The 134851-nt window shown below is 40.7% G+C and overlaps 9 protein-coding genes across 32 annotated transcripts in view; 3 read left to right on the plus strand and 6 right to left on the minus strand.

The window, feature by feature from the left end:
• The first annotated feature begins 8818 nt into the window (after nt 1–8818).
• On the plus strand, nt 8819–36367 carry LOC129186779 (mitogen-activated protein kinase kinase kinase 12-like). 2 transcript variants are annotated; one of them, XM_054785385.1, is made up of 14 exons: nt 8819–9147; nt 11090–11624; nt 17870–18053; nt 19487–19678; nt 19753–19911; nt 22552–22710; nt 22817–22925; nt 25520–25629; nt 27192–27308; nt 27408–27545; nt 28220–28934; nt 29010–29077; nt 30936–31236; nt 33539–36367. In XM_054785385.1, the coding sequence occupies exons 2-14, from the start codon at nt 11114–11116 to the stop codon at nt 33623–33625; spliced, it is 2850 nt and encodes a 949-aa protein (XP_054641360.1). In that variant the 5' UTR covers nt 8819–9147; nt 11090–11113; the 3' UTR covers nt 33626–36367. The 2 variants fall into 2 exon arrangements, with proteins under 2 accessions (XP_054641360.1, XP_054641361.1); XM_054785386.1 differs by having other exon boundaries at nt 30939–31236.
• A 1804-nt stretch (nt 36368–38171) lies between these two features.
• On the minus strand, nt 38172–51973 carry LOC129186086 (poly(rC)-binding protein 2). 8 transcript variants are annotated; one of them, XM_054783951.1, is made up of 13 exons: nt 51785–51963; nt 50794–50924; nt 48189–48212; nt 48076–48108; nt 47878–47994; nt 47671–47802; nt 47460–47588; nt 46915–46989; nt 46411–46452; nt 43522–43594; nt 43391–43443; nt 43129–43298; nt 38172–39248 (listed from the first exon to the last, which is right to left on the minus strand). In XM_054783951.1, the coding sequence occupies exons 2-13, from the start codon at nt 50860–50862 to the stop codon at nt 39212–39214; spliced, it is 954 nt and encodes a 317-aa protein (XP_054639926.1). In that variant the 5' UTR covers nt 50863–50924; nt 51785–51963; the 3' UTR covers nt 38172–39211. The 8 variants fall into 8 exon arrangements, with proteins under 8 accessions (XP_054639926.1, XP_054639925.1, XP_054639924.1 ...); XM_054783950.1 differs by having other exon boundaries at nt 43522–43621; nt 51785–51962; XM_054783946.1 differs by lacking the exon at nt 38172–39248 and adding an exon at nt 39257–41756 and having other exon boundaries at nt 51785–51970.
• A 752-nt stretch (nt 51974–52725) lies between these two features.
• prr13 (proline rich 13) lies at nt 52726–54740 on the minus strand. The gene is made up of 3 exons (XM_054784317.1): nt 54725–54740; nt 54142–54623; nt 52726–52776 (listed from the first exon to the last, which is right to left on the minus strand). The coding sequence occupies exons 1-3, from the start codon at nt 54738–54740 to the stop codon at nt 52726–52728; spliced, it is 549 nt and encodes a 182-aa protein (XP_054640292.1).
• On the minus strand, nt 54740–74013 carry LOC129186085 (anti-Muellerian hormone type-2 receptor-like). Of its 3 annotated transcripts, XM_054783940.1 has the most exons (14): nt 73911–74013; nt 73532–73695; nt 71040–71231; nt 70802–70957; nt 69711–69818; nt 67062–67159; nt 66766–66987; nt 66397–66444; nt 63248–63362; nt 62387–62532; nt 62149–62302; nt 59647–59783; nt 57714–59561; nt 54740–54768 (listed from the first exon to the last, which is right to left on the minus strand). In XM_054783940.1, exons 2-13 carry the CDS (start codon nt 73566–73568, stop codon nt 59445–59447), a joined length of 1530 nt encoding a protein of 509 aa, XP_054639915.1. In that variant the 5' UTR covers nt 73569–73695; nt 73911–74013; the 3' UTR covers nt 54740–54768; nt 57714–59444. The 3 variants fall into 3 exon arrangements, with proteins under 3 accessions (XP_054639915.1, XP_054639917.1, XP_054639916.1); XM_054783941.1 differs by lacking the exon at nt 66397–66444 and having other exon boundaries at nt 54742–54768; XM_054783942.1 differs by lacking the exons at nt 66397–66444; nt 73911–74013 and having other exon boundaries at nt 73532–73568.
• Nucleotides 71142–78352, plus strand: LOC129186087 (cell division cycle-associated protein 7-like). 5 transcript variants are annotated; one of them, XM_054783956.1, is made up of 8 exons: nt 71142–71292; nt 74633–74866; nt 74933–75025; nt 76814–76960; nt 77080–77223; nt 77591–77740; nt 77975–78111; nt 78185–78352. In XM_054783956.1, exons 2-8 carry the CDS (start codon nt 74642–74644, stop codon nt 78228–78230), a joined length of 942 nt encoding a protein of 313 aa, XP_054639931.1. In that variant the 5' UTR covers nt 71142–71292; nt 74633–74641; the 3' UTR covers nt 78231–78352. The 5 variants fall into 5 exon arrangements, with proteins under 5 accessions (XP_054639931.1, XP_054639929.1, XP_054639930.1 ...); XM_054783954.1 differs by lacking the exon at nt 71142–71292 and adding an exon at nt 74133–74356; XM_054783955.1 differs by lacking the exon at nt 71142–71292 and adding an exon at nt 74133–74356 and having other exon boundaries at nt 76817–76960.
• Nucleotides 78353–79279: 927 nt separating this feature from the next.
• Nucleotides 79280–95066, minus strand: sp1 (sp1 transcription factor). Of its 7 annotated transcripts, none has more exons than XM_054783939.1 (6): nt 95005–95066; nt 93612–93679; nt 90756–92142; nt 84279–84420; nt 83327–83523; nt 79280–81552 (listed from the first exon to the last, which is right to left on the minus strand). In XM_054783939.1, exons 2-6 carry the CDS (start codon nt 93660–93662, stop codon nt 81254–81256), a joined length of 2076 nt encoding a protein of 691 aa, XP_054639914.1. In that variant the 5' UTR covers nt 93663–93679; nt 95005–95066; the 3' UTR covers nt 79280–81253. The 7 variants fall into 7 exon arrangements, with proteins under 7 accessions (XP_054639914.1, XP_054639910.1, XP_054639908.1 ...); XM_054783935.1 differs by lacking the exon at nt 95005–95066 and adding an exon at nt 94200–94359 and having other exon boundaries at nt 84279–84417; XM_054783933.1 differs by lacking the exon at nt 95005–95066 and adding an exon at nt 94200–94358.
• Nucleotides 95067–95888: 822 nt separating this feature from the next.
• Nucleotides 95889–105740, plus strand: tespa1 (thymocyte expressed, positive selection associated 1). Of its 3 annotated transcripts, none has more exons than XM_054784878.1 (10): nt 95889–96133; nt 98894–99010; nt 99085–99127; nt 100354–100394; nt 102077–102113; nt 102214–102252; nt 102381–102437; nt 102515–102723; nt 102792–102893; nt 104964–105740. In XM_054784878.1, the coding sequence occupies exons 2-10, from the start codon at nt 98896–98898 to the stop codon at nt 105380–105382; spliced, it is 1062 nt and encodes a 353-aa protein (XP_054640853.1). In that variant the 5' UTR covers nt 95889–96133; nt 98894–98895; the 3' UTR covers nt 105383–105740. The 3 variants fall into 3 exon arrangements, with proteins under 3 accessions (XP_054640853.1, XP_054640854.1, XP_054640855.1); XM_054784879.1 differs by having other exon boundaries at nt 102089–102113; XM_054784880.1 differs by lacking the exon at nt 102792–102893.
• Nucleotides 105741–107418: 1678 nt separating this feature from the next.
• On the minus strand, nt 107419–114556 carry tarbp2 (TAR (HIV) RNA binding protein 2). Its single transcript, XM_054785640.1, has 7 exons — nt 114363–114556; nt 113692–114006; nt 113550–113619; nt 113341–113458; nt 113001–113128; nt 112691–112886; nt 107419–109472 (listed from the first exon to the last, which is right to left on the minus strand). The coding sequence occupies exons 1-7, from the start codon at nt 114413–114415 to the stop codon at nt 109315–109317; spliced, it is 1038 nt and encodes a 345-aa protein (XP_054641615.1). The 5' UTR covers nt 114416–114556; the 3' UTR covers nt 107419–109314.
• An 18757-nt stretch (nt 114557–133313) lies between these two features.
• Nucleotides 133314–134851, minus strand: part of sp7 (Sp7 transcription factor) — a 13255-nt gene continuing 11717 nt past the window's right edge. For both annotated transcript variants that reach the window (XM_054785533.1, XM_054785532.1), the window contains exon 4: nt 133314–134851. This exon is cut by the window's right edge and continues 973 nt beyond it. In XM_054785533.1, coding sequence (XP_054641508.1) covers nt 134490–134851 — 362 coding nt within the window. In that variant the 3' untranslated portion in view covers nt 133314–134489.

Consider the following 134851-nt stretch of genomic DNA (forward strand, 5'->3'; position numbering starts at 1 on the left):
TAATCCAGTGAGGCCCTGCCTGATGAGGAACCATCCTGCAACTCCAAGCAACAATAAATAAATCATGAGGAAAGTTTGGAAAAATAACACAAAAAGAGTGTGCAGCGCCATTTGGATTGCCTTAGGGTACAACACTGAAGAGATAGTGATGCCATGAAAGCACAAGAATAATTACACTCAAAAATGTTCCTCTTTGCTACTACTTCTGTTTTATGTGGTATTAAAACAAACTAGAGTTTAAACTGTGTTTTTTGCTGAGGAATGTTAAAATATTCATTGGATCTGAGACATAAGATCATTCAAATGTATGCAAAATGTAGTTAATCTTGGTTGCGAATGTGTGCGGTACACCGTAGTTTTAGTGTTGCTCACTTCATTGAATACTTTTGAATGAAGTGAACCTGTGAGTCAGTGAAACTTGCGTCTTTGTCGAGCACCTGCGAGTCAGTGCAACTCAAGTTTTCGTCAAGCACCCGTGAGTGCGTGAAACTCGAGTCTTTGTCGAGCACCTGTGAGACAGTGAAACTTGTGTCTTTGTCAAGCAACCATGAGTCAGTGAGCCTTGAGTCTTTGCCGAGCACCCGTGAGTCTGTGAAACTTCAGTCTTCATCAAGCCGCCATGAGTCAGTGAAATTTGAGTCTTTGTCAAGCACTCGTGACACTGTGAAACTAGAGTGTTTGCTGAGCACCCGTGAGTCCGTGAAACTTGAGTCTTCATCGAACAACCGTGAGTCTGCAAAACGTGAGTCTTTGTCAAGCACCCGTGAGTCAGTGAAATTTGAGTCTTCATCAAGGATCCATGAGCCTGTGAAACTCGAGTCTTTGTCAAGCAACCGTGAATCAGCGAAACGTAAGTCTTTTTCGAGCACCCTTGAGTCAATGAAAGTTAAGTCTTTGCCGGGAACCCGTGAGTCAGTGACACTCGAGTCTACGTCGAGAACTTGTGAGTCAGGGAAACTCGAGTCTTCACCCACGGCCACATGAGGTGCCCGCAAGCCTGCTTTTCATTCAGGTTTTCAGTTAATAATGAAAGAACACTCAAAAGAAATGCATTCTGAAATACAAAATGTGAGTTGTGGACACCAGCATTTTGTTAAAGTTCTGGTAAAACAAGCATATTCGGTTTGTTGGGGTTGAAATAAGCTATGAAAATAAATGTTACAAAAATGAGTAGCTCTTGGCCATTTTCATTTAGTAAAAGTAGCTCATACAAGAAAAAACATTGGAGACCACTGATTGAGTACTTTATCATACTACACTAGCCTATAGTTTAACACAGCACAGTAGAGCTTAGTATTGTATCACATGAAATACAGTATAAAGTACAGAAAGTAGAATAGCAATGTACAGGGTCAGGCAAAATGATCTGACACATTTGTAGGTTAAATAAAAGGCAAATAAAGTAAAGAAACAAAAAAGTGTTTTTATTTTCGAAAAGTACATATAATGCCATTCTGTTTCATTATGTTTTAAAATTTAAATCAGTCAAATGTGATCCATTATTGTCCACACACTCAATGTAGATCCAGTAGCTCTGAAGTTGGTAACCCATAACAAGATCGTGTTTTGAGCTGGTACGGGATCATGTTTACGAAGATTGAAGTGCAAACGGAACGCTTGTTGTGTTGCAGTTACAGATTCGTTTGTTTTGATAAACGTTTCCACAATGAAAGCGCGATGCTCACCAGTCCAATTCATGGCAGCAACTGAAAAAGAAAACAATGGCATTATAAAGAAACAAAGCAAAATGGCATTATATGAAAAAAATGGCATTATATGTACTTTTCGAAAATGAAAACACTTTTTTGTTTCTTTACTTTATTTGCCTTTTATTTAACCTACAAATGTGTCAGATCATTTTGCCTGACCCTGTATATACAGTAGTATGTCAGTGTAGTATAGTACAGTACTTAGCTTTGCAGCTTTGATCGTATCATAACATATATTATTGCACAGTATAATATAACACATACTGTATAGTACTGTGAATATATCATAGTGTCGCACAAATTAGTATAGTACAGTATATAATAGCTTGGCATTTGGTATAGTATGATTACTATGATACAGTATAGCAGAGTACAGAATAGCATGGCATAGCAAAGCAAAGCATAATAGTACTGTCAACTACATTGTATATGGTGTAGTACAACACGCACGGCATAGCGTAACACATTACTGCATATTTTATTGCTTGTATGGTTGATGACACTGATTTATACTCCTAATAGAGAAACAATATAGAGTACTATATAGAAAGTTGGCATTATTATAGTATTCAGTATAACAATTTATTACCTGGCATTTAAACTCCAAAGCAATCCACACAATGATGTTTTATTGTTAAAATTAATTTGCTAAGCAAAAATTAAAGAGGATTACGACATTCAGTTACTGTGTTTTCTCATGCGGTGTGTGTGTGTGGGTGTGTGAATGTGTGCCTGCGCTAGTTAGGGTCCCCCCCCCCCACCGCCTCCAAGCAGCACGATGAGGTCATCGTTGGGGTTTAAACCCTGCATAATCTGGGAGATCAGGGGTTGGATTTGGATTTAGCACCGAAAAAAGGGTCATGTCACTAACAAGCAACCTCCCAGTAAAAGCACGGCCCAGACGCACAAATACACAGCGCATGATCCCAGCTGCTACACAAACATCACCCTTCTCCGTGTCGGCCAAGATGACATGATTCTTGGAAAAGTCTTCGTTGTTTACAGTGATTCTGTGATCTCTTTAAACTGGCATCCATTCACTTGGCGGGATTCCCTGACACTAATGTGGGAGCTTTCTGTTTTGGAAGTTGACCTTCTTGGTCTTGAACTACACAAACTGTGATGATCGCTCATCTGGTTTTAATAGAAGCAGAAATATCTACCAAATCTCTGACTTTTTTACTTTATTATATATTACATATGTATTTGAAAAATGGAACTTTATTGTGCTGTTTGTGCAGACACTGATTGAAATTAATGTGATATTTGCTTTCAGATACATTAAATGTATAGTCCTTTGCACAAAACAGGTAACAATTTAATTTAGCTTGCTTTGTTAGATTCATGGCACAGAAAAAAAATTGTGTTCATCTACCGCCATGCATTTCTAGTTACCCTTGCATTGGCAAGGCATAATATTTGATACTGCTCCTTTATTGGCTACCATCTACAAATTAACATTATGACCACATAGAAATGAAACAATAGTAGAGTCACAAGATAAACTGACATTCAGGTTCATCATGATGGGACGCTACAAGAATTCTAAAGAACCTATGGTGTAAAATTCACAGGTAGTCGGTCATTTTAGTTTGCAGATGCCATTTTTGTCTTTTTTAGGAGTTGTACTTGAACGGACTCTTTGTCAGGAATTAGCCAATCGCCACCAAAATTGACACCTGTATTCGAGATGGCTGAAATGGCTGACAATAAATTGTAGTTGTAAGGTACGGATTAAGCTTGACGGTGAAATAAGATAAAATTAAAAAAACAACAACAAAAAAAAAGAAATCCCCTGGGAGGTCCAGAACCCTACTCTTCTCTCTTCAATTACCACTGTTCACTTGTGACACAATCCGGTTTAAGCCCTAAATAAGCCGCATACATTTATTAAACACATTTAAAGTATAAAATATATGGGTACTCACCACTAATTAATGATAATGTAAGATGATCCATGACCAGATGGAATCAGAATCACAGTGTAGCCTTTAGCCTGGTCGTCAGGCTAGCACTAGAGGCTAGCAGGCTAGAGAAGGTCGCGTGTAAATAATCCCCACAGTTTGCATGTTGTAATTCCAGTTACGATTTACCGTCATACAGTATATTAACTTCTGTTGACCTCACTGCAGGTTTTGAGGCCGGATTGACTGTTGAAGATAATGCTTTCATAGCCAAACAAATGTTTGCGTGTCACAGCACAAAATTACACTCGTTATATTTGGCTGAGCACACTTTACAAGCACCAGCATTCAGTGCTTCATAACACATCTCATACCTCATCGTAGAAGAGATCCATGTTGACAATTTAACGTTACGGTCGCTATATTTAGCGAGTAGGGGTGCGCATTAAAAGTCAAAGTCAGGAAATGTTTCTGGCTTGAAGTAACCGGCGCACGCACCTCCGATTGTACATAAGTATCGCAATGCCGGTCTGAAAGCTGCATAAACCACTCCACAATGCAGCTGGACAGACCCAAGAAGGCAGAGCTTGGACGCATTCCTCCGTCGCCTGACAACACCTCGCCTTAGTGGCAAAACCAAGACAGTCTGGTCCAAAGTGTGGCACATGGGCCATCTGTGGAACGTGGCTCATTGCAGAAGTAAAATAAACAAAACCCCAGAGAAAGTGGGAAAATAGAGCAAAAAGGCATAATGTAACTCTAAAAAGCTAAATCGCTGATACGAATAACTAATATGACACACAGTACAAATTGCCTGTGAGAAAATACATATAACAAACGCCAATTCTGCAACTTTACAGAGCAAAAGATGACATATTAAAGAAAAAATTGCATAATGATGATAGATTATTTATATTCATTATTATTATTATTATTACATATTATAATAACTGATTTATTTGCTTTAAAAAATATTGTTTAGTGTCACTTATAAACATTAATAAACACAATAAACATTTCAAAACACACTTGTATTGTTTTGTGAAAAAAGTTTGTTTGTCCAGTCATATTTTTTTATTGTACTTTTCTTCAAATGATTTAATGTCTCGTTCCTGTGGACCCAATCTTGCGTATCGGCTTGTCTTGTGAGTTGGGTGTCTCGTGACACCCCTATTAATAATGAATTATGAATTTTATTTCTAGAATATGCAAAAGGACAGTAAAAATTAGCTGCGGGCCAACACCCCTGGCTTAAATGTATACAGTATCTGCAGTGGCGTGCAGTCAGCAAGGCCTTCTCTGCTGGCCTAAACACTATCAAAAGTACTGCTATGGTAAATTACATTCATTTAGTACTGTGTTTATTGGCTGCACTGCTTCCACTAGTGTATTTGTATGTTTCTTTGTCCAATCAGATTTCAGCTTCTATATGTAGCCATATCTATGTAATCTGACCAGGGCCTGCAGAATCAGGAGTGCTGGCCCAAGTCACCTAGACACTATTAGCTGAAGTGGTGTGAAAAAGTGTTTGCCCTCTTCTGATTTCTTATTTTTTTTGCATGTTTGTCATACTTAAATGTGTCAGATCATCAAACAAATGTAAGTATTAGTCAATGACAACACAACTGAATACAAAATGCAGTTTCTAAATGAAACCTTTTATTATTAAGGGAGAAAAAAAATTCAAACCTACAAGGCCCTGTGTGAAAACGGAGATCTAGTCTGGAAAAGGTTATAAATACATTTCTCAAGCTTTGGGACTCCAGTGAACCACAGTTAGAGCCATTATCCACAAATGTATAAAACATGGAACAGTGATGATCCGTCCCAGGCGTGGCTGGCCAACCAAAATGACCCCAAGAGCGCAGTGACGACTCATATCCAAGAGGTCACAAAAGACCCCAGGACAACATCTAAAGAACTGCAGACCTCACTTGCCTCAGTTAAGGTTAGTGTTCATGACTCCACCATAAGAAAGACACTGGGCAAAAATGGCCTGCATGGCAGAGTTCCAAGACGAAAACCACTGCTGAACAAAAAAAACATTAAGGCTCGTCTCAATTTTGCCAGAAAACATCATGATGATCCCCAAGACTTTTGGGAAAATACCTTGTGGTCTGATGACACAAAAGTTGAACTATTTGGAAGGTGTGTGTCCCATTACATCTGGCATAAAAGTAATGCCATATTTCAGAAAAAGATCATACTAACAGTGAAATATGGTAGTTGTAGTGTGATAGTGTGGGGTTGTTTTGCTGCTTCAGAACTTGGAAGATTTGCTGTGATAAATGGAACCATGAATTCTGCCGCCTACCAAAAAAAAACTGAAGGAGAATGTCTGGCCATCTGTTCGTGACCTCAAGATGAAACCAACTTGGGTTCTCCAGCAGGACAATGATCCAAAACACACCAGCAAGTCCACCTCTGAATGGCTGAAGAAAAACAAAATGAAGACTTTGGAGTGGGCTAGCCAAAGTCCTGACCTGAATCCTATTGAGATGCTGTGGTATGACCTTAAAAAGGAGGTTCATGCTGGAAAACCCTCCAATGTGGCTGACAACAATTCTGCACAAAATTCCTCCACAGTGCTGTAAGAGACTCATTGCAAGTTATCAAACACTTAATTGCAGTTGTTGCTGCTAAGGGTAGCTCAGCCAGTTATTAAGTTTGGGGGCCATGTAGGTTTGGATTTTTTTCTCCCTTAATAATAAAAAGTTCAATTTAAAAAATGCATTTTGTGTTCAGTTGTGTTGTCACTGACTAATATTTAGATTTGTTTGATGATCTGAAACATTTAACCCTGACAAACATGCAAAAGAAATCAGGAAGGGGGCAAACACTTTTTCATACGACTATACACTAAGTCCCCAACTAACAAACACAATTGGTTCCAGACGACTGTTCGCTAGTCGAATTGTTCTTAAGTTGGGGAAAAGGTAATATTACCAATTATATAGGTACTACATGTACGTGTATACATTTAACGTACATGCGTATGTATGTAAATATGAGCTTAGATGCAGTAGTAATGTTAAACGAGGATAATTAATGAAAAAAACAATAATGAAAATGATATAATAATACGTAATGATAAGCGTTATTTACCTTTGAAGAGGAGTGGTCGAGCGTACGTTGTTGGTAGTGGTGGTGGAGGAGGAGATATTGAAAAAAAGGACAAATCGTCATCGTCGTTAGACTCTTCTAAAAGAGGTAGTGTTCTGTTGGTGGTGTAGAATTAAGCAGGCTTATTAACTCTTCATAAACTTTAATCACAAGCTGTGCCGGGTTGCATGTACAGCTACAACTTAGGTTTTCCTCACGTCTCCTCCCCCCCCCCCCCCCCACTTCATCGCCTGTTGGTCCCATTAGCAGTGTCACAGTGCCCTCTACTGGTCAAGCATGTGAAATATGGACTTAAATATAAATAAATATGGACTTATAAGGCAAAATACATGAAAATATAGACCAGTCGGCTTGTGTTTGTATTTCTGAATGTTCGCTAGTCGGATGTTCGTAAGTTGGGGACTTAGTGTATTGGTGTTTTTTAGCCAATCAGACTTCAGATTTGCCTCTAAGGGTCAGCTAACCAGCCCACAGTGACATCAGCACTTTTCTGTCCTCTGATTGGTTGATCAGAGCAAAACAGTTTAACAAGCTCAGTTACGCCCACAAAGGCTGACTGAGGAGGAGGAATTGACATCTCTTTGATAAATATTGATTGTGAACTGCTCTAAATTATGTTGTAGTGTTGATCTTTGGCGTTGTCTGCATCCCTAATCACTGGGCCTTTTTCTATTTACGCTTGTTACATTGGGCCAACTTTCAAGCACTGGTGTACCTCTGATCACTGGTAGGAATTAGTCATTAACTCGAAGTTACAAGCAGTAATGTACGTCAGGCATATAGCTGACGATATTTTCGAGGATAAGGGGACTTATTTTATTATATACAGTATTGGTATTGCAGCGATCTTGTCATGGTTCACTTCCTGCCCTTGCCCTTTGTACTTCCCTGCCTTCTCCTGGGCGTGTCCTCTCATTTGCAGGAGCCCTTTTTCTGGCTGGAGGCGGGACTACTGGGCGCACCTGCCCCTGATGAGCACCAATTCCTCTTAAACTGGTAGACTGCACCTGGGAGACGCTGAATTATTCCTCTGGGTTTGTGTCACATGTATGGACAGCTCTATTCAGGCTCTTTGGACTTGAACTACCTCTGTTGCTTTACACATGCTTAACTTATTTTCTCCTCCTGAGGATTTAGCATCTCCCAGAGTATGTGCCCAGTGCTCCCGTCTCTCCAGTTTGTTACCTCCTCAGCATTTATTTAGCCTTGTTGTCCATGGTGCTTTTTCAGTTGCCTTATCCACGCACCATTGCCTTTTGTTGTTCACTTAAGACTATATGAAAGGACTCACTTACCTGCTCACCTGCCTCTGCATTTGGGGTCCAGCTCCAATCCTCACGTAACAGATCTGGCTGATACATGTTGTGTTGGAGTTCCCCCACAATGTATCTGCCAGCATGACACAATGGTAATATCTAATATATAGAATAATATAATATGGTAATATTTTTAAATCGGCATCTGCCAAAATAAATTCTGGCTGTGCCCACTGAAGGCCCAGGTACCAAATGCACCGCCTGCCACTAGTACTTGCATTCAGGCCTCACTACAGCAGACCTCATTGATCATGGCCCCTGATTTGCGTGCTGGTGGTGAGGGCCTGTTCAGCGCCTCTTGCCGCTTTACTTCTGCTGTAGAACAACTACAACTTTATTGTTTTTTTGTTTTTTTTTTTACAAAGTTGTTTTCAGTATTCAGTGTTTCCTTAAAACTGCTTGGCTCTCATTAGGTTGTACCTAACATTGTGCTGTCCTGCTTCTCTTGTCTGAATAAAATGGGTCAGACGGGATTGGTAATGATATAAAACATCCTTCCTTCATGTGGCAGAAAGGGAGGGATTATGCAGCAATTAAAGTCCATCCAGTGGGCGTTAATAAGGCTTGAAACGGATTTAACGGCCCTGTCCAGTCAAATGCTGCATGCTTTGTGGATGACATCATTTTGATCACCTCACATACCAGCTGACCCCCTCCTTGCCTAAGAGTAGCCTCACGCGCGCATCAAGCTCTACCTGCTCTCTGTGCACACGTCACTAGCCAGCTCATCTGATTGGACGTAAGCATCCACGGGCTCCGCCCCCTTCTCCTCCTGCACTCTGCTCGGTGCTGTTTACTTACTATCTGTGTGGCCGTATATAATCCCGAGTGTGTGCGCGAGCCTCCTCAGAGGATGGAGAATGGAAAAGGAGACGTAGGAAGCGAGCATTTTTCAAGAACCTAGTTTTAACCGGAATAAAACTGAGGAGTTTTTGGGAGCGACGTCACGGTGGCTGGTCGAATGCTGGGGAGGATGATGGCACTAGCATGATTTTGACAACCACGATATAAGCACTATTTTTCAACACTATTACTACTATTATCTGGCAACTAAAAGACCACTTGGCTCTCCAGTGATGGACTCTCAACAGTGAGGTAGGAGACATTTTTGTTTTCTTGTGAAGAGGAAAGCGGCGATATAGTGGTAGCTTATACAATAACAGCACTATTAGACTATTAGACGCAGCAATGGTGTGTTTGGGTGTAGCTACAGCTGTCAGTGATGCTCTCGCTCTCTCTCGCTCTCCCTCTCTCACACACACACACACACACACACATACACGTATATATATATGGAGGACCCCCTGCAGCAATAAAACTGCAAGAGCCATTAAGCAAGCACTGTGAAGTATGTGTAGCGCCAGATGTGTCTCACCTATATGCTGGCTTGAAAGAAAATGGTGGATCATTTATTATGATTTATGTGTGTGTGTGTGTGTGTGTGCCAGTACGTGCACAAGATTGATGTATAGACATAGACACTTGGATGCCATGGCAACAGCATCAGACGTGAGATGCACATGCATATATGACCAACATTCCTCCTTAAATTGGTTAACTGGATATCTTCTGTTAGACTTACATGCCAATCACTACTACTCTGTACCTACAGTATGAGTCATATGTCTGGTTATACATGCTGTACTTGTATAGCGTATACTAATACACAACAACAGCATATATTAATGAGATCTGTCAATAATTCTACCTTTACAATGAGTTATTGGATGTTAATATGTCACATATTGAGTGGGCACTGCAGTTGTATGCTTTCTGTAGTACAGATTGTTTTGACTTGATAAAAATGTGACATTAGTGTGCATTTTAGTCATATTGTACATTGGCTCTTTTGGAAATAATGCCATTGTTTATGATATACAAGCAGGGGAGCCAAAGGTGATACGATTTTAACAGCAAACTTACTTCAAAATCAAAAGCCAAGGTTCCAAGCAGAAATTCAAAAACAGTAGATCCTCGCTTTTCATGGGCGTTAAGTCCGGGACCACACGTGAATGGCAAAAAATCGGGAGTAATTAATATAGACATAAAAATGTCTGCTTTTGGCACACGGCTCGCTCCCGCTCCACCAAAGCCTCCTGCTAGCAAAGTTGACATTCCCCTCCGATTTCGGATTAACATTTGCAACGCAAGTAACTGAATTATTCAATTAGATTCAGCTCCGTAAACTTCCCCTGCCTATTCAAATATGCCTAACACATTTAATAGTATGAAGTATAAAATGTACACTAAAGAATGATTATAGAAGATGATGAACAGATGGGATCAGAGTCACAGTGTATGCTGCATTCAAGGACCGCCAAACAAAGTGCAAAATCTCAACGCTTGATGGAAAAACATTGTCAGTGAAGAAAAAAGACAGTAACGTTTAAAAATTGTGGGGTTGTTTTTAACAGCGGTACATGTATGCTGTACATTGTACCTGTATTATCACGTATTTATAAATTATTACCAACTTGTGGTGAATGAGATGCGTTTTTTGCAGACAGAAAGGGCCTATTTTAGAAGAAAAAAAGAAAAAGAACGTTATAAAGGGGCGTTAACAGCACAAAAAAAGTGTCAGAACATAGTGAGTTCACAAGAATCCCAACTGCATGCAGTGCAAATTTCCTGGCAACATTGACAAGATTGTTGCTCAAGAAAGTGTCTTTTTGATTTTCAGGCTTTTGCAGGTCACATAAAACCATGTAGCGGGCCAGGCCAGGCTCCTAGGCCTTGAGTTTGACACCAGTGATATACAGTAATGTTGAGTTGACACTCAACATTACTGACACTTCTAAGAAGATGGTTGGTACAAATAAATATAAGTAATATACATAAATAAATACATAAGACAAATAAATAGAGAAATGCTATATCAAGATAAAATATTATATATAAATATAATATCAAAAAGATACATGTCTACAAATGTGACTTATAATGGAACTACAGCCATTAGTGTCAAGAGCTGTACGGCAACTATATGACCTTGAATGTATTTCTAACACATCCCCCCTCATCTGTCTCTTTCGTCAAGGCTGCCTCTTCTCCAAAGTCCCTCATGGCCCTCGTTCACGAACCTCGCGCCCCTTCCCCATCTCTCTCTGGCTTCAACACCCCTCTCTCCGACCCCCCGTCATTCCGCCGGCTCGATGCCGAAACACCTTGCACACCTGAAATGGACCTGACGCCGACCCAGTGTGTTCTTCGGAACGTCCTCTCCATAGACACGGGGGGCACAGTGGAACCTGGTGGTGGCGGTGACGGAGGAGGAGGAAGGGACGGACAGACGCCGGGGCATAACCAGACGCCAGGCGAAGAACAACAGGAGCACTTTGCCAACAGTGTCCTCAAGCTGCACGACCATGACGGCAGTCCCACGAGGACAGAGGGAGAGGGGACGGGGACGGACGCCGGCAGTGCTGTCCGGAGCGATGCGGACAACGCCAGACTGCAGTGCCAGTCTACTGGAGGGGGAGGAGGCTTTCTGGAAGGCTTGTTTGGCTGTCTGCGACCTGTCTGGACTATGATCGGGAAAGCATACTCCACGGAGCACAAGCATGACTTGGACGGTACGTCTACTATGGTGTCTTTCTTCCCATCCGGCATATCATGAATTACTCTCAATTAAAGCCACATTTTAACCCTTAAAGGTCCTGAAAATTCACTCACACATTTGAGCCTCAGGACAAAAAATGCCAGCTTCCCAAAAACAGGTGTAAAAACTACTCTACCACTTTAAAATACTTTAAAAAGGAATACACATATCAGTTATTATCTCTAGTTTTTGTATTTTTAGCATGACTTTAAATGCCAGTACGTGTACATAACTGTACCTCCAGTATTTGCAGTATTTGCTTATTATTACTATTATGATTACCGTTATGATTATTAGGCCTTGAGATGGGTCAATGATTGGCAGCAATAATGATTTTTTGACGGTGTAAGATTTTAAACAATACCTTCACACTCAGGATCCTTCCCAAAAACTGTTCCACTTTCGGCTTTTCCCTGTCACATGAAAGATTTTGGCTTAGTTTTTACACCGTGATGCAACCATAGAGCCCTCTGCCATGGAAGTTAGAATATGTACCATTACACCACCAGGGATCTATAAAAAACAAAATATAAATTAAAAATTATAATAATTCTTTTCTACGTTTAAAACTACTTGTGCCTGCAAAATACATATAAAAAAATAATTCAATTTTTTTTTTTAACCCTGAAGGCTTGTATGTTTACATAAAGTTTTTCCATGTACACCATTCCAAACATCAATAGCGACACACACCTGTCATTTCAGTAGCAAGGCACCTTTGCAGAAGGTTGTGAAATTTTGCTGCATGCTTTGAATAGGAAAAAGTAGTAGTAAATATAAAAATAATTTGAAATCCATTAGTCCATCCATGCATCCATTGATTTTCTATGCCGCTTATCCTCATGAGGGTCGCGGGTGTATGCTGGAGCCTATCCCAGCTGACTTTGGGCGATTGAATGGTCGCCACTCAATCACAGGGCGCCAGTATACCAAATTGAAGTTTAAATATAGAAGATTGCCTTTTAAGATTGTGCAGCATTGCCATTTTGGGCAAATTTATGGAACAAATGTTCTAAAAAGAAATATTCTATTGTAAAATTCACCTCTACTCTTCAATACAGCCAAAACAGCAATAAATAACAATAAATAACTGAATGGCACAAATTGTTCCCAGGATGTCTTAAGCGTTAATTCAGCTAATGAAATGATAATACCCCCAGTCGAATTTCATTAAACAGTAGGTAGTCGAGTGACTTCTAAAAAGGCCATGCTGTAAACAAACACTTTTCCTTGAGGTGAATTAGACCCGGTCAGACAAGGGAGAGCTCTATCAAAGCTGCAAAGGGCTTATTTTCCCCCTGATAGTTACCACCCCCCAGCCCATGTGTCCGCCTGCTTGCCACCCGCCCCACCTCCCTCCATCCCACTGCAACCCTCTAATGAAGCCGGCCCCCCTCTGACGCTGTGTTGTTTATGTCTGCAGCCACTACAATAGCGCAGAGCTCCCGCGGGACTCCTCCTGCCAAAGCTGCCTCATGCATAATGCATGGCCACGCTCTGACCCTCTCTGCCTCTCATCTCTATTAACCTGACACACGTGCACGCATGCGCTCGCACGCACACGCCACAAATAGAAACGTTTAATAACCAAGCCAATAAAGTGGCAGAGGACGGCAAACTGGAAGAGGAATAAACACAACGTGACAACATCACTCACTCATGCGGGTGGCAGATTTATATCTGCCCTTGTCTTTATGGTGGCCTGATATTTTACGACTCCTTTTATATTTGATTTTCACCACCATCACCCCCTCCTATTCCTCCTTCATTGTCTCCTTTCCTCTCCTTGTTATACGGAGCTGTTATCACGGCTGATCCATCTGCACCCTATGGCCTCACAAAAAATATGACAATCTGACAAGGTCAAACTATCCTCATTTGGATCAGCACTATAGGGATGGCCATTTGGCATTAATTTCTTGATTTCCTATGAGATATTGTTTTTGAAAATATTTTTCATGAGATGGAAGAATCTTTTGGTCAGTTTTTGCAGTCAGTTCATGTCATTTCCCATATTGCCGTAGTCCCCATAAATCTCTTGAATAATTATATATTGGATCCCAGCACATTTGCAACTCAGCATTCGTGACCCCACAAATTTCCCTACTTTTTGGTAAAAAAACCCATTTTGGTTTGTTTTTCTACAAGAATAGGTCTTTTTTCTTTTTTGTGTGTGCAGAAAACACGTCTCTTTCATCCTAAATTGGTAATAATTTATAAATACATTGGTGCCTTGGTTAACGTTGTTAATCTGTTCCAGAAGGTCCGACTCAAACCGACTCAAACAGACTCTAACCAAAGCAAATTTTCCAATTGAAAATAATGTAAATCCAATTAATCCTTTACAGACACCCCAAAACCCTAACATGAAACACTTTTATGGACAATAATTATAGTTTAACATGCAGAAAATGATGCAAAAAATGCAAAATTACATTACATTACAATTACAAATGACAAATGAATGGACAACAGAATATTTAACATCACTTTTACTTAGTTTTGTAAAGAGGGAGTGAGAGGAGGGAGATTATGCTTGAAGGACAAAAAATCTATGCAGAGAGGTCTGTTAATAACTAAGAATGAACTTTTGTTGGAAAAAAACCCCCATAAAACCATCAATTAACAGAATAACACAACATAAACACATTATTTTGCTGCAACCACAATTTGCAAAAATGTGAAAACTATATCAAACTAAATATCAACATTCTAGAACTAATAAAACATTTAACTTGCCGTTTAATATAGAAAATGTAAAAATAAACAGCATATGTGATTTGTAGTGTTTTCCCTGGATTTACAGTTTTGGGGTGATGGATGGGGTATTCTACACACACATGCATGCAAGTGCACAGGCTCACTGTAGCCAACAGTGCAATTGCTCCTCTACATTTACATTTGCCATGCATAGTGTGTGTGTGTGTGTGTGTGTGTGTGTGTGTGTGCGTGTGTGTGCATGTGCGCGTGGGACTAGGCTGACAAAACACAAACATGCATACATATAGCGTCGCCAACTGTATTGCAATCGCTCAAAAATCTATTGTATAATTTATTGCATTCTATTGATTGAGTAAATATTCCCTTTATTTAATTGGAAAGTTTCAAACCAACAGTTTCCAATTTTCAATGAACACTATCAATATTTACATTTATCCATCCATCCATTTTCTATACCGCTTCATCCTCATTAGGGTCGCGGGGGTATGCTGGAGCCTATCCCAGCTGACTTCGGGCGACAGGCGGAGTACACCCTGGACTGGTCGCCAGCCAATCGCAGTATTTACATTTATTATTATTATTATTATTATTATTATTATTATTTAAAGACAATTTTTAATAGTAATGGCTTAGTTTATTTTGCACATGGTTAAAAAAGTTACACTACATTGAAGTACTTCACATGTTTACACATGTTTACACATGCAGTTCAATGTGTGGGGAAACCCCTTAATGGGATGAGAGAATCACTCTCGGTGCTGGACTCCTGTTTCCATGACAGTGTTGTATTGTATTAGGATGTAGTTCAACTTCCCGCAGCTGACATCATGGAATTTTTCCCGAGAATGAATCAACAGTGCCTCTGCTGGTCGTCTCAATTACTTCCAGACACGATTAATCAACAATCAATTCCACACAATCAACCAAATTCTTAAGCATCAATTCACTGATGAATCAAGTAACCCTCTTCCATTTAAATGAGAAATTAAGAAAAATGTAGTGGGGGTAGGGAATATGATTGCTGGAACTGCGTCTCAAACAGCCTTGGCAGAGGTATTAGCAGTAAATGGGAGGGAGGCAGAGTGGCCACAGTGCGACAAAGACCAGTTCTTGAGCGAATGGAAGGTCTTTTATTGATTCTAAAAGACCACTGGTGCGGCTTCCATTTTTTTCATTTACCAAACAAAGCAGACCAGTGGAGATCTATCACAAAAACTGTGAAGGGCTCATTAGCCATGGAAAGCATTAATCATTCATACCATCCCTATTAATATGACAAATGCGTCTGAATCTTGCTGGCCTGCTATACTTTATATTTTCCTCCACATTAACAGCCTGTCTTTTGCCAACCCCTTAAGGGAATCCCCTCGCTGCCCCTTTATAGATCCACATTAGCCTCTCAAATCCTATCGTCCACTCCCCCACCTCCCTGTGCTGCACCCTAGTTTCACGTCAGCCCCACAAAGGTACTAAGCAGGATTTGGGAGGCTGATGGAGAATTACACACAGGAGATTAAGAGCTCCAGCACTCACTGGGAACATGAGTTTAGTTTGAGTTAGGAGGGTACAAGATAGCGCCTTCAATTCTGTGCTTGCTTACTGTAATTTAGTGACGTGTTACAAAAGGTTTGTTTATTGCTGTTTTGAATATTTTTTCATGTGTATTTACGATACACAAATCAAAACGTGACATGTGACTGGAAACAGAAACACATTCCCTTATTTGTTTAGTACAGTTAAAGCAACAGTATGTAATATCGTGTCATATTATTTCTAGTTTTGGGCAAGTTACTTTAAAAGTACTACTTTCTAGTTACTTCTAGTTACTTTCTTCATAAATGTAATTACCTTAGTTACCAGGGAAAGTAATTATTGTGTTACTTTTTTGTAGAGCTGCGGTTAGAGCTACAGTTAATGAATCAACGATTAATCACTTATCCAATTAATTGTCAACTAGTTTGGTATTTGAGTCATTGTTTTTCGATTTAAAAATGCAAATAACCTTTGATTTCAGCCTCTCAAATGTGAACATTTTTAAAATTTCCTTTGTCATCCATGAAAGCAGACCTATTATCTTTGTGTTTTAGGCAAAACAAGATATTCACACACATCAGCTTTGACTTGGGAAAACTGTGATCAACATTTTTGCTTCTTTTCTGATATGTTGCAGACCAAACCACTAACTGGTGTTTGATTTGTATTGATTTTTGTCCAAACTTTTTTCACCGAGGGCTGCATACTGAAAAATCAAAGAATGTGGAGGCCATTTTTTACATTTTTTAAATTAACCCTTGCCAATATGCAGAGATGTTTTTTCTATTTAAAGAAAAAAAACAGCCTGCATCTCAACTTCGTGTTATTGGTGACAAAGCGTATTATTAGTATGAACTTTTTCTTCTTACAGTACACTTTTTTGCGGTTTGTTTTTATTTTTACAAATATTTCAATTGCCTTCTTGTACATTTTTTCTCATATTTCTGACTATATTCTCATAATATTTCAACTTTATTGTTATAATATTATAACTTTTACCCAATCTAATTTCCTAAAATTGCAACTATACTCTTTGTTTAGTTTGTTTCCTTTTAATTGTTCAACTTTATGCTATGTTATGTATGATTGGTATGACTTCACCGTCTTTATATTGCTTTTTGCTCTTTATTCCTGTATTCCTGTTAGTTTTCTTGTTTAATTTGTATTTTTTCATGCCAAGGTTCAATGAAAAAACAGCCGCGGGCCGTAAAATGGCACCTGGGCCGCCCTTTAGAAACCTCTGTTCAAGGGCCGAACCGATAACTCGGTTAATCGAAACAACAACCTTCAGATTAATCGACTAATCGATTAATCAAAATCATCGTTAGTTCCTGCCATACCTTTTTGAAAAAACGTCAAATTTGTCAAAGAATTGGAATTTAGCTTTGTAGTGGCGTGTGTCGTTGAGAGATGTTTAATGAGATTAACGCAGAGAGCTGAGCTTGTGAAATTGAATTCTCTACCAAAACACTAGGGCTAGTGAGAGTAGCACAGAGTGTTAGCAATCACAATTTTTGTTGACAAGCTATTTAGCTTCCTTTGTCGTAGTGGTGAGCAGTGGCGACTGAAGCAACATCCACATTGTTGCTATATAGATATCAGTGCATTAAATAACACGCCACATTTCCCAATGTGTAAAATAGTAATTTATTATATCACCCATTACTGGAAAACAATAGCAGTGTTCGTAAGCGCAGTCCTTTTCTTATAATAACAGCTTCCCTCAATTATGGTGTACTCATTGATAGTCCACTTGATTGTTAGAATTGCCACAGAACCCCCCCAAGATCACCTACTTTAGCAGTCTATAATATCAATGGATAGGCCAGGACACCTCTCCATGTAGTGTTAGCACTAGCATGCTAATGTTACCGATCGGAGCTGTGTGCATTGCTGATACTTATTTATCAGACAATGTATTTTAAGACTTGAAGTGACAATGAATTTGATTCTTCCTATTTTCAGAAGCATGGGAAGTCCCCTTTGAGGAGATATCGGACCTGCAGTGGGTCGGCAGCGGGGCTCAGGGCGCCGTCTTTCTGGGCAAATTGCACGGACAGGAAGTGGCCGTGAAGAAAGTGCGAAACATAAAAGAGACAGACATCAAGCACCTCCGCAAGCTCAAACACCCCAACATCATCACGTTCAAGTAAGTGCAAAAGTCAGCCACTTGCACTTCAATATGTTCTCTGCTTGACACTTGCAATGGGGATTCATGAAAATAATAACATGCTATACAAACATATATATTAATATAATATGAATGTTTTTCTATGCTCTATGTTTAGTCATATTCAATTTATGTTCATTTACTGTACATTTGGCTTCATACATTTATTTTATTATGAGCTACCCTGCAGTTTTACAAATTTGTAGGTTTCCGTGTTCAGTTTTGTAAATTTCTACATTTGCAATTTTCAGTGAAAAATGTATCTCCAAAATGGGTTTGGATTTTTTTTATTGGAACAAAAATACATTTTCTTCACGTTTCATACTAAAAGAAAAAACATACAGGCGATTTGGACATACATGACAACTGGACATAGACAATATACAAGTACAATGGATTGCCATTGCCATTTTTATCAAAACAGAAATTTTTTTTTTATTTGTGGAAATAAACTGCCATTTTGTGCTTATAATCTGCATAATTACACCGCTTATTGGTAGAAAACCCATCTCATTTAATAAAGGTGGAGTTGCACAGGAAGTTGTCAGAGGCAAACTGAACTTGCTTGAGGAGGTGTTCTTTATATGCAACAGGAGCTTATCCACTCAAATGCCTCACTCACTCACGGTGTAACCAAAAATAACACACCAAGTAAGACATGTGGAGCACACAGTGTAACTGTACCACATGGACTATGCAGGTGTCAAAATAGATGATTGCACACCAATATGCATGCAAAACAAATACCATTTTATACTAATGTATAACCCACAAGGCATGCTGGGAAACCCACACACTTGCCTAGCAAATTAGTGTAAAACAGTTTTGTTTTGCATGTATATTAGTGAGTAAGTGTTTATATCAATACCCTCATAGTCTGTGTGGTGTAGTTACATTTTGTGTCCCATGTGTGTTACTTGTGTTATTTTTGGTTGCACCATGAGTGAGTAAGTGAGGAGTTTGGTTTGATTACATCCTGTTGGTTTGTGTTAGTGTCAAAATAGACATTTTTATGGGCCTCTCAATTACTTGCGGTCTTCTGCCATTTGCGGGTGGTCCCGGAACAAAAAGCTGGGATCTATTCTATTATTTTATTACCTTTTTTTCTTATTGGGTTTTATGTTCTATTTTATATCATTATAATAAATATAAAGCATTATAATTATTATGTTCAAGAAAGTTAGAAGTTGCATCACAAGAAACAACAAACATGGTCTATAAAGTTGGATTGAATCAGAACATTTTTGGAATAATCCACCCGAATCCTCTTTGAAAGCATCCATCTCTGTCTGCTATCAATATTATGCACATTCTGCTGATGCTCCAGTTTAAAAGAATTCAGATAGCCCACATCTTTGAATAATAAAATAATAAAAAAGTGTGCGTTAACTGTCGAACCTAACTTTCCACAGAGGTATCTGCACCCAGGCGCCATGCTACTGCATCATCATGGAGTACTGTGCCCAGGGCCAGCTCTACGAGGTGCTGAGAGCAGGCAGGAAAATCACCCCCTCGCTCCTTATGGACTGGGCCATGGGCGTCGCTGGCGGGATGAATTACCTTCACCTCCACAAGATCATCCACAGAGACCTTAAATCACCAAAGTGAGCGACTGGCATGTGATGTCACCGCGCCAACGTTAGACTGTCCTATAAAACATGCCGCTGCTTTCTTTCAGTATTCTTATCACCTACGATGATGCGGTGAAGATCTCAGATTTTGGCACGTCCAAGGAACTGAGCGACAAGAGCACCAAGATGTCCTTTGCCGGTACGGTGGCCTGGATGGCCCCTGAGGTGATACGGAATGAGCCGGTCTCAGAGAAGGTGGACATTTGGTAGGTAACCTTTTGCATTTTACGTATGTGATTTATCTCGCGTGTCAGTGAATCAACATACAATCGTATTGGTTGGAGCCTACTACAGTACAGAGTGCAGGGATCTTATTTCAAGAAAATCTATGACAAGATCTCATTACAAGAAATTCTATAGGCTCCCTGCCTCATATGATGGGGTGCCCTGTGTGTTAAACTCTCTTGCCCTCCCCTCTTCACATCCCCGCATCTCTCCATCACTCTTACTCGCGTCGTAAAAAGGAACGCTGGCTAATTTAATAATTGATTTGCCAGATGCTGCAGTGCTCAGGAGAGGCTGGAATAACCTTCCAATCCTGCGGCTGCTTTGGCCCCCGGCCAGCAGTGCATTAGCAGAGAGATGAAAATAGGATTAAAAAAGCTTCTTCCATGCAGAAGGAGAGCACATCACCTTTGCATACCATGTACTTGGACCTTAATGGATGTAAATCACTTGATATGCATTGTAATTGCCTGTTTCATTCACATGACATTTGTGGTGCCCCCAGTGGGTTGTGGTAAAAATGTTTGGAAGACGTGCTAGTGTGCATGTAATCCAGATATGCTCAAAGTTTGATAATAATTAGACAAATTGTCACAATTAGTTGCTAAGTCCAACCAGCGTGTCTCTGCAAAGATGTTTTGCTTGATGGCGGCCATGTTTTTCAAACAATGTTGCTAGAATTTTACACACGTCCTTGCCAGTCTCCTAAAGGTGTATACATTTTTGGGGGGGCTAAATACTTTAAAGCACATGTGTCAAACTCGTGCCCTGGAGGGCCGAGACGCTGCAGGTTTTCTCTCCAACCAGTTTCTTCAGCAGGTGATTTAATTGATGAGCGCCTTCCCTCAAACTGAAGGTGTTGATCATTAAAATCACCTGCTTTAGTGACTGGCTGGAAAGAAAACCTGCAGTGTCTCGGCCCTCCATGGCACGAGTTTGACACCCCTGCTTTAAAGTTACAGTAGCTTTTTTGTAGAGCGCACTGAGCTGTGTGAGAAACTTCAAGTCCATCCGATTCAAACTCAATCCAGGTCAAACGTTGGGGTTTAATAACAGTGCCACCGTGTGGTGTATTTGTCGGAAAAATAATAGCACAGGCAACACAGTAGGGGTGCATACTTTGACAAATTTTTACCCTTTTCTGTGAAAAAGTGGAAGAATTTGCTTACACCAGTGGGTCTCAATTGTATTGTGTCATGCCCCCCCCAGGGGACAGAATCTACCCCCCAATATATATATATCCATCTATCCATTTTCTATGCCGCTTATCCTCACTAGGGTCGCAGGGGTATGCTGGGGCCTATCCCGGCTGACTTCGGGTACACCCTGGACTGGTCGGCAGCCAATCGCAGGGCACATATTTAGAGTCGCCAATTAACCTAACATGCGTGTTTTTTGGAATGTGGGAGGAAACCAGAGTACCCGGAGAAAACCCATCCTGGAATGCATCCCGGCCATACGATTTTCATTTTAAAATAAACGGAAATTTTCCTGAAAATTACGGAAATTTCAGTCTTTCCAACAGACGCCAGGAAAGAAGGACAAACTGTGGAGAGCTGTCAGGTATGGGCCTGGCTGGTCCACTCAAGAAGATGATCCCAGGGGTCACCATGGCAATGATACTTATATGATCCACCATATTGTCAACAAACCCTGTATGATGTATGAGGGTGAAGTTATTTTATGGACATTATTTACATATTTCTACTTTAATTTTAATACCCAACCATGCTAATAAGACAAGGTGTTTAGTATTCAAAGAGAGAGATAAAGGCTTCTTAGGAATGGAATATTTCCACTCTGTTCTGGATGGGTACTGCAACATGTACCTATGTGTGTATCTACAATAGAGAGATAACACATTCACAAGACCTTTCACTTGGAACACAGACACTCTTAATTAATCTCTCACACACACATAGTTTCATGATGACTCACACTTCTATCTCCTGCCCTCCCTGCCATGATTGGTTGAAAGCAGATCAGACCAATACACCAAACTGATCATTGGGACTGCCTCCACAGCAGGCATATGTGGAAGAGGAACTCAGTTTCACTTTAGAGACCACTTGGACCTCACTAGACCTTGGCTGGGGGGGGGCTGACTGTTCTCTCCAACGCTGGCATTGCAATTGTTTGTATCTACTTCTTTTAATATTAAATTGTAAACCTTACTTGAGAGTCATTTCACAGCTGGTAGAACAAAAGATTCGGGTGGACATGGCCCTGCTAATAGGGCAGGCTCTAACAGGCTACAAATGCAAACGCACCACCTGGATGCTGCAACTGAGTGAGTGATGCTCTTGGAACCTTGGTTGCATTGTTGCCATGGCAACCCCAGGAGGCGCCAACAACATGTTCTCCTAAGATTCCTAACCTTCCCTGGGGCTCATCAGTGACTTGTTGGCATTTCATACTTCCTCATTTGTTACACGAACAGAAGAAAGTAGGCTTTAAAGTGTCCATTATAGATAACAGAGGCAGAAAGGCAGTAGGCATTTCCATGAAGTTTAAAGTGTGACATTTAGGTAATGCGCCTTTCATGTGGTTTCTGCACAGCTTTTTGTGGAAATAAATACCATTGTATGTCTGTGTGTGTGTGTGTGTGTGTGTGTGTGCAGGTCTTTTGGTGTTGTGCTGTGGGAGATGCTGACAGGAGAGGTGCCCTACAAAGACGTGGACTCCTCGGCTATTATCTGGGGAGTGGGCAACAACAGCCTGCAGCTGCCCGTGCCTGACAGCTGTCCTGATAGCTTCAAACTGCTCTTGAGGCAATCCTGGTGAGCAGGCGCCCAAATAATACATGCTTTTTTAGATCATGTAAAAGAAGAGAGGGAAGAAGAAGGAAAGAAAGTGAGAGAAATGCCATGTTCTATTCCAAAACAGGAATTGCAAACCAAGAAACAGACCTTCCTTCAGACAGATTCTCCTGCATCTGGACATCGCTTCAGCAGACATCTTGTCCACCCCACAAGAAACGTACTTCCAGTCCCAGGTATACAATTCTTACAAGAAGTAGCCCTAATTGAGGCCTTTGTAGGGCAAGCAATTGTATTTGTTAACTTTAACTATGGATACCGCACACCTTACCATAAAAAGCAATTGTGACAATGATAATAAGTTACATACAAGTAACAAGTTATTATAATTACATACAATGAAATGTTATTTTCTTATAATAAGTATATATTACAAAAATGTAAAATGCAATCACTACTACTAGTTTTTTCTGTGCTTTTAAATGTTTGTCTATCTATTTTGATGCTCAAACACAAACCAACAGAAGGTCATCTAACAAAGCGCCTCCTTCACTTATAGTGGAACCATAAGTAAGACAAGTAACACATGTGGAATGCACAATGTAACTGGACCACACGGACTATGCGGTTATTGAACTAAACATATACATGCAAAACAATACTATTTTATACTAATTTATAACCCGCAAGGCATGCTGGGTTCCTGTTGGGCAAGCGTGCGTGTGGGCATCCCGGGCCGGCCTTTCGGGTTATAAATTATGGTCGTCCCTCACTCTAAAATTTATTAATTAATAAATGATCACTGTTTTGTGGTTGAATACGGCATATTATTAGTCAAAACATATGCATATATGAGCAAATTGTATGTATTCTTGGCCCAAGTTAAGCATTTTCATATGTACTGTGGTGTAATATCTGTGATGTTATTTGCTCCTTTAAGAGGCTGGGCTTAGGAAGTGACGTGTGTGGCATCAGCTAGCTACTGTAGAGTTGCTGAGTGTTGGCATGGTTAGCAGTGAGGAGAGTTCCAGCGACTGGCGGGAGTTGTGGCTGACAGCAGCTCCTGTGTGAATGTTCACTTTGCCATTGCAGTAGTATTCTACTACACTGGCCACTAGGTGTCAGGAACATTACATTGTTGAGAGAATAGCCACCAATGCTATCGTGTGAGTCTTTGTAATCTCTTATTAATGTCTAAGACGTCTTATTTTCTGTTATTATGTCAACTGTATTGGGTAATACAAGTGTAAAAGTGACTATAGGTGTGATATTTCATGTCTAGAGGGCTCGAATAATGCTAAAAAAGGTATTTAGAAGGTCTTTAACAGGTTTTCTATATGCTCTAACTCCGAAAATATTCCATTAATAAATAAGAATCCTACTTCATGGAAATTCACTTATAATGGTTGGGTCTGGAACCAATTAACCGCAATAAACAAGGGACGACTGGAGTATGGAATATTATTGTGCATGTGTGTAAGCATCTGTTAGGGGTTGGCGTTATTACAGTATTTCACTAAGTCTCTGCTAAACTACTGCTGGTTGCTGATTGGTCGAGCAGATTTGTTGACACATTGTAACGCTTGAAGATACACGGCTAGAAAATACACACATGCTAACATTAGCTTACCATGCTGCTGCAATATTGTACTCCACAGTGTCCACTTTGCTGCAGATGACTCTTCTTCTCCTCCATTGTTTTTGGTTGTTTAGAGTGATGTGTTCAATTCAGTGTGGTTTTGCATCAAGTGCTGTTTTGAAGTGTAAAAGCGACGGCCCGTGCACATGTAACCACAAAAATATGTCTTATGCTAATTACTGTGCATCCCTTTTTACACCAAACCGCAATAATGAGAAGAGTCTCAATTAAAAATGACTTTATTTGGGTTCACAAATGTTCATCCACCAGAAGCATTCATCATTTTCCATCAAAGGCGTGACATTTGTTTCCAGTCTGCTGCAGCTACACTGGGGCCCCCCCTGGCCTCCTGGGAGCCTGCTAATGATGAGCTTCCTTTTCAGCCATAACACACTGCTGCTGTTGTTGTTCATGTTGTTTCTTTGTGTTTGCCACGTTGAAAATTGCTGATTCCCGGCCAACCTCTTGTCATTTCAAGTGTGGCGGGAGGCAGGAGACGGAGGGTGTGTGTCAGGGGATGGAGTCCACGGGAAAACAATTTCAAATAAGCATGCAATACTTCTTCTTTCCTTTTAAAGGTCACGTTGCTAAACCTCCACAGCTCTCTTTCCATTATCCTTTATTTCTCCCTGTACCCCCCACCCACCTCTCAGTCCTCCCCAGTTTCTCTCCTCTCTTTGCCCCATAATGGATTTTTGTCGTGACGCAGGGAAGAAGTATTTGCTGCTGCTGGAGTGTATTGATTTCTTTAATGGTGTGGAGCAGAGAGCGCACAAGAAGGGGCCTGGCCATATTGAAGAGTGCACATAGAGTCCATTAGCTTAATAAGAAGAGCATCACTCATGCACAGAAAGAAACACGCACACATCTATGTGACCGCCTTGCTTTGACAGGTATCAGATGCAACACTTTCTGCACAAATGCATCTGTATTTATGCATGTTCATGGCGTGTCAGCTCCTGTTCACCTCTGCTGCCTGAGTATTGATCAGCATTAATCGGCTAAAAGGCTTTTGTCTCCATGATGCAGAGGATTCCTAATCTTTCTGGAAACCCCAGCTGATTTCAGTGTTATTACAACGCATTTGTATTAACAGTTCATTGTCCTTTGTGGTACATTACAAGAATGGCCTTTGTGACCTGAGTCCTTTAGAGCCGGTCTGATTGCGATTGTTTTTATGTTTGCTTTTAGGCGGAGTGGAGGGACGAGGTCAGGCACCACTTTGAGAAGATCAAGTCCGAGGGCACGTGTCTTCACAGGCTGGATGAGGAGCTCATCAAACGACGCAGGGAGGAACTGAGGTTAGGGCCCCGCACCACTACATCGAGACAACCGCAAGACGTCATAAATAGTCTCTGCATTTGCTAAAGTTTTAATGCTCATTTTTGATTAGGGTTGGAAAGCTTTCCATAAGAATAAATGGGAATTGGAATTAATCAGAGACTTATTGAAATGTGCAGTACATCGCTGATTTTTGTGGGGGTTACCAACTGGGACCACCAGCAAATAGCGAAAAACCGTGTGTAATTGCTATGGCCATAAAGGTTTTTTGCCCCACAGCTTGACCCACCACCTACTCACCCTCCCACCCAAACCCTCCTGCTATCTTAATGTTGATATTCTCCTCCGATTTTGGCTCAACATTTATAATCAAGTGACTGTTGTAATAATTCAATTCAGCTCCCTTCTCTCTTCAACTGCCATTGTTCACCCACGACACAATCCAGGTTTAAGCCCTAAATATGCCTCACGCACTTATTAAACGCATATGAAGTATAAGATGGATAGGTACTCACGATGAATGATTGATAATGTAAGATGATGAACAGATGGAATCATGTAGCCGGGACAGCCAGACAGCACCGCCGAACAAAGTGCCAAATCTCAGCGCTTGACGAAGAAACATTATAAGTGAAGCCATAAACGTGCGGGGACCCACTGTAATTAAAAACTGTATTTTCTAAGCGATAGTTCAGATTTTTTGACACGAAGTTGTATAACATCCCCATCAGCATTGTAGTCCAATAACAGCGATTTACCCCCCACTTGGTCTCCTAAGTCCAGTTCTGGTCAGATTTCTGTGATGAAGAACTTAGTTGCTGGGGACAATTAAGTAAAGACTTTAGTTCTCAAAACAATATGCATTCAAAAGATTCATACATTTGCATCACAAAAATGCCTTCTCAAAAAATCAGACCCCACAAAACGCTTGGCGTTAATATCTGTCTCCCGCCGTATTCCTGCGCACTGTCGCCTGTGCGTTCATGTGTATGTGACGAAGACGCTCACATCTATTTCCGCGATGGAGCACCGCGGCCATCATCTTTATTAACTGATACAGCTTTATAATAGTACAGCAAAAATGACAATTAATGAGGTCTGAAAAAAAATCGACACGCATGTCTTGTTATGACAGAAATGTTGGATAATATGTTAGTTATGTAAAATAAATTCCTAAACACAATAACTGCCATAAAATGTGTCGTACATTTCAAAAATGTTTCATTTTTTTGCTAAATGTCCAATGGACATTTTCCAGAAGGTACTAGAAATTTATTGGAACGTTTTCCCCCTTTGTAACCTCTGACACTATCACACGCAGGCATTATTTGAACAATATGTTTGTCATTGTGATGTGCTTTACTTATTTATGAGGGACACAATTTTAGAAACCCTCTCCTGTCTGCATCTACACCAATGCAAACTGCAACCCCAATAATAAACATATTGAAAGTGTAAAGGTAGAATTGTTGGTGCTGTTTATTCTTACATAGTTTAGTAATCCCAGCAAAGGTGTGTACGTACAGTATACGGTGTATGGTCTAGTATCAGGTCAATATGATTGTGTTTTCTCTGCACCCAGACATGCTCTGGACATCCGGGAGCACTACGAGAGGAAGCTGGAGAGAGCTAACAATCTCTACATGGAGCTCAACGCTATCATGCTGCAACTGGAGATCAAGGAGAAGGAGCTGCTCAAGTAGGAAACCTTTTGTTACGTAACGATATCAACTAAAGAACACTTTGCGTGGAACAACATTTAGTCTACATCGCATCAAGTGAGTGTGTTTAACATCAGGAGAGAGCAGTCGCTGGACAAGAAGTACCCAGGCTGCTTCAAGCACCACAGCTCCAGACAATCAGCCTCCTCCAACTCCATGGAGAAACTCATGAAGAAACGCAACGTGCCTCAGAAGCTGCCCTCACACAGCAAGAGGTGAGTCGACAACGTCATGTAAGTCGGGTTTTGCTGTAAGTGGACACTTGTACCTAAATGAACTCCTAAGTCACTCACACTGTACACAACAGGACATATACAATACAGTCATAAAAAGATGGAACACAAGAACGAAATGAAAGCGTAATGAAAAGAGGAGAACAACTCCTTACTTTTATCTCTGTGGATCTCCTTGTAACAGCACACAGAATCCATGACCCCTCCAGGATTCATTAGCACTCGGTAATCTTAATCCTTAATGATGCAGTTGGGATCAAAAGAGCGGAAAAAGGCAAGACTCCTCTCTTGGAGTTTTTTATGACGTTCATTTTCTCTTCCATGGTGATGGCTTTCCTTTTGTTTGCCGCACTGCCACTTGGGAGACATAATGAAGTGCAAGAAGTTAACTAATAAGTGATGTTATTCTTCCACAGTGTGTCTGTGCAGGCACACACAATATCCTTCCACATCCTTTGAACATGTCTTGTGTTTACAGACCAAAATTACGTTTTCAAATCACTTATGAGAACCACGAAATGTTGGAACACCGAACGTCGTTAACCGAAGACCACCCGTATTCACGTTTGGGTCCAGTTTAAACACAAGACAGAGCAGCAGTAAAGGAAAAAAAAGAGTGAGACTGTTGAGTGAAGTGAGTCCCTTGTCTTCTCCAGGCCAGACTTGCTGAAGTCAGAGGTCATTCTTCCCAAACTGGACTCCTCCATGACCCAGGTCACAATCCCCACTAAGGGCTCCACATCCCCCGGCCGCTCCCGCCGAGGGAAACCTCGCTACAGGAAAGCGGTCAAAGGCAGCAGCGGCGACCTGGCTCAGCTGAAAGCCACTCTCTCTTCTTCATTGGCCATGATCAGTGCCACCTCGTCTGTCCCCAGCAGCAAGCAGCGCCTTGACCCCAGCGCCGCCCTCAGGGGACTGCAGCACGACCTGCTGCTCAAGAAGATGTCCTCCTCCAGCCCTGACCTCATTACCACCACACTGGAGGCTGAGGGCAGGAGGAAGGGGCAGACAAGGCCCGGCTTGGACCGAGCGGGCAGTCAGAGCGCCTCGGCCGGCCTGGAAGAGGGCACGAGGACCACCGGGCCAGAGGCGGGCCCGGATGTGAGCGCGGGGACGGACGAACTGGCGGGAACTCCTCCGCGCAGTGACACGCCCAGCGAAGATGCCGCCTCTATCCCGTTCTCCAGCAGCCCCGACTCTCCGTGTGGCAGGGGGGCGGCTGCAGGGAGGGCCTCGGTGACGACGGGAAGCCCTCGCGTTCCTCAGGATGGCGAGGAGAAGGAGGAGGGGATGGTGATTACACGTTCGCCTAGGAGTCAGCGCCTCACGCCTTCGGCGCTGTTGTACAGGGCGGCGGTCACTCGTAGCCAGGTAAGACCGACCCTGGAGATATTCCCAGTAAGTTCTTCAATTGGCTGTTTCTATACTGATGTCGCTCCCCCTCAGAGACGTGGAGTGTCGTCAGAGGAAGAGGAGGGAGAGGTGGACAGTGAGGTGGAGCTGCCCAGAAGATGGTGAGTGTTCAAGGTGTCATAAATGGTTCACACAACAGGAAGCCATGCCATCGTAGGAAGACATTTTAAAGTAAAACATCACAGTATTAAAATTAACATTATAAAACTAAAATTTTCTTATGCATTTTAATCCATCGATCCATTTTCTACAACACTGCGGGTGGCCAGTGCCAGCTGTCCTTACGATATTTTCCGGGTCAGACACCAAAAGTGAATTATTACTGGATAACGCGGTCATTGAGATGTCTGGAAGTAAACTTCCCTCCTTTAATCAAATAGTCAGCTAGCCAATTCTGCAGAGCAAACCCTTTTGACAAAAGAGATGGTGAAAATACATAGATAGATACAGAGTATGGTGCAAAACCATGCAGCACCAGAAGTCGCATTCACGATAACAAGTATTTTATTTATTAATGGATAGCTTCAGTATACCAATGTTAATAAAAAATAATACATTCAGAGACTTACTATATCATGAACTTGTTGGTCTTGCTTAAAAATTCATGCTTTTAGTTGGATTCAATGTTAAAAAAATATGATATGGCTCTCACGGAAATACACTTTAAAATATGTGGCTTTCATGGCTCGCTTGGCCAAAAAGGTTCTCGACTCCTGCCTCAGTCAAACATTATTTATATGACAGGAGCTCTCTGCTCTTAAGGGCCTACTGCAAAAACATGAGTCATAGATCATTTATATGACAAGAGCATACTGTGGTTTTTAAGGGCCTACTGCAAAAATATTTGTCAAAGATCCTCTAAATGTGGCAGGAGCCTTCTGCTGTTTTTAAGGACCTATTGCAAGAAAGATCAGTCAAATAGACAACCAAATTATCGGTAAAGTATTAGCCCACCTTCCATATACACGGCTAGATGGACTGAGTTGTGATATCATGTGCTATGTGCTCCACAATCAATATCGTGGTGACTTACTGGATGGACAGTTATCCGTCTGATCCAGCTGGTCTGGGGCGTCTTTTCCACTTTATTTTGGGTAGGCTGAAAAAAGTTTCGATCACTGCAGGGTTTGTGAGCACTAACAATTCTTCGTTCGTTGTGATGCAATCTCTTGGAACAATGTCCTTCTCGCCATACACATGAGGCCTTTCCATCGGTGGTAACACTGTATGCCACTCAGTGCACTCAGAAACACTCACATTTCTTTGGGCATGGCTTGGGAAGCTCCACATTTACACACCAAGTCATGCCGGTGTAATGACTTGCCCCCCGATCACTCTCTTCTTCTTGGGTTTTAGCTCATTCTTTGTATATTGAGGCTAAAAAAAGATAAGGTCCTGCATTCTCATTTGTCTATAAATAGCTGCCGGCAGAAACTGTCACAAAGTCTGCCATGATTAGTAGTAGCAAACAACTTGACACGCTGCTGTTGTTGACGGAAGTAGCGCTCGATGCGAAATCATTGCACCCAGGAAAGAAGTTCCGGTAACTTTAAAAATTTGCAAAATACTGTAAGTATTGCATGTTATCATGAATGTACCTGTTAGTGAATGGTCACAACATGTAAAAATAAAACCATAAAACATTGCTGGAGGTTTTTTAGAGGGCTTGAGAGTCAAAATAGGCGTGTCCAATAACGTGCATGGTTCGCGCCCTCATGCTAACTGTTTTTCTCTCTCTTTAGAACACACAGAAAACGGAAAGCCGTGTGCTCGTGTTTCACATATGGGCTGTAGATGATCGGCAAAATTCTAAAAAAAAAAAAAAGTGCATTTTTCCTAGACCTAGTGCAGAAATGCTCTCATCTCTATGACAGGAGCACTTTTAAGTACCTAAAACAGAAAAAATGCTAGTGACATAGTTTCTACAGTATATGACAGGAGTGCTGTGTTGTTTTAAAGGAGGCCTGTGAGCATGAGCAAATGCCAGTCGCTGTCCACGTTCAGCTCGGAGAACCTGTCCGTGTCGGACGGCGAGGAGGGAAACACCACAGACCACTCGCACAGTGGCACGCCTGACGTGGTGAGCACCAACACCGATGAGCGCCTGGACGACAAGAGTGACGACCTGCTCTCCCAGGGCTCTGAGATTCCCGCCGACCCGTCCGACCCAACCCACATGGGCTCGGACGGTTTGTCCGAGAAGGAAGCTGCCATTCGGCAAGTCAAGACCCAACTGGCCGGGCACGAGCTCAATTATGAGGTAGGCTCATTTTACTATTACCACAGCAGGAATACTACTACTCATTATACCCTCCTAAATGCTGGAAAGACGGACAAATAAAAAGACAAAAACTTACCACTTCCACACGGAATGGGAGGACAACTTTTTTTCACTGGATCATGTCGGACATGCCATGGCTGACGACATGCAGTGTGAGAGTAATGTAAGGTCATGTCTCATCAATGTAACATTACTGATGCCTGACCAGAATACTACATATAACTTGTCCGTCCATAGTCAACCACGAAATAACAATCATTCATTCATTCATCCATTTTCAAACAACCGCGATAGAGCGAGGGAGCGATCTTCAAGCCGCGATGTAGCGTGGGGAGACGGTTCTGTAGGCAAAAAGGTCAGCTGTACTTGCGTGTGGCCTACTCGTCACGTTTGGAACACTATTGATTGATTTGATATCTGAGAGAAGTTCTTTGTGGGAGGTCAAAGGTCGGACGGGTGGGTTCATGTTCCTTGTCGCCATTCGTTTCTTAGCAAGCGCCTTCACACTTCGCACAATTGATTTTACAACTACTGAGCAACACAAGACTAGCTGAGGTCAAAGGTCAGTGTTGCCCAACACTTTCCTGAATTCTCTGTTTTAATAAATAACTGCAATATCAAATAAACACAAAAACACCTGGATTCACTGTGCCTTTAAATGAAGGAATGATCATAAATGATAGTAGTGCAGTGGTCTGATGGTAATACCAGTAGGCATTAGAATACATGAATAACATATGTAACACATGACTTCAATAGCAGATAGCATGTTGTGTACACATATGTACATAAACTGTGCACAGTGTTTGTAATGTATGGCAATAGGCCAACACTGAGTGAAACACTGATGTTGGTTGTTCAAGTGTTGTACAGGTACATGGTATAAACACAGATACAGTGTTCCCTCGTTTATCGCAGGGGATAGGTTCCCAAAGTGGCCCGCAATAAGTGAACTTTATTTGTTTACAATTATCATATCTGTTTTAAGGCTGTAAAACTCCTGACCATAAAGTTTATACACTTGTCTCAGACAGGCATTAACGTTTTCTCACATTTCTCTCTTGTTTAAACACTCTCAAAGTTCACATTTCGTTTGAATTTTAATGATCAACCTACTAAGTTGGACACAAGAAATTATGAAGTGGCTCTCGTGTATTTCATTCCTCTGGCTGTGCCTCTTCGTCCTGGCGCCACTTCCTGCCGCCGTGTTTTTGTATTCTTGTTCAAACATGTTGCTCGTGTTGTCGTATTTTCCTCCTCCTCCTCGTCCTCCACGAACCGAAGATTCATTTCAGGTATTCCGTAATGGCGCCCTGCACCGCAGCTTCTACCTTCCTTCAGCATGTCAAGAAGTCTTAACTTTTTGAGCGATGGTTGGATTCCTCTACCTTTCATTTTGTTTTGTCGGGGAGAAAACGTGCAAACATAAAGAGTTTAGTGTCACTGCAAGCTGTTTGCTAGCGGTCGTGCAACAGGAAACACGGCAGTGCAGCACAAAGTAGATTGAGTGACAATGGTCTACAGCCAATCAGAACACAGAACACAATGGCCGTGTTCCCCCTTAGCCAACAAGGACGCAGATCACAATGTGCGGATTCTTCCTTAGCCAATCAGCACTGTTGTGGCTCTATATTTAGCCGGCCATTGTAGCTGTACTGTGGGTTCCTAATATGCTCATACAGGCACATAAACACATACTGAGACGAGGTGGAGGGATGACATGTTTACTCCAGCTGCACACGTCTTCAACATGAGTATACCACACTCTCTACTGCTAGCAGTAGTAAATACAATAACGAGCACGTACAACAGAGCACAGATACTGTAGATCGCTCTAATACACCTCAAGGATGCAAAATATAATGCGCGTTAAAAAAATTCATTAAAATGTTTGTATCCTTGTTAAAGCATATTCCTCCTCGTCATCCTCCATGAACCGAAGATTCATTTACAGTATTCCAGGCGCCCTACAGCCGCGTAACGTCTGCCTCCATTCAGCATGTATGATCGCTACCAACAGGAAACAGGCAGTCCTGCACAAAGGAAGTTGAGTGACAGTGGTCTACAGCCAATCAGAACACAAGGCGCCCCAAGATGGCCGGCGTAGCAGGGGTCAAATGTCATATTTATATGTTTCATTTCTTTAAACTTCCAGAGAATATTGATCCCAGTTATCCCGCTATCATTGATTGTATCTGCTTGCTATTTGCCCAAAATGATTTTTGTGGGAAAAAATGACTTTACAGTGCGTTTTCTAAATCAGATTTTGGTATTTTTTAAGGCTTTATACGACGACTCGGACTGCGACAGCGCCGAGTTGGACCACTCGGGTATCGCGGAGCCCAGCCAGCCTGCAACTAACTGGTGAAGGAAAAAAAACATGCACTGAAATGTGGACGAGGTCAGTGGATGCCTTGTCAACTACACAAGACGTGAACAATCTTTGTGACCGGACAGAACAACTCATCAGGTTTCCTTCCTCTGTGTGTGTGTGTGTGTGTGTGTGTCATTTTGTGACTGTGTCATGAGATCATTCTGAGATCCGATCAGGGCTTCTTTTTTTTTTTTTTTTTACTTATTATTGATGATTGATTTTAGTGTCATAGCCTCTGAAGAAATGATGCACTTATTATTTATTGTGTTGCAGCAAAGAATGTTTACATTGTTAATGTTTTGCGTGGAAACGCGCGAGATTGTATCATTTCAAGGTGCTGACGTTTCTACATTAAGCTTTTTTTGTTTTTCTTTTTTATTGCGAGTTGAATGTATTGGTGCGGCGGCAGGGAGGGAGCCATGTGAAACAAACAAGAAGCAATATGTCCATTCATGTCCTGTCACTGTTTGCAGCGTCGCGGTGGAAATGTTTTTCATAAGCAACCGGGTGTATATACGTGTTTTTTTTTAATTTATTAAAAAGCATGCTTGTGGAAATACTGTATATGCTATTGGATACTTTATGGTTGAGTTGCAACCCACTGAGGGACAGTTAACACAACCATGATGGCAGATTTGAGCTCGTTGGCATCAGGGCTCGCTCGACGTTCAAGGGAAAAAAAAAACATATATCTCTGTAAGAAAAGCACAATTTTATTCAGTTTATTCAGACACTAAATTGCTCATAAAATGACAAATTTGTATTTTTGTTTATTGCATTATTTTATATATACTACTATTTATTTTGCATTTTATTCCATTAAAATTTAATTGATAGGAAAAATTATACATTATTTTTTATTAGAGCTGTTAATTGATTAAAATATTTAATCGTGATTAATTTTGTCCACAGTTAACTCAATATAACTACAATTAGTCACGGATAGAAAAACGTTTTTTATTTGATGCAAATCTTTGTGGTAAACACGAGCTAAGATATGATTCAAAAACGATATATTTTAAAAACAGAACAATTTGATACAGTGTACAAACGATACCATTCAATTTGATATGATTCAACAATTCCGTTTGTCGATGTAGACGTTACTCTTACAGTATAAGATAAAGAAGCCAGTTGCATAAAAGTGGCATTCCTACAGTATTTTCAAATGTGTGAAAGAGCACCTCATGTAAGGCAGGGGTCCCCAACCACGGGGCTGCGGCAAACTTTAGGTGCAATGATTTAAAAAAAACTCAAAAATGAACAATGAAATCATTTGTAAATAATTACTTTTTTTGTAAAAGGATACAAATTTTGGAAATATGGGCCATTGTTTTATTTTTAAAAAAATAATATATAGTTAGCAATTCCACAATTTGTTCATATTTAATGCTTGTTCCACAGTCCTTGAACGCATCATTTAACTTTGCAACGCATCTTCTCCCACGGTGCACAGATAAGACTACTGTATTGTATTTTTCTGGTTTATCTTCCACCTCATATTTGGTCCGAAATGCTGATGCTCTGTAGGAATGCATAAAGGTAAGATTTGATGACCTTATTGAGTGCTAATGTGCATATTTTTTGGTGCACCTCTCAAAAACAAGTACTGTAGGCTTGTACTGGCGGATGGTGGCTGTCTTCATTTAAAGTGCTTTTAATTTGATGTTTCTCCTGTCATAGTTTTGCACAATACATAATAAATAAGATAAATCAGATTGCTATCGTGTACGTATGTTACGTGTGTGTTGAAAATCTTTCCCGGTCACCAGCTAGCGCGATGCTAACGCTAGCGAGAGCTAATGCTATTTAGATACATTGTCATCTGTACAAGCCCCCAAATAGCTGTCCTCGGCTATGCCTGCCCATAACTAGTAGCTCCTGGACGAAATTTTAGCGGCTCGCATCTAAAAAAAAATCCCACTCGTTCGTTAGGACACTCGTATGCCACGGTACCACTGTATTAATGACAATTTAAAAAAATGCCTGCGTTGCACTAGTAACTTCTCTCTTCTTCCCGGCAACGTACTTCGTGATAATTGGACTCACAGCGACACAAATAACTTTGTCCTTGTTGCGAGGAGCATCTGCCAGGGCTTCTTTCTGCTCAATATTTGTTCCCGCTTCTGGCTTCACATCAGCTGCCACGCCGCTGCGGTTCCTTAAACTACGGTGCGGGCCGAGGGTCAGTCAAGACGTGCGCACGTTAATCGCGCGTCAAATAATGAGTGCCGTTTTAGGAAACTTCCGTTGTTTATTAACGGTATGCTGATCAAAATTGTGCTTTTAAAAATATATATAAATAATGCCCATTTTCTGCATTTGGCCAAATAAGATTGAATTATCACAGGAGATGAAGCTTTATTTATATTATCATTTTACAAGCATATTGCTAGAAGGTGCTGTGGAGGACATCCGTATTCACTTATTTGGTCCTTTCCAGACAATAAGGTGAAAAAGGTGTGATTTTTATGGATGACATTGTCCCTAACTGGAAAAGCATCCACTTGAGGGTTTGGGTCCTATGGACTAAGCTAGAAATGACACCTTGCACTCTCTATGTAATGTTTTATTTCAATGTTTGCAATGAAGAAATGCTTTTCAATTCACTTGAACCACGTTTGACAGCTCCAAGGAGGAAAATGTTGCCAAACAACAAAGCTACTGCCCCCTGGTGACGTAACTGTTCAACTGAAGGCTTTTTTACTGTCTAACTGTACAATAAATATATTTAATAACCACCTAAGTAGATGCTGTTTATTACAGATATCACAAGCTGGAGCAGTGTGTGTGTGTAGACCATTTTTTAAACAACGTTGTGCTACCAATAGCCTAAAGTCTCTAAAAGAGGTTTTCGTTTGCAAATAATTGTGTGGTTACGCCACCTAGCGGGGGACGTGTCCAGTTACAGTTGAATCAAAAAAGAAAACAAGAGTCATAATGTAATTTTTGTATGGAAAAAACGTATATGTTAAATACAGTATAATTTTTTAGATTTTTTTTAGGAAATAAAATTAGTTAAAATATTTTAACGAACGTCGTATTTTTGAGCAATTTATATTTGTCAGAAAAAGCTAATTTGTAATTTGCGATTAGCCGGCCACCAGTGTTGCGGGTGTAGCCCGCCTCTCGCCCAGATTCAGCTGGGATAGACTCCAGCATACCCCCGCGACCCTGGTGGGGATAAACTGCATTAAAAATAATGGATGAAAAGCTAATTGGAGGGAAAACCCATATTTGAGAAAAATCTTGAGGAAAAAATGTCACATTTTGACAAAAAGTATTCTTGCGAAATTCTTATTTGAAATTATACATATTAATATATACAGTGGTGTGATGTTTGTCCCCTTCTTGATTTATTTTTTTTTTGCATGTTTGTCACATTTAAATGCTTCAGATCATTAAACAAATTTAAATATTAATCAATGACAACACAACACATAATGCAGTTTTTAAATGAAACTTTTTATTAGGGAAGAAAAAAAAATCGAACCTACAAGGTCCTGTGTGGAAAAGTGATTTGATATATATATTTTTTTTTTTTTACAAAGTTATATTTTTGAAGAACAAAAATGCATTTTTATTTAGTTTTATATTATATTATGAAAAATATATTAAATTATATTGCGTCTGTGTAGGCTCTCAGTCGTACAGGAGTTGTCCAATGAGGGAAAGGCTTCTTGAGACGTCATCTTCACAGAAGTACAGATGACGTCTCAAGAAGCCTTTCCCTCATTAAATTATATATATAAAAAAATAATGTATTAATTTAATTTGAAAAATAATGTGATAAACACCTGCAAGAGCAAAAAAAAAAAAAAAAATCTACTCGAAGAAAGTGTTAATTTAAAAGAACAAAAAGTGTCCTCATTGACCAATGCCATTTATTGCTGATTTTGAATTTATTTTATATAACTAGCCACATAACAAATGTGTTGATAATTATTTGAGAAAAATATCTTGTTGGAAAAAAAATGTCAATTCATTTGAGAAAGTCGATTTAAAAAAAAAACAACCAAAAAGCCAATATTTTCGAGAAAAAGTATATTTTCAAGGAAAGTCAAAACTACCGTTGTTTTTGTTTTTTTTTAAATTAGAGAAGTTTTTTTTGGAGAAAACACATTTTTCTACAGTTCAAAATCTTTAAATATATATGACAAATACATTTTTTTTTATTCTATTTAGATTTTAAAAATTCAAGAAATAAATCATTTGTTAGTAATTTTTTCAGAGAAAAAAGTTAAATGATTGAAATGAAAATGATTTGACAATTTGAGGAAAAAAATATCTTATTGGAGAAAAATGCCATATTTTGAAGAAAATAATTTAAAATATAATGAAAATATAATTTAAGGGGAAAAAGTATTGGAAAAGTTTTTTTTTTTTTTTAAGTTTTTAAATCATTTTTATTTAGAAACAAATTCATATTTTCATTTCATATTCAAACAGTTTTGTATGTTAAGTCATTTAAATGATTTTATTCCATGAAATTGCTTATTTGCGTAATATTCAGAGGAAAAAGGGACAGGCGGAGACAATATGCGTGTGTTTAGAGCATTTCACATCTTTATTTCATTTTTTAACAATTTTGTGGCACCCAGATCTACAGTCTGAAAAGAAAAGAACGTGCACAAATGTTTTCTTTCCTGCAAATAATAATAATAAAAAAATCATCATCAGACTTGAGCAAATCAAAGAGCAGGAAACAAGCTGACAACCTGTTCTTTGTCGTCTCAATTACATTTTTTTTTTTTAAGCCTTACAACATTTTATTGTCTGCTATCACTCACTCTCCCTCCCTCCCTCCCCCCCTCCTCCGTCCTCCTTTGGTAGTTAAAAAAAATACTTCTTCCATTTAAAACAAATTTTTTTTTAAGTATATATCAGTTTTTACAAAAAAGCGAGGAGAACCCTCTGCTTCCCCCTCAAAAAACCTCCCATCCCGCAGAGCAAGAATATCAACATATGATCCCAAACAAAGAGGAGAGAGGACGACAGGAATGAATGACAAAAAACACCACCACATGCCTTCTTCAGTGAGTGCGAGTGTGTGTGTGTGTGTGTGTGTGTGTGTGTGTGTGTGTGTGTGACGTGGAAGAAAAGTGGACAAAATAAAATGATAGATGTGTTTTGTTTTTTTAGAAGGGGGAGGGGGGGGGTGATATAAACACGGAATAAAAGAGTGACTATTATTGTTAAGGTTACTTTATTTGTGTGGGGAAAAGACAAACTAAATCTATTGGACACCTAAACTCTTCTCCCTCCCATGCTGTGACACCAACATGGAAGCCAGAAAAAAAAAAAAAAAAAACTCATTAAAACCCCCCCATGTAGGGTGAAAACAGGAAGGAAGGAGGGAGAGGGAATTAAAATCCTACTTTTAGGGGTTTGCTGCTTGTCACTAAAAGAAAATAAATAACAAAGGGGTCGAATGTGTCATGATTTGTAATCATGGTGATGATGGGTGTGTGGTGTGATCGTATACGTTTGTGGGCGTTTTTATTTTTCAGTGTTGAATGGCTGCATTGTGGTTTGGCTTAGTGACACCAAAGTGAGCTTTAGTGCAGACGCTGTGTCTCATCAGTTGCTTGCCAGTCCAGTGGCCTCCGAGGAAAGCCTGGAGCAAAAAAAAAAAAAAAAAAAAGGTCCAAAAGTGGGAGAACACACGCGCACGCACACAAAAAGGTGGGAAAGAGTATGAGCCATGCAAGCAACATCAGTACACGACACTGTTCATCACATCTTTCCACTTGAACCTCTTCCAAAATACTATTTAGCTCATTTGTGCATTTTTCTAAGTTAAAATGGCTGCTTTTGTTGTTTGAAATTGCAACTACGACGTATGCACAGTAGCTGCTCGTGTATTCCAACAGCGAACATCAACTGGGTGAGTGCGAGACTGTGCCATCTAGTGGCCAAGTTGACTAATTACAGTGCAAAGTTTGACGTTCATCTCAAGGCCAAGTCCACATGTACACACTTCATTGTTTACTTTCATCTATTTGGGCTCAGAAAGGGGCTATGAGGACCACACTGAAAACAATATTTAAGAGAATAGCGTTTTGGGGGTTTAAGGAAAAAGTTGTACACGTCCAAAAAAATAAAATGAAAATACATCATTTCAGCAAAACCAAGCTCGTCTAACAAAACAAAACAAACAAAAAAGTCACCATTTTATGATAAAAGGAATAAAGTTCTTACATTTCTAAGACAAAAGTCGCAATTTTACGAGCATAAATACAAAAAAAAAAGATGTAGAATTTGAGGGAAAAGGAATCGATTTTGAGAGGAGAATAAAGAAATTGAGGTGAAAAGGGAGAACTTTTTTTACCAAATAAAATTTGGGGTGGGAGGGTGGTGGTGGAGTTAATGGGGGAACTCTTATGTGAATAAATAAAGAAAAAAGGTGTATGTTTTTTTTTTTTTAAGATTTCAAAGAAAAAGTTGCAATATAAAAGACTTAAAGACAAAATTTTGGGGAAAAAATATATTTGAGAATACATAAGGAATACATAACGGAAAAAAAGACGCAATTTAACAAAAATAAATGTGTTAGAGAAAAAATGTCTACAATTACATTTTGGGGAAAAAAGCAGTATATTTTAGGAGAAAACAAAGTCAATCTTAGAAAAAGTATTTTAAATGAAACCGCTTCAGATGTCCTCCAGTATGTCCGCACACAAAGCGAGGTTAAAAAAAAAATCAGTCAGAAGCCTGAAACCACCACGACTGACTTGGCTGCACATTGTAATGCCTCCATATTACATGAACTAGTCTACAATCAGCACATGAAAGAGATAACGTCATTAGACATGTTCTGTTCAACTTTAAATAGATGCAATAACAGCCAAAAAGTTCTTTACACAAACGCTGAAGACAGGAGTTTTGGAAAGACGTTTGCATGTGGACAAAAGGCCAAAAAACATGAAATAATGTTTGTAAAAACTGTGTATGTGTGGACATGGCCCTAAGTGGTGGACAGAGGAACCAACTATGACGACTACGTAACAGTACTAGCCTGCTTTGAAGTGATCAAATAAACATAGCACTTTTACATTCCCTGCAAAGCATGTCCACCATGTTGGTTGGGATGTGTTGCTAGGTGGTGGTCCACTTGTCAATGCAATAGTGCGTGACTCCACCAATTACACACTACTGCTCGAAAAATTACGGTTGAACGATAAAACCAGGTTTTTCTCTCCTCCGAGTGGCCCAATTCAGATTTGTGGGGCTAAAAAAAGATGTTTATGGCTAACAGTAACAGCTTTACCTCGGAAACATTTGCAGAGAAACTCAGTAGAAAGAACTGGTTCCGGCGAGGAAGCAAATGATACCTATAGGGTGGCTATAAGTCGATGCTATGCTGCCGGGGATACCTGAGCACACGTCACTCGCATTGTGCACAAGAAGAAAAGCACGGTTGCCATGGTGACAGCTAAACGTAATAAGAACCAGCATGACATCTGAGAGATGTGCTACCTGAGCAGGGCTTTTGCACAAAGAGGATAAAGACTGGAGAACATGCAAAGTCATTCAAAATATTGATAGAATTATAATAATAATAATCATACATGACACTTGACAGGCAATAGCGGAGTAAACATGGCCGCTTGTGTGTGTGTGTGTGTGTGTGTGTGTGTGTGTGTGTTTAAGTACGCGTGGCAAAGCAGGTGCAGACAACAAGTCAGTGCGGACACATTAGTAAGGGGACAGCCTTCGCCGTTTGGACTTGGAGCTCAGCTCGGGGGCGATTTTGGGCTCGGGGGCGGCGGGGTTGGCGGCCCCGCTGACAACATGGAGGGCCAGAAGTGGGATGGGCTTGAGACTGAGAAGACTGGACACACAGGCAGGAGAGCTGGGGGGCATGGGGTCGGTGGAGGAAGAGGAAGAAGAGGAGGAGGAGGAAGGAGGAGGCGGACCAGGAGCCAACAAGGACAGAGGGATGGAGGCTGAGGGGGGCACCACACAGGAGGAGGAGGAGGAAGCAGAGGTGGTAGTAGTAGTAGTAGTGGTAGTAGCAGTAGTAGTAGTAGCAGCAGTAGAGGTGGAGGAAGGGCACGGGCTGCTCTGTTCAGGGTTCAAGGAGGAGGAGGAGGAGGAGGGAGGAGGTTTAGAGGACTCTACACTGTAGAAAGAGACAAGGAGAGAGGGACAACACAGTCGGGGTGGGTCACAGGGCAGCAATGAGGGGGTGGGGGGTTGGGGCAGGTGGGGCTGAGAGTGTTATTTCAGGGACGACGAAAAGCAAAAAAAACATGGCAAAGGGCCAATAATGAGCTGAGCAGGCAGCTAGCTAACAGCTAAGTAGCAGTAGATAAACCAGAAAGGACTCCATTATACCAATGAAAAATCATGTTTCCACCAAGTGGTACGGTTCAGTTCTCCATGGCACGGATGACCACAGCTGCACCCGCTACGCACACGGCCTAACATTCTGTATAAGCGCCATCTATTCAAAAGGTATTATGCAAAACGGACTTTTTAATGATGTTATGTATCCCTAGAGCCTGTTCATGAGCACCAAACATGAGAGAAATCTATCACCCCCTTATTTGTTTACTCCACTTTTGAGAGAAGAGACGCTCAAGCGGTTGCTAAGTAGATGAGCGCAGGTCTAACACCCACCACTTCATGGAGGACAGCTTTGCAAAAATAAATACATAAAAGCAGGCTTTGCTGCACATCTTAAAATGACACCTAGAGCTCTGCCCACTATACATCTGTCAGCTGCAGACATGGGAGCTGTATGTTTCATCATTTTGTTTTTCTTCAGCAAATAGGCTAACCTTGCTTGATGTGTAATGATAGCACTGGAGCTCACATAAACATGCTACTGTTCCTGTCCTGCTCCTTAATGTTACGTTGTTGCATGTGATATATGGCATCTATTACACTGGACAAGTGCAGAGTTAACATTGTGTATGTCAAAAGTGGATAAAGTGCACAATAGCACTACTTGGAGACACACTCTGTTGGAGACAGGCGTGGACCAACTATAACTAACACAGCTCATTATTATTCCAACATGCACACAGTAGATCCCCACACATTCACAATTCAGCGTTCACGGCCTCCCAATGTCTTTAACTTTAATTAATTAATTTATCTATCTCCGAAAAAAGTTGTTTTTCCAATGTGTCGGTAATAATTTATAAATACGTGATAATACATGTAAAATGTCAGCATACATGTACCACTTTTTCTTTCTTCTTTCTATGTTTATGTGGGTGTCTCAATTACTTGCGGTTTTGTGGCATTCGCTTTTGGTCCTGGAAAGTTATCGCTGCAAAAAGCAGGGATCTACTGTATTGTGGGAAGTTTAACACTTACTATTTAACTGCATGTATGTCATCATTTCATAACAAAACACTGAATGATTCCAACCTCTGCAATGTCGCTTCCCATCCCTAATGGTAAATGTAACCATACTTGGTGGAAACAGGGCTACGTCACTAAAAGAGACCAAATGTCAACAAAAGGAAGGCTTGTGTACTAACCTGGCATTGATGAGGTACTCAGCCAAACTGATGCTGGCAGGCGAGCCTGTGATGGTCACCTGCCGGTCAGTTGACCCGTCCACCGGATTCGCAATCTTGATCTGGGCACCCGACATTTGTCTGATCTCGTTGATCTTGGCCCCCTGGCGGCCAATGATGCAGCCGATGAGCTACAGAGAGAAGAGGTGGGGTTGAAAAGACAAATCCTGAATGCACGCTTTAAAAAAAAAACAAAAACAAATGTTAAGTCACAAAAGCTTACATCATTTGGAATGGTCATCTCATGAGAACCGGTTTGAGCAGAAGCGTCAATCCCTAAGAGAGCGAGAAAACAGCACATGAACCACCGTTGCACCACGCAAGATAAACGCAGTTGCGTCTTGTGGCGCATACCGGTGAATCCCTGGTTGCCGTGTGCAATGGGGAAGGGGCTCTGCTGCATAGCCAGCTGGTGAAGCTTTGTGAGCTGTGGAGAGATAGCAGCAGAGGAAGACTGTGAGAGTGAGAGAGGAGGCAGGGAGAGAATTTGGAGGAAATGGGAAAACAAGGAGAGTGAAGGGGGGGAGAAAACACAAAATCAAGTCAGTTCAAAACACAACACAACACAAAGTGCAGGCAAAAACACAACATAGAAGACCATGTTATTAGTTGTAGTTTACAGTGGATTCTAGCTGCACTGCATCATACACATGGAACTGAATAAGGGAACCAATGCAAAATACAACCACAATAATAAACCACTAAATTAATACTTCTCATTTTTGTAAAGGCTGAATTTTGATTTTGCTCTTAAGAGGTAGCTGTTCGAGTGCCGTCAAACCTTGGTTTTCCAACACCTTACTTTTCGCTTGATTAGGGTGGAGATGAAAAATGTTTGGCCCGGTTCACGTACACTGTCTCGGTTATTACAATATTGCACCTAACAAACTAGTCCGTTTGCCCTGTACTGCATCATTACACGAAATAAGAGAGCTCAAGCAAAACATTCTACGCATTGCTGACTCACTGCCCTCCATTGGACCAAAGAAAGTTGCGATTACCATCAATTCAATAAAGGTGAGAAGCACTATTGAATTCAGAAAGAACTTCGCAAACTACAAAGATTGTGTCCCGTTTCCTCCATCTACGCTCCTCGCCGTCTTCTTCAACAAGACTCTTCAATAAAAGTAAAGGTTATGTTAAATGCTCATTAATCCATTTAATTCCATTCATCTTCTATGTCCCTTGTCCTCACCAGGGATGCGGGAGTATCCTGGAGCCTATCCAGCTGACTTTGGCCAAGAGGCGGAGTACACCCTGGACTGGTCCACTTGAACTCGTCATGTATAGTTCATTGCATTGTTTCCTGCATGTAAAACTTTGTTCGCTATAAAATGTATTTTGGTTCATATTTTGGGGTGGCTGTATCTCTTTGTATATCAGTTCCTGTGGGGAAAATTTGTATGTTTCGGTTTTCGTCTGACCTTTTGGAATTAATAACGAAAACCGAGGTACCACTGTATAAAGAAAACTAGGATAAATCTAGGCCTGTCACAATAACAAATTTTGCTGGACAATAATTGTCCTAGAAATCATTTTCGATAATGGAGCTTACTGACATTTTTTGAGACAATTTTTTTCATTAGGGCATAACAATGACTACATTGTATCAGAAGCAATAAACTGTAATTTCTCAAGAGTATTTAACATTGTAATTGGAATGTCATGAGCTTTTAAATAAATTAAACAACATAAAAAAACAATAACAAACTCAATGAAAATAAAATGGACTGTCTCTTTTAGCAAAAATTACACAAAAATAAAAAATCATCACAATAACCAAAAACAAACAAAAAATAGACCGTGTCTGTTAAGAAAAAAAACACTGCAATAAAAACCACACAGACACACACGCAGTTATGTAGTGTATTGTTCAACTAATGTGGAGGGTCATCTTTGAGCTGGACCACATACCTGTGGTGGAGGAGTAAAATGCAATGTTTCTGATGTCCTTCAACACGTCTTCTTTTACTCGGTTATACAGTTCAGAACAGTTTGTGACATGTACATGTATGTTCTCCCAGGCAATCCATACTGTCTGCCAAACATTTCCTGTCATGTTGGCTTTTCAACCGTATTGAAAGGGTTGCATTTCTTTTGCAATGTAGCGAGTGACACTGTTTTGTTTATAATTACTTTACTGACCAAACGCCTCAGTAAGCGTTGACTGTCAGGACGAAGGCTCCTTTCCACCTCCATCGGTAGTTTTTTTTCCCCCCAGTTGGGAAAACTGGACAGGAAGTAGTGTTTGAGGTGCGCATCCAAGTTGGTTGTATTCTCCTTCTTCTTGTCACTACTTTAGTACAAGTGGGACATATCCGTTTGTTGGTGTTCATGCGCTCATCTTGTTCATTCTGTTTAAAAGCAAAGTATTTCCAGACTGGGGCTGTGGCATTCGCCGTAGAAACCATCGCTTTTGTGCCTTCATTCATATTAGTGTTAGCTTGCTCACAAGGCTAACTTGCTGCTAGCACTCTGCGTATCCCATCACTAGTAGCCCAACCTCCATGTACTGGGACAAAGAGGCTACATGGCTGACAGGACACTGACACTCTCTGTTCATTCCACTATAGAACCAATGCACAGTGAACCCTCTTGCTCATCCAGCTTGTGTGGTAAAGAGAGACGAAGAAAAGAAACACGGATGCACATGTCAATTTATCGAGGCCGGCAGAGTTATCGACTTCATTTTTATTTTTCGTGCGATTAATCGATTTGATTATTGTGACAGGCCTAGATAACTCACACCCAGTGTTCCTGAAGGAGCTTCCAGAGGTTGTTAAAGGGAAAGGTTAATTGAGCCAAGTGGGCAAAGAAAATCAAGTAAAAAGGTGACACAGACAGAGCAGAGCAGCAGCTTTAGCAGCACCAGAGAGTTATTGGTGGACCGGTGGAGAGTCTGGACAAATTCTAACAGCATTTTATAACGCTAGCCATACACTCTTACAACTACTGTTTATAACTCCCTGCACGGTTAATTGAAGTGCTCACACTGCATGACTCAAGTGTCAGCCAACAAACGGGTTGAATCGGCACTAGTTTGAGTAAAAGACGGGCAGCCAGTAGACCAACTAACTGAATAAGAACAACGCTCACATCTAAATGGTTTGGGGTTCACTAGAAATGTCCAACTTTTGTCTAAGACTGCAAAATAAGTTGATTTGGGAGAGTCAACATTAGAATTATTGGGGTGGTATCAGCGGGGGGAAGGGAGGGTCCCGTAGAGGCGGAAACGTCACTTACATCTGGCTGTGGAATGGCGTGCTGTCCTTGTACGGTGTACGCCTGAAACAAATGAGAACACAAAACTTTCACAGGCCTTGCATCGGGCGATATAACGACTCGAGGACAAAAGCTAATTTTAAGATAAACAAAAATGTGCGTCTTGTCCAAAGTCTCCACATTTTTTGGCAGTGAAGCATTTTTTTAAAGAGGATGTTAGAAGTGAAATGAAGCAAAGCCAGAGGACAGCAGCCGTTTCAAAGAATAAAACACCGCTGAGGAAATTAGACATTGTAAAAGCTGAAGGGGAAATGTTTGCTTGAAGGGGGGGAAAAAAAGGCTCAAACTCCTCAGAAACTTTTATCCTAATTATTGAAAACAGTAAAAAGAAGGTCTGGGATTTTGCATGGGGATATCAGTCTTAAAAGTAGATTTTACTGTTGCCAAGTGTCTTACAAAGCAGTATTTCAAAAGGAATATATACTGTGTGTCACTGGAGAAACAATAATAGAGCATCTTGTGTACCTGTCCGCCTGCAAAGATGACAGGAGATCCTGAAGGTTTGGGTCGGTAGGGAATCGTGACACCTTTTGGGGGAGACTGCGCAGGACAGAGAAGGATGCATTGTTACAACACAAGCTACCAGGTAACTTCTGCAAAAATATCACATACAGCTATTACAGTATTTCCTCAAATAGTGGACGCCAATACACACACACACACACACACACACACACACACTCACTAAATTTAGTACACCATCCACATTTCAGCAATTTATATCATCTACATTTCAGAAAACATTTTATTACACATTCTCAAGGGACATTACAAGTGATGGTAGGTCACTTCTAAAGCATTGTCTTATAAGAAAATATAGTAAAATGGTTGCTGAAATGTGAGCGGTGTACTCACTTTAGTAAGACAGTGCAATATGGGTTAATACAACCAGAGACTTGTTCCTTTCTGCAGTTGAGTAAATAAACGCCCGTAGCCACTCAATAGTAAATACTGGAAGTTTTTAAAGTGAATAAGCTACTGTGCGTACTCAAAGAGATTGTTAGACTTACCTCAAGCATGACCACACAGATCTGCTTCACGCACTCGATTATAGACTGGGGTGTGCCAGCTATAGTGATGGCGCGCTCCGTGGAGTTTGGGAGCATGTCTCCTGCCACTTGAACCTGAGCACCGGTTGACTGCGACATAAGAACCAAAAGGATGTGAGTCGAGAGACTGCCGTGTACTCTCCATGGGCTTCAGTCTTCTCGTGATGCGTACCTCTCGGATTTCCTTGATCTTGCAGCCACCTTTGCCAATGAGGGAGCCACACTGGCTGGCGGGCACCACAATGCGCAGGGTCACCGGGGGCTTGCCAGCGGCAGTGCTGTTCGTCATCGAGCTGCTGATGTCCTGGAAAGATGCAAGGATGCCGTTTACAGCAGTATTCCTTCAAATTCAAGCTATATTCTTCCACCTGGGACCTACTTCTTCCAGTTTATCGATGATCATGGAGAATGCTCTAAAGATGGCCGTGGTTGGTCCAGCCAAAGTGATAATCCTCTCAGGACAGTTGCCCTCAGAGATGTTGATGCGCGCGCCACTCTAAAATTGGGAAAAACACAATAAAGGAAATCAAACGTGTTCATACCTAGCAAATAAAGTACAGTAAGCAAAGGCAGTCACCTCTTCTCTCATCTTCTTTACAGATTCACCTTTCTACAAGCATATAAAAGACAAACATTTAGTCCCAGGAAAAACACATTTCAAACGTCCTATAGTCTTCTCTAATACCTTACCTTTCCAATGATGCTGCCTACTTCCTGAAATTATAAAAGATAATAAACAACCCATTAGGTTTCATCATATAAGCCAAAATGCACTTATCTTTACACTTGTATGACAGTTAAGAATAGGGTAGAGCATAGTTTGAATTTGAACAATTCTGTTTCTGATCCTCAATCCTCGTTTCAATTCCGGTTACAGCTCCGGTTCTTTATTCCGATGCTTATAAAAGAGGCAGTGCCAAAAATGTTTGCATGGTTTAAATGGGGGCGCTTACCAGAGCTCTTTTTCAATAAAATGTCTGAAGTTCTCCTTGAATTTTTTTTAATATGAACTTTTTGTCAACATGACAATACATTTCTCACAGAGCTATTTTCAACCAGCATATAAATATCAAACCATTCACCTTGAATATAAATACACAGGAGTACCCTTTCACAAAAGATGTTTACTTTTGAAAAGCTCATGAAAAAACATTTCCACATATATGCTGTTTATGTGTTAGTGTGTGTGTGATGCTGCAGACACTTACATGTGCACTTATCTGGGTGCAGAATATCAAACAACTTGTAAAAGATTTGTCTATGACAAGTACACGGGCTAACGTTAGCTGGATATTTTGAGTTGAGCTACCGTATTAGCACTAGCATACTTTGTTTGCTGCCTAGATGTTGGTGTAAGCCATTTTCTTAATGGCACCCTTATTTTGTTACAAGTAAACAGGATGTGGTGCACAGGGCTCTTATTTTGAAGGCCAGAAGTGTGTTGTGCAAGTTGAGGTCCTTTGATTGTTGCTAAAAGAGATGAGCTGTGCACATGAAAAAACATGCCTCCTGCAGCCATTGCTCCCATTCTTTATTTACACTGAACAACATCAGTGGGCATCCTGAAACTTACAAGTTTAGATAAAGTCTGACTAAGCGTATCAACGACAGGGCACTCTTATTTCTACACAATGAAGCTGGAGGTGTTTAATCATGTTGGTGATGCACCCTTCCTTTGCATGACATCACTGTGTTGCAAATGTTGCACTGACCCGGCTGCTTTAAAAAAATTCTTTTTAATAAAGTTAAACTGAACCTTTTAGCTGCTGCTTCTTCATTGGTGTTCTCACCTAATTCTTCCAGTTGGCGAATTGGGCATCGAAACTAGGAATCAAAATTTTAAAAACTGTTGTGGTTCCCATCGATACTCTAGACTCTATGCCCAATGCCAGATTAAGAAGGTTACAGTGATTGTGACAGTCTGGCCATGAACGGATCCATTATATTTCCAATATTTCAAATGGAAAGAATTGTCCTCATGCTCACTGCAGTGTTTCCCATACATTAATTATTTGTTAATACATTTGGACACCCACAAATGGTTTTGCCGCGACCAAAGACAAGAGACAGGAAGTGCTTACATCATGCATTTACTCTGGAATCAAATACAAGTGGTTACAAAAGGCAAAGTATTCGCCACGGGAGCAGAGATCCAGTCATGCACGGTAACCGCCACAAACGCGGGGCGTGAGCATTACCACCGCCGTGTAAGGAGAAGTGTGGAAGAATGCAGAACACCTCCACAAGTGTGCAGAAGACATGGAAACACTCTTCTGTCATTTGGTAACACTTCAACTTTCATCAATACATAAACTAGGGGTGTCCACAGTGTGGCCCGGGGGCAATTTGCGAACCACGGTTCATTCTTTTTTAATGAGCCTGTGGCGCATTGTAGAAATAAAATTAACAAAAAACTAAAATTTAAAAATAGCAAACAGGCTAAGGAGAAAAGGCTGAAATGTCGACACTAATAACACAAAAATGCGTCTGTAAATATATGGATAATATTTATTTTTTAGCCTCTTTAGAAATTCACATGCACATTGTTACATGCCAATTATGCAAATAAGGTGATGACCCACAACCGTAGACCACCACTACAAATAAATTGCAGTTCAGTGGGAAAAGTATGTACAATAGTTCGAAAAATCTATATTTTTTTTAATATACAATCAATTTTACTCTGATGTCACCTACGGGTCAAAGTTGGACACGCACGCAAACACTACTGGCCAGTGTCTGGAGAGGAAAACTATCGTTAACAAGCTTACTAATTGGGACTACTAAAAAAAAAAAAAAAAGGGATAATGGGCAGACAAGCAAGGAAAATTCCATCAAAATTATGACAGCAGCTACCGGTACTTTAAATATGGTTTGCTGCTTCCAGGTATGCGAATGCGCCAAATCCCTTGTGTGTTGTGTGCGGGGAGAAGCTTGTTGTTCCGTCATTTTAGATTTGAGTTAAAAGGAACTAAACCAGAACTTTCCATGATGGCATTGAAGGCATTGTCGCCATTGCCATCCAAGCACTTATGTAAGATTTTCAGTGCTGAGGGTGGAAAAGCCTTTACTGCAAAACTCAGTCAAGAATAAAGGAAGAGACATAAGGTAAGAATGGCCCTCAGCACGGAGCACTGGCAGCGCCACTTTGTGTTGCAGGATGTCATCACCACATCAATACCATTACTCATCATATCATATCACATCATGTCAGTTGCCTCGGCCCCCGTGTGTCCTTCAGGAGGGGAGTCCATCAACACGAACAATGGCATACTGTGCTGACACGTGACCTCACCTTGCCATGCATGAGCAGTCTAATGGTAAGGGTGACATTGAGCCCTCCTTCAATCACACCGGAGTCCATAGTGATACTGGCGGCTGTAGAGGTTTTGTGAAGAACTTCTAGTATTCGGTCACAGAGATGATCTGGAGGATAAAGGGTGCAAAATATTAGAAGAGGATGCGATACACAAATACAAATATCACTTTCACCACATGGCGCGTTTGGTTTTGATAATACATTGGCAAGAAAAGCATTAGTTGTAGGTTTAAACATAAAGTTATCCATTACCCCAAGGTTAGGGCATAGGACAACGTGATAACCAATCACTGTAAATGCATCACAACGACTCACACGCTTCCAAATTTACATTACAGTGATTTAAGGATGTGTATGCATTTAATTTGGCATTCACAACAGTTTCCTGAGGGGGAAAAAATCGAACATATGGCCACACTGCTTGCCGGCTAAGCGTTTCGTCATCATTAGCAACGTGCCAACTTTAGCCTCACGTAGCCGTTAAACCTTTAATAGCGCGGTTACAGTCATTCAGTTAACCAAGTCCTCAGTCGTGATCCACCATATACGCTAAACTTGGCTTAGTTCGGTTTTCGGGGTTTATTTAGAAGAAAGTACAACTAGTTAGCATTATGGGAGCTAGTGAGGAAATGAATGGAGCATGCGCGCGCTGGTTAGCAATGCTAACTCCTAGCTTGAGCTGCCTACGTAGTGAAATGTTGATTGTTAGTCAAAAGCCTACATTTCATGCTATAGCCCATTATTAAGTGCACGAGGCAAATAAATGTGCGTTTAAGACGCGCTAACACGGAAGTTTCCGGTGGTTGGCTAAGCTAACAAAGCTAATTTTAGACGGCGCACTTACTACTTTGGCGAGGCCTGCTAGCGCACCATTAGCCATTAGCTACAAAGCGCGATTTCTTTCCTCTACTTCTGAGCACAACAACACACACACACCAAAAACACCGACCTTGCCCATCAAACTTACCCGGTTCGTCCGCTGGAGGGTGACCGGGGGAAGGGTTGGGGTTGTGAGGGTAGAAGGGGAGAGGTTCGGGAGGGTAGAAACCCGGGGGAAGAGTTTAGAAAGGACTCGGGGAAGAGGGAAGAGTGATGCGAGATCGAGCTCCACTCCTTTACACAAAGACAACAACATTGTGACCTCTGAACTTTCCCCTTTCACCCAAGCCGAGCCCACTTCCGGAGTTCGACCCGCCGGACTTAAAAAATAAATAAAACATCAGAAGCCCGTTTGAGAGACTTGATGTAAAGCAACTACATTTATAAATACAATTATGACGAAATTGATTTATAGTTGCGATAGCTTCGTTGTACATTGGTAAACTAGGTGAAATATCCGCTTCAATCAGGCACTTATCGGCAAATTTGTGTTCTTTGTATACAGTAAGGTGTTGATTGTTGCACTTTTATGTTGATTGACTCACACACAATATCCCAATGACCAACAAGTGGACGGACAATGCATTGCAATTCAGGTTGTATTTTTAATGAACACATTACAGCACTACAGTTTTGACTTTTCCTAGTGTCATATGGAGTATTGAACGCAACACATACAGTAGAATACAAGACCTAAAAACAGTACGAACATGAAAACATATATATTTTAGACATATTTTATACCAAATCACCATATTATAAAATAAAAAAAAATAATCACACATTTGAGAAATATTCTTAAGCACAATGCACGCTAAGTCAAAATAAATGATAATACAACTCAATGGTTGTTAGCATGTTTGTGGTCATAAGGCAATATTGAGATTTCTATAATTAACCCAAGTAATATAATAATAATAAACTGTGTCATTCTATAAATCTTGTCAAAGTAGTTATTGACAAGGTGGTTTAACAGACAGCCCCTTTATGTAAATGTTGGTGTTGCAGTATAAGCACTGGATTATGGCCTCAGTCAGAGTCGCTGCTGCTACTGCTGCTGCTGCTGCTACTGGAGGAGGACTATGGGGACAGATAAATAAGTATATTAATACATTGTTCATATAAAAAAATCTGATATTTTTCTTAATTTCCATATCGCTAAACACAAAATATTGTATTATACTGTAGCTACTATTGTTGTTTTGTCCACTAAGATATAACAAGTTTTTTTTAGGATTCAATGTCAAAAATCACTTTATTTTTAAAAAATACTATAATACATTGAAACGGATATTCTCCCACATACATTGTGGGCCATTTATAACCATATTCAACATGAAAAAGGCAAATTAAAACATAGTCGTAATATTAAACAAAGTACAACGAACATAGTCGTAGTAAAAAATAAAGTTTAAGTCACAATTTCAAATGACTCAGGCTTTGAAATTTCAAGTCAGATAAAAAAAAACCCCATCAAAATAATGTCAAATAAGCCCTACTATTAATGTTAATAAAATAATATATTTTTTATATCTGCTCTGCTGTTAGCTGATTTTGTATTTTTTTTTTATATTTTTTTCAGCAGTACAGTCATCCCTCATTTATTGATCAATTAGTTCCAGACCCGATCACAATAAGTGAATTTCCGCAAAATCTGATTCAATATTAATTTAACATTTTCGTTGTTGGATCATAGAAAACCTGTTTATGACTTGCTAAATATGATTTTTATCATTATTAGAGCCCTGTAGACATGAAATATCACCCCATCGTCACCTTTACACTCCTATTATTCTTTGTTTACACCACATTCCTCAACTGTAATGCGCAGGATACGGGATCACTGCAGGGACGAGAGACAGCTATGGCTTTAAAAATTAGCACGCTAGCAAGCTAACTAGTTATCCTCCAATTTATTTAGTGTATTTTAAATTTAAGAAAGAGTTTAAAATGGAGTGGGGAGGAAGGATAAACAAGCCAAAAACCTACCACTTCCAAAAGGAATGGCAGAACTTCTTTTCATTCTATCATGTCGGACATGCCATGGATGATTCCATGTTGTGTGGCCTTAAGCTAACGTCATGTCTCAATCATGGAACATCACTGACGCCTAGTGGCCAGAATACTACATACCTAACTTTGTCTTTCAATATTTCTTGACTACGAAGAATGCCATAGTCAACCACCAAACAGCAATCATTTTGTAATTTTTTAAAAACTGCAAGAGCAAGGGAGCAATAATCCAACTGTGATATTGCGGGGGACGACTGTACAGTATCGTAAATTTTAGCTCACAAAACAACTGTAATCTTAATATTCATAAAGTAATAATACAAATAAATAATTAATGTAATCTTATGTTAGGTTATAGTTAAACCCACTCTAACATGCCTAGTTTAGTCATTTGAGACGTGACGCTTGCATGTAGAGCTGTGCCAGTCTCACCTTGCCACCATGTTTGTGGTGCCCGTGTTTGTACATCTTATGCGCCTTCTTCAGCTTCTTCCCCTTCTTCAACTTCTTGTGGGCTTTATGTCCCACCAACCCCATGGCCATTCCAGCCAAGCCTCCTCCGATGGCTCCACCCATGGGATGGATGCCACCGGAAGGGTAAAGGCCTTTGTGGTGATGATGCCCTTTGTTTTCTTTGTGGTGGAGCCCTTTCGGAGAGCGTGGGTAAGCGCCGGGGTAAACGCCTGCACCTGGGGCAACTGGATATCCCCCAGCGGTCATGGGGTAAGACTGGGGTCTTGGAGCTCCATAGGGCATCACGCCAGGAGGTGCGTTTGGCACCATGGCCGGGTTGAGGCCAGCTGGATACTGGACAGGTGTGTACTGTGTACGTGGGGGCTGAGGGAAGGCGCCTGCAGGTGGCACAGGAGGATATGCAGGGTTGTAGCCAGGAGGGAAGGCTGGATTGGGTGGACCTAGTGAACACACACACACACACAAACAAAACATGCACATTTAGCCACTACAACGACCCACACTGCAAAAAAAAATTATACAACAAAATATGCATGCATACCTTGATTTGGCCACATGTTTACACTTCAGGCGTTATATAAAGTCCTGGACAGACAGAAAAAAAAACACTTAATTAAATGCAAAAATAATTTTAAAATAACAAAATAAAAATGTAATGTAAAATGTAATAAAATTGTGTACTAATTTACAAAGGCCAATCAGGCCTTGGAGTTCATTAAAATACATTCTTATTATTTGGTAATAGTGATAATCTATTAGAAAAAGACAGGGTGTGTGAATGCTTAAGAGATGAAGAGAAAAAGTGAACACAGCAGTAACCTTGCATTCACACAGAAAATAAGAAATTTGCATAAAATGAAACATTTTATCACACAAAAGAGGTAGCCTGAATGCCCTGGACAGCAACAGCTTGATGTTGGAATGGCTTGAATGAACTGAGAAATCCGGACATTTAAATAAATGTTAGAAGATTGTTACAAAAAAGTGTGAATTTTGCAAAAAATACTAATTTTTTGAATGTGAAAGTCCTGAATGAGTGGAATGGTTTCATGGTGGAATGGTTGGAATCGCTTGAGAAATGTGTGAATGGTGGTCCAAAATAAGATGAGCATTTATTCTTTATTTACTGTACGTATTGATGTACTCCATATGGACTAAACACTTGATTCTCTTTTTCTTCAAAGCCTTCTTCACTCAGACTGGGTCCATAACCAAGCTTGTAACCATTACTGCCTCTGCAACATACATCCTGAATTACAGCTCAGGAGTCTCACCTGTCTAAGGAAACTCCCACCCTGTACGAGACTAAAATTATTTCGAAAAAACGAACAGTTCCAAATGATTTGAGCATTTTGTCTATGACACGATTCAAATCGGTTGAGAAATGTGAGAAATGCAGAACTTTGAAAATTGGAACATTCATTTTCAATGGAACCGTGTTTTGGTAATTTTGAAAAATCTGGGAATGTTTTGAAATTTCTGAATAGGTAGCAAACTATTCCCGAATGAGCTGAACGATTTGATGTTTGAATTGAATTTGAAAATGAAGGAGTTAGGTGACAAAAAAACGGCGGAATAAGAATACTAAAAAAACTCAATACTGTAGATGAAAGAACATGTTGGGGAAGTTTATAAGATCACTTTTAGGCCTGGAGGTGCATTAAAGACAATAAAACATTTAATAGTAATGAAAATAACCACACAGAAAAAAATGCTATACTTGATAATAAAGTTTAATAAAAAGAACTCTTTAGATTAAAAAAAAAGAAGAAAAGTATGCATTCTTCTACTAATGGCTAAAATATACAGTGGTGTGAAAAAGTGTTTGCCCCCTTCTTGATTTCTTATTTTTTTGCATGTTTGTCACACTTAAATGTTTCAGATCATCAAATTTAAATATTAGTCAATGACAACACAACTGAACACAAAATGCAGTTTTTCAATGAAACTTTTTTATTATTAAAGGGATAAGACAATCCAAGCCTACATGGCCCTGTGTGAAAACAAACACAACTGAGATTGAGATCTATCGGCCTGAAAAAGGTTATAAAGCCATTACTAAAGCTTTGGGACTCCAGCTAACCACAGCAAGAGCCATTATCCACGAATGGTGAAAATATGGACCAGTGGTGAACCTTCCCAGGAGTGGCCGGTCAACCAAAATTACCCCTAGAGCGCAGCGATGACTCATCCGAGAGGTCACAAAAGACCCCACAACAACATCCAAAGAACTGCAGGCCTCACTTGCCTCAGATAAGGTCAGTGTTCATGACACCACCGTAAGAAAGGCACTGGGCAAAAATGGTCTGCGTGCCAGAAAGCATGTTGATGATCTCCAAGACCTTTGGGAAAATACTCTGTGGTCTGACGAGACAAAAGTTGAACTTTTTGGAAGATGTGTGTCACAATACATCTGCCATAAAAGTAACGCCACTTTTCAGAAAAAGAACATAACATCAACAGTAAAATATGGCTGTGGTAGTGTGATGGTCTGGGGCTGTTTTTTCTGCTTCAGGACCTGTAAGACTTGCTGTGATAAATGGAATCAAATTCTGCTGTCAGGATATGCGGAATAGAAAAAGAATGGATGGATGGAATTCTGCTGTCTTCCAAAAAATCCTGAAGGAGAATGTCCGGCCATCTCTTTGTGACCTCAAGCTGAAACCAATTTGGGTTCTGCAGCAGGACAATGATCCAAAACACACCAGCAAGTCCACCTCTGAATGGCTCAAGAAAAACAAAGTGATGACTTTGGAGTGGCCTAGTCAAAGTCTGCTGTGGCATGACCTTAAAAAGGCGGTTCATGCTGGAAAAACCTCCAATGTGGCTGAATTACAACAATTCTGCAAAGACGAGTGCGCCAAAATTCCTCCACAGCGCTGTAAGAAACTCATTGCAAGTTATCACAAACGCTTCATTGCTTTTGTTGCTGCTAAGGGCGGCCCAACTAGTTGTTAGGTTTAGGGGACAATCACTTTTTCACACAGGGCCATTTAGGTTTGGCTTATTGTCCTCCCTTAATAATAAAAAGTTTCATTTAAAAACTGCATTTTGTGTTCAGTTGTGTTGTCATTGACTAATACTTAAATTTGTTTGATGAAGTGTGATAAACAAGCAAAAAATAAGAATCAGGAAGGAGAAAAACAAATTTTCACACCGCTGTATTTTGTAAAGTACATTTTTCAACAGTATCAAGTTGTGTAATTATTGAGTTATTACAACACACCTGTGGCTGCTTAACACACTCAAAACAGACGGTTGCAATGTCTGAGATTGATTAGCAGAGCTAAACTACAACATACATTTGTATTTTAGCTTAAACGAATCAAGATTAGAAATCTAAATCCACAATGAACATTAAGTTTATTTTAGAATGACGTGCCGTTTTAAAAACAGACTCGATAATACGTCAGGCGTGAACAACCAGGTTGTAACTCCACCAGCTGTATGGCTGAACGCGGATAATGATGAAAAACAAACATTTCATAGTATTTTACAATTGCATTCCACGATTTTTTTCCCAGGCTCACCTTTTGGAAGCTTTTTAGTTGGTAAATTGGTCAGGAAGTGCCAGCTGAGCTCCAATGTTTGTCTTCCGCATTCAGCAGGGAGAGAACATGCGCAGGAAGCCGCGCCCTCCTTTTATCCTCCACGCACTTGACTTAACTTCTACGTAAGGGAACAACATAAATTGTTTCTTTTCTTTTTTTAACAACACGAATTATTGCGCAACCACAGCTATTGTTTGTGACGCTTTCAACACGGAGTCACTCACTGAACACTTCATTACGTACGTCTAATGGGATCCAATACAAAAAAAGGTAGAAAATAAACATAATGTAATAATGTCTAGTTTTGATAGGTGTCAATGTTTATTTTTGTAGTTGTACTTTTGTTCAGTCTCTATGGAAAATGTGCCTCATGTCATGGAAAAGGCATGGACGTGACAACTTTCAAATGATTGGCCTCTTAGTCATCTGAGAATGTGGACTACACCTGTATGAAAAGTTGTGTGCATGCACGTGTGTACTGTATCTGTTATCTAAGCTCACAATGAACATTTTATTTTCCCACTTTCAGCCTGTCAGGAGTCCAATGGCGCCTCTCTTGGTCACTCTCCGGCCACCCCAACGGGCATCTAGACAATTCAGGTATCAACTTATTGCCACCCCTATGTGAGTAATGGTCTCACCTTGGCCACCCCAATGAAAAATTTCTGGCTCAGCAACTGCAGGGGTGACCACAGTGAGTTAATAGTTTTTACGCCGGATACTCTTCCTGATGCAGTACATGGCTGGGAATCAAATCCATGTCCTCCACCACAAAGTGTAGAAGTGTAGAAGTGTGTATATTATACCACCAGTGATTATGACCATCATAATAATGCAATACGCACGATTGAATGCCCTGAGAATACAATGGACCTGGATGAATGACAATATTCACAAGAATACAATACACACAGTTTTGAAAATATATCAAGTTTGATCCTACAGCAAAGTACAGTGGTTCTCAAATGGGTGTACTTGTGATTTATAAAAAAATATACATGATACACAAAAAGAAAATTTGAATCTCTAAACTTTTGAATGCACATCTCCTCGCACCTCAAGTGTGAGTTATTTTTGTTTGTTTTTTATCTGACACAATGCTGCTGCCAATCATTTACCCATTTCAGGGCCTAACAATAATAAAATAAAGCAAATACTCCTTGAAATGTATTTTAGAGAAATTCATTATTTTTTTTTAGTTTTGCTTTCTTTTCAATAAAAAAAAATGTTAAACAATATTTCAGGCTGAAGTGGTCTTAAAAGACAAGAGGAAAAAATGAATATATAATATTTTGGGGGAGATTTGGGGGACTTTTTGTCATTAGGGACAAATGACTGACAATATTTAGAACCTTTTAAGGGTTAAAAGCACTTAAAAGATTCAAAAACAAGACCTAAAAACATAAAAACACAAAAAAGATGTACAGGTATAGTGCCTTTACATAAATTGTAACACTGAATAAAGCATTGTGAATTGCCTTGCTGTTAAAGTGTGTGACAGAAATCAACGTGTCTTGTCTTGTCATACAGCCTGCAGCTTCTTTTCTGATTCCTGCATGTCTAAAGTGACAGCAACAGTGTCTAATTTCATCTCATGATTGGCATTGATCTTAAAAATGATTCAATGCAGTAACAAAGGAGCTTCACTGAGGGATCCTCAAGACTTACTATCGATATGTAAACAATAAGAAGACAAGGTGAAGATAATTGTTATACAAAATAATGAGAGTGAAGAGATACTAATCTGTCTACAACACACTGAGCAGTCAGCCGAGCATCTGGGTCACAGTCCCAGCATTCCCTCAGTAGACCTTGCAGCGCAGACCCCTGGGATGGTCACAATTAGCACAGTTATCACTTTATTTCCTGCACTCAATCAGCATTGTTTACATGCAGCCTTCTACCACAGTACCTGTCTCAGCAGCCGCCAATGCTCTGGTATGGATGGTCTTCTTTCCATGTGAGACACGTGAATGGTGAGGCTCTCCCAAGTCAACCTGGCTCCCAGCTCTTGTTGGTAAGGTAGCAGGTGTTGTGGAGGGGCGTCATCTGCAGAGGGAGACATTTAGCACAACATCAGTACAGTACTTCCATACTTTAATAGGTACACTTACACAACTGCACACCTTGCATGAGGGACAGGTGGCCAGCGCTCCACTAGATGGTGCTGTTTGTTTTTTTCCCCAAACAAGTATTTTATACTTCATACAGAATGACAGTGATTCAATTATGTACAGTAGATCTCCAATTTTGAATCGACATTTGCAATAAAAGTGACTTAGTAATTATTAGATTATATTCAGCTCATTAGGCCCCCCTTCGCTCTTCAATTGCATACAATCCAGGTTTAAGACTTAAATATGCCTCACATTTATTAAATGCATTAAAGGTATAAAATGTATAGCTACTCACCAGAAATGAATGACAATGACAATGTCAGATGATCCATAAACAGATGGAATCAGTCACGATGTAGCCTTAGCCTGGCTAGAGGCTAAATAGAGAAGGCATTTCTCCAAGCTGCGTCTACTGTACATAATCCACACTGCTTGCCTGTTGTAATTCTAGTAATGATTTACATCATATATTAACTTGTGTTCATCTCGCAGGTTTTGCGGCTGGATTGAAACTCATAACTAGTGCTTCCGTAGTGATACCATGGTGCTTGCGAATCAAGCACCGCCAAACAAAGTGCGAAATCTCAATGCTTGACCAAAAAACATCATCAGTGAAGCATAAAGACAAAACATGCAAAAACTGTGAGCTTTCTAACAGTGGTATATGTATGATGTACATTTTAGCCTGCATTATCACAAGCAGTTTCCATTTATTTTACTCTGTCAAGCGTCTGTGAACATTCTTAATCATACAGGTCACTGTACTCTGGACTGCTCAGGTTGTCTTACAACATTTATTCTATTTTCTTTTACTATTAAATAGCACTGATACTATTGGTAAACTGGCACATGTTAAAGATAGGAAGTGAAGAAATGATCAGTAATGGCTAAGACATAGAGCAGGATGATATAAGCTCTACTTGTTTTACTTTTTACAATGTACTTCAATGTAACTTTTTTAAGCTTGTTCAAAAAAGCCATTACAATAACCATTATTTATTAACTTCCTTCCCCCTCATACAAAGTGTTTTTATTTTATATAATTTTATTATATAAAAGTGCACTATATCCTACTGACAGATATACAGTAACTAGCCTTTTTAAAGTACAGAATGTTCATTTTGTGTGCACAACATAAATATTTGTTCATATTTTGAGTGACTAATATTACAATTAAAAGTATTAGTGTGTTTTAACAAATTAGACATCTAGTTGGGTGAATTTTATTGATGTTAGGGCTTTTGTTTTGGTACATCTTATTAGCTACAAATGGCAACTTCCTGTAGGGCATGTTGGTGCATGCTGGTGCAATTGCAGTATATTTCTTGTCTGTCAAATTTACAAAATTTTCATAGTGATGGAGAGACTGTACACTATGTCCACAATTATTGTGCAATTTGCATTATTGATTATTAGTTTTATGCTTTAACAATAACAGTGCTCTTGGTCAATCCAAAAATGTTAATAAACCTCAAACATGAATATTTGTGAATATTTAAGGAAATGAAAGTGAGGTTTTGGCTTTTATTGAGAATATCTGTGTGTGCACAATATATTATTATATATATTATATATATCAGATATTTCTTGGCCAAGACATAGCCTTTCAACTTGTGTGTCTTGTTCAGTTGTGGTCAGGTTTCAGCCTTTCTTACTGAGTAAGAACACCGTGTACCGTACTTCTGGACACTCCAGGTAGATTACAGTTCTGGAATATGACAGCACTTGAGGATAATAGGTTCCTGGGAGCTTCACGTTTGATTTTCCTCAAATATTTGGCAGTTAATTACCATGTTTTTCTTTTGACACGTTTTGTGCGCTTGCAACAAAACATTTAATGATTCTGTGGTCACATCCTAATATCTTTTCGGCAATTTCAAGAGCGTTGCATCCCTATGAAAGATGTTTTACAGTTCTTGACTTTTCAGAGTCTGTTAAATCTCTCCCATTTTGCCAGAGAAAAAGAAGCTGCCTAATAATTGTGCACACCGAATAAAGGGTGTTGATCTCCCAAGGCCACACCCTCCCTCAGTACACACATGCACATCACCTGGTATGCTTAAACCCAATAGGCATTCAAGTTTATTCAGCTTGGGGTTGGAAAATATACATAAAAATGAAAATATTGCCAAAATACTGACTTGCCTAATACTTGTGCACAGTGTATTTTACCAGCTTTCGACACCTTAGAATACATTGTGGTGCTCTGCAAGCATGGATTTCTAATTATCTATGACACAGCTCTTGCTCTGGATGATTAGCTGTGTGTTGTGTAGTTGTTATGGAATGGATTTCACCTTGAAATAAAGCCGAGCAGCGCATCCAGATCTCCCACAGCAGCAAACCAAGAGCATAGACATCAGCGTGCAGGCACCAGTTGCTGAGGAGATTAACGGAACCTTCCAGGATCTCGGGGGACATGTAGCACAGGGTGCCGGCCTGAGCATGACTCTGAAGATGGACAGTCATCTAGCACTTGACATCATTTTAAACAGGCCTTCCCTGCATAGTGAATGAACTGTGCACGTGTCTCACCTTTGTGGTTCTTGTTTGGCAGTGTCCCAAACATGAGCGCAGGATGGTGGAGCAACCAAAATCAGAAAGGGCACAAGTACCATCTGCTCGTACAAGCACATTGAAGCTGCTCAGGTCTCTGTGGGCCACAGGCGGCTTGTGCCCTTCTGAAAGTAGAAATTTACCAACATAAAGCGAATACAATTGGAAACAAAAGTCAACCCATTTGAAGTATTTGTATGTGTGTGCATGACGCCTGGCAGGTAGACTCATATACATGTGCGGTAGATCCCCGCTTTTCACTGGGTTTACTTTCCAAGACCCCCATGAATAGAAAAACAAACACAAATAATGGACATACCCGTGATAAGCCCTGTCATGTTCTGTTGCTAAATAAAGTTTCAAAACATGAGGCAATATCTCAGTTTCTTATGGCCCACACCAAAAAGCTCTGTGTCCACACACAAACACTTTTGTTTTTGAAAATCTCCAGATGAGTTTTTCAAAATCTCAGTTTTTAAGACCAAAAACCTACACATGCATACAGCATGGAAAAGCATGTATTTAGAAAATGTCCGTATTTGACCCGACATGGGCTCAAAGCACTCAAGCAACATGCATCTTGGCCAATTATGCAAATTAGCCAATGGTGTCAACACAACTTCCTTATCAAAGCACCTTCCTGCTGGAAAATGTTGAGTGAATTGACTCGTGAGGCAGTGCCCTCTGCTGGATTCATAGCTGCAGCACTCTTTCACCCCTGCAGAGGCCACCATCCTACCACGTTCTATTTAAGTTACTATAAAACACATGAATTACTTACACTGTAAAGCTGAGGATCTACTTTAATCGATTTTGTACATTTACGATTCTGGCATTTACCTTGTGTATGAAGGTCCGTGTGGAGATAGCAGAGTCCCTGTGATAAAGAGTGGCACATCTTGAGCGACAACAGCCAGCTGGTGGTGTTCTTGCACAGAAAGGAGTGCAGAGAGCCCTGAAATGAAAGTTATGCCAAAGAAAGTGAACACTGAAAAATGAATATAGCGTATAAACAGAAAAATGACATTTTCACTTCATAACATATTAAAGAAATATTCCCTTGACACTTCAGCAAGCATATTTATTACAATATATCTTCTCAAGGAACAATATTACAGAAATTAAACTTGGATATACTTTAGAGTAGTCGGTGTACAGCTTGTATGGTAGCAGTATAAACTTATTATCCACTGAAAATGAGTCACCACGCAGGCTACTGTCAAGATAGCTGGCAACACAAGTGAGTAACAAGATAATTTTGTCTTAATTGTGTCCTTGCATGGTGTCAAGCATGGTGGTAGTGTCATGGTCTATGGCTGCATGAGTGCTGCTGGCACTGGGGAACCACGGTTCATTAAGGGAAACATGAGTTATTTGGTGTGGATAGTAAATCTAGAATACACAGACAACTGGTAATTATATCAAAGCTTCATTTCTATGGTACTGTAACACAACACCATCCATCCATCCATCCATTTTCTATACCGCTTCATCTTCATTAGGGTCGCGGGGGCATGCTGGAGCCTATCCCAGCTGACTTCGGGTGGCAGGCGGGGTACACCCTGGACTGGTCGCCAGCCAATCGCAGGGCACATATAGACAAACAACCATTCACACTCACAGTCATACCTATGGACAATTTAGAGTCGCCAATTAACCTCACCTGCATGTTTTAGGGAATGTGGGAGGAAGCCTGTGTGCCACGCACGCGCACACGGGGAGAACATGCAAACTCCACACAGAAATGCCCAGGTCTTCCCGATCTCCAGGCTGTTCCTGTATTGGCCAACGTGCTAACCACTAGACCACCTATGACTCTCTTAAGGTAAGGTAACACAACACAATAGTTTTAAAAATAATATATTTTAATGTATTGGGTCTCAGACTGTGCATGTGTACCTAATAGAGCTATCAAAAATAGCATGTCAACGGCGGTAACTAATTTATTTCATTAATGACATAAGCATTTTTAGCGTAATTTGCGCATACGCATCACATTGCAAGCCACGGTTCTCTGTTATGATGACAGACGGCGGCACAGTGTAGCTTCCCACAGTCACACAGAGTCTGACACTCTTTTATAACGTTATTCTTACCTGAACACATCAACAGCAGTGCAATCCCAACACCATATATGTATGGTGCTAAACAAACACGTCTCTAGTCCATTCGTCATTGCAACGACACTTTCTCATTGTCACTTGACGAAACCACGAGATGCATTCACAGACACTCCGAACATCACATCAACGTCTTCATTATGCTCGTATGTGACGTCTAAATCAGGTGTCACCAACACGGTGCCCGCGGGCACCAAGTCGACCCTAAGGACCACATGAGTCGCTCACCAGCCTGTTTTTCAAATAGCTCAAATAGCGCCACTTACCTGCGAGCTACATCAAATTTGTTTAAATCACACTTACATGTAAACTGGAAAAGACAATATACAGGGTGTCCCAAAAAATGTTATACACCTGCTACAACAGTCTGTCATGCCCAGTATTAGAGAAGACTTTGAAGATGAGGACTTTTATTTTCAGCAAGATGGGGCACGCCCACACTACCATCGCAATGTTACATCCTTCCTTGATGAGATCTTCCCAAACAGGTGGATTGGAAGGAGGGGTTTCGATGAATACTCTCCACGTTCACCAGATCTCACACCACTAGACTTTTTATGGGGATACCTAAAAGACAAAGTCTACGCCAGGGGTCACCAACGTGGTGCCCGCGGGCACCAGGTAGCCCCCCACGACCACATGAGGTGCCCGCAAGCCTGCTTTTCATTCAGGTTTTCAGTTAATGTGAGAACACTAGAAAGAAAAGTATTCTGAAACATAAAATGTGAGTTGTGGATACCAGCATTTTGTGAATGTTTTGGTAAAACAAGCATATTTGATCTGTTTGGGTTGAAATAAGGTATGAAAATCATTTCTACAAAAATGAGTAGCTCGTGGCCATTTTCATTTTCTAAAAGTAGCTCTCGCAAGAAAAAACGTTGGTGACCCCTGGTCTACGCTATGAGAGCTGCAACAGTCATTGAACTGAGAGCAGCCACTGAATGTGAATGCACGCAAATACCAAGGAAATTGTTTAGTGATGTGTGCAATTCCATTGCTTTGCGTTGCCAGTAGTGTCTGGACCAATAGTTTGAGAATAGGCAGTGACAAAACAATAAAACTATGTTTGTAAATTCTATTCGACTTGAAATTTAACAAATTATAATAAAGACCTAGTTTACAATTATTTAAAGTGTTTATGTTGCTAACTGGTTGCTTTATAAACATTGCAGTAGGGTAGATGAATGTCAATAATTATTAATAATAACATATAGTTAAAGGTAAATTGAGCAAATTGGCTATTTCAAAAGTGTGTATCAAACTGGTAGCCCTTCGCATTAATCAGTACCCAAGAAGTAGCTCTCGGTTTTAGAAAGGTTGTTGACCGATGGTCAAAATAACCAGAAATGCAAATAAAAACAATAAGTAGATATTCTTATCAGTCACTTTGTAACTCTTAATGCGGAAGTACAATTTGCTAAATCTAAGTGTGCCCAGAAATCCCAGAAAATGGACTCAAAACATATGAATTCAACTTAAATGACGTGGTGTTTTTGAACGCAACTCCTCATTGCTTATAATAACACAATTAAAGTCTGATTCAAATATTCTGCTATTAAAGAAACCATCCATCCATCCATCCATTTTCTGTGCCGCTTATCCTAATTAGGGTCGCGGGGGTATGCTGGAGCATATCTCAGAGGGGGGGTACACCCTGGGCTGGTCACCAGCCAATCGCAGGGCACATATAGACAAACAACCATTCACACTCACATTCATACCTATGGACAATTTAGAGTCTCCAATTAACCTAACATGCATGGTTTTGGAATGTGGGAGGAAACCGGAGTACCCGGAGAAAACCCACATACACACGGGGAGAACATGCAAACTCCACACAGAGATGCCCAATGGAGATTCGAAACCTACGGTAGGTCTTCCCGGTCTCCTGACTAACCACTCAGTCACCGTGCGGCCCTTGAAGAAACCAGTGTTCTGTAAATAGACTTTCAGACATGTGTGCAATTTCATAATGTGATTTACATTTTCAGTTAAGCTTAATGCTGTTAAATATACAAATATATACAGTATAATCCTGCCCTGTCATTTATCTTCCTTTCAATAAAATACAGTAAAAATTGGCATATTTCAGACATGTGTGACATGGTGATTAACTATGACTCATTAATTTGAAAACCGCGATTAATCTGATAAAAAATGTTAATCATCTGACAGCCCTAGTACTAACGTTATGTCTAAAGTGTGCATGTCAAAGGATGACCAACGTTAAGCACTCACATATTCTGCATACTGCAGGACAATGAGCCAGCTGCCGTCATGTGACCTTCTCCCAGAGCCCAGGAAGCAGATGATGCTGGCATGCTTCATCAGTGGAAGCCCGTAGACCTCTTCCTCAGAGGTGAACGCGTGCTTCATGGCGGCGGGGATAACTTTCACAGCCACCACAGAACCTCCATGTGTTCCCCTCCACACCGTGGCAAAATGCCCACGGGCCACCATCTGAAAGAGATACAGTACGTGTGCAAAGTGCTGCTTTGTGAGATTTAAGTTTTAAATATACACGTTAGGTTTACCTGATGTAGTTGTATATGAGTGACATCCATCTGCGAGGTGTGTGTTGTTTGGCAGGAACACACTGGTGAGCTATGAAGGGAAGCCTGGGGCGTCTCCCCTAAAATAAGTCAACATTTAGATCACACATTTCATGAATTTAATCATACTCTCACATACGTTTACCAAGTTTTCTCTAACAGTGGTCATGGGTGTTTATTTACTCAACTGTAGAGAGTACCAGGCATCTAGTAGTGAGCATGGCCTTTTTTAATTACTGATTGATCGTTGATTGTCTCGAATTGTCTTCAACTGAGTAAAAATGGAGTGCAATACTTGGCTGCAACCAACAGAGGCGCTGTTGAGTCAGTCTTGAAAACCTGACTTGTTGACTAAAGCAGTACACATGACATCAGCTATGGCAAGTTGCACTACATCAATGCAATGGCACAACTCTTTACTCTGCTCAATATGAGAGTGGCATGAAAACAGAAGTTCAAAAAATTCCAAGAAAAATACTGTATTGACCGAAATATAAGAAAAAAGTCTAAAAAAGAAAAAAATCCTATCTTTGTGTTCTTGAGATTTACAGATACAAAACAACAGGTGGTGCCACCGACTTCTTCTCCTCAAGCGAGACAGAGCTTCTCTTACTGTCACTCACACACCTTAAAGCTTTGTCTCAAAAGATTGTTAGCAAGTTGGCAGACAACAGGGAGTTATGATTCCAGTTTTAAGGTAATGGTGATCATCACAACAACTGTCCAGCAGCTAAGAAATATTCTTAAAAACATATAGTACAAAATTACTATAATAACAACAAATAAAATATATAAATAAAATAAATACAAATACTAAAAAATAATATATTAAAAAACATTTTTTATTGCAATCTACCAGTGATATTGAAAGCACGATTTCAAAACCATATTAAAAATTATTATTATTATTTTTAAAAGAGGGATTATATTGAGTATTGTCTTATATCCGGGTCAATACAACAATTCTATATTGTTTTATATGATCAATTGGGCGACACACACAGCAATTAATCGGGGCAGAAGAGGCCACTGTTTTAAGGAAGTACATCAATCCGTCATTTATCGCGGTTAATTGGTTCCAGACCCAACCGTGATAAGTGAAGTAGGATTCCTTATTTATAAATAGAATATTTTCATAGTTACAGCATAAAAACCCTGTTTACGACCTTCTAAATGTGTTTTTTAACATTATTAAAGCCCTCTAGATATGAAATGACACCCCTATAGTCACCTTTACACTCCTATTAACCAATACAGTAGACATACAGTAAGAGTAACAAAGCTATTTAAGACTTGTGCTTGTGTGTTTCTATAAATGTGTTCTGTAGGGGAGCTGAGTGGTGGGCGGACAGGAAGTGACATCAGGGGTTGGGAGTTGAGTTTTAGCTTGCGGTGGGTTACAACTGCAACAGCAGCCTGTGTTTTTATTAGAGATTATTGTGCCTGTGTGAGATCATTCAAACTTGCAATAAAAGCCTGTTGTTATGGCGATCAAGTCTCTTGCTTTTGTGTCTCATTGGACATTACAGTAACATTACTGACAACTTGTGACCAGTGTAGAATACTACATATCATTCACAGTGCCTTGAATGCGTCTTCTCAATGCTTAATATTTGTTTTTTACTTAATTCAGCCATTTTTATGCTTGAAAATGCTCAATTTAGGTCAGAAATATGTAAAATGTGCTTGGACTAATAATAGGCCATATTCAACCACAAAACAGCATGATTGATTAATTCACATATACAGTATATTTTGAAACCACAGGGCTTGTTGGTCTAGGCGTATGATGCTCGCTTTGGGTGCGAAAGGTCTGGGGTTCAAATCCCTTGAGTCGAAACTCGGGGCCGCACAGTGGTCTAATGGTTAGCATGTTGGCCACACAGTCACAGTCTGGAGATCGATTCTCCCTTAGGCATTTTCTGTGTGGAGTTTGCATGTTCTCCCCGTGTGCGTGGCTTTTCTCCGGGTACTCCGATTTCCTCCCACATTCCAAAAACATGCATGTTAGGTTAATTGGCGACTGTAAAAAATTGTCCGTAGGTATGAATGTAAGTGTGAATGGTTGTTTGTCTATATGTGCCCTGCGATTGTTGGCGACCAGTCCAGGGTGTGCCCCGCTTGTCGCCCGAAGTCAGCTGAGATAGGCTCCAGCATACCCCCGCAACCCTAATGAGGAGAAGCGGCATAGAAAGTGGATGGATGGATAGATATTTTGAAACCTGTGAAGCCATGAAGCTGTAACCGCAAAGTGGCAAGGGACGACTGTACAGTATTCTCACACTTGTTCAACCAAGAGAAAGCCTTTGTAGCTTTACATGTTAAAGTTAAAAGTTACGATTCATAGCCAACCATAAATAAGTGCAGAAAGGACACGGCAATGTTCATGAAAGAGGCGTACAGATGTAGGAGAGGAGTCTTACAGCAGAGATAAGAACCAAGGTCAATGCAGCAGAAAGAATGAAACAGTTGCAAGGCCAAACAAAATCATTATGTGAAGGAAATACTGTATGACTGCAAACACTGCATGGTTTGATAGCAGATTCTGAAGGAAATTATATTTGTGCTAAATCAAGGAAAGATTAATAGCAAGAGTCAGCGTTGATCTAGATAGGGGACACAAATACCTACTTGAAGAAATGTTACTCTTCCTCTGTGAGAGATGCAGCCACTGAAGAGCAACAATTACAAAGCAGAGGAGCGCCACACTCAGGACAACAATGATTATCCACGTTTCATCTACAAAGAAAAAAAAAGTTATGTTCTCATAGAATGTTATTATGCAGTGCAGTGGTGTCCAAAGTGCGGCCAGGGGCCATTTGTTGCTCTCAGCTCGTCTTTTTAACTGGCCTGGGGTACATTCTAAAAACACTAACACAAAAATGACAAAAATCAACATCAGAAATAGAAAAAAAGAGCAAAAAGGCATGCTGTAACGACAAAAACCTTAAATGTTTTTATGAATACAGCACATTCCCGCTATTGGTGGGGGTTACTTTCCAAGACCACTTGCGAAAAGTGAAAAACCACGAGTAAATTGAGATGCCCATTAAAAAGTTTTTTGACAGACGGCTTGCTCCCCCACTACTTGGCTTTGACGCTCTCCTCCGATTTTGGATCAACATTTGCAACAAGTGACTGTTGTAATTATTAGATGAAATTCAGATCTACGTCTACGTTTCTACATCACCACTTTGAAAATGAAATGACAAGAAAGCCAATCCAGTACAATCACATCTTCACTGAAGGTCAAATTAACCTTAAATGTTTATTTATTCCTTTCATGCATCATTTATATGCATTTTGAATTGTGTTCTGCATGTAAAACTGTAATTGTAAAACTATAAAAACTTGTTTTGTGTTAACATTTTTGGCTTTGTGGTACAGACTGGATTTATATATATTTTTTATGGGGAAAATCGGCCTTTGTAATGACGCTAACCAAGGTTCCACTGTATAAGTTTCACTTTTGCATCTCCGCACATACAGTAACTATGGTGTGTTCACGGTGGTACATGTAGGCTGTATATTTTACCTGTATTATCATGTATTTATAGATTATTACCAACCTATGGTGAATGAGATGTGTTTTCTGCAGACACTGCCTATTTATCGAAAACAAAAATGATCAAAACGGCCGCGGCATCCTTTGATTTTTCATGTACTGCATGTTTTAAAGTCAATAAATAATAAGTGCTACAGAAGAGGTACAACAGTCATACCCACAGAGCCAGTGGGCCCGGGCTCTTGTGACAGCCCAGTCCAATTGATATTGCTGTTGCACAGGTCTGCGTTGCATACACATTTAACCAGATTCTTTTGACGAGCTTGCGGCTTGCAGGTTGCATGCGGGCAAGACTTTTCAACCTTATTGCAAGCTGTAACAGAAGATTGGGAAGTGAGTTGAGTTTTGATTGATGTGCAAGAGGCATATTCATCACTGATGGTATCACATCTTACCCAGAACGTCAACCTCTGGCTGGCCACGGACGATGAGGAAATAGCCCACGCAGCAGTGCGTACGCTCGCAAATCTGCACCGAGCCGCTGACATTTCCCTCCTGGAGATATTTGTTGTTGTTGGGCTTGATCTGAAAGGCACACTGCCGCTTCTGACTGGGAGACTGGCTGGAGACGCATAGAAACATGCATTCTGGGAAGAGACATCAATGATAATCGTTTATCGCGGTTAATTGGTTCCAGACCCAACCGTGGTAAGTGAATTTTCACCAAGTAGGATTTCTTATTTATAAACTGAATACTTGCATAGTTAGAGCATAGAAAACCTGTTTATGACCTTCTACATATATTTTTCAAACATTTTTATATCCCTCTATATAGCCCTATAGTTTTAGTCACCTTTACACTCGTATTACCCAATATAGTACCACAAATCAACCACAAAACACGAAACTGCTATCATTTATTACTTTATTTTGAAAAAAACCTGATAGAGTGAAGCCACGGAATTCTAGCCGTTAAGTGGCAAGGGACAAACTATGACTTAGAGGAGCAATACCACTGGCGACTTACACAAAGATGAACTCATGATGACAACACAGATATAATGTGGGGTTGTGCCTTTTTCCACAGTCAAATGACTTCATCTTTATGGTTTTCATGTGGGACTGGGATTGGCATTATTACGGATTAGGAAATGTTGGTAACCAATTAGTGGCCAAGGGTATTTCTTTACACAACCGCAGAGAGTTCTAGTCGGTCTTTATTACTAATGTGTGGAATTGATTGTCAATTAATCACATCTTGAAGCAATTGAGGCAAAAATGTAGTGCACAAAGCAAAACAATAAAAAATTGCAAACAAAAAACAACAAATAAATAAAAAAAGGGGTGGTATCTAAATTTGTTTATTTATTTTTATGCGGAAAAACACACTTTCCATAGTATCCATACCTGTCAACATTTGCCTGTGAAAATAGGGGAACTGTTTCACAAAATAAAGGGAAAATAAGGGCAATTGTGATCTTTCCACCAAACATTTGGATTTTTGACACACAAAAAATGGCCAGGTGGGTGGGTTCAGGTTTAAAGACCCAACTCCCTACTGTGGTGTATACAAGCCATCAGCTAAATGGTTTTGATTTAGTTTTTATGCCGGATGCCCTTGCACCAGTATTATTTTACTGGCATGTTTGTCTTTTGAAGGCCAAACTTTACCAGCTATAGGTTGCGCACCCTTAGCTGTGCTGCTGCGGCAATATATAATATAAAAAAAAAAATTTCATGAAAGTTAAAATATGGGAAAGAAAAGAGTTTCCCGGGAAAACAGGAGGTTTGACTGGTATGGTATTATCTGCCATCTAAAATGTGAAAAATGTGTTAAACTAGGAAATGAAATGTTAAAATCAATTCAGTTACTACTACAATTGCTACATCCACACCATGGCACCTCACTGGGTTGATTACACTTCTCAAGACAGTAGTGGCATATAAACAGGAGTTCAAAACATTCAGAGAGAGAGAGAGAGAGAGATTCTTCCAGTTCCCAGTAAAATAATATTTTGTGCAGTGGCTAAGGAAGTAGAGCAGGCTGTCCAGAAATGGGAGGGTTTGGCGGTTGGAACCCAGCTTCCTCAGTCCCAGTCAGTCACCCACCTTGCCTCCAGTGCAGCTCACGCTGCAGTATAAATGTCAGTGAATGTTGGTGATGGTTGGAGAGGCCAAAATGGCAGCCACATTTCCATCAGTCTAACCCAGGGCAGCCGCACGGTGGCCGAGCTGTTAGCTTGTTGGCCACACAGTCAGGAGATCGGGAAGACCTGAGTGTGAATCTCCGCTTGGGTATCTCTGTGTGGAGTTTGCATGTTCTCCCCGTGTGTGCGTGGGTTTTCTCTGGGTAGTCTGGTTTCTTCCCACATTCCAAAAACATGCATGTTAGGTTAACTGGCGACTCAAAATTGTCCATAGGTAGGAATGTGAGAATGAATGGTTGTTTGTCTATATGTGCCCTGCGACTGACTGGTGACCAGTCCAGGGTGTACCCCGCCTCTCACCCATAAGTCTGCTGTGATAGGCTCCAGCATACCCCTGTGACCCTAATGAGGATAAGCGGCATAGAAAATTAATGGATGGATGGATGGCTACCCCAGGGTGGCTGTGGCTACAAATTACCACTACCAGTGTGTGACTGCAGAGCGAATTAATAATGGGTTCTCAGTGTATAGCACTTTGGATGTCTAGAAAGGTGCTATATAAATCCAATCTATTGTTATTATTATTGTTGGAAAATAATAATAATCTTTATATTTTTGGATTTAACCACATCACACTGGTCAACATGCATAGGAATGGGACAGGAATTGTTGGGGGGGAAAAAGAGCGTTTTGATCAATGTAAACATACGTCCTAAATACAAACAGCATATATAATGTGTACTGTATAAAGCATAAAGTATAAGGAAAACCAAGGTGCTTTAATAGAAATGTTTACTCACCCAGTGTTAGCAATAGGCCCCACCGTCGCAAGATCATGGTTGGTCACTGATCTCAGCCTGGCCTAGCGGGGTTGTGGGGTTTTTTTTTGTTGTTTTTTTTGTCATTCCCAGTCATGGGAATGTAGAGGGAGTTTCCCACCAGCATCACTCCCACAAGCACACACCTGCAGAAACCACACACACACCAAATAACGGAGTGTGGGAATACATAAAATCGAAACTAAACCTTCATTGACTAGAAATCCTCCTAATTCAAAAGTGTGTGTGTGGGGGGGGGGCATTTCAAAGATAATGGAGATCGGTTTTAACATTTCCACAGTCAGTAGTTGTGCTTACATTGGCGTCGTACGAGTCATACATTTAAATAAAACCACATTACCTGCTGTGGTAGTTGAACGTTTCAACATATTAAATGTTAGGAGTTTAAGGACATATATCAACATTAGCAAACAACGGCTATTTTGGACCACCTCAAATCTCAAGGATGCGTGTTTTGTACTTCACGTCGCTCCACGCGGGTGGTGATTATTGTCGTGGTGCTATGTTGTACTCGCGCTGTCCCGCGCTAACAAACAAGCACTTTCTTTTTCAATTATCTTAATTGGCGGACTCTTTCGACTTTCTGCCTTTGTTGTCTGTTCAAGTAGAAATAGTAACAATACTACGTGTTTGAATGTTTTGGTTCCCTTTTATAATCGGCAGGGAGAAACTTTTAAGATGTATCCACTCACGAAGGAGCTGGCTGAAGTTTTTGCGGAGGACTCTGAGAACGATGAAACGTTTTATGGTTTTGGTGAGGAAGAACTGAGCGACCAAAGCCATCAGGTCACCTTAGGGATTAATTTATTTGTGTTATGTCTTGTTTTTAATATAAAGAACACATTGCATTCGTAATTTGAAAGTGTGGGTTTGCTATTACTTGTATATGCAATTAAATCTTTGATGTTTTAAGACTTGAAACACCGCCTAATCAGACATAATTAAACTGACTGGCACTTTTTCCATTACTTAAGAAGTAGAAGCATCAGAACTGTAAATATAATCATCAACCATCTTGATTTATGGCACTTTAATGGAAATGTCTTTTTTTTCCTCCATTAGAATACTGACATGCAAGGTGAAGATCAAGACAATGCCTCCACGCAGCAGAAATCCACGTCCAAAGCCTTCAGGCTGAGGGTGGCGTTCCGCTCGGTTCCGTTAGTCCCAAAAGCCACTGATGATGATGATGATGATGATGAAGAGGATGAGACGAGAGGGTCCGATGAGGCTGAGGATGTGTCTGACTCTTTTATGGCCAAGAGAGAACAAAACATCAGAGCCAACAAGGCAATGGTAAGATGGAGGAATGGTTCAACATAATGCTTGTCCATGTTTGACCTCTTCCTCCCCCGACGTCAGCTGGCCCAGCTAATGGCGGACCTGCAGAAGATGCCTGGAGGTGTTGGTTTCCTGAAAAAACAAGAAGGAAAGCAGCCCAAGGAGAGAAACTCTGTGAGTAGATGATGGAAAGTGTCATTGATCAAGAGGAGACTCAAAAGTCTTGACAAAGATGATAATGCTAGTACAGTAACTTCTGAAGGGTCCAGTGAGTCCAAATTGGGTGAGGGGTCACTTCAGTTTTCAGTGTTACTTAGTATGGAACAGCATCGCATCAATTTGAGAAGTGTTGCTAACATTTTCATTTTGACCTTCTCATCTAGCAACTATTACGATTACCGTATTTACCCAATTACAGTAATCCCTCGTTTATCGTGGTTAATTGCTTCCAGGCCCGACAGTGCTAAGTTAATTTTTGTGAAGTAGGGTTTCTGAATTATAAATAGAATATTTTTGTAGTTGGAGCATAGAAAACTGACCTTCTAAATACAGTTTTAAACATTATTAGAGCCTGACCCAGCCCGACACATGACCCAGAAACGGATGTTTGTGGAAAACATTGAGTTAAAAAAATAAAAATATATATACTGTATGTATATGTTGTCACATTCTTGAGCCACTTGGAGGGGTATTCTGCAAAAGTGGCTCAACCAACCCATGCTTTGTGCTGAAGATGCAGCTCAACAAAACCTAAACTCTAAACAGACTTAAACGGTACTTCAACAGTGATTATCAACTTACTTTGTCAAGTCCAGGTCTCGGCTTTGTGCTCAGTACGCGTTCATTTAAAAGGGGGCATTGACGTCATATTATTCTACTTTTCCAGCCAGTGCATTTGAGCCAGTGCAAGATGAGCAAGTAATTATTATGGAGCGTTATGAGGCGTTGCTAAAAGCAACACTGTTGCCACCAATAGAGCGATGGAGGATCGCTGACATAACTATGCTGTGTGTGTAAATTGGCAAGTTAACACTGATTATGACACTAACTATACCCTACTAGTCTTTTCATTTATCAATGCTCAACATTGCACAACTTTTACGTATTAATTCCTTATACATTAAAAAAATTGGAGCAACAACTTTCTTTTTCTTTCATCTTTGAAATACTGTATGTCTATTATGGCAATAGAATGCTGTACCTCGTGGTGACCACTGGGTGGCACAGTTGACATGTTTTGTGGGAAGCTTTTTCCTGTATTGTTAGAATACATGTTTTGTTGCAGTTGATGCCTCAGAGTGCTTATTCCTCCAGCAGATATTACTCACACAAGGACTGCTGTGACATATATACGTCTGCTCACATTGGCCTAATTATTTCATCTTGCATTTTGTTCCTGGTGCTTGGCTCAAAAAGTGAGCAAATTGAGCGTTTTCTCTCTGCTGAAAATCTATATCTCTTACAGAGAATTTATGCTATTCCCTGGCTATAGCCACTCCCGTTGTAGTGCTGCCTGAATTATTCTTGTTCCCACGTCCACCGGGTTCTCAATAAATGGTGACGCCATTTCCGAATGAGTTACTCAGTGAAACAGCGGCGCTTTCATAGCCGATTTGAAGTTTTGACATAACCTGGTCGGATGTCTAGCTTACCGCGAGGGTAGCACACTCATCTTTTTTTTTTTGTGTGTGTGTGTGTGTGTCTCACTGCACACACTGGCCCCTCTCCCACTTCCCTTTCTCATCAATCAGCAGTCAAACGTGGTGTAGATGTACAGTATTCACAGACTTGCGTTGAGTCAGATATTTCAAAACACACATTTCCTCCACTTCGGTGTTTTAAAAAAATCTGAGTTTGGTGTGGGAGCCGCAACAAGGACGCTGCAGCTCCGAAGTCTCCGGTTGGCAGGTCTGCACATTATTAGCCCTGTGGCATATTAAAATACAATTATATGAATTGCAGCAGCGCACACCCCGGTCGGGAAAGGAGCCCAGGAAGAACCCAGAGAGGGCGGCCCGCAGACAGACCCGCTCCATGGGAAGATGCGAGGAACTCCCTGGCCCCCAGGAGGCGGATATGGAGCTCAGCTTGGAGGAGGAGCTTCTGGAGGTATGTTCTGATGGACACCTGTACCTGTTTCTATTTAAGTTTGGTGCCTGAAGGCATGAGAAGAGTTATTGTTATAGCTCATTTTACTTTATTCATCACTGACAGAGTGTGTGATGCAGGTCCGTCGAGCCCCACAGAGACGTGGCACCCCGCGACCCAGTCAGAGCAAGCCTCACATCATCAGGCCTGTGGAGGAAATCACAGACGACGAGCTTCAGCTGGTGGCTGATAACATGACGGAGAAGGTCTACAACAGAGTGACTGTGGGTTCTGGTACTACATGTCTCACTCAGTAACATGTGGAAACCAGGCAATCACCTCACCACCAGATGGCAGTCTCACTGTAGTACTGTAGTAAAACCTCAACCTCAGAGGAACCAGTTAAGGTTAAGCATACTTATATTTAGGGCCCAAGCACCGAGCATTGGAACTTCTGATGATGATTATTATTATTATTATTATTATTATTCCATGCATTTTTTAGGGCCTCAACAGTGTTTGCAAGCGCATCAGACCTGTTGAAAAATGTTTTAGGCGTCCCCAAAAAAAAAGAAAATTACAAAAAAGAAAAAAAGCCAAAAATCATTTTGTTTCTGTGTGTGATGTGAGACTGTGTAATTTGGTTTACAGGGCTCCACATGTCACCAGTGTCGACAGAAAACGGTTGACACAAAGACCTGCTGCCGAAACGAGGAGTGCCGGGGCATCCAGGGTCAGTTCTGCGGGCCTTGCCTGAGGAACCGATACGGGGAGGACGTCAGGAAGGCCCTGCTTGAGCCGGTTTGACCTCTACCACAGCAACACATGCTCTCGTGCACTTACACATTACAAGATAAACTAAGTGCTGATTAAATTGCATCTTTTGCAGTTTATTTGGCACTTGTTAACTAAACAGTTGTCATCGCTACATACAGGAATGCAAAATGCTCTATTGAACACTCACTTGTCTAATCACTTTGTGGCCTTCATCAGGTTCAACATATTTCTGTTTTGAGCTCTCTTCCATCTCCACAGGAGTGGCATTGCCCTCCCTGCCGAGGCATTTGCAACTGCAGCTTCTGCCGCCAGCGAGAAGGCCGCTGCCCCACTGGGATTCTGTTCCCTCTGGCACAGTACCATGGCTTCTTAGACGTCCACTCATACCTCAGCAGGTAAAGATATACAATATTTTCTCTCTTCAGTGCTGAAATGTACAAAAACACTTTTTTTTATATCTTTTTTCAGCCTCCGCAACAAGCTGAAGAGTGACGGCGTTGATGTAGAGATGTGAGGCTGAGATGAGTTACTGTGTGATTTTTAACAAATAAAGATATTTTTGGACAATTTCCATGGGACGCTTTTTCAGAATGCTAAAGACCGGACTTATCTTTGTATACAAGTATAATGTCCACACAAGGCTACGACTTCATGTCAGTCATGAAGAAAACATTAGTTATAAATTAAAACAGCACTATGTTATCACCAGTAGTTGCTTCTGTAGAAAGTCAAAGATCCTGGATATGACAAGAGCACTCCTGCTGTTTTAAAGTATCTGCCTTAAAACACTTGTCAAAGATCCTCCATATGACAGGAGTGCTTTGCTGTTTTTGAGGATCTAGTACAAAAATGCAAGTAAATCATCCTCCATTTGACCGGAGCACTCTATTAAAGTACAGTATACTGCAAAAACGCTGTTCAAATACTGTCAATGACAGGAACACTGTGCTGATTAAAGCACTGTATACTGCAAGAATGCTTGTTTAAAGATACACAATTTCATAGGAGTAATCTGCTGCTTTAAAGTGTCTACCGCAAAAACACTCAAAGTTCCTGTATGATAGCAGCACTCTACTGTTTTATGTATTTACCGCAGGAATGCAAAGATCCTCTATTTGTGCTGTTCTAAGTAGCTACCACAAAAACTCATGTCGAAGATCCTGGATATGACAGGAGGACTCTGGTGTTCTTATAGTAGGTACAAGGGGTGTCAGCGAGAAATCTTGTCACGTTTTAATGTGACGTTTAATTTAATGATGTGACACCCCTAGTATCGATTGCAAATAGGCATGTTAAAGATCTTGGATATGACAGGACTGCACTGCTGTTTTAAAGTACAGTATACCTCAAAAATGCTAATCAGAGATCCTTGATATGACAAAAACAGTTTTTTTATATCTACCGTTAAACACTCATCAGAGATCCTTCATGGACAGGAGTGCGCTGTTTTTGAGGATTTACTGCAAAAATGCTAGTCTTAAGGTCTTCTATGTGACAGCTGTTTTGAAAAACTTGCATGTGGGCCAGGTTTGGAAGCTAGTTCAAAAAGAAAAGCAAGCAAAATTATAGAATATTTCAGGTTTTAATCCAGCTGTTTGCATTTGCGGTAGTATACAATATAAAATCCCTTATTTAAACGGGTGAAAAAGAAAAAAAAAAGAGCACTTGTAAAATGACAAGAGTCTGTATCGAAGTTTCAAAGATAGAAATTGTGACGTAAAGGAAGACATTCCCACAGTGGTGACCAATATCCTCCCAAAATTGACCTTTTTTTTTTTTTTTTAAACGCATCCAAGGTCTGCCTCATGCTGGATACTTTCCAGTTACAAGTCAACAAAAGAGTTTTGCTTATGAACCTTTGGTATGAGCATACACATTTGTGCCATACAGAAACAAAAATATTTTCACTGAACAGACAAAAAAAAAAAAAAGCTGACGTCAAGGCAAAGTATCAGCTTGTACCACAGAGAGCGTGATAGGGGAAAAAAAAAACACATCCTAGGAACAAAATGAATGACTGGATACTGACTCATTCAATGACTGAAAGGCTTTTACATATGATCTACACACATGAACAAAAGTAATAACATAAGATTAAGATTGTGCGTGAGAAGTGAAAGGCAAAACCTCTCACAATTCACAAGGATGATCCTGGCCTAGGCTAAGATTGCCGACATTGTTTTTTTTTTATTTTAGCAAATATATATTTATATATACACACAGACAAAAATCTTGTGGCTGCTTTTTTTTTTTTTTTTTTTGCAAATAGCTTGGCTGTGTACCATAATATGTTAAATAGTTATTCTCAGGATAGCACACCGCATCCTAGCTTCTTCAGCTCTTTTAATGTTACAATTGTTGGATTGTTTGCTCCCAAACAAATATGCTTCATTTCAGTTTTAATGGTCTAAATTTGGCATTTAAAATGAGATGATATACGATGATACGATATTGGATTAAGTGTGCGGTGAATCCATGGCTGAATGCATTGTGACCTCAGTGGGTATGAAACTTACCTCATTTTGATAGTTCATCAGCTACACTGCCTTTTTCTGAGCTGTAGGATGTATAAAAAGGCTATAAAATCATCTCTAACCATGTTATCTTCCGTCGATGACATAGTTGAGTTAGTGCAGGCGCAACAGTACAGGTGGTCCTCGATTTATGCCATTCCGTGTTAGGACATTTTGCGGCTACGACCACACGCCCGTAGAATAAAAAAAATCTATTTTGGTCTATAAACACAAGACTCGCAAATAGTGTGTACCTGCTCAGCCACACTAGAAAAGAATAACATTGCTTATTAGTTAACTTTTTACACTTCATTATGTCTTCATTATGTCTCCTAAGTGGCAGTGCGCCAAAAAAAAAAAAAAAAAGGAAAGCCATCAGCATGGAAGTGAAAATAAACATCATAAAAAGCTCAGAGAGAGGAGACAAGCCCACCGATTTGGTCGCTATTTTGGTCCCAACTGCTCGACTGTCGTGACCATCATTTAGGATAAAGATGATTGAATGCTAATGAATGCAGGGGGTCATGGATTCTGTGCACTGTTACAATGAGAATATTTCATCTGTTATCTTCTATTACTGTATGTACATGTGTTCTGTGTGCAGCGTGTGTGATTTAGGAGTTAATTTAGGTAGAATTTCTGACTTAAACAAAATTTTGCCATGACCATTTAAGAACAGAACTCGGTAACTCGAGGACCACCTGTAATAAGTTTGTAGATGACGATGTTGAGCGTGTAGTGGAGAGAACGGCTAACAATTCAGTATCGTGATTTCATTGCAGCACCATTATGGAAAGTGATTGGTTCCCGTGGGGGAGGCAGGAGAGGGAACGTTAATATAAAATAATATTTTGGGATGATTTCTGTAAACAAATAGATGATCCGACTTTAAATGCCACAGGTATTTATACGCAAATCAATATTCCTGTCTCGCTACTCAAATGTAATAGTGTCTCTTGTGTTGAACCTGAAGCGCTCATTCGGTGTCTGCTGTCAGACGAGCCCTTTTGAACGCAATCTCCTCCTAGTAGCTGCCCCCGTTGATGTGATTCAGGTCCACCTGCACCATGTTGATACCGCTGCTGGCTAGCCGGGCTATGCTCTCTGCCGACAAGGTTTCCATGGCAACGATGGTGTGTTGGTCGCCAGCCGACAGGCCCTCTGAGCCGCCTTCAGTCGCCGGCGAGGCGGGGTCAGTGGAAATGGCGGCGCTGTTGGCGGCGAGCGCTCCTTTCTTGTTGAAGTGGGTCTTGATGTGCTTGGAGAGGTGGTCGCTACGCATGAAGCGCTTGGGACATTCGGTGCAGGCAAACCTTTTCTCGCCTTAACAGGAGAAAAACATGATGAGCATCAGTATCAGAATCGCAAATGTGTGAGGATCCGCTGTATATAGTACTGTATACATTCCTCGCGCCATCGCATTTTTTAAAAAAAAATTCATTATTTAATACATGATCACTGTTTTGTGGTTGACTACAGCCTATTAAAATAATAATCATTTAAGCAAATTCTTAAGCATTTTCAAGCATAAAAATGTTCTAAATCAGGGGTCACCAACGTGGTGCCTGTGGGCACCAGGTAGCCCCCCACGACCACATGAGGTGCCCGCAAGCCTGCTTTTCATTCAGGTTTTCAGTTAATAATGAAAAAACAGTAGAAAGAAATGCATTCTGAAATACATTCTGAATACAGTTCTGAAATGTGAGTTGTGGACACCAGCATTTTATTAATGTTCTGGTAAAACAAGCATATTCGCTTTGTTTGGGTTTAAAATAAGCTAGAAAATAAATGTTACAAAAATGAGTAGCTCTTGGCCATTTTCATTTTGTAAAAGTAGCTCTCACAAGGAAAAACGTTGGTGACCCCTGCTCTAAATGAACTAAAATACATATACAGTTTAAGGCAATACAAGACGTTAATGTCACTAGGTGTCACTAGTAACAGGCACCAGACTTGATCGCAAACGACAGGCTTTTATTTTATAATTATTTATCTCACAACAGGCACAATAATAACATAATAATAGTCATCATCATAATAATAACGTGGGTTACTGTTGTGGTCGTACTCCAGCTAAATCTCAACTCTGACCCCCCGGCATCATTTCCTGTCCACACGTCCGGAAGACATTTATTGAAACACACACAAGTACGAGTCTTATTTACTGTATGTCTTAAATGGCTTATTTTCTCTAATTAGATCTACTATATTGGGTAATATGAGTGTAAAGCTGACTACAGGCGTGTTATTTCATGTCTAGAGGGGTCTAATAACAAAAAAAATATCTATACAAATCGGATTTAGAAACTCATAAACAGGCTTTCTATTCTGTATGAAAATATTCAATTTATTAAAAGGGAGAATTCGGATTTATTGACATGTTATGACTGCACCATCGCGCCGCAGCGGTGCAGTCATAACGTCGTCACATATCACACAGTGATACAACGGGAGAGAAAGTAACACAGAGCGATTGTGAGGTCTGATTTATTTTGAGGAGAAATGTTTCTGCAAATATATTACTCTTTTGAGCGCATATTGTTTTGAGAAGCCAAACTCTTTACTCAAGTGGCCACACCAACTAACCAGAGCTATGTTCCTCATCACCAAAATCAAACCAGAACTAGGCTCACGGGACAAAGTGTAGGTCGTAAGTGTAAGTCACTGTTGATGGACTACACTACTGATGGGGATGTCATACAAATCCATGTCAAACAATCTGAACTATCCCTTTGATAGTGAATCCTACTTCGCGGAAATTGAGTTATCGCGGTCGGGTCTGGAACCAATTAATGGCGATAAACAACAGATTACTGTATGTGCAAAGTGGATAAAGTCCACAATAGCATTGACAGAGCTACACACTGACAGGTGTGGCTCATTAGCATTAAAGCTACAGACACATAAAACAGTATGTTCTCATGTTACTAAAAGCAACGGTCTAATTTCCAGCATCAAGACTAACACACTTCCAATACACTAAAGTGGAGAATGAGTTTAAGAGTGTAAAAATAGTAGACGATGGGAACTTTCCAAATAGAGTGTTGTGTACAGCGTAGCTAAAGTGATCACATAAGAGTTGACTGAGCCTCGTCACCTGTGTGCGTCCTCTTGTGGCGCTGAAGCTCGTCGGAGCGTGTGAAGCGTTTGCCGCAGAAGGACCAGCCGCAGACGAAGGGCCTCTCTCCCGTGTGCCAGCGGAGGTGTGCTCTCAAGTGTGACGTCTTGCCGTAGATCTTGCCGCATCCGGAGATGTGACAGATGTGCTGCTTCTTTTTGGTGGGGTCGCTCCTACTGGGGCACGGAGTAAAGAGCAATGTTGCAACCAGCACAGCTCATGGCAATCTAGCTTTGTCCTACACAGTCGTCCCTCGCTACATTGCGGTTCAAACATCGCTCTTGTTTTTTTACATAATTAATTAATAAATGATCGCTGTTTCGTGATTGACTATGGCCTATTATTAGTCAAAGTATATTGAAAGACCAGTCATACAGTATGTAGTATTCTAGTCACTAGGCCTCACCAATGTTCCACTGATGAGACGTTAGATAAACTTAACAGTGCATAGAGTCAGCCATGGCTTGTCAGACATGACAGTGGAAGAAAAAGTTCTCCTCCCACTCGGTGTGGAAGTGGTACATTTTTGGCTTCTTTCTTTGAACTTCTTCCCCACTCCGTTTGGAACCATTTCTTAAGTTTAGAATAGATAAAATAGAGGATAAATATTAGCTCGGTAGCATGCTATGCTTAAAGCAACTGCCATCTTGTGTCCCTGCAGTGATCCCATAGCCTGTGCATTACAGTTGAGCAATGTGTTGTAGAAAAAGGAGTGTAAAAGTAACTATGGGGTGTTATTTTATGTCTACGTGGCTTTAATAATGATTTTTAAAAAGTCATAAACAGGTTTTCTATGCTCTAACTACAAAATTATTCAATTTATTAAAATTGACTAGTACTTCGCAAAAATTCACTTATTGCGGTCGGGGCATGAAACCAATTAACCACGATAAACGAGGGACGGCTGTAATCCTGATCGACACAGACATACCGTCCTTCTCCATCCTTGCAGAAAGGACAAGTGCAGGCTTCTCTGCGATTACGTCGTCCCTGCGGCGGCGGGCTGATGTCCTCGTCGTCGAGGGCTGTGTTGTCTTCCAAACTCTCGGCGCCTGTCTGCAACGTTGGGTCTGCTTGATTGAAAATATGGAGCAGTCAGACAGCATGCGTGTGATAATTACAAAACCATTCAATGTCAAACAAACTCGAGTTAAGTTTTAAAATAATACGGACAGTCAAAGTCTGCCAAGAACGCTTGCAGACATTTGTTGAGGCATTGAATTTTAAGTCATGTAACTGTCCTCTAAATTGCCTAAAAGGGAAGCAAAAGGAGGGAGTTCCCATGCAAAAGGGAGGGAGTTATTGCATAAATGTGATTGATCACTCTTGCAAAACTGACCTCAAAGATGTCAGTCATAAATCATCTTTTCTGAGGAGACACGGAGTACAGTCGGTCCTTGTCCGTATATGGCAATGTAAAGCGGGCCTTACATCCTGAAGTACACTTGATACGTTCCAAGACCAATTGGCCAACCAAAAAAAACCCTAAACCCTATGATATACCTCTCAATTATTAAACCTTTTTGAATTAAGTTGTACACATTAAGAAGCAATTCCAGGCATACAGTATTGTACAGTACTAACCAAGAGGTGCAGACAAACAATAACCCGTGTTGTCAAACATCTACCGTAATTTCCAGTCTATAAGCCACTACTTTTCTTCCCTCGTGCTTTGCACCCTACACAGTGATGCAGCTCATTTGTGGTCGCGTTCTGGTCTCGCAGCATCTCACGCATCATTTTGGGCTTTTTGCGCGCGCCCTCATCATTAGTGATGTGAGATACCACTGACTTCTTTTCCGATTCGTGACAGAGTAAAATTCGGGCTGGTATTGGCAATACCAGTCCAGGGTTTCTGGTACATGTAATTGATTGTGGTGGTGCGCCACTACAAAATAAAAGCCGCCAAAATTAGGGTTTAAAAAAAACAAAACAATTTGAATTAATATATTGTATGAATGTACTGTGTATATATGCTATGTAGATACAGTACATATATTGTTATCATATATGTTATCATTATAATACTTATGGCTTGTCTTCAAAACGCTAGTTGTGTGTCGAAGTTGTGCAACAGAACGTAGTGTGTACAGCTTTAGACAGTGACGCCATCAAAAGGGCCATGCCATGCAACCCACCACCACAGCTTCAAAAAAATCCTAGGGGAAACCCTGCGATCACATATCAAATACAATTACGTATCAGGTAAATAAAAAAAAAGTAGTGTATTTCAAATAATAGCATAGCTCATAAAATCAAGAATATAAGACTTAAGTGTAATTTCTTCATTTATTTTAAACAACTGCATGTAATTTAGACACGGTCTCAATAATTTCCACTGTGTTCCTGTTAATGATATACATTCCTCAAATGCCTGACGTATCAAAGTACTGATATTTTTTATTTGTGAATCAATTTTATAGTCTAAAGATCTGGTATCGGTGGTATTGATATTTCAGCATCAATCTGCACATCACTACTCACCATGGAGAACACACGGAGGTGCATGTGATGCGATCGATCTAGCGCAGGGGTCTCAGATCATATTTTGCGGCCCACGACTTGACATGAAAGAGTAGTGTAAATGTGGCTTGCGAGGTCTGATCTGATCCAATGTTACTCATTTTAAGCAAACATAAGGATCCACTGAACTAACAGCAAGCTTGTCACATAGAGACATGAACGGGGGGGGTCACTAGACAGAACACAACTGTGGTGCTAACACACACACACACACACACACACACAAAAGACAGCACAACATGTAACAAGTAAACACACATAGGGTAACCACTACTATGGGGAATAATTAAAAACTCTAAACACATAACTTCAGCAACTTTTTACAAACTAATGCCACAATGCATTCCGGAAGCCGGCATCACTCCAGATTATGGCTGTGGCAAAATATCTATATAGTGAACTCTCTCGAAAATATAGCCGCTAGAAACTTCCATCAGCCTTCCTTCTCAGTGAGTCGCGTGAGCATTTTACATGTCATCTAGGAGGAGCTCTTCGCAATAGCAGCAGAACATTGGGCGGAGACCACAGAAGAAGAAGAAATGAAAGCATAAAAAACTAACAAATGGTGCGTAACATACCGGTGAAGAATGGAAAGATACGCCAGCATAGTTAAAATCACAAGTGTGAACTCACTTCGGCTTTTATAGTGTGGACAAGACAACCCTGGATAAGAACTGATATGGAAGAAATGCCTGATGAAAATACGACACACACAGGCATCACGACAGACATGCACAACCACCTAGTTCGTCCACACAGAAAACTGGGTCTAGTAAGAGAAATATTCATTTTTCTATCCAAATGCTAAATGTTGGGTTTCAATCAAGGAGAAGTGTTTACTTTACGTTTTACATTGTCGTGCTGTTCAACCTTATCCGGTCATTCTACGTCTCTTTCCGGTGAACACTACAATACGTGACGACTACAGTACCGGTCAAAAGTTTTTGAACACCCCAATTTTCCCGTTATTTATTGAAATTCAAGTAGTTCAAGTCCAATGAATAGCTTGAAATGGTACAAAAAGGTAAGTGGTGAAGTGCCAGAGGTTAAAAAAAAAAAGGTAAGGTAAGGTAAGGTAAAAGGTAAGGTTACCCAAAACTGAAAAATAATGTGTATTTCAGAATTATACAAAATGAGTCAACAATTTAAAGCTGTTCTGCAGAAATGGAGGTTGATCAAGCCTTGGCAGTTGGTGCAACTAATTCCTACACGTGTTCCAAGTTCTGGAGTACTTAATACCTCCTCTTGTCTGCGTAAAAACAGTGTTCGGAACAGACTGTGGTACTATAACTCTCGTGAAGACCAGCTGAACAGCATTGTACTGGAGAAAGTAATTTGTTGCCACAAAAATGGCAAGAAAAAAGGGAATTAACAATGGAAGAGTAACAAGACCATCTTAAGACTTAAAAATGTAGGTTTTTCCCGAAGAGAAATTGGAGTGTTCTAAAACTTTTGACAGATGTCAGGATTTCCCCTAAGTTTTTTGAAGCTGTGGTGGTGAGCTGCATGGGAGGGTGGACTGCCCCCGCTGTATCGTGCCGCTGCTGCATCCGCATTTAAAAAAAATTACAAATAGCAATTTTTTTTAAACTTAACGACTACTTTTTACTTTTCCCTTTTTTCAACAACCAGCAGAACATTAACTGAGAACATTGCAAAACTGTTAATTTATTGGCAAAGTTGCTGAGAGCACTTAAAGCGAGTCTAAAATGTTGAGCCTCCTTCTGTTACCAGAACTATTTAGTCAAATAGTACTATGTGACTATTAGTACAAACGTACACTTTGTACTATTTGACACAAACCCACATTTAATTAGATGCCTGTTTTAGAGTAATGCGAATACATGGGAAACTAATTGTTCAATAATATATTTAGTTTAAACTAACACAATTAACAACTTAAATGTTTTTGTCATTGAAATCTATCCTGTATAAACAGTATAAATTCAGAGTCCGGTATTATGATAGCACCGGTGTATCCAACTTGCAGCACTATTAAAAAAAGAAGAGCTATTTGTGTTTTATGTGACTGCCAATATTTAAATTGAACTTTATTTACAAAGCGCATCTCCACTCAGTGTGCTCATTTGTCATTAAATAGAGGCGTCGTGTTTGAATAGAACACTTATAAAACTACTAAGAGGTGAAGCAAATATTATTTGGTGAACTACTCAACATCAGCTGGTGATCTACCTGTTGGAGACCCCTGTGGTAGCGTCAGTGCCCTGTACACTGTGTGTTTCTGTTGAACTTCGACACACAACTAGCGTTTTGAAGACAAGCCATAAGCATTATAATGATAACAAGAGAGCAAGATTGTTAAGTGACACTTTCAAAAAGTAAGTTGTGATGATGATCGATCCACTTGTAGCTCCGAGCTAGCTAGATGCAGCCATCCAGGCATGTTGTCAAAAGAAAATGCCAGAAAGTCAAATGAGATTGAAATGTGAGCGATCACACACGCCGTTATAGATGGACTTATCATATGACTAGTTGTCGTCAACTGACTACACATTTTACTATTGTTCATTCTCCCGAGAATAAGAAAGAAAGTGAAAGTCAACACAAGCTGTGTCACGCATCTGGTCACGCAATGTGCAGGTTCCAGCAAGGCAGACAATTCCGGTGCATGCTTACCAAAATAAAACACAGTGAAACATTTTTATGATATTTAAAATTATTTTCAAATTAATTTTGGTCAATATGTGCATGAATAATAAGATGCATATGTATCTAGTAGCAAAAATATCAATTAATACAATATATTACTTAAAATTGTTTTCAAGTTTTAAAAACACCCTCATTTTTGAGGTGTTTATTTTGTAGTGGCACACAGCCACGATCAATTACATGTTGCAGTAACCCTGGGTAGTGTATATTTTTTACATGCTTCTATTTCCTAGAGTTGAGAGACATGAGATGTGTTTCTTGTACCGAATCGTGAGGTAGCCTGAGATTCTCAAACCTACACCGAATACTTCATGCGGCCCAGCTTCGCCCAGAGCCTACCTCCAGTGGCCCCCAGGTAAATTGGTTTGAGGCCCACCGTCGCCACCGGATTTCAGTGGGCTGGACTGCTGCGTGCTGGGAAGGACAGCACAGGCTGGAACCAAAAAAAATGAGAGACCAGCTGCAAGTGTGCTGAGGAAATTGTGGGGCTGTTTGGTTCGGACACTTGAAGACGACGACTTTTAGTTCCCAGGAGGGGGACGAGGCCAGCGATGAATGATGTTTCTGGTAGGCTACCGTTTTACATGCACTGTTCGGCACGTTTTGGAAAAAAGCATTTATTGAAGTGAAAGTTTTTAAAACTCCTGCAATATCTTTCTGTGTACTAAATATCCAGTGTTGGACACCATCATGTATATGTGATGAAGATGCTGCGGAAGAAGATACGATTGTCGTCATCACATACACACGAATGGAGAAGCAACAGGGACACGGAGACAAATATAACGCTGAGCGATTTGTGAGATCTGATTTTTTTTTGAGGAGGCATTTTTATGATTAAAAATGTATTACCCTTTTGAACGCATATTCTTTTGAGAAGCCAAACTCTTTACTTAAATGACCCAGCAACTCAGCAGAACTATGTTCCTCGCCATGGAAATCCGACCAGAACTGGACTCACGGGACCAAATGGGGAGGTACAGTAAGTCACTGTTGCTATAGTCCACTGCTGATGGGGGTCATACAACTTTATGTCAAAAAATCCAAACTATCCCTTTAACCTGCAAAGTGAACACTGAACCACAAATAGGTGAGAATCTACTGTACAATGCAGACCTCTACCAGGGACGAACAATAAAAAAATGAATGTCTCAATGTAAATGAAATAAATACTGAAAACAAATCTCATCAAGATGTTGAGAAAATCAAATTAAATCTACCAACTGGCAGCAGTACATACTAGTGAAGCGTTTGTGACACTAGACAAATGATGCCATTTGCAGTAGAGTGGGTGTGGTTAAGTTACACCCCTTGTCCTACAGAGAAGTTGCGCCAGCCCACTAAACATTCAGTCACTCATTCATTCATTGGAGCAGTTGAGAGCCAGTTGAACCGGTTCAACCTGTGTCATACGCACAAAACACAGCTCAGGATATCAAATAAGCGATACCACGGCATTTGTATTTAGAAGAGGAAAAAACATTATTTAATACAGGGTATTTTTACTCAGGGGCACCATTTTCACTTTGGTCTTTCAACTAAAGTTTCTTGAAATATTAGCCAATAGATGAACAAAGAAATGTAGTCAAGTTGTTTGTAAATCGACTATAGTGGAACTATAAAAAGGTCAACTTCCTCTTACTTGCTCATGTTTCCTGAAACTTTCCCATAGATGTTTTAACCAACATGAAGTTAACCACTGCATAATACAACCAAAACTAAATTAAAAATACTCACCCATTGATGGTACGTAGTTTAAATGGAGAGAGAGTTCAAGCATTGCACGTGATCATTCTTAATTGTCATGCAAGCGTAAACAGAAGTTAACCCCTGAATATTTCAGAAAAATCAGACCTCACAAATCACTCGGCGTTATATTTCTCCCCCGCCGCATCTCTGCACACTGTCGCCTCTCCATTCGTGTGTATGTAATGAAGACGCATCTTCTTCCACGACAGAGCGCCGCAGCCATCTTGTTTATGTGTGTGTTCCACAGCATAAGAAGATGCGAGCTTCTTTACTTAAATGGCCCAGCAACTAAGCAGAAATGCGTTCCTCGTCACAGAAATCCGACCAGAACGGGACTCGCGGGACCTTGTCACCGTTGCTGTACTACACTGCCGATGAGGATGTCATACAACTTCATGTCAAAAAATCCAAACTATCCCTTTAGGTACAACAACAATCATTTGCAGAAGTGAAACTATTGACTAACCTGCCGCGCTGGTGAGAGTGATGGGAACACTCTGGAGTTGGTGCATCTGGAGGCCTGAGCCTCCAAGTGTGTTGAGATTTATGGTCTGGAGCCCAGGGATCTGCACTGTGTTGACCGATACTCCTCCGGCCGTAGGTGCTGCCTGAGTCTGGCCCACTGGGGCCAGCGTGATCTGTGCTCCCGCTGGACTCTGGATCTGCAGGGTCTGCCAGCTGACCTGGCCATTGGGACCGACCGTGCGCAACAGGATGGGGCCCGTGTTTGGCATGATCTGGAGATTTTGGAGGCCTTCCTGGCTGACAGTTGGGGTGGCAAACACCTGACCGCCCGCTGTAGTGATACTACCAGCCTGGATGGTTTGGAGGGGTGTTCCCCCTTGAATGACCTGCTGAGGCTGGATGAGGATTTGCTGTGGCTGCTGCACCTCACGGTTGTCCGGCTGTATGGGGACGCCCAAAGAAGACCCTGCGCTCTGCTGGAATGTCCCCGCCACCGCTCCGTTACTGCTCTGCGTTAGAGTCATACCATACGAGGAAGAGGACGAGGCAGAGGTCTGAGTGGTGATGCTGGAGGCACTTGTCATGTAACCGCTGCTGGAAGATGTCGGCTGTTGCTGGACAAGCTGGCCTCCTCCCGTGTCCCCTCCACCGTTCCCATCTCCTCCAGTGCCACCAGCTCCGGTGCTGATTGGCAGCAACGTGATGTTCCCATTGAGTGACACGGGCATATTTGCGAGGAACTGCGGCTGGTTCTGCAGAACGCCGTTTGCCAAGGTGATATTCTGGAGGGGGATGGAACCCTGAATGAGGCTGGGCATTGCTATGATGTTTCCCGCTCCAGCGCCTCTGTTGGTGGTGGCTATGAGCTGCTGACCATTGGCAGATGACACGATCTGAAACTGTTGTCCGGCTGCACTGGCAGGCACGGCCGCATCTTGCTGGCCATGCGCAAACTGCAGCGGCTGACCATCTACAGTCTGAAACTGAGGAATGACCTGATACTGGAGGTTGGGCACCACTCCAGGGATGGTGGTGAGCACCTGTTGACTCTGTAGTGTTGGCGCCTGGGCTACGACAAACTGCTGCTGCTGTCCCTGAGCGCTCACAGTGGCTGCTGCTGATGATGAGGACAGCACCCCTCTGCTCTTGCCCGCCTCCCCTCCAGCCAGTAGTCCAGAGGAGTCGGTGGTGACGGTGTTGGCACACGATGCTTGCACGCTGATGGGGACCACCTGCCAGCCATTGGCACTGGAGGTGAAGACACCCTGACTCATGTCCAGCTGCTGCTGGCTTTGCTGCTGCTCGCCGGACGAGTCGTTCTCCCCCGGGGTGTCGATGCGGCTGCAAGTGGCCGCCAGCAAGGCCAGCGGAGACGGCTGCTGAGAGTCCTGAATAGAACCAAAAAATAAATACAATTCTAAAAATGTTTGAAAAAAATATATTCTATTCTTAAAAAAAAACACCAACAAGTAATTAAAAATAAATACAAATACATTTTTCTCCCAGAATAGGCTGTTTTCTCCCACAGAAAACACACCTCATTCATCATATACTGTACACCATAGGTATTTCAATATAGGTGACAATGTGACAATATAGGTCAAATGTACAGCATACATGTACCACTGTTAGAAAGCCCCCAGTTTTTACATGTTTCTGTCTTTATGCTTCAGCGACAATGCTTTTTCATGATGTGTAGAGATTTTGCACTTTCTGCAGCGGTCCTTGTGTTCTGTCACACGCAAACGTTTTTGCCATTTGCTGGTGGTCTACTGTATTTAATTTCCATTTAATTTAAACCAATCACACAAATTTGTCTCTTTTTGTTCAAAATAATCCACAAAGTTAAAAGCCACAACAAGACTGGGCAAATAAAGGACATGTCAGATAACTAATTATATCGCTGATTGCTTTTTCACAATTCTATACTCTCTGCACGACCATGTTGGGCCGGAAATGACATACTGTCATGTAAATAAAATGGAAATTATATAAATAAAATGAGGCTATTTAATTACTTTAATAAAAAGCCCATGGTATATTTTATGTATCAAATTTACACGACACCGTGTCATTCCTGTCTCAACATGGTTGTGAGTTTACAGATCTCTTTGTCTGTATCGTGGACGGAGGGAGGAGTGATCGCACCACACTAATCCATGTGTATTTTATATGCTGTGTATTTTGTAGCCCCATATCATTTTGGCAAGTCACGCGCTCAGCCCTCACCAAAGAGCAAAAACAACATCAAGACTAGTAACTGAGCTTAACGAAGCTCCTCTGTGATCGAGGGGGGTTCGGGTCAATGGTTGCACACTCACCATACGTCTACATAATTATGCACTCAAAATGTATTAGGAAGTGTGCAAATTGAAATACAGCCAAAGTGTTTTACGTTTGTTTGTGTTACTTTAATGTATTACTTTATAATGACATTGCATGTGCACTTCTTCAGTGGGCAGGGTGGGAGATAGAGGGGCGTGGTCTCTTTTTTTTTTTTTACGACAGCAATGGCGGGCTCGGCCTCCGGTCCCAAAACCCTCCCCCCACCCAAACCCACCCATCTCCGTCCCACATTTTGATTTTACCCTATAAAAACTCACACCCTCCACAGGCCAGGCCACCACCCCCCTCCAGTGCCAGCCAAATGGGCCGAGCGAGAGGCACTGAGAGTGCGGGGGTTTGACGGGAACACCCCGTTGTGGGCGAACTTTACCTGCCCATGTCCCACCCAGTGACATGTGCTCGGCGGAGAAAATCAACAACAAGCAGCGAGGTAGAACAAGTATGGACGATGAAAGTGGAGAAAACATTACAAATAAAAGAAAAAGACAGTTAACATGGCCGATTGACCTACTTGTGAGTTTCGCTTTTGACTGAAGCCTCCGCCGCTCTCCACAGCGGCCATTTCACCCTGCTGCTGATCTGCGGAAGAAGATGTTTTTTTTTAAAGATCACCTCTCGTAGGAGTTCTCACTAAAGTATAGCACCAAACAGTCAACATCAAATAGTCAACACACTAAAAGGTTACATGACACAAGGAAGACTGAAAACGCAACAAAATGCACGCTTAGTCGCTTTAATGACTAGCTAGCTTACTTGCAATGCTAACGTAAACTTACACGAAAAATGTAGATCTTTACCCACAGGTCACCGCGTACGAAATAGTTCCAACTTCACGGATACAGCTAAGAATACATCATAATAACTTAAATTACGTAACAATAGTACAACAACAACAGCTGATATGAGCTTAAGTGACTGAGCTTCATATTAGCGAATAAGGCGACAGTTGGCAGTAAAGTAGTTAAACAGCAAGAGATGGAAGGCAAAAGACGAACAAGTATTTGAAAAGCACTTGCAAACTTTACAAATGGATGGCCTACTTCCAATCCACCGCTTCGTTCTCAGGTAGAGCTTTGGGGAAGAAAAAAAGTTGACTTACTGCTCATAATTTGAAGACGGGAGGAGTTTGTCTTCTTTTTTCTAGTTGACAACTTTTCACAACTTCACACAAACTTGTGTCGCCTCCTACCTCGCTCCCTCCCCTCTCTATGAAGGAGGACGAGGGTGGGGTGCGTTTGATTTGTTACACATGAACACGCATGCTCACTGGTAGTGATAAAAATACACTGCTTATTTAGTGTAAACCACAACGATACGTCACAGTACGTCACAGTATAATCTATTCGCAATATTAGGTGATTAATTATAGCTTTACAATAGTCGATCGCCTTGTCTAGGTTTATATCTAGTTAGTATGATTTATATATTTTCACACTCACTCCTGAATAAAATCTTAAGATCCTAAAGGTTAAGGGACCAAAACACAAGTAGCATACCCAAAACGATTTCACCTGCGCGAGTCACATGTTTTTGTTAATAAAGGCACAGGTGGGGTGCAGCATCTTGAGAACATGATGAACCCTAAATTGTTAATTTATAAAAGAAGCGCACCTCTCTTGAAAAGGATTGCATGTTCACCCAATGAAACGGTTATTTCTGGTTGTTTCCGCCAACATTTCTAATCCCGATAATCCTATTGGCTCATGGTTGAAGAGAGGGTGGGATTAAATTAAACTAGGTTGCGCTTCTGCCCAAGTTAAATGGTAGGGTTATATGTTTTTCGTTTAACAGGCGCCATGATTAATCGTCGACAAGTAATTGATGTATATCCCCCTTGCGCCTACGTTGTCGCTTTTACACGACAAAACACTATAAATAAAAATATGAACGCTATAACTACTAACTTGAGAAACACAAACACGGTGAGGAAGGCGGTCTGGTTATTTCAGTCTTGCCTCCGTGGCCGATAGCCACTCCCTGGTGGCGCCTTGTGGGCTGGGAAAGAACGTGGAGGCGGGCGGGGACCGCCATTTGGAGGAGAGGAGGCATGTACGCAACATGGGAGTGGGCGGATCGATCTAAATGTATATAGTATCACAGTATCGATTCTAAGGGTAGTATTCAGTTCTCTTGTGTTTATTTTTTTATTATTTGGTTGATATTGATATTATATTGATATTATATATATATATATATATATATATATATATATATATATATATATATATATATATATATATATTTGTTTTTATATTATATATACATGATATAATATTATATATTGTTGTATGTGTATAGTGTTAAATTGTTCACAAATAAGTTTGTTGAATAATTTATTTTTTTTTGCCAAAATATTTTCCCTGTCTTTTTTATTCTGATTAAAATCATGAACAAACAAATTAGTTATATTGAAAAAAGGAAAAATGATCAAGTATCAGGACTGACAATACTGGACATGTATTTAGTTGGTATCTCATTGCTGCCAAAATGTGTAGCATTGGCCACTTCTAGAAATGGCTCTCTTGTGGGTGTTTTTTTCCCAAATTTGAACATGTTAGGGAGCTGTCAGTATAGCAGCACATGTGTAAAGGCATTATACCCTCACCTGCCTTTGCAAAGATAATATTACTCATATGTGATTGCTACAGTTGCATGCGTTGTTGAGAACGTCTTAAAAAAAATAACACTTCACAAAATCCCGCTCATATTATCAATCACATGACTTTTGGCATCTCCCACGCATGGCCAGCCTCTTCTTTTTTGCCCCTACAGGATGTGGCGTGGTATACGACCGGTGACATGCGGCACAATCACATCCACACCTCCTCCACAGAAGCCATCCAAGCAGCTTGGACTGAAGTAGAAAGTCACAATTGTGAATTCCATCACCGCAAAGCAGAAGAGTCCTGCATACAGTGTTAAAATCCGGCCTCAGATTGCAAATAAGTTTCGGGTGCCTCGCTTTGACACAGCAGGAAATGTGAAGAGCATGTGAGCAGGCGGCTGCAAACTGAAAGCAGCCCGGAAAGTCAGGTAATGTTTCTTTTTTTGTAGTTTTTTTCGTTTTTTCCAAAAGCTAATGGTTTGGTTAAGATTAAATACTGCAACCTTATTGTTTAAAAGTACAAATGCAAATTTGCAGATTTTTGGTCACAATTGCTATCTTTATAAAACATTTTTTGTCAAAAATAGGCAATTTTTTCTTCAGAAAATGCATTTCATTCACTCTAAGTCGGTAATAATTTACAAATATGTGATAATACAGGTAAAATGTACAGCATACATGTACCACAGTAAAAAAAAAAAACACACAATTTTTATATGTTTATGCTTTTTTCGTCAAGCGTTGAGATGTCACACTTTTTTCGGCGCTCTGTGAACACACCATAGTTGCTGTGAGACACAAATGTGAAACGTATATACAGTAAACCCTCATTTAATGCGGTCAATTGGTTCCATACCCAACCGTGATAAATGAATTTCTGCAAAGTAGGGTTCTCGGGTTGGGGGTCGCGGGTTCTTTATTTATGAATCAAATATTTTTGTAGTTAGAGCACAGAAAACCTGTTTACAACCTGCTAGATACAGGTTTTTAACATTATTAGAGCCCTCTAGACATGAAATAACACCCCTATAGTCACTTTTACACTTGTAATACCTAATATAGTTAAGATAATACCAGTAGTATTATCGGGGTGGCATGGCTCAGGTGGTAGGATAATCTCCCAACTCTCCCAAGTATCCTTGGGCAAGATACTACTGATGCTGTGTCATCAGTAGGTAAATGTGCTAACAGTGTCAAAGCGCTTTGTGTGCCTTGAAGATGGAAAAGCGCTATACAAGCCTTTGAATGCCTTATATTTGTATTTTAGTTCATTTAGCCATTTTTATGTTTGAAAATGCTTAATTTAGGAAAAAAAACCTTAAAATTGGCTGAAATAATCATATATTTTGACAAATAGTATGCCCAATAATGTTTGGACATATACAAGGCTCTAATAACTTCACCTCAAACATTTCACTCTGCACTTGATACACTCCCGAGCAAAATCTTAAGACCAGTTGAAAAATTGCTAGAATTTGCATTTCGCACATTTGGATCTTAATGAGGTTTTAAGTAGAGCTACAATATGCAAAAGTAAGAAGGGGGAGTGAGACTTTTTTGTCTCATTTGGAACTAGTAATTGAAACAAAACAAAACAAAAAAAAAAACGAAATAGGCTGTTTATCACCTGATCAAAAGTTTAAGACCACAGGCTATAAAAGCCAAAATCTGCTCAAAATTGTCATTTTCTGTCAGGTATTCACACTGTCATGCCCTCCTGATGGCTAAAGCTAAGAAGCTTTCTCTTTTTGAACGTGGTCGGATTGTCGAGCTGCATAAGCAAGGCCTCTCGCAGCGTACCATTGCTGCTGAGGTTGGGTGCAGTAAATCAGTCATTCTACATTTTTTGAAAGATCCTGAGCATTATGGAACAAAAAAGTCAAGTGGTAGACTCAAAAAAATCACACAATTGCGTTAAACATTATCTGAGCCGGAGGATCCAATTGGCTGTCCATCAAGACACAGAGGGGTCTTCTACCCACATTAAGGCCCTGACTGGTGCCGACTGCAGCGCAATAACCATCAGACGGCATCTGAGGGAAAAGGGTTTTTTAAAAACAAAAAACAAATTCAAAGACCTTGTCTCCTTCAACGCCACAAAACTTTAGACTTTGCCAGGGAGCATCAAACATGGGACATTGAAAGATGGAAAAAAGGTTTATTCTCTGATGTAAAATGTAACCTTGACGGTCCAGATGGCTTCCAACGTTACTGTCATGACAAGGAGATCCCACCTGAGATGTTTTCTACCCGGCACAGTGGAGGGGGGGGCCATCATGATCTGATCTGATTTTTCATTCGGTGGAACACCGGCGCTTCAGGTGGTGCGGGGTTGTCAAACGGCGGCTGCTTACGTGCAGATGTTGCAGCGGGCATCCCTCATGACTGAGGGCCCTCGTCTGTGTGGTAACAGCTGGCTTTTTCAACAGGACAACGCTGCAGTTCACAATGCTCGCTTGACCAAGGACTTCTTCAGGGAGAATAACATCACTCTTTTGGACCATCCTGCATGTTCCCCTCATTTAAATCTCATAGAGAACATTTGGGGATGGATGGCAACGGAAGTTTCTAAAAATGGCCAGACAGTTGATGCCCTTCGTGAAGCCATCTTCACCACTGGGAGCAATGTTCCCACTAGCCTCCTGCATTTTGTCTCACTCCCCCTTCTTGCTTTTGCATATTGTAGCTCTACTTAAAACTTCATTAAGATCCAAATGTGCAAAATGCAAATTCTAGCAATTTTTCAACTCGTCTTGATCAGGAGTGTATTGTTTGTATTATGTATGTTTTTTGTTAAACGAGGGGTCATGGTATTATCACTAAAATGTAAAAATGATTTTAAAAAATGAAGAAAAGCACAAAAGTTATGATTTGTGCTGAAGCCAATTCAAAGAATTAACTTTTGAATGTGGAAAAAATATATACAATAATTTGGGTTTCATGGTGTATTTTCTGAAGGGACTTTTTGGGTTCCTAGGGGAGGTTGAAAGTGAATAATACATCACTTTTTTTCAATGGCAAACTCAGTGTGCATCTATAATAACTGAGCAACACAATTAATGAAAGTGAATGGCTTTATTATACTGTCTTTAACTTCTTTTTACACTTGAATGTTAAATTGTTACCTACCTGACCAGCACAGTTAATTTACTATGCAGAAGGTATTTTGAAATAGTGTTTGCTTCCAGTGATGGACAGCCGGTCCTCCACTGGCAGCCGACAGTGGCTCACTCTGGAGGAGATGGACCCTGGCCTACCTCCATGCAGCACCACCTCAGTAGCAGATGATGATGTCTTTGCAGATGGTGGGCATGAGAGATTGAAATGTACTTTTACTGTGTAATATTCCCTAAGTAATACTTATGTTTGATTTCCACAGGATGTTTCACAGGAAAGCTTGAATACTTGCTCCAGAAGTGCGGGTATGCTATTTATAGGGTTTAATAACACAAAACCACAGCAATCACGCTTGTTCTCCTATCTTCATGGGCCTTTTATACAGAACCCAGCTAAGCGAAATATAGCCGTAACTGTGTGTGCTTGTACACAGCGACACAGATGTGACACAACATCAGTGCCACTGTCTGATGTGACATATAAAATATTTGTTGGACAGCAACATTTGCTTCCAACACAACAGAGCGGGAGAAGTGAGAGTCCTGCGTTAAATGTTACATAGTCATGCTCCAAATTTACAGCATTTCCTTTTACACAGCCTCTGTGACGTCTCTGACACTACATACTACAGTATATACTACATAATACTTAATGCTCTAGATAACTGCCTGATTAATTTTGTCTCCCTCTTCTGCGTCGGTGCCATTTATGCAGAACAGCATGATGGTAATAGGTGGAAAAATGCTGGCTTGTACAGGCAGTGTAAAAGGGGCCTCTAATACTACAGAACCTCAAACAGTACAGTTGACTAGTCCTTTTGTTCTGTGTCAATGCCTGTTATACAGAACAGTGGCATGGGGGTAAAAGGTGGGAAAATGTTGGGTTTTACAGGCAGTGTAAAAGGGGCTCTTGATACTACTTCTGAAGGTGTAAAATTGCCTGGTCCATTAGTCCTCCCGGTCTGTGTCAGTGGCCTTTATCCAGAACAGCAACAATGTAAAACTGTGGAAAAATGTCAGCTTTTACAGGCAGTGTAAAATGCGCTTTTGTTACAAGCTCCATTGTTGGAAAATTGCCAGCTTGACTTTGTCCCCCTGTTCCATGTCGGTGCCATTTATACAAAATAGTATCACAAAAAAAGGTGGAAACATGGTGGCTTTTGCAGACAGTGTACAAGAGGCTTCAAATACTACCGCCGAGGTTGGAAAATTGCCAGGTGACTTGGTGTCTGTGTTTTTTATACAGCACAGCAACACTGAAAAAAGATAGGAAAATGCTGGAGTTTACAGGCAGTGTAAAATGGGCTTTTCATTCCACGCACAAAGTTGGAAAATTGAAATCCCCATCTGATGTGTAAGGTATCAAAGTAGTTTAGACATGTTGACCTTTTCACGGAGGAAATGCACAGCCTTCATTTGAGGCTGCATATGTCAGGTGAGGAGATTTATGCAGACGCAAGCACTTCTTCATGAAGAACATTGTGCAATGCATGCATGGTGTAGTTGATATATAGCGTGCATATGTCTTACAGGTTGGAGGCCTGCTCTGACAACCGCAGTCTTTGCCGTTTAGGTATGTATAGAAAGACACTCACAACATTAGGTGGACCATTCCGCCGAATCGGTGCCATTTGCTTTTAACTCTTTCATAATGAACTTAAATTTCTGTCCTTTTTTTCAAGTCTAACACATTGAACTACGCAAAATGCATATTGTCCCATCTCATGCAAATTTATTTCATTTGGTACGAGTTTCCCAAGCCTTTTAGTAACAGGACTGAAAGTAACAGGAGTGAGTTTTTAGCACAGAATTAGCAAATACATGAACCATAACCACACGGCATTTATCCCCATAGCATGTTGACACTAAGCTCATTTCAGTGACTCAACAATAAATGTATTTTAAAATAAACACAACAGAAAAAATATCTTGGGTAACAGGACTGAACTGAGATTTTAATTCTCCCCCTTTTAGTATTGGCCATCCCATGGCCTGCAGAAGATCAGAATGATGTAACTTCCTGTGGCCCATGTGGCTTGTAAAATTCCACATTTTTCAGAGCATGTTAGGACCTAAACCAATGAACGTGTTCGAAGTGTGTATTTTAACTAATTTTTTTTTTTTTTAAAAGGGAAAAAAAAGCTTAAATATCATTATAGTTGGGATAAGGTGTAATATATAAAAAAGGATAACATTTCTGAAGGATTTAAACAATTATATTTAATGGTAAAGTCTCATTTTAGGAATCGGGGACAGGCTGACAAATGCTATTTTTCCAGTGTTCAAGGTAGTATAAATGAATATTTTAAATTGCATTCATTAAATATGCAATCAGATGAATGTTTTATTTATTTATTTTTTATTTTTACAGTTGTTTTTTTTATTTCCTGGGGACGCAAATGGCACCAATTTGGTGAAATGAGGCACGATCTAATGAGATGTACCAAAAAAATCTATCTTTATGATGACAATAATGATTGTCAGTAAATAACGTTTTTGTTTGTAAAGGCATTTTTTTGAATGAAGAATGTTTTGTGTGTGTGTAGTTGATTTTGAATTAGAGCTGATTTTCCTCCTCCTTTCCACTTGTGCCGGGGGCTGTAATTGCAGTTGTATGCCACTTGGGGGCTCTCTTGCTCAAGATCCTTTTTCTATGCCGCTTATTTTCACTAGCGTCGCAGGTATGCTGGAGCCTATCCCAGCTGACTTTGGGTGAGAGGCGGGGTACATCCTGGACTGGTCGCCAGCCAATCGCAGGGCACATATCGACAAACAACCATTCACGCTCACATTCATACCTACGGACAATTTAAAATATCTGTAACGACAAACAGCAGTCAATATACAGTAAAGAGGCACCTGAAAAGCATTCAGGGTAAGCACCGCAGCTTGAGAAAAATAAAGAAAAACATAACATAATGCTAAGCAAACTTGTCAGAGGCTTTGTAGATCCTGTGGTGAGTGAGGAAACAAAACTGCACAGAATATTCTCTAGAAAAATAATTTCTTTGGAGCACAGGAGATGTCCTAGTTTATGTTCTCTGAGGAAAGGCAGGGATCTAAAGTAAACTAAAATGGAAGTGTATTTAATACTTAAACATTCTGCATATCGTGCAATAGTGAGTATTTGTGTGGTTACATGTTACTTGCAGAATATGGCCATGACACACACACACACACACACACACACGCGTGCACTCTTATCACACAGAAGCATAATGACGCCTTTCTTCCTTCCTTCCATTCTAAAATAAGTTTCTGATTCAGCATTAAATGGCGGCGATGAAAAGGGGTGAGTAGCATCAACAGTTGTAATGAAGCCACATGATGTAATTCTTGCTTTGGAGACTAAATTTATCTTTTCTTTTTTGCATTCTATGCTAACTATGAAGCCGAGCAATGCATTCCGCCACTATAGAAAGACACAGCATGTGAGTACTAACCGTGTACTGTCCGTCTGAGCATGTTGTACTGGTGTTAAAGTCAGTATTTCATATGTAGATGAACACCAAATATGGTCATTGCTAATGTTCTTTCACTTTTCACCCATTTTTAACAGCGTATCGCCCCACAAACTGCCGTCACTTTGCTCCAGTGCATGTAACACTGCACCAAGGTATCAGCCTGACGCTATAGAAATATTCACTAATAATGTTGGCTTTTGGGTGACTCCCTCTTTTCTCTCACATGTAGTGTCCCGGAGGTATTACAGTTGCGTTGGGGGGATGCGGAAGACACGCTGTATGAGATGGGTTTCGGCTGCGATGAGCCACATCTCACCGTGCGCATCCCTCCTCGCTTCCTCACCTTCCCGTCCCAAGCTCGGGGCATCAACTTCCGCCTTTTCCTGGACTCGCAGCTTAGGCGGATACGTGAGGAGGACCCGAGCCTGTGTATTGCTAGTAAGTTTCCCCTCCCCCACGCCCAGGGTATACCTGGGATATTGCCCTTACTGTGTGCTTTTACACAGGTACATACCGCCTCTGTTACAGCTCTGCTTCTACCTCCGAAGCCGGAAAATCGCCTGGTCAACTTTGTCCCCACCATCCCGTGTCACTGTTCTGCATTAATGGTACCGCACCGGCATGTTTTTTTACAAGCAGTGTAAAACTAACTTGTAAAAGTATCTCTGATGGCAGAAAATTGCCGAACCTTAACTTTAACTGCAATGTACCTTAGAAGACAAAAAACTGCCTGCCTGACGTTGTCACCCCATTCCGTGATGTTCTTGTGCGTGTTGTTTCAACAGAACAGTGACACGGTTAAACAACCTGAAAAATGACGCCTTTTCCAGGCAGTGTAAAGAGTGGCTTATGATACTATACTGCCAAGGTCATAGACATGGGAAAATGCTGGAAAAATGTTGGAAAAATGTTGGAAAAATGCCAGCTTTTGTAGGCAGTGTGAAAGCAGGCTTCTGATTCCTTCCAGCAATGTAGGGGAAACTGCCAGGTTGGGTCGGTCCTATTTACACCAGGGGTCGGAAACCGGCAAAAAATCAACAAGAAATTATTCATGAAATGTAAGAATGCCTCTTTTAGCAAAGACAGTCAAGGACGGGACCAATAGAATGGTTATTGATGACGATTCAGCACTGTGAACTCTGATGGACTTTTTTATGTTAAAGTTGGCTACTTTTTATTTTAATTTTACACAAATATGTAAAAAAAATCCCACTGACATACAGTAGCTTCCATTGAGACACGGACAGACGCGGACAGTTCCATCACCGTGGCTGAGTTATCTGGGGTGGTTAGTTCCAGGGCTTCCTCAAGGCTCTGGATGTTGAGGGACTGTCTTGGTTGACACGTCTCTTCAACATAGCGTGGAAGTCGGGAACAGTACCTCTGGATTGGTAGACCAGGGTGGCAGACCAGGGTGTGTTCCAACTATAGGGGGATCACAATCCTCAGCCTCCCTGGGAAAGTCTATTCCAGGGTGCTGGAGAGAAGGGTACAACCATTATTCGAACCTCAGCTACAGAAGGTGCAATGTGGTTTTTGTCCCGGTCGCGGAACACTGGACCAGCTCTACACTCTTGCAAGGGTACTGAAGGGTACTTGGGGAGTTTGCCCAACCAGTCTACATGTACTTTGTGGACTTGGAAAAGGCATTCGACTGTGTCCCTCGCAGTGTCCTGTGGGGGGTGCTCCGGGAGTACGGGATTGGTGGCTCGCTACTACGTGCCATTCTGTCCTTGTACAACCGGAGCAGGAGCCTGGTTTGCATTGCCAGCAGTAAGTCAAGCCTGTTTCCGGTGAACGTTGGCCTCTGCCAAGGCTGCCCTTTGTCACAGATTTTATTCATAATTTTCAAGCCAAGGCGTCGAGGGAGTCCAGTTCGGTGGCCTTAGGACCTCGTCTCTGCTATTTGCAGACAATGTGGTCCTAATGGCCTCATTGGGCTGTGACCTTCAGAGTTTACTCGGGCGGTTTGCATCTGAGTGTGAAGCTTCTGGGATGAGACTCAGCACCTACAAATCCGAGGCCATGGTTCTCAGTCGGAAAAGGGTGGATTGCTCCCTCCGGGTTGGGAATGAGGTCCTGCCCCACGTGGAGGAGTTCAAGTATCTCGGGTTCTTATTCACGAGTGAGGGAAGGTTGGCGCGTGAGGTCGATAGGTGGATTGGCGCAGGATCTGCAGTAATGCAGTCGCTATACAGGACCGTCGTGGTGAAGAGAGAGCTGAGTCGGATGGCAAAGCTCTCAATTTACCGCTCGATCTATGTTCCCAGCCTCACCTATGGTCATGTGCTTTGGGTCATGACCGAAAGAACGAGATCACGGATACAAGCGGCTGAAATGAGTTTCCTTTGTAGGGTGGATGGACACACCCTAAGAGATAGGTTGGGGAGCTCAGTCATCCAGGAGGGACTCAGAGTAGAGCTGCTGCTCCTTCACATCGAGAGGAGCCATTTGAGGTGGCTCGGGCATCTAGTCCGGATGCCTCCCGGACGCCTCCCTGGTGAGGTGTTCCGGGCATGCCCACCTGGGAGAATGCCCCGACCTAGGACATGCTGGAGGGATTATGCCTCACAGCTGGCCTGGGTTGGGAATCACTCTGCTGGGGGTTGACGTAGTTCTGCATATCATGGGGTGCATGACAAAATGTTCAGTTCAAGTTCCATGTGGTCTCTCACCAGGTCGTTTCAGACAAGTCCAAGCGCTGACGGCAATGGCCAACGCTTTCTATTCCTTGTACTCGCACGTGTCCCGCACGCCTCTACGAAAACTGGCGGCACCAGAATTCACCTTTACCTCAACCGTGGAAAGGATGGAGCGTTTCAGGAGCAGCGTTCACAGCGAGCCACGCTCCCCTGCTGACAGGTTGAAGGACACCGTCTCCAAGATGTGTCTCTACACTGGGTCACCACGGGGGTCCGACTCCACATCGCCTCTGCCCTCGCCGAGAAGGTCAAGCCTGCCTGTGGATCTATTCCCTGATCCGATCCAGACTGAGGCTAACAAGAGACTGGAATTGGTGAACACCAGGAGAGACACTGGCGTCTTATCACCGCAGTCAAAAAGTGTGGTGGAAACACATCAGTCGGGTGTGTTGTGAGCTCATGAGATGAAGGGCAAACCTTGGACTACAAGATGAGTCGGCGTCTTTTGATCTTGATGAGGAAGTCACACAGACACCACTTCCTGTTAGCCACACACTTGATCGTCAACATTCAGAGATCATCCCTGCACAGTCTCTACAGCAGGGGCGTCAAACTCGTTTTCACCGAGGGCCCCATCGCAGTTATGGTTATACTCAGAGGGCCACTTTTTATAATTCTATTTTAGAATTTCGTTAATTAATTATTACATTAATTTTTCATTAATAACTAATAAAAAATAGTCATTTTAAATTGGACTTGACAACAAAAAAATATAAGGTTTTCTGTCAATATTGACAACAAATACATTTAGCAAGAAAGATTGTCTTTTTGATTTAAAAAATAAAAATTAAGTTGTTTTTGTTTTGTTTTTACTTTAATATATTATTTTATTATTTATTGTAAATGGAACTGTAAATGTTTATTAAATTATTGTAAAAATATGTTTTAAATATTAAATTTTTCATATTATTGTAAAAATATTTTTATATATTAAAATTGTTACTTATTTTAATATATTTATATTAAGTAAAAACAAATATTAGCATACATATAAAAATACAATAATATAAATATAATTAAACAATAACATAAAAGTAAAATAATGAAAAACAAAGCTCAAAAAAAGTAAAGACAAAACTAATATTAATAACAAAATTACAATATATATATATATATATATACAAATATTTTTTCAAATAATATTAAAATAAGTGTCCTTTTGACATGCAATATTTCAAGGCCACATAAAATGATATGGCAGGCCTTGAGTTTGACATCTGTGCTCTAGAGGGAAGCAACTACCTCCACAGTAAACTCCTTTGAGCTGGAGGTCTGTTTTAAATTAAAATTAAGTTAAACCCAGAATGATTTATAGACTAGCCAGAGTTGTAGTTAATGTGCTTTTTTTGTTGAATGCTTGTTTTGAGTTTTTAATCAGTCAGCCAGTCAGTTGACTGACGCATTACTGCCACAAGTGTTGTATTACAAGTCATTGTCTCACGGCCCTCACAGCCCGCAGGGACAAAACAAATATTTGTTGTCGGTCCTATAGGGGGCGCTTTGCAACTCACCAGGATCCCTTAGAATGGTGCAAAAGGTTGTTAATCCTCAAAATTGTCAGGGACATTAGTGATTTTCAAAATTTTGGAAATGTGATGACTGGATGTTATTTTTTGTGTAAGACAGGGGTGTCTGAACTTTTCACACCCATTCCCATATTATAACTCGTTTTCCCCAGGGTAATTTTCAAAAAATTACAACTTTATTTTGTTTTGTTTGTTTCTCATAATAATATGACTTTAAAACATGACTTTTTTTCTTTAATATTTCAATTCTATGCTACTAAAAGACTAAATTATTTTTTCCCTCCAATTAGTTTAATCTTGTAAAATTGCAACTTTTTTCTTGTTAGAATACAACTTGTTTCTCATAAACGGCATTGCAACTTTTTCCACAACTTAAATTTTCCAAAAATTATTTTGTTTTGTTTCTCATATTATGACTTTAAAAAAATAACTTATTTATTCTTTCAAAATTACAACTGTTTTCCCATTCTGGCTTTTTTTTTAATATACTTCAACTTTCTTTTACCACTACTTAGTTTTCCAAAAATTACACCTTTATTTTGTTTTGGTCGTTTCTCATAATATTGTGACTTATAGCATTTTTTTGGCAAACATTTCAACTTTTTGCTACTAAAATTACACTGTTTTTCCTCATAATATTACAACCTTATTCTCGTCAAATTGTGACTTTTTCTAGTTAGGTTACAACTTTTTTCTCTAAATTATTAATGACATTATTCTAAATGACATTAACCTAAGTTTCCATGCACCCCTACTGTGTTGCCTGTGCCATTATTTTTCTAACAAATACACCACATGGTGGCGCTGTTATTGAACTAAGTCGGATTGACTTGAAACTTCTCACACAGCTCGATGCACTCTACAAAACAACACCTACTGTAACTTTGGGGTGTTTATTCGCTGCAGAGTTTACTATATACACACCTTCAGGGGACTGACAAGCGCATTTCTGTCAAATTTGAGGAAGATCGGTTGGAAAACATGGCCGCCTTCATGTTGGTGCACGCATGACAAAAAGCCAGCATGAGGTCTGTGTAAAAATTGGGACTGCATACTTTATTTCTTTTCAGTGAAAAAAAACAACAACAGACAGCACCACTTTAATTCAACACACTCCTGGTTAAAATTTTAAGACCAGTTGAAAAATGGCAAGAATATATATTTTGCACTGTTGGATCTTAGAGGTTCTATGTAAAGCTGCAAAAAGAAGAAATGGGAGTGAGACAAAACATGATTTTAGTAAGTAATTCATTACACACAATAATTAATGTGAAATAGACTGTGTGTGAAATAGAGTGATGTTATGCCTGCAACGGTGTCCCGCTATCATTTCCACACAGACAAGGGCCTTCAGTCATGAGGGATGCCCCCTGCAACATCTCCACATAGCCAGCTGCCATTTGACGCCCATGCACAACCTGAAGCTCCATTGTTCCACTGTAGGAGAAAAACACCCCACATAACGATAGCGCCCCCTCCACTGTGCCTTGTGGAGAACATCTCAGGTGGGATCTCCTCGTCATGCCAGTAACGATGGAAGCCAGCAAATTCACAAAGAGCAATTTTGTGGCGTTGAAGGAAGGACACAAGGCCTTTGAGCTCATACTGTGTAATGGTATTTGGACAGCACTCGGAATCAAACAACCATCATTTGAGCAGAGGATAGTCCCGTGTCTTGACGGACAGCCAATCGGTTACTGCGGCTCAGGACTGGTGACATTTTTTGCAGCTCAACAATCCGACCGTGTTCAAAGAGAAAGCTTTATTGCCTTTGCCATGAAGAGATCATGACAGTGTGAATACCTGACAGAAAATGACCATAAATCCACATTTTTGCCACGATTTTGGCTTTTGAAGGCTGTGGTCTTAAACTTTTGATCTGATGAGCAGCTTATTTCACTTTAATGCTTGTTTGCAATAAATTGCTTGCTCTGTACTTAGAACCTCCTTAAGATCCAACAGTGCAAAATGTAAAATCTTGCAATTTTTTAACTGGTCTTAAAATTTTGATCAGGAGTGTATTTGTAAGATTCACCTTCTTGGGTGGACAACAGTTGTAACACAAGTGCAGCAATGCACAAAATGCTCTAGAGGTAAAAAAAAAAGAAAAGAAAAGAAAAAAGAATAATAAAATAGACAAAATAAAACATGTTTTTTGGTACAGTTGTGAAACAAAAATGGCAACCAGAGAGTGTATAATTAATGTGCATTAATGCATTTTCATAAAACATATATATAAGAAGAAGGGAAATTAAAACACAACAGTGTCATGTAAAAAAAAAAAAGAAAGGGGGCGGGGGGTTGGGGGGGGGGAAGAAATACTTGCCACCATGAGAAAAAACATTGAAGTTGAATGACTGTGAGGTACTGTAATTTATCATACTGTTTATTTGTAAAACACAGTTCTGCATTTGGGTTCAAGAGAAATGTTTCAGATTTTATATTACTGTCATTAAGTGCCAAACAGCAATATGGAAGATTTTTTTTCCCAATGTTTAAAACATGTTTACAATTGCGGCCAAACAGAATAAACTTCAAAAAGGCAGTATCACATATCTGGTAAAAACGGGCAGTCTTTAAAAGACTTCTTGTTTATTCAGTAGTCTTTTTGTAATAATGTGGATATAACAAATGAAAAGAAATAATAAAATAGGGATCTCAATCTTCCCTGGCAGCAATTAGATGTCAATGTCACCATAAAGGGGTCTGTCTCTAGGTTATTTCATAAAAATAAAAAAGAAATCTGAGGTATTTCGGATATTTGAATGCATGGGATGCGTCCTACATTATACACTATCCAATCACTTCGCCCCTGCCATGATTTTGAGGTACTGCAGTGCATTGTGGGCCGCGTTGGCCCGAGCGGCGTCTACGCTGGGGGCGAAGCCGTGGCACACCGTGATTGGCTGCGTGGACAGTTCCACCAAACACTGGCACAGCCCGCTCAGGCTGGGCTCCTCTGTCAACCAGCAAGAACAAATAACAGTAAATCAACACTGAAGACATCTCTCACTTACATCATGTCTGACTTTTGGATAATCTATGTAATGGCTCCTCCTGCCAGTTATCATAACCCCCGCCGCCCCATAAGGGAAATGAACGCAATGACTAACGTCAATGCCCACAGGGAAGAGTGCTCATGAGCACACACATGAGCACCCAACCTGAATGTGTTGTATAATCAATGCTGTCACTCCTCCCGCCAGTTATTAACGACTGCAATCATGCATAAAACAAATAAACAGAACGACTCAAAATAAGCCACAGATAAGCCACAGGTAAACATGCAAGCCTGTAATAAGGATGTATAACTAACATGACCCTTCTGACAGTTATTAACCGCCACCTTGCAGTGACTTTGTACACACATACCCTCCCATTTGCAAGCAATAGCCAACAACTAGCTTGACACCTCCACCGACTGCAAATGCGTATACAGTGGTGTGAAAAAGTGTTTTCCCACTTCCTGATTTCTTGGTTTTTTTGCATGTTTGTCACACTTACATGTTTCAGTTCATAAAACAAATTTAAATATTAGTCAATGATAACACAACTGAACACAAAATGCAGTTTTTAAATCAAGAAAAAAAAATTTCAAAACCTACAGTACATGGTCCTGTGTGAAAAAGTGTTTGCCCCCTAAACCTAATAACTGGTTGGGCCAACCTTAGCAGCAACAACTGCAATCAAGCGTTTGCGATAACTTGCAATGAGTCTCTTACAGCGCTGTGGAGGAACTTTGGCCCATTAATTTTTGCAGAATTGTTGTAATTCAGCCACATTGGAGGGTTTTCCAGCATGAATCGCCTTTTTAAAGGTCATGCCACAGCATCTCAATAGGATTCAGGTCAGAACTTTGACTAGGCCACTCCAACGTCTTCATTTTGTTTTTCTTCAGCCATTCAGAGGTGGACTTGCTGGTGTTTTTTGGATCATTGTCCTGCTGCAGAACCCAAGTTGGTTTCAGCTTGAGGGACCAAACAGATGGACGGACATTCTCCTTCAGGATTTTTTTGGTTCCATTTATCACAGCAAGTCTTCCAGGTCCTGAAGCAGCAAAACAGGCCCAGTCCATCACACTACCACCACCATATTTTACTGCTAGTATGATGTTCTTTTTCTGAAATGCTGCATTACTTTTATGCCACATGTAATGGGACACACACCTTCCAAAAAGTTTAACTTTTGTCTCATCAGACCACAGAGTATTTTCACAAAGGTCTTGGGGATCATCAAGATGTTTTCTGGCAAAATTGCGACGGGCCTTAATGTTCTTTTTGTTCAGCAGTGGTTTTGGTCTTGGAACTCTGCCATGCAGGCCGTTTTTGCCCAGTGTCTTTCTTATGGTGGAGTCATGAACACTGACCTTAACTGAGGCAAGTGAGGCCTGCAGTTTTTTTGATGTTGTTGTGGGGTCATTTATGACCTCTTGGATGAGTCATCGCTGTGCTCTTGGGGTAATTTTGGTTGGCCGTCCACTCCTGGGAAGGTTCACCACCGTTCCATGTGTTCGCCACTTATGGATAATGGCTCTCAGTTGTTCGCTGGAGTCCCTAATCTTCAGAAATGACTTTATAACCTTTCCCACACTGATAAATCCCAATTAATCTCAGTTAAGTTATGTTTTAACAGGGGGGCAATCACTTTTTCACACAGGGGCATTTAAGCCATTTATGTGTTTTCTCCATTAATAAAAAGTTGCATTTAAAACTGAATTTTGTTTTCAGTGGTGTTGTCATTGACTAACGTTTAAATTTGTTTGATGATCTGAAAAATTTAAGTGTGACAAACATGCAAACACACACACACACACACACACACACAATTAAAATAAGCATTTCACAAGAATACTTTGTCAAAATGTGACATGCTGTATAAAATCTAACCCATAAACTCTGAAACTACTATACTAAATATTAAGTAGTATTGAGTAGTATTGACTTTTTTTTCTACATAACGAGCCACTGCAGGTGAATTAATAACTTTTGTCATAGATATAGGCATCTTACGGCTGAGGTACTTTATCTGTAATCGGAATAATAAAGATGAAAGTTGCATTTCCGTATGTAGCTTGTCTGTTCACCACTTACTTTGCTGCGGGGACGCAATAGCAAATCAGGAGGGGAGCACGATGTCAGCTGACTGATGTAATTTAGAAAGTGACATTTTATGACAATAGCTTGTGATCGACATAATAAGCGGAGAGTCTCCAGTAGCAAGAAATGTAGCTGATTTGCTGCCATAGAAGCGAGGATTAGTAACTTTTGAAGGACATAGAGTCGTCCCTCGCTACATCGCTCCCTCACTCTATTGCAGTTTTCAAAAATGAATTAATAAATGATCGCTGTTTCGTGGTTGAATATGGCCAAGTATTAGTAAAGAAAATGTATATTTAAGCAAATTGTACATATTTTTCGCGCAAAGTAAGCAATTTCCAATATAAAAATGGCTAAATAAATGAATGAGTAAATACAAATATAGTATAAGCAATTACGACCAACAATCACTTTGTGAATGTAGTATTCTACATTGTTTTTTTAGTAATTGTTCGGTGAGACAAGCACCAGACTTGATAGCCGGAACAACAGGCTTTTATTGCAGATTTAAACTATCTCACAACAGGCACAATAATGATAACATTAATAACTAGGGTTATTGTTGCGGCCATAGCCCACAATAAGCTGAAACGCAACTCTGAACCCCCGACATCACTTCCTGTCTGCTCCCCTACATGATAAACTGTCTTAAATGGCTTATTTTCTATGATTATATCTACTATATTGGATAATACGATGTAAAGGTGACTATATGGGTGTTATTTCATGTCTAGAAGGCTCTAATAATGTTAAAAAAATGTATTTACAATGTGGTAAATAGGTTTTCTATGCCACAACTACGCAAATATTCAATTTATAAGGAAGGACTCGTACTTATTGCGTTCAGGTCTGGAGGGATTACTGTACTGAGCAAGCTACCTCCGTCGGGGCGCTGATGATGCATTGTAGCTTGTTGCTCATAATTTTGCAGGACACGGCTAGATTGCGTCATCAACATGCAGTATCGCAATAGCGAGATAGATTTAAAGTCATAGACCAAATTTTTATTGTTTTTATCATGACACAAACCAAAACGCTCTGTTTTACCCGTCCACACACAAACACTGAGTGGATAACCCACCTAGATCCAGGTAGCTGACATCAAAGCACTGCTCAGCCGACAGGTCATTTAGGAGTGAGCAGAAGTTGGAGTCGGAGGGCATGCCCAGAGGGTGACTGCGGAGCTGCAGGATCTTTTCTCCAGCAGAGTTCCTCAGGGAGTCCCACGTGCAGCTGTAGCCTTTGCTTTTGCAAGCTTCTGCTCTGCTTCCCGTGTTCTACGGGTAACAGTGCACATGAGAGAGCAGATAGCCGCTATTCTGCCATCATCAAGTACCTGGGAAACTAACTGGAATAAAATGTTCACCAGTGATGCGGGACATCGCTCTCACCATGTTAAACGTGTCCTCTTCCAGATCTGCGTCGTTGCTGGTCCTCAGGTCGACCGGGACGTCGTGTATCCGCGCTAACATTTTGGCTGCTGCGTTCCTCTTGGCCAGCTTCTTGGATGTACCGCTTCCTGATGTGGCACAGAAAATTGGGAGTCATCTTTGTCTCACAGTTCGACTTGTGTGCTGGAAAATAACACAGCATCCTGTCATATAGAGGATCTTTGACAGGGTTTTTTTTTTCTTTACACTGGCTCCCAGAAGATCTAGTGAGCTATGATTAGCTGTGGTTAAGTGTTCATAAAAATGAGCACATAAAATAAAAAAAGAGGATGCATCCTACCAATTTCCATGAACCTCTCGACTCTGCAAGTCATGGTGAATTCTTTGCGATGTGCTGGACCAGACTCCTGTGTAACTGTGTACTCTGGTAGACGCCATCCTTTCTGCACAACCAACTCCTGGCAGTTGGAGAAATATTGAAACATGTTACAGCTGTTTTCTTTCAAAAATATTTACCATATTTAATATGAAAGAATGTAATGCAGACACCTGTAGTGCTCCAACAGGGTTACATTCAGACTGTTGAGAAGTGGCTAAAGTCTTCATCTCCAATGGGGAGCTGCACACAAGGCACCCATGTCTGATCCACATGCTTATGGTGTAGCGAATATCTAAAAACATTCAAACTGACCTCTCTCCATCAGCCGGCACGTCAACCCCGATAAACACGTCTCCTTCGACAACAACAGCAGCGGGACCTGCGAAGCCTCCCTTGAGCATCTTTAGAGCAGCCTCGGCTGCTTTGTGCTTGGCTGCCTTCTTGCTGGGCCCTTGGCCGGTGCAGCTGATCTCTCCCACGGACACACGGAATGTGAAGTTGGGCTGGTGGGCCTGTCCCTCGGCCTTCAGCAGGTCATACACGGGGGTTTTGCCTATCCGCGTTCCATACTCCTGCAGCAGACTAATTGGCGTCTTTCCGGGATTCACAGCCAGCATTTGCTCAATACTGAAACATAAACAAAAACATTAATACAAATAATTTAATAGTCAAAGCATTAAAGCAAATCCAAGTGCGTTATTAAAAAATGTGGCTTTCCAATGATAATGGACCCTCTCATATCATCAAAACATTAACAACTGTCAGAATGATGCAGTGCAGTTCTACACAACCGTGAACTACAGTTATAAACATTAATCAAATAATAATAAACAAAAATTAACAGTGCCGATCTAAAATATCAATATTATATTAATGATCGCTATCGTGTAGAACAACAGGAGTAGCATTGATGGGTTGCTGGTTTACAATAAGACTACAAAATACAACCACGCTAAGCTAGTTTAGCCTGGATGCAGCTCAACCTGGAGCACCCGGAGTTTCTCTTCCAGCTGTCCGATGCTGTCTCGTCGTTCATTCCCTATTTCACGTAGACAACCAGTTTGATTCGGATGGCAACCCCCACCACCAAAACAAACACTTCCTTTCATTAGACGATAGTTTCAAAGACAACTGGAGGAACAACCACAGCAACATGCAAAACAAATCGCTTCTTCTGTTGTGGTCGCGTAGATATGACGTTATTTAGAGTCCCCTGTCTCGCAGTTCTGATTGGGCAGAAGAGTAGGATTTGTTTTGCTCACCGAGTGAGCCAGAAGCTCTGAGTTATTATTAAGTGGATGCAACACAGACGGGCGGGAATTTAAAACAAACGCTCAATGTACCAGGCATTGGTAAGGTGTGAATTCTCGCAATATACAGATGAAGTATAAGACGTTGATGTTTAAAAGAAGTAAGAAACGTTGAATCTTATTTATTAAAATATATTTATGGTGTGCACACTCTCTTGACAAGCTGCATATACGGTGAGTGTAGTTTTCAGAAAGAATAGCCAACATTGTCAATTAATAGTAATACCATGCTTCAATTACCTTTTAAGCTAGCTTGTGTTGTTATGTTTTTGTGTTTGTTTGTTCCACAAAACACTCTTTGGCAGATATGAAGTAATATTGTCGTTACCACCCTTGACGAAAATATCAGGATGCAGTGACTCGGTTATCCAGAAGAGGGCGCCATTTAGTCATTTATTCACCTCACACGCTATTGCAATTACTAATATAACCAATAGTGTATACATATTTATTTTGATTTCAGAAGTTCAATTAAGGCAGAAAGACTAATTAAAGGCTCAGGACGCTTTTGCAGTTCATTTTTTAACCCTTAGTTTACAACATTTAGCTTTTTGACAAGATTTTAAATTTTATGAGCTACTGAATTTGTAGTTTAGCTGCAATCTTTATTCATCAGAATTATTTAGAAATTAAAAAATACATTATTGAAATATATCACCATGTGGAGTGGATATAATAATATAAAAGTTTCACTTTTTGAATTAATCTACTAAAATTAATTAACTTTCAAAAATATTCAAATTAATTGAGATGTATTAGTACATATTTACAGAAAATTGACACTTTTTCCATCATTAGTTGATAGAATTGTGATTGCAGTGTGACACATTGGCAGAATTTGACACAATAAATGTTCTGTGACAAAATTGGATCCATCCAGCGCATCCATCCATTTTCTATGCCGTTTGTCCTTACTAGGGTCGTGGTGGTCTGCTGGAGCCTATCCCAGCTGACTTTGGGTGAGAGGCGGGGTGCAGTGGTCGCCAGTCAATTGCAGGGCACATATAGACAACACAACCATTCATACTCACTTTCATACCAATGGGCAATTTAGAGTTGCAAATTAACCTAACATGCACGTTTTTGGAATGTGGGAGAAAACAGAGTAACCGGAGAAAATCCACGTACGCATGGGGAGAACATGCAAACTCGACACAGATCTTCCCGATCTCCTCACTGAGATAGCCAATATGCTAACCACTGGGCCACCGTGCGGACTGAAAATTTGATAATGATAATGAGAGAAAAAAGCTTGAAATATAAAAACAAATGCAATATAATTTAAATAGGATCTATTGGCTATTTAAGTAATTGTTTCATACTGCTATATACTGCTATTTAGGTATTTCTCCAATTCTAGTTAGATGTGCTGTAGGAAATTAATGTCCTGGTGTGGCAGTAGCTCAGTCTGTAAGGACTTGTAAATCACCTGAAAAATTGGTTTGGGCATGCTTGATGCCAACGTTTCCAGGAGACTTGTGGGAATGTTGCTCGAGGTGGTGAAGATGGCTCCACAGAGGGAATCCACTGTCTGGAACAGATCTCCATTTTTGTAAACTTCCCTTGCCATCCATCCCCAAATGTTCACAGTTGGATTTAGATCTGGGGAACACGCAGGATGGTCCAAAAGAGTGAGGCTATTCCTCTGGCCCACAGGCGGCTCTCAGGCGGGTATTGTGAACTGCGTTGTCCTGTTGAAAAACCCAGTTATTACCACACAGATAAGGGCCTTAAGTCATGAGGTATGCCCACATAGCCATCTGGCGTTTGACGCCCCTGCACAACCTGAAGCTCCACCCCCTCCACAGTGCCGTGTGGAAAACATCTCAGGTGGTATCTCATTGTCATGCCAGTAATGTTGGAAGCCATCAAGACTGTTAAGGCGACATTTTTTCTCATCAGAGAATAAAACTTTCTTCCACCTTTCAATGTCCCATGTTTGGTGTGCTCGTGCAAATTCCAAATGTCCATTTTTGTGGCACTGAAGGAGACAAGGCCTTTCAAGACGTATTTTGTTCTTAAAACCCTTCTCTCGCCAATGCCGTCTGATGATTATTGGACTGCACTCGGCACTGGTAACAGCCTTCATTTGGGCCGTGGATCATCCCATGTCTTGACGGACAGCCAATGGGATCCTCCGGCTCAGGGCCGGTGACATTTTTGGGTGTACCACTTGACTTTTTTGCTCCATAACCCTTGTTTCCTAACCTTTGAAGAAATTTCAAATGACTGTCTTACTTCGTTCAACCTCAGCAGCAATTGTGTGCTGTGAGAGGCCTTGCTTATGCAGCTCAACAATCTGACCGTGATCAAAGAGAGAAAGCTTTTTTGCCTTTGCCATCAAGAGGTCATGACAGTGTGAATACCTGATCGAAAATGACACTGAATCCACATTTTTGCCAGATTTTGGCTTTGTCTTAAACTTTTGATCAGCGGGTGAACATCCTATTTCACTTTAATGCTTGTTTGCAATAAATTGCTTACTCCCCCCAAATTTTTTTGTCACTCCCAGTACAAGTGGTAGCAGTGAGCGACGAGGCCATGGGTAAAGAAGTTTTAAAGAGTTTTTTAAAAAGTTGAAAAAGGTGACGTCATCGTGCATTAGGAGTCACAAAATTTGCCTTCAGAACTCCAGTCGCACTGAGATTAAGTGAAGTGCACAAAGTTAACTAATAAGCAATGTTATTCTTCCACCCAGCACGAGGCACACACAAAATTACGTTTGTAATGAAGTCATGGGAGAGCATTTGTAATGAAATGTCGTAGAAGGTCGTAAACCGAGGACCACCTGTATTTGTTTTGACCAAGATGAAGATTCTGACGGGCTTCTCAGCAGGTTTGACCGAGACTTGGCACCTATCAGTCATCTCTTCTGCAGATGGAAGCGGAAACACGCACAACTATGGTGAGTTTCATCAAGAAACACACACAACTATGCAGCAGACACACTTATCTAACTGGCCTTTTTCCACCCAGCAGCACATGCTTCACTTCATACAATGTGCATTTGTTTTGAGGGTTTCCAGATTAATTTGAAGCATAGTCATACTGCTTTTGGCACCCTTCTGTTGGTGAACACACACACTGTGGTGTTTGTTAATTGTACACAAGTGATTATTATTATTTTTTCCATTATCACACTGTACTTTGGATCTCAGTGCCGAGACCCCACAAAAATCCTCTCGTCCCACAAGTTGTGCGAGGCCTGGGCCCAACTGTTGTAGCAGCATTTCCATGAAATATTTCTCCGCCGTATTTTTCCGCTTCTCCATCAGCTCTCCTTATTTCCGCGGTCGCGCAATTAATCCCACGACACCGTCGAAACGGGGCTTGGATCCTTGACGACTTTATTCATTGGCGTCAGCGCGCCACACACTTTGCCAAGCGCAACACAGGAACGAAACGGCCGTGACGACGGGCGGCCTACGGGGAGTCAAACCACCGGCCATTTATCTCTTTCGCGCTCGTTATTTATACTTTTTGCTAATCATTCGCCTTGTACGCTCATGTTTCGTTCGGTGGGTTCAGGGCTTAATTTGTTGGCGTGGTAATGTGCGTGTTTTTATTGGCGTGGTGGTTAAATCATTGACTGAATGAGATCAGAAATAAATGTTACGTTATGCTTCATCCAGAATGCACGTGCGTGTCCGCAAACACACTTTCTTCCAGCCCGCCTCGGGTTGCTGCCCTAGTATGTCTGCTTCCTTTTGTTGCCAAAATCATCAGCAGATATCGTCAAGCGTGGAGCAGCACCAATGTGCTCCCCCACCGCCATCCCTCCTCCTCCTCCTTCCTCAATATGATGTGTTTCCTTTTTTGTGTGTGTTTTGATCCCTCTCTTGCGGCCTAGCTGCGCTTGTGGCGAGGCGCGGGGTTCGAGTGGCGCTCCTGTATTATTTTTGGCAGCGGCCGTGGTTGGTGGCTGTCGAGGGGGCGCGGAGACAGGAGGTGGGTTGGGGTGGAAGCAAAGAGCCCCAAAACCAAGGCTGTTTAAGGGATTTGTGTCTGAAGGAATTGCTTTGTTAATGATCATAGTCGCACCGGGGCAGCGCGCATGTGCGTGCACTTTAGAATAAGACTGGTGTGCACGTTTCTTCATTTAACACTTCACAAACACCTCATATGCATGTTTCTGTTTGCAGGCCACACACACTCTTCAGCTTAACATAAAAGGAACCAATGCACTGACACACTGAGGGACTTTGCAAATGCGCATGTTTGGCTCTGTTATACAGCAGGACCTTTCAAATCAAGCACAGTTCTTTCCAGGGGAACAATTATTCCATTAATGTACAGTAATCCCTCATCACGTCAAGCTTCAAAGATATATTAATTAATAAGTCATGCTGTTTTGTGGTTGAACACGGCCTATTATTAGTCAAAATATGCATATTTAAGCAATAAATAATAAAAAGACAGCAGCAGTGGCGGCAGCTCCAATATGTAGCGTTATTCTTTGGTAGCGGTCTGAGGCTTGTGAACCCGGCGCTGTGAGTGAGTGTGCGGTGAAGCTAGTTGCTAGCCGCCGAGTAGCTAGCCGGTGTGGTGTGGCAAGGTGTCAATACACCAGTAACGTAGTTCCAGCGGCGTAACAACGTTAGTAATAATAATAACAATGTCGCTGTAGCGTGGTTAATACTGCATGCACGTCACATTATATGTAAACTGAACGTTGTTGGCGCTTTTTGGAGTGTTTTTCAGAAGGCTGGAGGCGGAAAAATGCTTCCCATCACGTGCATTCTTAGCTGAGTCTTTTTTTAAATCTGCTTTTGTATCTTTAAAACAAAAAAAAGAGAAAGACATACGTGTTCATATTGTGGATGATGGGCAAAATTCCCCCCAAAAATGCTGTTTTCCTTTAAATCCCCACTGAAGGCCCAGGTACAAAATTCAGTGCCTGCCACTGGTACTTTGACAAGATATACAGTCATAAAAATGCAGTACAGTAATAAAATGCTGAAATGTGAGGAGTGCATTTACTCTCCATCACTCTGCATCTTTATTCTTGGCCGCAGAACAAGAGACCCTTATTTATTAATATAACATGGGGTCGTAAAGTGTGCATGTGTGTCTGTGTATGCTACCGAGTGACATGTAATTGTGTGTGTGTGTGTGTGTTAAGCCACAAAAGATATTTCATGAGTGTATCAAATCAACATAATGAAGCGCAGCCTGCCAGTGGCTTTGGGGTTGGAGGGGTTTGGTGGCAGGGTTGCTGGTGAAGGGGAAGGGGGAGTTGAAGGGGGCATTGAAGCTGCTCATGGTCCGGGCCCCCGCTGGACACAGTGGCGCCTCTCGCTGGAGGACTTCTGAACCACCACACTCCTCCACCAAAGCCCTGCCAACCCGGCTCCGGCTTCCAACCACGCTGCTCCCGTTCCAGAACTTGACTCTCTTTCGCTGTCACACTGCCTTTTTTTCTAATCGCTCCAAACCACCATTCTGTTGTTTATTATTCTGTTGTCTTCTCTTGCCCCACTTCTCCACCTTTATATATATATATATATTCTCTTAAAGCCGTTCTACATGAAATGTTCCAAGGAAGTCTTTTGTGGTTTGCGCGTCAGAAAGAAAACAAGAGCAGTTTGGGCTGCATGTCAGTCAGAATCCCATCACGATAGGAAGAGTTTTCAGAAGCAGGGAACATTTGAAATGAAGTTAGAATGGGCCTAAGTGTTTTTCCAACCGTGAGGGAGGGTGCGGGGCGTGTAAAATGAATAAACATCATGAATGGAGATAAATAAATGATGAACTAACGCGACAAGTTGAAGGAAATGGACTGCGGTGGGAGTTGCACTAAAAAGTCTCACATTCATTCAACTGGCAGTGCTTCCATGCATGCACCAGGGACAGCACATGGTTGGACCAGGAATCGAACCGCCGACCCACAGATGCAGGGATTAATTCAGGTGTTTACATACACTCACCAGACACTTCATTAAGCTTCATTAGCGCTCCGATACAAGAGCTTGGCTTACAGCAGGTGTGTCCAAACTTTTTTCACCGAGGGCTGCATACGGAAAAATCAAAGGATACGGGGGTCACTTTGATATTTTTATATCTTTTAAAAATGCTAAAAAAAGTTGTACATATTTTTAAAGACAAAGCTTAATGTTATTATTAGTTATTAGTGTCAGCATTTCAGAATTAATCTTTTTCTCTTTACACTGTTTCTTTTGTCTCTATTTTTTCCATTTTTGCTGGTTTTTTTGTTTAATTTGATTTCTACAATGTGCCATGGGTCAATAAAATATGATCCACGGGCCTGCAAATGGCCCCAGGCCACATTTTGGACACCCCTGGCTTCCAGTATAGTTCTTTACTGGTATAATAATGCAACTGGTAATACTTGTGTGGTTTGCAGTGGTGTAGAACTACACCACATCATACTGAGAGTGCCAAAAGCTACATTTAATATAATGAAACACCCTCCTAATTCTGTTTGATTGCTGCCCTGGGATGCTTTTTTGGTTCATGCTGCACCATTTAAAGAAAAAAAACATTACAGTGGATCCCCGCACATTCAAGATTCAACATTCAAAGTTTCAGATTTTTGGTAGGAAAATAAAAAAAATCACTTAATTTTTTTCATCGAAAAGGAGCAGTTTTTTCAAAGAAAACATATCAAATTAAGTACAGGCAAAATGTACAACATGCATCATTGTTAAAAAAGCATACGACTGCAAAGCAAATAATCTTAGCTTCTCTGTCACTCAGTTAGTAAAATTAATTATTTGAATTAAAAATTAATTTTATTTATCAATCATGTTTTAATGAAATGAATGGATGAATGAATACATTTTTATTCTTGTCAGATTCAATCAATATTATTTTTATTTTCCCCATTTTGTTTTCATTTGCCCTCGTTTTATTATTATTTTTTCATATTTTCTTCTAGCACAGCTACATAACAATCATCATGAACGCTATTATTTATCACTATCTTTTTTTTCTTACATATTTGATTAAGGCCCCACGGTGGTTTAGTGGTTAGCATGTTGGCCACACAGTCATAAGTCAGGAGATCAGGAAGATCTGGGTCGAATCTCCGTTGGGCATTTCTGTGTGGAGTTTGCATGTTCTCCCTGTGCGTGTGTGAGTTTTCTCCGGGTACTCCGGCTTCCTCCCACATTCCAAAAACATGCACGTTTGGTTAATTGGAGACTCTAAATTGTCCATAGGTATGAATGTGAGTGTGAATGGTTGTTTGTCTATATGTGCCCTGCGACTGACTGCCAACAAGTCCAGGGTGTACCCTGCATGTCACCCGAAGTCAGCTGGAATAGGCTCCAGCATACCCCCGCAACCCCAATGCGAGAAGCGGTATAGAAAATGGATGGATGGATATTTGATTAATATGAACCGCACGGTGGCCCGTGGGTAGCATGTTGGCCACACAGTCAGGAGATCTGCTATTCGAACCTCGGTTGGGCATCTCTGTGTGGTGTTTGTATGTTCTCCCCCTGCATGCATGGGTTTTCTCTGGGTACTCCGGTTTCCTCCCACATTCCAAAAACATGCATGTTAGGTTAATTGGTGACTCTACATTGTCCATAGGTATGAATGTGAGTGTGAATGGGTGTTTTTAATCTATGCACTATGTGCCCTGCGATTGACTGGCGACCAGTCCAGGGTGTACCCTACCTCTCGTTCAAAGTCACCTGGGATAGGCTCCTGCGTACTCCCCCGACTCGTGTGGATAAGAATAGAAAATGGAGGGATGGATGGAAATCCATATCAATAATCCGTATGATTATAAATATACTGTTATTGTTAATGATAAATCAAGAGATTGTCCTCACTGAGGGATATAAATAATTCTTGTAACAACACCTTCTGTAGCCTGTGATTGAGTTATGGATTTGGATTTGGATGGACTTCTTACGGCGTGTCACACGTTGCTATTTCCTTCACTTAATTTTTACCCTGGCAGTAATTTGTCATCCGGAGGCCATTAAATGGGGGGCGTATTATCTTTTTAAAGGGGCAACAAAGTCACCCACAAGCCTCCCACAGTTCCTATAAACAAAATGGCCTCGTTTAGTGACGCCTTTTGCTGCGCTGGGCAGCCAGGGGAGTAACTCCCGTTTCAACTTTAAAAGTGGCTTTCTTGTTAGGGAAAAAAGAGGTTACACGTGTATAATGATTAGTGTGTCGAAAAAGATTACAGCAGCACACATCAAACTTTAGAATATTCAGGGTCTATATGACGTTTTGTGTTAAGTGTTTGATCACATGACACTATATTTTGTAGTCTCATTGTGTGTATGTTTAATGTTTTAAAATATAAATCACTTGTGAAGTGTGTGTAAAACACGTTTTCACCGGTCGTTTAAATATGCAGTGATGACAGAGCGAGGGGGAGAATCAGCAGATTCACATCTTGTTAACAATAATGACATTAACAGGTCATGAAGTGTGCATACTTTCATAATATCCATACAAAGGGTGGAACAGTACCCCATAATCACGGTTTCGGTACACACCTCGGTTTTAAGGCTACGGTGCGGGTAATTTGCGGTACAGTAAGGCAACAAAACACATTGTCTAATTTGCATAATTGGCTATTACGCACGTGCATGTCCATTTTTAAAAAGACTAAAAAGACTTATACTCTATGTTGAAGTTAGTTATTATTACAGTGGAACCTTGGTTAGTGTCCCAATCAATTTTTCCCATCATAAATTATGTAAATCCAATTAATATGATCCATAAAGCCAAAAATGTTAACACAAAACACATTTTTATAGTTTTCCGATTATAGTAAACAATTCAAAATGCATATAAATACATATAAACGATGAATGAAAGGGATAAATGAACATTAAAGGTTACTTTTAACTTTATTGAAGAGGTGATGACGCAGTGAGATCAACATGGACATCACCTTCTTGTTTTGCCATGAGTTAATTTTTGAATTCAGTAGTGCTTCTCACATCAGTAATCCACAATGCAGCCAAAGAAAGATAAAGAAGGTGGTTTATGTGGCTGGTTCATGTATTTCACCGAGAAGGCAAGGTGTTACCAAATGACGGAAGAAGGCTGCAAGCTCAGTCTTCTCAGCACTACCGCGAGTCATGACTCTCGCTAGTCTGCGGGTCGTCGAGGTGTTCTGCACGCTTGTATACCTCACCTTTCCTGACAGTGGTAATGCACACTCCACGGGCTTGTGGAGGTGACTTGCCCGTCTGGATCTTTTCTCCCATGGTGAATACTTTGCCTTTTAAAATCGAGTGCCCAACCAAGAACCCTATACGTTGTGTGTGTATTTTTTTATTGAGTGTGGCTGCTAAATAACTCGCCATGGGGCTAAAGAAAGTTGCGAGTGCCACTACTGATGGCAAACACTACTGAGTTCCATCTTGCCATGATGTACGGGAAGTCAACATAAACAATAAGTTCCATCCATTCGTCATTTCTAATGATTTCACATTGTTGTCTGCATGTAAAACTCGGCCTGTCACGATAACAAATTTTGCTGGACGATAACTGTCCCACAAAAGATTAATTATTACAAATTATTATTGTTACTGTATATACACAATATGATTGTCAACATTATTTTGAGACAATCTTTTCATGAATGCAATGATAATGTATCCCATAATAATGTGGGTACACAGTATCAAAAGCAATAAAGTTGAATTTTTAAAGAGTATTTAACACTTAAATGGAATGTCAAGAGCTTTTAAATCAAATAAATTAAACAAACAACATAAATGAAAAAAACAAAAAAAGACACAAAAAAAAAACAATTGAAATAAAATGGACTTAAATAAAATCACAATAACAACCAAAAACATGAAAAAATAGACCTCTGTGAAGAAAAAAAACACAGAGTATCAAGTCTCTGCAAACAAAATTGCACTTCAATAAATAATGAACATTGGGTTTTATTCCTTAACAGGAACAAGAATGAATGAAGCTATAGGGGTGATGCCCGTTACTGGGTAGCGTCACACGAGACACAGCAGGACACAGTGGGACCAAGTAATGCCAGGATTGCTTCACGTATGCAGGAAGTGGTAGTGACAATGCATACTCGTGTGAGCAATGCGCACTGCGCGTACTATTGTCGTGCATTAGATGTAAACACTATTTGACAAGGTGTAAATAAATCATGCGGGAGCGTGGTCAGTTCATGCCAATGCATATCATTTTCAGGCATGAATTGCGTGGCAAGTGTGTAATCTATGCGTAAACAACGTAAACAGTGTGCAAACTAGTTTTCACGGATTTCAGGCGCGCCATAAGTATGTAAATACATGACACGCATTGCCATGGCAAATTGCAGGACAATGTGGAGGCAAAATGCGTGCAAGCGTAAACGCCCTTTTACTCCTCACCTGCACCACTCCGTGTGTGCACTCGCCTCCGGCCACTGGGACAAAGAGACTGAATGACAGACATGAGGGTTCACTCGCTCCGTTCATTCCACTATAGAACCAACGTGCCCAGGTGTTGAGACAGATGCACAGAGTGAACTCTCTTGTCATCCGGCCTGCTTGGTCAAGAGAGAGCAGGAAAACGAACACGGCTGCACGTCAATATATCGAGGCTGGCAAAATGATCGAGCTTGATTTCTATTGTCCGTTTATTGATTTGTTGAGCATCATAACAGGCCTATTTGAAAGTAAAATTATTCTCTCTCAAGTGTATTTTTTGTTAATATTATCTGGGTGGCTGGTGCTGATTACTTAGATTTATAGTATTTTCTATGCAAAAAGTTTTGTTTTTTGTTAAAACTTTTGGAACAAATTGCGAAAAACCCAAATAAACACTTTCTGTCTTTCACTTTTAGTGCATACCACATGGGAATTTGGAGTTACGATGCATACAGGTAACAGGTAGCGTCAAAACCATTTGGCTCCAATTTATTAGAGATGGCCCGCCACAGAAAAAGCAATGCAACACAACAAAATATATGAAAATTTTTGTGGAAATATTCAAACGATAAGTGCAAGCAAATTAAAATTTTTTTTGACTGAAGAAAATAACTACAACTCCATTTAGTTTGTAGCTTAAACATAATTATAGCAAATGTTGCCATCACTTTAAAATGATAATTTTTTTGTTAAGCCAGTGTCTTATTTTTTTAGCACGCACATACCATTGCAGCCCTAATTGGTACTGTAGCACACCAGATTATAGGATATACATATTTGTGGATATTTTGTCCTACCAAGTGAGGAGAGGAAATAATACAAGATAATAATTGTGTATTTTGTGAACATGGTGTTGTTTCCTCTCTGTGATGTCTACAATTGATAAACAAAAGGAGCCTCTTCCGCATTGCTTGACCTTTCTACCTCTTGCTCTCTCTTATCTCTAATGTTTTGCGCTTTAAGCCCTGTCGCATTCAGCTGGACCCTTCCTCCGCTCCTGGGGTCATGTTGGGGGGGGTCATCAGGTCACTTTACCTTATCTTGTTTTTACTTACAGCCTCTCTGCCCAGCCTCCGGGCGAGCCGACATTCTTTTCCCTTTTTTCTCCTCCACACACCTGTAGACACCTGTGCTTTTGTCCTGCCAGCAACCCTACATAAGCACCCCCCCCAGTGGGGAGCGTTGTGCACCCGTGCCTGTGGCTACGTCAGCACACACACCATTGTGTGCCTCTTCCATTCAGCTCAGGACATTCATTAGCATTTGGTTGTTGAAGACTTTTTATTTTGAGGTAGTCATTGTGTGAGTGCTGGAACATAACACTAATGCTATTGTATGTCAAAGCATGTTTGAATGCTTGCACACAAGCCCTCACACTAATGCCACAGTCATTCTTAACCATTATTAATAGCAGAGGCGTTGCTCAAGGGAGTCAGATGCAACCTAGTGCCACCAGTTCCCCTGTAAGTATGTTTTTCAACCAATCTTGCTCGTATTTTCCAATTTTACTTTCTTTCTTTTCAGTCCGAGGTGTGTACAGTAGATCCTTGCTTTTAGCGGGGATTGATACACCCATAAAAATGAATATTTTTGACAAACAGCTCGCTCACTCACCCAGATGCTTGACGTTCTCCAATTTCAGATCAACATTTGCTATTAACTGTTGTAATTAGGGGTGCACGATAAATATTGGATGGATAATTAGTGGTTATTATATAAGGAATTTTGACGTCATACCGGTAAATTTCTCCAACGTGTGACATGCTGTAAACATGTGTTGTAAACAATCATAGCGCCGATCGCGTGGGACTTTCCGCACCGCCTCAGATACCGTGCGTGCTAGGCAGCTAATGCTTCGCAAACACTTTGCGACGAGAGGAAAGGAAACCCCCACCAACCCTCAACACACTAAACCCCACCAGCCATCCGAAACGCCAGCATTGCCACGACGACGCCTGGCCGCCAAAGAATTAAGCTTCAACTTCCACCATCCCCAAAGGCAGACTGAAGACAGCTCTATCGATCTGGTTAAGGACAAATCTACATGTACAGTTTGTCAAATGCAACTTTTTTTTGAGTAGTTCTTACCTCCAGGTGAGCACACACGGCAGTTAAATCCATCCATCCATCCATCCATCCATCCATCCATCCTCTATGCTGCTTATGGTCACTAGGGTTGTGGGTATGTTGGAGCCTATACCAGCTGACTTCGGGCGAGAGGCGGGGTACACCCTGGACTGGTCGCCAGCCAATGGCAGGGCACATATAGACAAACAACCATTCACACTCACATTCATACCTATGGACAATTTAGAGTCGCCAATTAACCTAACATGCATGTTTTTGGAATGTGGGAGGAAACCGGAGTACCCGGAGAAAACCCACACACGCACGGGGAGAACATGCAAACTCCACACAGAGATGATTCGAACACAGTTAATTCGCAATTTTTTAAAATTAGGCCGCACGATGGTCTAGTGGTTAGCACGTTGGCCAATACAGGAACAGCCTGGAGATCAGGAAGACCTGGGTTCGATTCTCCCCTGGGCATTTGTGTGGAGTTTGTATGTTCTCCCCGTGTGCGCTTGGGGTTTTCTCCGGGCACTCTGGCTTCCTCCCACATTCCCAGGTTAATTGGTGACTCTAAATTGTCCATAGGTATGAATGTGAGTGTGAATGGTTGTTTGTCTATATGTGCCCTGCCATTGGCTGGCGACCAGTCCAGGGTGTACCCCGCCTGTCACCCGAAGTCAGCTGGGATAGGCTCCAGCATGCCCCCGCGACCCTAATGAGGATGAAGCGGTATAGAAAATGGATGGATGAATGTTATCAGTATCTGCATCTGTCTTTAGAAGCAGGAAGTTATTGGTATTGGTATCGGCTTGAAACCTTCCCTTAAACCTTCCCTTCTCTCTTCGATTGCCATTGTTCACTTGTGACACAATCCATTTTTAAATCCTAAATATGCTTCAGTACTTATTAAACACATTTAAAGTGTAACATTTCTAAGTACTCGCCACTAATGAATGCTAATGTAAGATGATCCATGAACAGATGGAATCGTATCCACGGTGTAGCCTTTAGCCTGGTGGTCAGGCTAGCACTAGAGGCAAGCAGGGTAGGGCAAGCTAGTGCTTCCGTAACCAAACAAACTTGCACATAACTAAGGTGTGTTCAAGGCTGACCGTACAAAGTGCAAAATCTCAACGCTTGAGAAAAAAACATTATTGGTGAAGCGTAAACACATAAACATGTAAAAAATTGCGTACTTTTTAACAGTGGTACATTTATGCTGTCCATTTCACCTGTATTATCGCATATTTAGACATTATTTCTGACTTGGGGTAAATGAGATGTGTTTTCTGCTAATTTTCTGGGGAAAAGAACAAAACAAAAAAAATTTGCAAAAATGTGCAAATTTGTGGCGCCGTGAATTCACAGGATACAGGATCCACTGTATTACTGTATTATAATTATATTAATTTTGCCAGGGGTTTCCAAAGTGTGGCTGGGGATTTTTATTGGCCCCTCGGCTTTATTGCAGCTAATTGGTTCCAGGCCCGTGCTTGATAACTGAATTTCCGTGAAGTAGGATTCCTTATTTATTATTCTTTTTGTAATTAGAGGATAGAAAACCTCTTCATGACTTTGTAAATGTGGTTGCTAACATTATTAGAGCCCTGTAGACATGAAATAACACCTTCATAGTCACCTTTACACTCCTATTACCCAATATAGTAGACAAAATAAGAAAAAAAAAAGCCATTTAAGACATAAATAAGACTTGTGCTGTTGCTGTAAATGTGTTTGTGCTAGGGGAGCTGGGGAGCTGGGTGGCTGGGCAGACAGGAAGTGACTTTGGGGTTCAGAGTTGAGTTTTAACTTGGTGTGTGTTACGGCCGCAATCGTAGCCCGTCTAAGGGATTATTGTGCCTGTTGTGAGATCATTCAAACCTGCTATAAAAGCCTGTTGTTCCACAGTGACACCTAGTGACCAGTGTAGAATACTACATATCATCACAACATCTTTAAATGCATCCTCTGAATGTCTTATATTTGTATTTTCATCCATTTTTATACTTAAAAATGCTTGATGTAGGTGAAAAAATTTGTACAATTTGCTTAATTATACATGTTTTTGGACTAACAATAGGCAGTCTTCAACCACGAAACAGCATGATTTATTAATATATTTTTGAAGAAATGTGATAGAGTGAAGTGGCAAGGGCCGACTGTACATAAAAGTAAAAATGAAACATTATGAAGGACATACAGTAGTACCTCGCATAACATAAACTTCCTTTTACATAAATTCCACTGAACATAAAGAATTTCTGTAAAGTTTTTGCTTCGTATTACAGAAGAAATTCATAAAGCGTAAAGTCAGTGCGAGTCTTTTTTTTTCAATCAACTTTATTAATGCCTCAAGTCGGTGCAAGTTCAGACTAACACTTGGTGACACCTTCTGACGCATCATGCTCTCATTGGCTCATTATCGGGGCACCGCCTACGCTCTCATCCCATTGGCTGAGTTATACAGCACGTACGTGAGTTTGTGTGAGATCCAGGCTTGTCCCTTCAACGTCCTTCCTCTTCATAGTCGCTCTTAAACTAACTTAAACAATTAAGTTAAGTTACAAATTAAAATTTTGCACACAGCATTATCATGTAGTGCGTGTGCGTTTGTCTGTGAGACCAACTGACTCTTAGACTCTTTGAGTCGCGTTTCGACTCAGGCTAGTCCTCCTCCTCCTTCCTGCCTCCACTTGCGCTCCTGATCAAGACATCTCGTGAACGGCAGGATTGTTTTTGTTTTTAAGTTTTATTCATTTACAGTAATCTTATTTATTACCTTATTTTATATCGGAATGTTAATGTACTATGTTTATGCTAACGTTTTCTTATATTTTCCCACCATATTTGGTGGACTTTGAATATTTTGAAGTGCCAAAGGGGTGAGTTTGGGAAGATCTTGGAACGGATTAGGCTATTTACATGTATTTTACGCTTCGTATAACATAAAATCCCTATAACATAAAGGTTCTCGGAACGGATTATTTACGTTGTAGGGGTGTCTACTGTATAGGGTTTAGACAGCAAAGTAGTTGAGACTGAATCAACAGCGCCTATGCTGGTAGCAGCTGAGTAGTGCACTCCATTTTGCCTCTGATAAGTCAACAATTAATTCCACACGATTGAAATCCACACATCCATCCATCCATCCATCCATCCATCCATCCATCCATCCATCCATCCAGTTTCTATGCAGCTTATTTCTGTCAATCTGTCAATGTCAGCGTTATGCTTTTCAGTTCATTTCTTCTTAGGGAATTGCTTTTTTTTGCACTTAATTGTTCTTGGAAAGCTTTGAGTCTCAATGCTAAGCTCGTCACTGTTAAAAATACGTTTAAAAGTCAATTAAACAGGTTCTCCGTCGGACATGAAGTGTCGGACAAGTCTTAGCAAGTGTGTTAAATTTTTATTTTCAAATGAAATATGAGTGCAAGTGGACTAGCCAGTGGCCAAGACATATGGAAAGTGTGAGTGTCCACCGTGTGGTCCCTGCGTGATTATTTTCCTCATATGGTTTAATGTTTCCGAGCCTTTTTGAAATAAAATGAGTAAAAATAACGTGAAGGCCACCACCGCTGTTGTGTGTTAAAAATGGCAGCGGTACTGACCATCTTCGCCAAACCCCCACCCTCCCTACCGACCTCACTGGCTTGACACACCCAAGCTCCATTCCCCCCTGCTTGTCTTTTATGCTGTGGACCATGCTCCCGCTTCAGACCACCATAAACACGGCGCTCCCTGATGACAGAGTCGGTCCCGGGACGTTTTATATAAATTGACCTCAACTACAGCTCATTAGAAGCCCCAAATTGGAACCATGCAGCACTGCTAAGTGTAAATGTTACGCGTATGCTTCTGGGGGGGTTCCGTCCCTGCTTTATTTATTGCAGATTTATAGTGAATAAATCTACTTTATGCATTTATAATATTACCTGTTAACGACATAGCTCGTAAAGATGCATTTTAAGAGTCTCTATTTTAAGATGGCAGTCCACCCACCTCAAGCATTTTTATGATTCTCCATAAACCTTGAAGGTCCTGACAGGAAGTTGTGGTGTCCAACTTAAAAAAGTCACATTTCCATCAGTTTATGGTGATATCTCCACATCTTTCATCCGTCATCCTCTCCCAGTTGGGGTCCTCTTTTGTTTGAGCACCACAACACAAGCATCGGTGCTAATCTTCTCCCCCGTCTTTTTTACTGACATCGCTCTCAGTAATTACGCCTCTTCAGCTTTAAGAGTGGAGCGATTGTCTTGAGTGTGACAACAGTGACTGGAGATCATTGTGCCAGAAGGTGAGACCTCACCTGAGTGGTTACAAATGACAATGACAAGTATTAACCATGCCATGTGAGGTGGAAACAAGGATCTCTTCTAAGGATGCGTCCACACTTGTCATGTTAGGTAAGGTTGGGTTAAAATTGCTCTGCTAGTACGATTCATTTGGTTGAAGACACAGTCAGTCAGACACAAGTGTTAAAATTACGACATAATATGTAAGATATGTTCTGCTGTCTTCCTGGGTGTGTGTGTGTGTGTGTGTGAGACAACAGTGCTCTTTAAAAGTATACAGTGGATCCTCGCACATGTGTGATTCAGCATTGACGGCCCTGCAAATTCATGCATTTTTGGTAAACCCCCCCCCAAAAAACATCCCAAACTAGGTCCTTTTTTTTCATAGAAGAGTCGGCAATGATTTATAAATACGTGATTACAGGTAAAACGTACAGCATACATGTGCCATTGTTAAAAAAGCCCACATTTTTTACATGGTTACATCTTTATACTTCACTGATGTCTTTTTATCAAGTGTTGAGAGATTTTGCACTTTTTTCGGCGGTCCTTGAATGCTCCATACTTGCTGTGCGATGCAAAAAGTGAAACTTATCATATAACTTCTACACCATGACTCCGATTCCATCTGTTCTTTGCTCATATTACATGACCATTCATTGCAGTAATCCCTCGCCACGTCGCGCTTCAAGTTTCACGGCATCCCTCTATCACAGCTTTTCAAAAATATAAGGCCTGTTATTAGTAAAAAAAAATGCTTACTTGCCTAATTCAACATTTTTGATCATAAAACTGGCTAAATGAACTAAAATTCAAATATAAGGCATTCAGAAGACGCATTTAAAGATGTTGTGATGATATGTAGCGTTCTACACTAGTGAGTAGGTGTCAGTAATGTTACATTGATGAGACAATAGCTAGAAACACAAAGTAAAAAAGAACAGCAAAAAACTCTCCCGTGTGAGTCTATGAACGTGTGAGTCTATATTTATAATATCTAATCTTATTTATGCCTTATATGTCTCATTTTTCTTTATTATGCCTACTATATTGGGTGACATGAGTGGAAAGGTGACTATAGGCGTGTTATTTCATGTGTAGAGGGCTCTAATAATGTTAAAAACGTATTTAAAAGGTTGTAAACAGGTTTTCTATTGAAAATATTCCATTTATGGATAAGAAATCACTACTTCATGGAAATTCATTTACAACGGTTGGGTCTGGAGCCAATTAACCGCGATAAACGAGGGATTACTGTAGTGGTGAGTAGCTATACATTTTATACTTAAAATGCGTTTAATAAGTGTGTGAAGCATATTAAGGGCTTAAACCTAGACTGAGCATTTAACATTTAGCTTGTTAGCTTCTTCGCTAGTAAACAATGGCAACTGAAGAGAGAGTGTTCTGGGCCTGAATCTTACCTAAAAATAAAGCAGTCACTTTTATTGCAAATTTTTGTTCCAAAATCGGAGGAGAGCATCAATGTCAAGCTAGCAGGAGAGTATGGAGGGTCACGATCCAGAAGTGTGTCAAAAATAGATTTGACACAAGGCAAATTTTTTTTAGCATTTCAATTACTCGCAGATTTTCAGTGGTCCCGGAAAGAACCAAACTCCCGCGAAAAGCGGAAATTTACTCTATTTTAGAAGCTTTTTGTTAAATCTAAGATCTTAACTATAGCAGAATATATAAGTAACCCATTTATTTAACCCAGCATATGGCATTTTGGTTTGGAACGTTTGAGTTACATCACGTAATAAGTCACAAAATCGCTCTAATCAAGTCTTTAATTTATGCACATGTTCGTTACTGCACAGCCTTTAGTCCCATGACAAAAATACGCTAAAGTAACGCTAAAGTGCACACCAAGTTTCTTTTTGTTTTTTTTTGGTTTGGCCCAGAGGACCGAACCACATGCAAGCCTAAAAACATGAAATTAGGTAAGAAAAAAAAAATGCTTTGAAATGTCTTTACTTTTTAAAAGCACCATAATTCATCACAAGTCCAACACGTACACCACCGTGCGCTTCACTATTTACACTTAGTTCACATACAAAAAGCAAAGACTGTTATTTCACATCTGCTATGAAATTCCATAAACTCTTCTCCTGACAGGGAAGCTTACAGTTCATATAGAAATGACATACAAAATACACCTAAAATGTTGTAATTATATCGGGGGAAGCCCTTAATTCATCTTTACAATGTACGGTGTGGAAGACTTCACAATTAAAAAAAATACATAGAAATAGTTTACACACATCTAAATGTCAAGATCTATAAATAAATCTTCAACTTCCAAACTCCTTCTTATAACTAATAAATAGAAAAAAAGTAGGTCTTAAATTAATGGTAAATGCTAATTTACCTTGCCTTCCGCAGGCGTTACATTTTCCTGCCAGGTGCAAGATAATCTCCAATGTTTATAATTTAAGACATAAATTAGATGATAAGAAGTTAAATTACGCATGGTAAAAAGCAAACATACACTGTTACATGGCAAATATTGTTGGCAAGACTGCACATTGATTGCTTCAAGAGTGTCTAAAAGTATCAAAGTACAGCTGCAAATCAGATCTCTGCGCCGAGGCATGCGATGCTCCATCAGAGCCCGCCGTCCTGACCAAAAGTCTCGCTCTGAAACGACTTTCCTTTTGTGGCTTCGAAGCGCTTTTCCTTCTGCCTGTGCAGATTCAATTTCCCCCAGTGGTTGGTCTCATTTGAAAGGCAAAAAATGTGTGTTGGCTTCAAAAACGTGGATGTGTTGTATGTGCGAGTGCACGTTCTTGTTTCGTGCTTGCGTGCATGCTTGCTCGCACTTAATGCCTGTGTGTGTGTGTGTGTGTGTGTGTGTGTGCATTTTGTGCACAATGTGTCAGTGTGTTGCTGTAAATGTTTTCTTGCGAGGCTTCTATTTACATGAAGATACTTGGTTACAGTCCAGGCAAGGGGAAATGAAATGATTGTTGTCTGTAGCGTGCTCAGACATTTACTGCATTTAAAATAAAACAGTTTTGTTTTGAAGCCAGCACGTTTCTAAAAAGCTGTCAGATCTCCAACAGTCCGCTGCTGTTTTCCACTCCAGCGGGCGCCCCCGTCTTCTCGTCTCCATTGGCGATTGGGTCAGCGACGGGATTGCCGGCGCCAACGTTGAGCTCCGTTGTCTCCTCGTTCCGGTGGTCGGCATCTCCATCCGCGGCCACGGCTTTCCCCTGCAGCGCAGAGTCTGCGTGGGTCTTCTGGTGCTTGGAGAGGTGGTCGCTGCGGGTGAAGCGCTTGTTGCACAGCAGGCAGGTGAACTTCTTCTCACGCGTGTGGGTGCGCACGTGTCTCTCCAGTTCGTCTGAGCGGGTGAAGCGCTTCCCGCAGAAGAGCCAGTTGCACACAAAGGGCCTCTCGCCCGTGTGCC

The sequence above is a fragment of the Dunckerocampus dactyliophorus genome, chromosome 8 (assembly GCF_027744805.1).
Source record: "Dunckerocampus dactyliophorus isolate RoL2022-P2 chromosome 8, RoL_Ddac_1.1, whole genome shotgun sequence".
Taxonomy (NCBI): domain Eukaryota; kingdom Metazoa; phylum Chordata; class Actinopteri; order Syngnathiformes; family Syngnathidae; genus Dunckerocampus; species Dunckerocampus dactyliophorus.

What these genes read in the sequence shown, in the direction of transcription:
- sp1 (XM_054783933.1), bottom strand. An exon ending in CACTCTCACCAGCGCGGCAG is followed by an intron (nt 84,421 to 90,755) that starts GTTAGTCAATAG and finishes TTTTCAATCAAG; the next exon opens with CAGACCCAACGTTGCAGACA. An exon ending in CCACAAGAGGACGCACACAG is followed by an intron (nt 81,553 to 83,326) that starts GTGACGAGGCTC and finishes TCTCCTGTTAAG; the next exon opens with GCGAGAAAAGGTTTGCCTGC.
- LOC129186086 (XM_054783943.1), bottom strand. Translation starts at nt 50,862, where the DNA reads ATGGACTCCGGTGTGATTGAAGGAGGGCTCAATGTCACCCTTACCATT. An exon ending in AGATCAAGGAAATCCGAGAG is followed by an intron (nt 47,589 to 47,670) that starts GTACGCATCACG and finishes CTTATGTCGCAG; the next exon opens with TCAACCGGTGCTCAGGTTCA. An exon ending in TCTGTGTGGTCATGCTTGAG is followed by an intron (nt 46,990 to 47,459) that starts GTAAGTCTAACA and finishes TGTCCTGCGCAG; the next exon opens with TCTCCCCCAAAAGGTGTCAC.
- LOC129186085 (XM_054783940.1), bottom strand. Translation starts at nt 73,568, where the DNA reads ATGATCTTGCGACGGTGGGGCCTATTGCTAACACTGG. An exon ending in TCCTGCAGTATGCAGAATAT is followed by an intron (nt 66,445 to 66,765) that starts GTGAGTGCTTAA and finishes GGTTTCTTCAAG; the next exon opens with GGCCGCACGGTGACTGAGTG. An exon ending in GCCAAACAAGAACCACAAAG is followed by an intron (nt 62,303 to 62,386) that starts GTGAGACACGTG and finishes GTCCATCTTCAG; the next exon opens with AGTCATGCTCAGGCCGGCAC.
- prr13 (XM_054784317.1), bottom strand. An exon ending in ACCACAAACATGGTGGCAAG is followed by an intron (nt 52,777 to 54,141) that starts GTGAGACTGGCA and finishes CTGTCCCCATAG; the next exon opens with TCCTCCTCCAGTAGCAGCAG.
- tarbp2 (XM_054785640.1), bottom strand. Translation starts at nt 114,415, where the DNA reads ATGAACGACGAGACAGCATCGGACAGCTGGAAGAGAAACTCCGGGTGC. An exon ending in AGAAACTCCGGGTGCTCCAG is followed by an intron (nt 114,007 to 114,362) that starts GTTGAGCTGCAT and finishes TTTATGTTTCAG; the next exon opens with TATTGAGCAAATGCTGGCTG. An exon ending in ACCCTGTTGGAGCACTACAG is followed by an intron (nt 113,459 to 113,549) that starts GTGTCTGCATTA and finishes TCCAACTGCCAG; the next exon opens with GAGTTGGTTGTGCAGAAAGG.
- LOC129186087 (XM_054783952.1), top strand. Translation starts at nt 74,205, where the DNA reads ATGTTTTGGTTCCCTTTTATAATCGGCAGGGAGAAACTTTTAAGATGT. An exon ending in GGAAGGCCCTGCTTGAGCCG is followed by an intron (nt 77,741 to 77,974) that starts GTTTGACCTCTA and finishes CCATCTCCACAG; the next exon opens with GAGTGGCATTGCCCTCCCTG. An exon ending in GTCCACTCATACCTCAGCAG is followed by an intron (nt 78,112 to 78,184) that starts GTAAAGATATAC and finishes ATCTTTTTTCAG; the next exon opens with CCTCCGCAACAAGCTGAAGA.
- tespa1 (XM_054784878.1), top strand. Translation starts at nt 98,896, where the DNA reads ATGGACAGCCGGTCCTCCACTGGCAGCCGACAGTGGCTCACTCTGGAG. An exon ending in CCCGAGCCTGTGTATTGCTA is followed by an intron (nt 102,724 to 102,791) that starts GTAAGTTTCCCC and finishes GCTTTTACACAG; the next exon opens with GTACATACCGCCTCTGTTAC. An exon ending in GTCACTGTTCTGCATTAATG is followed by an intron (nt 102,894 to 104,963) that starts GTACCGCACCGG and finishes GTCTCTCACCAG; the next exon opens with GTCGTTTCAGACAAGTCCAA.
- LOC129186779 (XM_054785385.1), top strand. Translation starts at nt 11,114, where the DNA reads ATGGCCCTCGTTCACGAACCTCGCGCCCCTTCCCCATCTCTCTCTGGC. An exon ending in CCCAACATCATCACGTTCAA is followed by an intron (nt 18,054 to 19,486) that starts GTAAGTGCAAAA and finishes AACTTTCCACAG; the next exon opens with AGGTATCTGCACCCAGGCGC. An exon ending in GGCACGAGCTCAATTATGAG is followed by an intron (nt 31,237 to 33,538) that starts GTAGGCTCATTT and finishes GTATTTTTTAAG; the next exon opens with GCTTTATACGACGACTCGGA.